A 126,615-nucleotide genomic window follows, 5' to 3' on the forward strand; every position below is an offset into this window, starting at 1 on the left:
CCTTGGTGTCCATACATTTTCTCTCTACATCTGTGTCTCTATTTCTGCCCTGCAAACCAGTTCATCTGTACCATTTTTCTAGGTTCCACATATATGCGTTAATATACGATATTTGTTTTTCTCTTTCTGACTTACTTCACTCTGTATGACAGTCTCTAGATCTAATGGAATATTACTCAGCTGTAAAAAAGGAATGAAATTGGGTCATCTGAAAGGACACTTTATAGGCCAGGTGTCCAGCATGTTCAAGTCTTTACCTCAGGGCTTGGCAGTCCTGCCTAGTTGAGAGAACTTCTGCCTAGTTGAGAGAAACTGAAGAATAAAAGGCCTCATGAAGAGAATAAGGCAGAAATGAGAGGACAGGAAGGAAAGGGACTGGGAGGAACAACTTTTTCAAGAAACTTCACCCTCCTTTTTTTATTCAACTCTTCTCAAGAGCTGCACAAGCTGATCCAAGGCCTCTAAGAAACAGGATGAAGCCTACATGCTGAGCATTTCTCAAATAAAAGATCCCAGGGTGGGGGCTTCCCTAGTGGTGCAGTGGTTGAGAATCTGCCTGCTAATGCAGGGGACACGGGTTCGAGCCCTGGTCTGGGAGGATCCCACATGCCACGGAGCAACTAGGCCCGTGAGCCATAAGTACGGAGCCTGAGCATCTGGAGCCTGTGCTCCGCAACAAGAGAGGCCGCGATAGTGAGAGGCCCGCGCACCGCGATGAAGAGTGGCCCCCGCTCGCCGCAACTAGAGAAAGCCCTCGCACAGAAACGAAGACCCAACACAGCAAAAATAAAAAATAAATAAATGAGGCAGAAGGAAATAACTGCCCTTTAAAACAGATTTTGAAAGGATTCTTCTACTTATAAAAAAAAAAAAAAAAGATCCCAGGGCTGGTGTCAACAGTTCCTAGGGTGTTTGTTAGTCTAATGAAGTTTATCTTGAGAAGACAGGCTCGGTGGAGGTAAGTGTAGGGAAAAAGTAAGTAATAGCTACTTCTACATAGTAAGTACAAAAGGGAGGGGAAAAAAGAAGTTTATCCAATAGGAGAGGGTGTAACAAAGTTTAGGAAAGGATGCAAATGCGAAAGTAGAAATAGTAGAGACTTTTTTCTGGTCATTAATTCCTTTGGACTGTAATGTTGGAACAGGATTGTGGAGGCCATTTCATTGCTGGGTCTTAGGGAACTGGGTGGAAGAGGAGTTTGGGAGAACATATAGGAAAGCTGGGGCAGCACTTGGGGGTCTCCTCTGGGCACTGGCCATTTGCCAACTGGTTCAGAGGAATTTCAATATTTTAACATCTGGAATGCCCATCCTGTTGCTTCCTGGCCTGAACATCAGCCCTGCCAGTGTCCCCGCCCAGGAGCCCCCTCAGGTTCTTACTATAGTTTCCTGGGATCAGTGGGGCCAGTAGCTCAGCCATTGGGCCAAATGCCCCTCTTCAGTTTTCTTCTCTTGTTTTGAGCTGCCTGAAAAGAAGTACTGAAACGCTGTATTACTTTTCCTTCCAAAGAACAACAACAACGACACACACGGGTTTTAAAGGAAATCCACTGTATGATAAATCCTGATCCACAGTTTCATAGTTTGCTCATCCCATAAAAAAGTTTCACAAGGAAAAAATAAAACATAAAGTGATGGAAAAAATAAAACATAAAGTGGTAAAAAAAAAAATTTCACAAGGACCATCCCAAAGTTAGAAACTCCAGAAGCAAAGACATACCATGCATAAGAGAGGAAAACAACCAGTGCTCCTTTAGGAGCACAGACTCAACATAGACAAGAGCATGGACGTCACCCAACTCCATGGAATAGAATCCCTCCACCACCTCCCAAAGTATCCTCCACAGTCCTCCATTTGAAACCCTCTATCACTATGTATAATTTGTGTATCCCTGACTCCAGTATTGTCACTGGGCTTGGTGCCATCCTGCTGTTACCTTCAGTGCCCGCAGGAGAGTTGCTTCCACTGGGTACTTGTCATATGCAGTGAGCCCTGCTACTTCTGCTTTCACTAGACCTCCCAAAAGGAACCACCGATATCTTGGATCCCTACAGCACTTAAGTGGCACTGTGTTCTCTGCAGCCCTCAGTGTCCTAATGCTGCACTGTGTGTTGTGCAAGAGAGTATGAAATATCCCTATCTGTCTTGTCCAAAGTGATCAGACATGGTCTCAGTTCCCAGCTCTAGGAACATTCTGCATGACCAATCTCTCCATAGTGTCCAAAAACCACTCTCCCTTGGCTGACTCTGGGCTCTGGAAGACGGTTGGAGTACCTAAAAGAAGGCTAGCCTTGGGAAGTTCCTGGCTGTCCAGTGGTTAGGACTCACTGCCAGGGCCCAGGGTTCAGTCCCTGGTGGGGAACCAAGATCCTGCAAGCCAAATAAAAAAAAAGCTAGCCTTTTGCGTAGTTAAAACTAGCCTCCTGCCAACATAGCTCCAATGTGCTGAAAGGATGTCTGTCTCCTTCTTGGCCTTGAGTTGCATTACCAAGGCTCCTGTCTGTTTTCACGACCTTAGTACATACCAGGAGTCATAAAAGAAATATGAGAAAAAAATTTGCCCATCCATGGGAATTCCCTGGTGGCACAGTGGTTAAGAATCTGCCTGCCAATGCAGGGGACACAGTTTGATCCCTGGTCTGGGAAGATCCCACATGCCGCGGAGCAACTAAGCCCGTATGCCACAACTACTGAGCCCTCCATGCCACAACTACTGAAGCCCATGCACTGCAACTACTGAAGCCTGCACGCCTAGAGCCCGTGCTCCACAACAAAAAGAAGCCACTGCAATGAGAAGCCCATGCACCGCCATGAAGAGTAGCTCTTGCTCACCACAGTTAGAGAAAGCCTGCGTGCAGCAATGAAGACCCAGTGCAGCCAAAATTAAAATTAAAATTAAAATTAAAAAATTAAAAATAAAGTATTTAAAAGAAAGAGTATATTAAAAAAAAAATTAGCCCACCCATGCCCTGCACCACTATGTCTCCTAGAATTTTAAAGAAACTGTACTTTCTGTTTATATTTACAGAATTTCACTCCTTCTCTTTCCCTCTCTTCACCACCAGTTTTCCCCAGCAACCCTTGGTCATGAGCCCATGCGGAGAGTGGAGACTTGGCTCAATGAAGAATGTGAGTAGAAGCATCATGTGTTACTTAAAATCTTTCCTTCCTAGCGATGACTAAGGCTTTAGTTAAGCTTGTCTGCTTCTCTCTTTAAATTATGACTTTTTTTTCTTTTTGGCTGCACCACATGGCATGTGGGGTCTTAGTTCCCCGACTAGGGATCGAACCCACTCCCCCTGCATTGGAAATGCGAATTCTTAACCACTGGACCACCAGGGAAGTCCCAAATTATGACATATTTTAAGCATACAGAAAATACCAAAATTATATAAAAGATCCACAGTCCTATTCCCACCACCCAGATATAATGAATGTTTATATTTTGTGGTGTTTAAATTACAGGTAAAGTTAAAGACATTTCATTCCCCTACTTCTTTCTGAAGAGGTAGCTCCTCTGCTGAAGTTTTGTGTGACCCCAGTGCATGCGTTTATAACTTTATTAGACATTTATGAACACATAGCTATGTATAATATTTGTTATATAATATTAGGTATACAATTCATGTGTCTATAGATATTAAAATATTAGCTATATTGGTTTGGGTCTTCAAGTTGTACATTAATGGTATAACACTATGTTACTTCTTTTCTTTGCTCAACAAAGATATTTTTAAGTTTTATTCATTTTCTTACATATAGAGCTTAAGTAATTTTAATTGCTGTATTTTAGAAATAAATATATCACAATTTATCCATTAGTTCATGTCAGTGGACATTTAGATTGTTTCAGTTTTTTACTATTACTAATCATGTGTCACTGAGAGTTTTTGCTCTATGGATCTTACAACTGAGTAAAAGTTTTCCTGGGTTAAATTCCAAAAGTGAAATTGCTGGATAATGGTATATGCATCTTCAACTTGACTCAATATTTCCAAATTGACTGATTTCCAAGCTGGTGGTGCCAACATACACTCCCTCATTCTCTCCTAACATTTAGTATTATCAGTCTTCTCTGATAATCTGATAAATGTCAACTTATTTTAAAATCTGCACTACCCTAATTACTCAAGAGATTGAACATCTTTTACCTAATAATTGATCATATGGGTGTCCTTGTCTGTGAATTGGCTTTTCACATCTTTTGCCAATTTTTCAATCTTTTCTTTCTTTATGAATTTGTAGAAATTCTTTATATATTCTGGATACTACATGGGTTGTCTTTTGTGAAACAGAAATTTTAAAATATCTGTGTAATCAAATATCTGTGTGATCTATGTAATCAGATCTTCCCCTCCAGAGTTTGTGCTCTTGGGGTCATGTTTCAGAAATCTCTATCTCAACATCACTAAAATAGGCTGCTGTATTTTTTTCTAAACAATTTAAAGTTTGCATTTTATATTTGGTTTTTAATTTACCTGGACTTTTTGTACAGAATGATACTGAAATCCAGTCTTATCTTTCTCCATGTGGTTAGGCAACTTCTGTCACCTGCCCATCTATACGCGGCTCTGGTGTGGGCTATCTATTCTCTTTCTGGTATTCTTGTCTCACACTAAACCATGCTGTTTTGATTACTCTAGCTTCATGAGTTTTGCTTTCCTGCCCCTTTCTTATTTGCCTTGAAAACTATGTTGCCTATTCTTTACTTTTTCATATGAATTTTTGGATCAGCCTATCAAAGTCCATGAAAAACCCCGTAGGGATTTCAACTGTAATTGCATTAAATGTAAAGATTAGTTTGAGGGAGAAATTGATATTGTTGAGATGGCAATTCTTACCATTCTTGATCAAGCTGTAGTCCCAGTTTACTTAGGTCTTATGTGTTCTTCACTGAAATTGGTTTACTTTTTTCCCATAAAGATCTTTGCATCTTTCGTGAAATTTATTTCTTGGCATTTTTGTAATTATTTGTTGCTAGTTTATAAGAATATAATCGGTTTTGGTATCCAGATTTTGTATTTAGCAACATTACACGATCTTAAATGTGCTAACTGTAACAAGATTTTCATGTCCACAATGTTTAGGGCACCATGAGTACCCCAAAGTCAAGACTAATTATAAAGTCACAGTTGAGACTGAAAGTTACAAAGTGACATCTAGAATTGTGTTTGTCCTTTTCAGTCCTTTTGTCTCTTTTTTAAGTATCTTAGTCTCTTCCCTCTCTCCCCTCCTCTCCTCTCACACTGACTTGGACTTCCAGTGACTTGTCTGAATGTAGTTTTAAGTCTAGTTCAGACTCAGTCAAGTCGTACAACAAGGTTGTACGACTTGACTGAGTCTGAACTAGACTTAAACAAGGTTCAGAAGAGAAAACGGTTGTCCTTTCCCACCAGTTTTGGTAAAATCAAAATTAATGGTTTAATCATTATAACCAGATAAATATTATTCACAGCAGAGCCACACATAACTTTTTCTCTTCTTGTATCACATGTACTTGTCTTAGAGTTTATAATGCATCTGTTAAGTCCCAAATGATTTCTCTGTTGTTGGTTTGGCCTTGTGATCATTGGCTATCGGTTCATATTTAAGAGGCGGTACTGAAAGGCTGGCTTCAGCCTCTGAGTGCATAAGCAGGGTTTGTTGACCCATGGGTATTACTTTAAGATTATTTATTTAGTTACAATTGTCAGTATTTTCTCTCAATTATTCTACTGAGCTGGGGTGGTGCTATGAAACAGATGTTTGTGTCCACCCCTACCCCCCAATTCACATGCTGGAGCCCTAAAGTGATGGCATTTGGAGATGGGGCCTTTGGGAGGTAATTCATTCATGAGGATGGAGACATAACGGGATGAGTGTCCTTATAAGAAGAGGAAGAGAGTCCTGTCTTTTGGCTCTCTACCATATGTAGATACAACAAGATGTTTATCTGTAAACCAGGAAATGGGTTCTCACCAGATCTGCCGAGCACCTTGATCTTGATCTTAGCCTCCAGTACTGTGGAAAATAAATGATTGTTATTTAAGCCACCCAGTCTATGGTTATTCTTGTTATAGCACCCCAAGCTGAATAATGTGGGGAGGGGATATGTAAAGGAGTTATAAACAACGCATCAGGAAAAGGGGTTGCAGGTCTCCCCATTAATATACAGATTTCAACTTAACTCTTCTGTTTTTAACCCAGCCCCTTGCCAAGTCTAGGATCCTGGAGTCCAGTGCCACTCATGACAACCTCTCAGAGTAAATCTCAAGTCATCTTTCAGAGAGTTGGGGGAGGAGAAAAGGAACAGTCACCTGCCCATAAGAGCCTTGCAGGGAATTTGGTGAGGGGTGTCTATAGCTTCCTAGTCAGATGTTTAATATACCCTCTTGTTTTTAGTGTCATACCCCTTCCCCCTGTTCACAGTCACCCCAATTCCTGAATCTCTGTAGAATTCTATTTTCTTCTCAATATTTTTACTGTGAGATTAAAAAGCATTTTTTTTTGTTAATACAAAAAGTTGACAAATAACATCATACACGTCTGTTCAAACATTACCCCTACCCCCAGTTTCTTCTTTGTCTTTTGATCTTATTTATTGGGTGTTTGTCATGCAAAGTTTTTTTGTTTTTTAAAATGAAGTAAAAAATGATGGCTCTGTGTTTTGTGTTACAAAAGTCTTTCCCACTTCATGAATGAAAAAAATATTGTCCTGTCTTTTATTCCAGAACTTTGTAGTCTCTCACCATCTTTACATTTTGGAGGAGGATTAGCCATTAATGTAAGATTTCAGATAGTGGCAAGTATCCAAAATGATTCTTTCTTCCCAGCTGGCTATTTAGTTGTTTCAGCGTAATCCTTTGAATTACTTATCCTGTTGATGACGATTAGAAATAGAACTTTTACTTTAAATTCTTATTTGACTTAATGTCATTTCTAAGCTTCTGTTCTTTTCATAGATTTTGTGTGTGTGTGTGTGTGTGTGTGTGTGTGTGTAAATGCATGCTCCATTATCACACCATTTCAGTTATTACTGTAGTTTAATAATAGGTTTAACTATCTGAGGTTGCTAATTTGGGGTTTAATAATAGGTTTTGCAATCCTCCTACAGCAATCTTGAGAATGTCTCAGTAAATGCTCAGGTCAAAAGCCCTGCAGTAATCCTTTCTCTTTTTCTTCCACACTATATTCAGTCCATCAGCAAATCTGATTTATTCTACCTTCAAAATATATCCTGAATCTGACCAATTCACTACCATTCTGTCCTACATGAAGCCGCCATCATTTCTCTCATCTGGGTTCTTGCAGTAGCCTCCCAAATGGTTTCCATGTTTCTGTGCTTGGTGTCCCTGCAGTTAGTCTCCATACAGAAGTCTGTGTTATATGTAAATCAGATGTCAGCCTCCTGCTCAAAAACCTGCCGTACCATCTGATCTTACTCAGAGTAAAGACAAATACTCACAAAGCTCTGACCTCATCACCTCCCACTCCCTCTCAGCTCCAGTCCCAGGGGCCTCCTTGCTATTCTCCAAACACATAAACAAAAAACACTTAGCATAATTTACTCCAGGTCTTTACAATTGCTGTTCCACCACCCATAACTTACTTCCCTCAGATGTCCATTTATGTTGGCAGCAGAGAGGGAAGAAAGGGAGAAAGAAGTGCAAATATGCTCGTGTCATAATTCTTGAATAGGTAGTAGTTAGACACTATCTAAAGAAATAGAGGAGAAAGTCTATTTCATAATAAATGTAACAACTAAAATAAAAATATGAACTTCCCAAAATTGTCAGATGAAAAACACATACCAACACAAAACAAGCGTAGAGCATGTAGTGACGATTTATTTTTTTTAAAAAAACTAAAAATAAGAAAGAAATCATTTAAAAATGATAGAACTAAGACTCATCTAACTATTCTATCCATAGATGGAAATATGTTAAGACCTATCGATTATCTATTATTGACATGTATACACTGATGTGTATAAAACTGATGACTAATAAGAACCTGCAGTATAAAAACAAACAAACAAACAAACAAAAAAAACCCAACTAATACCAAACTTTCTTTGGGTTATTTGTATGGAAATATGTTAATATAAATGTTTCAGACATTACGTGAAATTTCTAAAAATCTTATATGTTCTGGTATAATGTTATAAGTCACAATTCTAGTTATTACTTTAAAATGTATATCTCAGAAATAACAAAATTTCCTTGTCAATTGCATTATTATGAACTTTCATCAAATCTTTAATAACCATGGTTATTTTTAAGTCTTTTGTCATTTACAGACAGTTCTGGGTGTACTCTGATGCTTTTGCAAAAATGTTCCTATAAAAGGGTTTCATCTTCAAGGAATTCATGGAAAAGACTCTGACAAGTACAGGTTTCTGGTAACTGACTATACTGCTGAACTGAATGAATAAGCATTTTCAGAACTCTAATGGAAAACTGATGAATTCATAAAAGTGCTAACAAAAGATCAAGATGAAAAAAAGAATTAATTACATGGGACTGAGTAAACTGATGAGGATGATTATAATTTTTGTGACTTTCTGTTTGAATAAAAGAAAAAATCACACAAGGACTCGGAGACAAAAAATATACAAACCAATATTCACTGCAAAGTAAAGGAGGTGTTACAGTAGAGGCTTACTGGACTGAATGTCAATATTATGACATAGTGTGAGGGTGTTTCATGTTTGGTAATTGCAGTCACTGTTGCTTTTGTTGTGGTCATCCATTTACAATGTTTGGTGTCAGTTTATTTATCTCTTGTAAAAATAAAATACAGAAAAAAAAGATTCCGGTTGAATTATAAAAGAAAGAACATTCTGTACTTCTCTGTGTATATTCTGCACATAGAGAAAGTACTAAATTAAAATTACTCAGAAACTTTGTAAAGAAAATGATGAACAGAGATATTCTAGGAAAATACAAATAAAAGAAAGTAGGGGTTCTCATATTAATATCAGATGAGATTAAATTCTAGAAAACAATTACAAAGATGACACTTTATAGGGTGTGCAATATACAATTACGTTCTTACAGATAGTTATGCCCAACTTATATGTACAATTTGACCAAAATTGTTGGAAATTGCAGGTGAGGGTGGGGGGCGGTACCAGTGGCAGAGAATCCAGAGGCCCCTGTATTGCTCTCTATGGCCTTGAATCATCGTTTAAGTACCACCTTCACTTTTTAGGACATATCCAAATACTGCCTGTAGTTATTTACCTTATGTTTTTCTTTAAAGTGACACATTCCTTAACTGAAATAAGATTATAATGGTAAACTTTTTTTATATTTTAAAAACATTTTTACAATATAAAAAATGGTAAATGTGAATGTCTTATAAAACAGGAAGCTATTCCTCAGCTCTGAGAATGTATTTCTATTTTACCAAATTATTTAAATGAAGCCAAAAAATCTACCTTATTATATAAAATCGGATTTTTCAATGTTAGCTTAAAGGGACAAACGAAACATGCCTGTGACTCTTTTGGCTGTGGGTCTACCAGTTCTTTGTGTTAATAGGTGCTGGGGACACACAAAAGGAATCCTCCTCCCGGACTCCTCCCTCCAATATCAGCCAATGGCTCCTACAACTCAGTGCCCTCTCCCTCTTCTCCCTTTATCCTCAGCCACTGATAACACCACTTATGACTTATCTGGACTGTAAACTCCTTAAGAGCAAAGATTATGTCCTAGCATCCCTCGCTCCTTCCCCTCACCTACCAGTTTCTGGTACTTACCAGGGGTCCATGCATTTATTTGTTTGTTCACTCATTCAACAAATGTTAGGTAGCAGGGAAACAGAAAAGACTTCATAGCATAAGTGAAAAGGCTTATAAGTGTAGTAAGGACTCGGACAGAAAATATGCAGAGTTCTGTGGGCTGCAAAGAAGGGGCAACTAATCCTAACTGAGGGAGTAGGGACGGCTCCCAGAGGATGCAATATCTGTCTGAATTGATTCTTTGATTCTTGGAGAAGTTGTATTTATTTAAAAAAAAAAAAAAGTGTGGGGAGGCATTCCAAGAAGAGAAACCAGCTTGGTATGGGATCTAAGTTAGATTGGAATAGCTGATTTCTAGAGCATGAGTTGGGAATGTTGAATGATGGTGCCGGAGGGAGGTCAGGCTTGGTCACGAAGAACTACATTGAATCCTTAACTTCCTACACTGGCACACTACACCTCTTCACTTTTTTTTCAGTGGGTTTCCCCCAACGGCAGTCTATAATTTCTTACTTCTTCTTCTTCCCTTTTCTTTTTTAAAAACAAACTCTTAAGCATTTTAGTATGACTCAGTTTATCTTTTTTTAAAAAAATTTTTATTGAAGTATAGTTGATTTACAATGTTGTGTTTAATTTACTTCTTATTTCCTGACTGGCAACATCTCATTTATCCTTCATGTACCAGTTCAAATGCCAGTTTTTCTGGAAAGATGATCTCAACCTCTCTGTAACCCTTAAGAATGGAATTTGAATTGACTGAACTACTGTACTCTGCATATACTTTTATTTTAGTTGTAATTATTTTGTTTTATAGGTATTGTTATTAGTTTTCCAACTAGGCTGGAATCGTTTTAAAGTCAAGGGCCATTTTTAAGTACATGTTTGTATTCAAAGCATCTGTTAAGATATTTCATATTTGTTCCCTGAATGACTAAATATCTGCATATTAGTGTTTTGGGAGTGCAAAAGGAAAAGGAGGTTGTCCTTGACTTCTCAGAGGAAATAGTATTTGTTGGACGTTGAGTATAAGTAAAGTTATACACAAAAAAGAGTGAGGGAGGGCATATCATGCAAGTGGAATAGCAGTAGCGAAGATGTGGTTTCTTATTAAATCATTTGGGTTAAAATGATTGCCCAAGTGATTAGTGGGGATAAAGAAAATTTGATGGCATTTGCATAGGAGGAAGGTTGTAATAAAATTCCATTTCACACTGAACTTTTCTTCTATTGCTTTACCTGCGACCAGACATTTTTGAGGTGGCGAGGCTATTTGTTTATTTGTGCTAGTGCTGTTGAACAGATGACTATGACAGGTCTTTTATCCCTTAGTGTATTTTTTTTTTTTCGGTACACGGGCCTCTCACTGCTGTGGCCTCTCCTGTTGCGGGGCACAGGCTCCGGACACGCAGGCTCAGCGGCCATGGCTCACGGGCCCAGCCGCTCTGCTGCATGTGGGATTTTCCCGGACCGGGGCACGAACCCGTGTCCCCTGCATCGGCAGGCGGACGCTCAACAACTGCGCCACCAGGGAAGCCCTTGGTGTGTGTATTTTAAGACTCAGTTCACGTTTGGCTTTCTCACACAGTCTTTTCCAACTACTGAAACCCAAAGGGTTCCTTCATCCTTTCTGAATTCCTCTGGACTTTTTGCCGCTACATCTTCCACAAAGGCATGATTATTTCTTTTGCAATTGCACACCTTATATTTTGATTTTTATCTGTAAAGTGACTTTTTGACTTGCACCTGATACATATAAAACATAAAATATTTACCACATATAGAAATACAGACAGAGAGAGCTGACTCTTCATTTTACCCTCCCAGAGAATGATGAGTATATTGAATCCTTCCTACCAAGAAGGAAAAAAAATCTCATTACTCTTTGGAGCATTAGAAGATTAAGGCTAGAGAAATGTGCTTCACTTGAGAATTGTATTATTTTAAATGTTTCCTATCATTTGAGATGTGTTTGAAGGCAATAGATTAGAAAATTTTTTTGATATTACACATGGACTTTCATGAAGCCCTTCCTCTGCAAGTGTGCATTTTTCTGTGCCTACTGATAAAGAACAGTCTCAGATCCACTTGCTTTGATCTGCTTATTATTTGGAGTTTGATTCTGCCCTTAGGGTTTACATTCTCCTCTTTTTTCTTAGGACACTAATAAGAACTTAGCTGGATGAAACGGCTTCTTTGATATCCAGTGGTACACTCCCATTAGTCAACCGTACTGCAGTTTTTCTAATCTTGATTAAATGTTAATGAGAAACTTTTGCAAAAGAGACTTTGCTCCACTATACCTAGTACCTTGCCATAGAAATGTGTGGCCAGGACGCCCCCAGGTGGTCATAGTAACAAGTACATGGGAATCTTCAGAACTTTGCATTTCTCCCTAGGCTTTTTCATCCTTTGGAGCGGATATTAATAGAAGAGGCTAAAGGACAAAAGGGGAAGGAGAAAAATGTAGGAATGTTTGGGTTACTTCTCTCAGCTTAAATTTCCAGTCTCATTATCTTTGTGTGGTGTGTTTATTGCTTCTGTTTTTTTTTTTTCTAGTTTCTTGTTCTGGATGTTGATCAAAGTGTGTAACAATCCAAGCAGCCTTACACTCAAAACTAACTATGCAACTTCCCTGGTGGCACAGTGGTTAAGAATGCCACAACTACCGAGCCTGTGCTCTAGAGCCCGCAAGCCACAACTACTGAAGCCCGTGCTCCACAACTACTGAAGCCCGAGTGCCCTAGAGCCTGTGCACCGCAACTACTGAAGCCTGCGTGCTCTAGGGCCTGTGCTCCACAACAAGAGAAGCCACCGCAATGAGAAGTCTGTGCACTGCAACGAAGACTAGCCCCCGCTTTGAGGCTAGTAGCCTCAACTAGAGAAAGCCCGTGTGCAGTAACGAAGACCCAACACAGCCAAAATAAATAATATAAAAATAAAAAACAAGACAAAACAAAAAAACGAACTATGGTTGGTTGACTATAGTTCTAACCAAACAATAGTTTTTGATCAAGAAAAGGTTTCTTTGAATTGAAATGGTCATGGTAGATGCAATAGTAATGATTCCTACAGCATTCTGATACAGTTAAACAGCTGGACAATAATGGATAATAATGAGTAATTGAGGATACCTACCAGCTGTTGGGCATGGTGTAAACCGCTTCACATGCATTTCATCTTCACAAAGGCCCTGTGAGATAGTCAGTCCTATTATCCCTGTTTCATAGAGGCTCAAATAGGTTAAGTGGTCTGATCAAGTTCACACAGTAGAAAAGGCAGAGGGCTTATGAAAGGAGCGAGGCCCTGTGGGGCAAGACTCCAGCCTCCATGACTTTCCCTGAGTTCCAAAGGGTGGATTCGAAGAGTTGCTAATCAAAGGAGGAGCAGACAAGAGACCAGATAAGGCAAGCTTAAAGGGACCAGAGAAACTCATCAAGATTAGGAGAATGGCCACCCAAGAAGAGATTTAAGGAGTGAAGACCCTGCTCACACCCTAATCTTGTCAGAGACCCCACCCTTGAATGACTGTTAAAAACCCACATCAAACACTCTGGGGTTTTCAGCACAGGAGTACAGAGAAGCTGAGCTTTTGGTAACACTTAGCTCTTTGCTTTGTTAGGGACTTTCCAGCATGCTCATTGATGGGCAGTGAATACTGAGAGTGATTTTGGCATAAATGCCCACTTCACCTTCCTCTTCAAAATTACTTTGTAGTGTAGCTTAATTTAATACATCACTACTTCTACTGAGATCATGAAACATTTCTGTACAGATCAGGTGTTTCTTCATTAGGCAGTGACAATACATAACACCATTGATTTGACTTCCTGGCTTTGCTGGTGAAGTGATTAAGGTTGAATACAAGATCTTTTAAATTTTGGCTCAAGCAATACGGCCGGCCTCTTTTACTAGGGTTTAATCCTGACTTTGTCCTTTCACCTGATGAGTCAGGGATGACAACTGGATTTCATATTGCACATTAAAAGCCAGAAAAAAAAATACTATTAATGAGATCGTGCCACAGGAAGGTACACTGCAGATATAACAAGCAGTAGAACCAGTCAGGGCCATCTCAGAGAAGATCACAAGGTGGATCACTCCCAGCCTTGAACCTTGCTGGCCCTTCTGCCCCTTCAAACATTTACTCATCCTTCAGCTCTTGTCCTGACCTCTGGTTCTGGATTTTTGCCACCTGTGCTCTTACACTTATCTCTCTCATATCTCTAGTCATGTTAATAATGGCCTGATTACTTGTCTGTAACACCAACCTTCCCCCATACTAAGAGTTGGGGGGTCGATAAACTCCATAAGGGCAGGAATTGTTTCAGTTTCTTACTAACAGCCTGGCAAACCGTAGGTGCTTAGTAATTATTTGTAGAAATCGCTGTAGAAAGATGTTGCAATTTTAAAACTGCTTTTTTTCCCCCTCATGCAGAAAAATAGGAGAGCTTTTTAGAAAATTGTCTTGGGGATGTTAACAAAGTAAGTTTGCCAATGTTGAGCCATCTCTCTGTGTTATTTATGTAGAAGATAATTCTGAATACCTTCCTATACTACTTTCAGCAGCGGACATAATTTTAGGGTAAGGAAGTCATGTGTGAGATGATACCGCAATAGATTTTTTTTTTTTTTTTTGGCTGCGTTGGGTCTTCATTGCTGTTTGCGCAGGCTTTCTCTGGTTGAGGTGAGTGGGGGGGCTATTCTTCATTGCAGTGCGCGGGCTTCGTTCTCACTGTGGTGGCTTCTCTTGTGGAGCACGGGCTCTAGGTGTGCAGGCTTCAGTAGTTGCAGCACGCGGGCTCAGTAGTTGTGGTTTGCAGGCTCTAGAGTGCAGGCTCAGTAGTTGTGGCGCACGGACTTAGTTGCTCCATGGCATGTGGGATCTTCCCCAACCAGGGCTCGAACCCGTATCCCCTGCATTGGCAGGCAGATTCTTAACCACTGGGCCACCAGGGAAGTCCCACAATAAATGCTTAAATCCATTACCTCTAACCCTCTCAGGTAGGTATAAGCCCCTTTTACATGTTTAAAAAAAATAATAAAAGGGGCTGTATTAGTCAGGGATTTCCAGAGTGATAGATCTATATCTATATATGTATATAGATGTACAGGGTGAGTCAGCAAGTTGGAGATGATCTAGGAGATCCGATGGTATAGTTCCAGTCCAAAGGCCGGCAGGCTTGAGACCCAGGAAAAGCAGATGCTTCACTTTAAAGGCAGCTAGGCAGAGAGAATTCTCTCTTCCTCTTGAAAGGGTCAGCCTTTTTATTCAATTCAGGCCTTCACCTGATTGGATGAGGCCTACTCACATTAGGAAAAACAATCTGTCTTACTTAGTTTATCAATATAAATGTTACTTTCATCCAAAAACACCCAGAATCATGTTTGACCAAAATCTGGGCACTCTGTGGACCTGGCAAGTTGACTCATAAAATTAACCACCACAGATATCCACAGAAAATTACTTCTTCAAGTGGCAAAGCAGGGATTTAAACCTAAGTCTGATTTACAAGCCCCTGATTGTTGCCCCAGTCCACACATTGCCACCAGAGAGGTAATAAATGCAGTTAGAAGCACTTTTGGTTGATAAACCTTTGGTCTTTTTCATAACAGCTTTCTCTTTTCCCAGTGCAATGTCCACGGATTTTAAATATCCCAAGTGCCACATTTCCCCCCAGTTATGAAGCATCACGTGCATACCGGCTTCAAACAAACTGATCTGGATAGCAGTATTTGCTCGTTGGTTTTTATACTAGAAGTTTAGGCACAGAAGTTGATTAAATAATAGCCAATCTGGTCAGGATAAGTAATTCAGTAAATTTTCCTAATAGGCATGATCAGAAGTCTGTAATACTGGATATAGAGGAGCAAATTAAAAAAAAGATAATCAGGATTTGGAAGCAGAACAAGACAGAAATATTGACTTTTTGACAATTACTTTTTTATCCTTTTAAAATTACATAAAAAACTTATTAATTAAAACAAGTATTTATTGAGCACCTGCTATGTACTTGTAACTGTTTGGGGTACTGGGCATATTGTAATGATCAAAATTTGAAACATTTTCTTTCTCAGAGCTAAAAAAAAAAAGCAAGTCATGTAGCATTATCAATGTCTTGGCAAATCAGATGCTCAAAACACGAGAGAGTCACAGAACTAAAAACGAAACTTGCCAGTGACCAGACTTCTGGGGTATAAATAAAGGTTCCTTAGGGTCAGGGACTTTAGTGCATACACTGGATGGCACTGTTAAATTAAGAAATGTAATTTATGATTTAATATTCTCATTACCAGAGAGTCTACGCTAGGTGGCGTTCAGGGTCAGGATAGAAGCAGTAACCAGCAATGGAAAGTCAATATTGTTTCAGTGTCTGTGCTAGAAGCAGCTTCCTGGTGGGTCCTGAGAAACAGTATTAACTGAGAAAGGGATGAGGTTGCTTTAAGTGATGATCATAATGCTCTTCCCTAGAAGGGCCGCAGAGGTGAAGAGATAAAGAAAAGGTTCATGTGATGGCTACAGAGCAGACTGCAAGTTGGAAAGATAAAGGCTGACCAATTCTAAAAGTGTAAAATCGTGATATTAAGGGGAACACAGCCTTACTGTCTAGATCAAGGAGTCGTAGTCCATATCAAGAAAGTTTAGGATAAAGGATTGCTGTGCAGTGATGGAGTACATAAATGGAACCCTACCTTTCATAGTTGGGAGATTTTGAAATAAATTTAACAGATTTAGCTAAGTTTAATTGTTGATACAGCCATAAGAAACATCATCTCTCATGTCTATCTTGTATATGGTGTGAGATGAGCCACTGCCTAACCCAATAATGAAAATGTTGATAGGCAGTATTACCAGCAGAAAAACAACTTATCCTATAGTAAAGAGCATGTGGGCAATGTTCAAAATTATTTTAAATGTAAAATAAAGCTGGAAATCTATAAAACTCTGATACTTACAAATGAAAACAACTTTTGAAATAGCACTTGAAGCAGGTCTTGACAGAAATTGACTTCTGCTCATCTGTAAGTGACAGGTTGGAAGAACTAGAAAGAAATAGACTATCCTCAGAGACACAGGTACTACTGCAAGTGAAGAACATCCAGTTTACACAATGCCTAGCTGACAACATTCTCAGCTTGGCACTCTTCAGTGCCATGTTTGAGGTCGCACTTTTTTTTTTCTTACGGTACGGGGGCCTCTCACTGTTGTGGCCTCTCCCGTTGCGGAGCACAGGCTCTGGACGCGCAGGCTCAGCGGCTATGACTCACGGGCCTAGCCGCTCCGCGGCATGTGGGATCTTCCCGGACCGGGGCACGAACCCTTGTCCCCTGCATTGGCAGGCGGACTCTCAACCACTGCGCCACCAGGGAAGCCCCACACTGCCTTTTTTGTTGTTCAGAGACCTTAGGGCTAACACCATATCAATACCCTTAATTTATAATCTGAATGATATTCACCCATTTACTGATTAAAATTTTATTTCTAGTCTTTCCCCTTGGGCATGATTCCTGGTAACTTCAGCTCATATATGCAATTTTTTTGTTTATGAAATACTTCTTAGGTCCATAAAAAATACTTTTCTCAGAAAACGCAGATGTGCAGTTAACAATCATCTTGTGCAAATCTCAGTGTCGTGTATTTTATTTAATCCTTTAAAATCATGAGTTATGAAGGGATTGGGATGGATTGGCACTATTCTTAGTTTGGATCATGACGGTAAATTGAATGAAAGTAAAACCACTCTTTTACATTAATAACTTTGCATGAAGCCTCAATGCATTGTGTTAACAGTCATATATGAAAAATTTCAAATATACAAACTAAATATCAAAATCAATAAAACTGTACTGTTTTAACACCTTTATAAAATAATTACTAAGTCCCAGAACTTTAGATTAAAACCTTGGCTTTAGATAAAAACGTGGTTCCAGATTTTTAGATTTCATGGAGCAGTTAAAAAAAAAAAAGTGGGGGCCAATATAGGGCTGCCAACTTTTTATTTTGCCAAGAATATTGAAAGCAACTAATACTACTATCAACGCCATTTCATAAAAGGATACCTCAATACCACAAAAGTTGGTATAATCATGTAATAAAAATTAAATTCAAGTTGATGACCTTCTGTCAACTTTTTTTTTTTTTCCTTTAGGGATGCTGAAATTTTAGTCTTGGCTTAGAATTGGGGAACAATGCCTAAAATGCCATTTTGTCCAACCATTTCAATTAAAAGGCTAAGAGGTGAGTGTGTTTCCCTGACATCAGTTAGTGTTAAAATCAGGGAGGAAAAGTAGAGCTTCTGACAACTAGTAGAATAAAACACTGTCACAGATACCCAAGTATGGAACATGTGGCTAATTAGGAACCTTAACCAATGTTTATCTTAAAACAAAAAATCATTCATAACTAATACAAAATCAAATAAACCCACCTACTCTGTAGAAAGACTCGGTATACATGATTGCACCTGTTACAATTTGTCAAGGAAAACAACCCCAAGTCATAAACTATCATAATATAACCCATGTCATAAATGATATAATCCAAACTGTGAGCTTTGAATTCTCCAAAATGTTGTGTTCTCAATTACATCATCTATAATAAATGTTTAATAAATGTCTGCATGAACAGGAGTATATCACTCTAAACTTGTCACTGCAAAACAAGTTTCTTCATGACATTAGAAACTTCTCAACCTGGCACAAAATCTTACTGAAGAAATCACTGAAACATAAATGATACAGAGAAAAAAAAGATGGTGATGGTGTTGGGGAGCCCCACTTGCCTGATCTCTCTATCAAATGAAAAAGCAATTAGAAGATTTAGGGTATTTAAGGGAGAACAGTAATTGTACACAATGATTTTTGTGTAAAAACAGCTCACATTAACTTAACCACACCTACTTTACTTTTTAGGTTAACTAATAACATGAAAAGGTTTTCATATCCTAAAGGAATTCTAGTTTAAAAGCATGTAATAGAATTTTAACATGACCAAGGGACTACATTTATCTAATTATTCTGGACTATCAAAATGCTACACTAGATCTGCATTTCACAATAAGGTGACCATTTCCAATTTTACCATAATCATAGTCACTCACTTACACCATTGAAAGTACTTTTGAGAATTGGCACTAGTTTGTTTTTATTTTTTCTCCCACTAGCTATAAAAATGCATGACTCATAATAATTTCAAATTCAAAATTAAGAATACAGCTTAGTGTGTTCAAAGGATGTCCCCCCTCCCTTTTTTTTTTGGCTGCACCACGTGGCTCATGGGATCCTAGTTCCCCCACCAGGGAGGGAAGCCGGGACCCTGGCATTGAGTGTGGAGTCCCAACCACTGGATAACCGGGCAATTCCCTCAAAGGATGTCCTTATATCTGTAACTTTGGGAGTTCATAGATGTATTTTTCTTTAAAACAATTAACCTTTAAAAGCATGATGCTCTCTATTGCTGACGCAATCATACTTATTTGAAAAAGGAGGAAGAGGCATGAAAAAATTCATCCTGAGAATCTTATAGGTAGAATCAGCGTTTGTAGTACTTGAGATTTTGTGCTTAGGATGTGCCTTAAAGACAAGTTCAACTAAGTCATGTGGGCTACTTAAAAACTGGTACACACAATTTTGGGATCAACTTTATCTACTATAATACACAAAACCACACATTAAAAAAAATCAATGATCATACTTAATATAGGAACGCTGATGTTTTAGTTGCACTGATTCCTGTTACTTCCAAAGTAATTCTGGATCCTACCAAGTAGAAACATGATGGACTACTACTGAGAATTCAAGTGTCTGCAAAGAAATGATGAGAATGTTTACCTGTTACCTTTGTCAATATCAAATTATGTCTGCTACATTACGTATATATTTTTCCTTCTAACCCATGAAATCCAAAAACCTAATTTCTCTTAAAAAATATATTAACTACTCCTTGGCTTCCCTGGTGGTGCAGTGGTTGAGGGTCCGCCTGCCGATGCGGGGGACACGGGTTCATGCCCCGGTCCGGGGGGATCCCACATGCCGCGGAGCGGCTGGGACCGTGGGCCATGGCCACTGGGCCTGCGTGTCCAGAGCCTGTGCTCTGCGGCAGGAGAGGCCACAGCAGTGAGGGGCCCGCGTACCGCAAAAAAAAAAAAAAAAAAAAAAAATATATATATATATTAACTAATCCTGTCTTAACTCTTTTATTGCTCTTAATTATTTTCAGTTTTCATATTTTTTTCTGAATCAGCAATGAAATGCAATGTTTCTGGTCTGAAGAAAGTTTCTTTGAAGAATATGACATAAACACTTGTCTTCAAATTTTTGCTTTTAAGATTATACAGTTTAAAAGAGGATGTAATTCTTATTTTTCTCCCCCAAACAGTTTCTTTACTAGAATTAATCATGTGCCTGATTATCAAGAATGAGGAAGTAAAAATCTTCCCATGCCTCTGATCTACCCTCATGACTATTTCTGTCAAGGATGTGTGGCTCTGCATACAGGAGACTTGATATTATGTGTTCCAATTCCTTCAGTGTCCCCAATTCAAGTGTTTGCCACTCCTGGGCTAGAATTCTGGAACATGATTACATTTTAAGACATCCTTCATGACAACTTTAAATCTCATATCATTTTGATCTAAATTTCCACTACTGGTTTCTTTAATGGATCAATTAAATATCCATGAAGATGAATACAAAGAAGTTACTGTCCCTTTATTATTGACCTGGCCCACTTATAATTAAGCAGAATTAACATTCAAAGTTCATTTTGATTGAAAACACAGAAGCTGTATTTTCTCAGTGTCATTACCACGTTCAAGAAGAAAACCAAGGTCATAAAAGATTTTTCCTAGATTGTTATTAAGAGATTAACGTAGTTTAATCACACCCAATTTACTTTCTAGGTTAACTAAGTAATATTAAATGGTGATAATTTTTCTTTGAAATTTACAAGTACAATCTGCACAGACATGATTTTGAGAATAATTTAATACGTTAACTTCGCCATACAACTATATTGTAATGTCATATTTAAATGTAAAGAAACGGATCCTTACAAGACCAAAGTAACCCACAGTCCATGAGACTGGATTTTCCTTTTTCCTTTTTTTTTGTTTCAACAAATGTGCACCACGATGGTTCAACAAGTAAGGCAAATGCCGTGAATATGAAAGCTGTAGTTTGCAATATACCACATCTAGAACCCGGGGGAGGTGAATTAGACACAAGTGGTACTCATTCTAATTAAATGATCAGGAAACATCATGACAAGTTGGTCTGCAGCATCAAAAGTGTCCATTTAAGTGTCTTTTTTCTTAATGATCAGAGGTCCCACGTTGTCTCCAGTTTCTTCATTGTGTTTTGTGTGAGAGCCATCACAGAGTGGGAACTAGGAAGAGAAAGAATGTGAAATGTCTAATTGCAAAATCAGTATTACGTTTGGCAGAGTGGGGGTGATGCTTAATTCACATACGACATGATAACTCAATAGATTCTTCTTGGCTACCTTTTACAGGTTTTCTTAATGAGCATATGTAAAGTGTACACACTAAGGAGGAGGAAGAAATTGACTTGTGGATAATACACAGATCATTAATTGAATTTCCATTTGTGACATTTGATTGTGGATGTGGAAAACCTTTTCCATGTTTATGTACTAGTTATATTTCCTTTCTAGTGAACTACATCCATGGCCTATCTATTGGTAAGAGCCTAAGTTCATTTGTTTAAAATCAATCTGTTCATTATCCTTTTGCTGATCATCTTTGCAGCAATTTTTTACCCAACCCTTTTTATTTTGCTTATTTGTTCATATCCTTAATTTCTCTTCTTTCATACAAATAAGTATTTCCCTTTTTATCATCCTTCATGGAGACTTCTTTCTCCTGGAGATGCGATAAATTTCCATTCCTTTCCAAGATTCCACATTTTAGAAAACACAGACATTTTGGTGTCCAGTTGAAGGAAGAGGGACAAAAACTAAATATTTAACACAGTGTTTCCCAGAGTGAGCTCTGCAAATTAAGAAGTCCTGCAAAATATTGATTTAACTTCATTCTGTGTTTAAAAAACATATACAGTTAAGTCACAACATATTATTATTTTAAAGAGGTTCTGCTATAAAAAACACTATTTTAACCCCAAATTTCCCAAGCTGATTGGACTACGGACACTTTCACTTTGATACCCATTATCACGGTGTTCTACAGAGCGCAATTTGCAAAATTCTGTTCTAAGATCCTGTTGCTTCAATATTATTAGAGGTGATTGCTTCCCAAATTGTTATACCTTTATTCATAAATTTATCAAAATTAATTCTACATATAAAAATGCTTATTTATAGGTTCTACATTATCATATTCATCATTCATATTATCATATTCATAATGGGATAATGACTGTGTTTAAAATTGGCTTCAATATTTGGTAGGGCTGGTTTTCCTTCACATTACTCTTCTTTGTTAAAACTTTCCTATTTATTCTTTACCTAACTTTATTAAACTTTACCTATTTATTCCTCCAGATAAACTTGAGAATTTTTTGGCCACGTCCTATTTTATTCCTGTTGTGTTTTTCATCCTCAGGTCTCATGCATTTTCTAATAAGATCATTTCTGCCTTATATGTTTTATGGTTATTATAATTAGGTATATGTTTTCATACCTGACTACTCTTGATATATATTATATATATAAATATATGTGTGTGTCTGTGTGTGTGTATATATCACTGTTTTTTGCAAGTATGTCCTTCCTACTGTTAAATGATAAAAATAAGAATGCAACAATGTTTTAGGTGTCTCCTCAGGATTTTACAATTATCAGTATATTATTTTGTTTTTCCTTCTATATTATCTTTCATTTTTTATTTCATGTCAAATGATGATAGCGAGCATCTTTGTTTTATTTTTGATATCTGGAATGTACCTGCACTTTAGAATCTAGCTTCACTGTTTAGTATAAGGTACACTGTTGCACTAACTGAGCCTATTTAGAAGAGCAAAGTAACAGGAGTCCTGGCCTGAAGAGTAAAATCACCCATTACTCCATTAAGGAAGTATAATTTTCAATACCTGAAACTAGACAATGATGGTATATAATATTAAACTTTGATGAGACTTGTCTATTCTAAGATTAAAATAATATTGGGTTGATGTTAAAGAAATTCAATTTTAATTTTACGATCTGCATATAATTCTGGGAGGTGGTAAATTAGTTAAAAACTACAGAAAAATTCAAGGTATCATCACATCTTATATTTCCAAGTATAAACTCTATCTTGGGGTGCCAATATAAATTCAATGTATATAAAAGTTACATTATTTCTGTCAATAAAATATGGTACAGTATATTCATATTAAAAACAAGTCCGTGCAACAAAAACATAACCCCAAGCTTTCAGTGTTTTCTTGGCATGGATGAGGAAACAGCCCATAAAATATCAAACTGAAACGTATCCCACAGCAAAGAACAGCATTTCAAAGTGACATGTTTAGTAAACAAACACAGATGATTTTACAGTGAGAATAAAAGTTTACATTGTAAAAAAACTCCATTTTTATAAATAGCGCACACAAAACACGTCACTGTATGGTTTTATGCCCACAGGTTATAAAATACATTTCTGAAAATTGAAATATTCATAAAGTAAAAAGTCTCAAATAATTTACTAAAATAGCATATTTAACTTTTATTTTTTCAAGATTTTTTTTATGTGCACCATTTTTAAAGTCTTCATTGAATTTTTTACTATATTGCTTCTGTTTTGCGTTTTTTTTTTGGTTTTTTGGCCGCAAGGCATGTGGGATCTTAGCTTGCTGGCCAGGGATCGAACCCGCACCCCCTGCATTGGAAGGCTTAACCACTGGACCACCAGGGAAGTCCCTTTTATTTTTATTTTAGTCTCACACTGAAAATACTAGAAAACTAATATATTTTCTCAAATTATTTTTCTCCATATATAAAGAACAGGAGAGAAATCTATAGAGAAATATACAAAAGATAAGAAAGCCATATATCTAAAATGAGGATATAATTTTGTAATAATCTGGTTCTGCCTAAAAATGGAAATTCACATGTTTCATCATGGTCTTAAAAGTAAACAAGTAAAAAATAAATACTTCTTTAGGGCTTCCCTGGGGGCGCAGTGGTTAAGAATCCGCCTGCCATTGCAGGGGACACGGGTTTAAGCTCTGGTCTGGGAAGATCCCACATGCCGCGGTGCAACTAGGCCTGTGCACCACAACTACTGAGCCTGTGCTCTAGAGCCTGCGAGCCACAGCTACTGAGCCCACGTACCACAACTACTGAAGCCTGTGCGCCTAGAACCCGTGCTCCGCAACTAGAGAAGCCACCACAAAGAGAAGCCAGTGCACCACAATGAAGAGTGGCTCCTGCTCGCCGCAACCAGAGAGAGCCCACGCGCAGCAACTAAGATCCAATGCAGCCAAAAACAAATAAATAAAATATATAAATTTTAAAAAAGGATTAAAAGAAAAAAACAATCAAAAAAATATTTCTTTAAAAAGTAGTGAGTGGGGGGAGGGATACATTGGGATATTGGGATTGACATATATACACTACTGTATATAAAATAGATAACTGGTAAGGACCTACTAGTACAGCACAGGGAACTCTACTCAGTACTCTGTAATGACCTATATGGGAAAAGAATCTAAAAAAGAGTGGGTATATGTATATGTATAACTGATTCACTTGCTATACACCTGAAACTAACACAACATTGTAAATCAACTATACTCCAATAAAAGTTAAAAAAAAAAAAAGTAGTGAATAAGGAGATCCTGGCTATTTGTTAATAAACTTTCATGCTTCTTTAAAGTACATAAAGCTTTGTATGCCTTTAAAATGTAAACTCCGTATTCAAAATCATTCTGCTCAGAGGCACAGATATCTTTTAATAGTACTTCCTATATCACTTAACAATAGTCAGAATAATCTCCCAAACTTCATGTGAAGATTAGGCATTTTCATATTTATCCATTAGATATGTCTCATTTTAAGTTAATGAAAAGACTAAACATTTTTTTCAACCAAGAGCCAAAATGAGTCATTTCAAGATAGGATTAGCAATTTCTTAAGAATATATTGTATGTGTTAGTAGAATGTATTTATTAAAATTAATTCATGATTCTGAAATACAGTATAAATGAATGAATGCTAATTACTTGGCATTAAAATTCAAATGGTAAATTACATAACAATATTTGTGTTTTTCCAGAAAGTGCCTTGTTTCATTTTTGACCTTTCTATACAGGAGAAAAAAAACATGTGGTGGATATATACTTTCAAACGTAATCTAGGAAGTATAGCAGTTTTTGTATTAAATAACAATATAATGAAAATGTGAATTTTATTAACTCATCAAAAATTTTAAATGTGTTAAAAATGTCAAGTAAAGGGCTGAAATTACAAAAAACACAAAGGGTATATTTAATTCAGCTCATGTATCAATACTTAAAAATAAAAGAATCAGAAAATCGATGAGAAAAATGTTTAGCTCACAGATGATTCTAACATTTGTTCTAAGATGTTAACCTTTGTTTATTAACAAATCCTGGAGAAAAGTTTGTGAATTAAATTGGTTGAATTTCCTGTAAGTCCAGAAAATATACTATCATATTTGTTAATCCAATTAGAAAACTACGAATCCCAAATACCTTTAAAACTAGAGAAGAGAGGGTGTGGAGAAGAGGTGGAAATAAATGTTTAGGGGTAAAAAACACTAGAGATCCTTGCTCTCTACTTGGAAAGCTAGCAACCTTGTCAGGGTCTTCATAAAAAACACAAAACTTGTTTCTTTTTAATGGTCCCACATCTCAAGTTACGATGTTTCTGTTTTTAGGGTGATTCAAGATGGAAATAAATAACTGTTCATCCTTGACTTACCTCTTCTACTTGCAAAAATTAAAAAAAAATTTTTTGAAGCTTCCTTTGCCAAACTTTGTATTTTTAATTAGAGTTTGGATTATATTTTCCAAGGAAGTTGCCTGGGGCCATTTGGCTCATTAATATAAACTGCTCTGAGAAACAAGCTTGCTTTGATTGAGAAAGAAAATAAAAGCAATGAGATCTTTGAGACTAAACAAGAGAATATGACATTTTACACCATTCTTATATACTTTAGTAAGACCTATGATAGTAGATATAGTAGGAAAATATGTAAGAAAAATTAAGATTTTACAAGACTGTCTTTTTTTTTTTAATTTAAATTTTATTTTTTTGGCTGCGTTGGGTCTTCACTGTTGCGCGTGGGCTTTCTCTAGTCACGGCGAGCCCATGCTGCTCTTCATTGTGGTGCGCGGACTTCTCATTGTAGTGGCTTCTCTTGTTGTGGAGCACGGGCTCTAGGCACACGGGCTTCAGTAGTTGTGGCACATGGGCTCAGTAGTTGTGGCTCATGGGCTCTGGAGTGCAGACTCAGTAGTTGTGGCGCACGGGCTCAGTGGCTCCGCGGCATGTGGGATCTTCCCGGCCCAGGGCTCGAACCCGTGTCCCCTGCATTGGCAGGCAGATTCTTAGCCACTACGCCACCAAGGAAGCCCTACAAGACTGTCTTTATGTGGATTGGGCAAGCAATGTAACCAACGATCAGAATATTGTTTCTATGAAGAAATGGAGTCAGTGCCACTCTTTTTTTTTTGGCCCCGCTGCGCCGCTTATGGGATCTTAGTTCCCCAACCAGGGATCGAACCCACGCCCCCTGCATTGGAAGCGTGAAGTCTTAACCACTGGACAGCCAGGGAAGTCCCATTTCTAACCATTAATAGGGTGGAGACTTTCCATAACTCATACACACACACCCACACTCCCACACACACCCACCAAAAACAAACCCACCACTAATAAAAAAACCCAACTCAAATCCGGAAGTTGTAAAGGAAAGAAAATTATTCTACACAGTTACATTTCATTTCAATTTCAGTTGAGCTCCTGGCATGAACTGGCTCACCTTTCCTCTCTTTCTTGATTATCTCTTAGTCTGCCTTCTCCTGCTGTCCTTGTTCAAATCTCTCCTGCCTCCCCAATGGCCACCATACAACTCAGCAAACGCCATAATCTACCCGAGGTGAGTGGGGGGTGGGAATCTAGTAAGACCATGTTGCACACTCTTCCCTCTGACATCAATGTTCCCTCACCTTGTTTCGAAAGTAAGACTATCTCTTTCTTTCTAAGGCTGAGTCCGAAATCTGTGCTTGTACTCTCCTTTCCTTCCACCCCTCTCAACATACCACTGTCTCAAATAGTATCTTTCCCTGTAGTTGCTTTAATCATTTCCTTTGTATTGGTTCCTTTCCTTCTCACTTCACTTAGGGATAACCCTTTTGTGAAATACTATGAAACAGTCCAGTTTCTGAAACAGCAGAGGGCACACCAATCGGGGGGAAGAGAGAAGGAACGAAGTGTGTTAAAAACATGTAATTTCTGCACTTGACTAAGAGATCTGATTCATTAGGTCTGAGAAAACTGCTCAAAATGTTAGAAACACATAACAGGTTACTCGTGACTGTACCTTAAGAATGAATTAGAGGGGGGAGGGACAAAATGAAGAGTATGGGATCATCAGATACAAACGACTACACATAAAATAGATAAACAACAGGATTTACTGTATAGCACAGAGTATTATATCCAATAGCTCTTAATAACCTATATTGGAATATAATCGGCAAAAAAACCCCTCCAAAACTGAATCACTATGCTGTACACCTGAAACTTACACAGTATTGTAAATCAACAATACTTCAATTAAAAAAAATAATGAATTAAAACTGAGTTAGTTTATATAATATATAACTCTTTTTTTTTAGATAGGAGTTTAAATTTTGTTGTATTAGAAACACAACTGGTGTATGAGGAAAAAACTACTGAACATAAACTCCATATAGCCATCTAATCAAAGGTATCAAGTCTTCTGTGGACAGGCATGTAAGTGTGTGACTTGGCACCTGTGTGACAACCTTAGGAACCTCAGGAATGTGGGGAGATTCCAATGATGCCTGGAGAATAAGAACATCCACTAATTTGAATGCCATTCAAAGTGAACTTTGAATCGCCTCATGTGGGAATAAAAAGTGCCCAAGATTCAGGGAAAATTCAGAACTGACAAATCAAAGATGCAAAGAGGATTAATAATGGTATGAAAGATAAGCTTAAAAAGAAAGAAGACATTGAGAAAATTGAAAATAAAATGACTGGTCTCGCATTCCTTTCCTTAAAGTCTACCTAAGGGAAACTCTAAATAGTATGATGAAAGAATAATCCTGGAACGTTCTGTTGACTTATAAAGTCTAATAAACTTTTAAACCACTAGCTTGGCCTGTGTCCACTTGTGATTCTTCCTGAAATACTTGAGATCTCAGTCCATAAAAGTCAACATTCACTTTATTGACCCTTTACCCTCTGGAAACACCCAACCAAAGCAAACGCCCTTTACTTGGCTTCAAAGCTAAGCTTCAGCGTTCACTCAAGCAGTCATCATATTTTTTTCTTTCCATTCACTGTCATATTTACCAAAATTTTGCCATATATTTAGACTTCTGGTATTTCTTTAGTAATAATTCATACTGTAATCCATTTGGACACAGCTTCTATTCTAATTATTCTGTGAAAATGACACCAAAAGGTCAGTTGCCTAATTGTTTAACCCCACAGTCTTAGTATAATAGTCTATTCACCTCCTGGTCTTTTGCACAAGCCGATGTTCACAATCAAACCTTCTTTGAAACGTTTCCCTTTTCTACCGTGAAGCCACGATATTCTTAGTTTTCTTCTAACTCTGGGGCCCATTTCATCTCCTTTTTTGGCTCTTCTCTTTACAAAATGCAGAAAATTCTCCAAGATTTCATACTTAGCCCCTGATTTTTATCTGTACCAAGGATCTGCTGCATTCCTACCCTTGACTCATCAGTTTTGCTGATCGCTATCTCCAACCCTGATGTCTCAGCTTTAGTCCCACATTTCAGACTGTCTGCTGTACATTTCCATTCAAATGTCACCTCAATGTCACTCTTTGAAATTGAACTCCTCATTGGTGTCCTGGAAAATGAGCCATTCACCCCGAATTCCTTATTTCCGTTGATGGCACCACCTCTTCTAACCCTACAATCCTATCTTAAGCAAGATACTTCCATGAGCTTTAGTCTTCCTCCCACAATCTTTCACACAAATCAGTCATTGCATTTGGCTGATCCTTGCCTCAAAATGGTTCATGTATCTGTTCATGCTTCTCCACTCCCACGGCCAGCACTCTGGTGTAAGTATAACTTTATGTCTGAAATCCCTGACAAGAAGCTCCCCCATGTTGGGAGGCACAAATTCCTCACGCTGGTACTCAAGACTCTCCTCAATTTGGACTTATTCCTGCGGGGAGGGAGGTGCAAGGACCAGACTAGATTCCTCATCGATCCTACTTTCACTCATGAGTCCTTTCCCACAGATTCTGAGAAAGAGTCCCCAATACTTGCTAGTGTATTCCAATGCCACCAATCTTTCCAGGGGCAATTTAACTCCCATGTATATATCACTATGCCTTCCCAGAAAATTCTAGCCCACAGTGCAACAAGCTCTTCCTTTTATTTAAAGCATTCATACTGCATCTACTACACACATCTATGATACCTGCTGTTTTACTATTTAACTGTTCTCAAGCATGTATATAAGTAATAGAAATTAAATGAACTACTTAAGATCACTGACTAAAGAACTATTACAACTCTGGACTTAGAAATGCCTTAATTTCTAAAGGTATTACTTTTTTTTTTTTTTTGTCGGTACGCGGGCCTCTCACTGTTGTGGCCTCTCCCGCTGCGGAGCACAGGCTCCGGACGCGCAGGCTCAGCGGCCATGGCTCACGGGCCCAGCCGCTCCACAGCATGTGGGATCCTCCCGGACCGGGGCATGAACCTCTGTCCCCTGCGTCGGCAGGCGGACTCTCAACCACTGCGCCACCAGGGAAGCCCCTAAAGGTATTACTTTTTATATTCTGGTGAGCAACAAGAGAATGAAACCTATTATAGGTGTTAATTTTTAAAAAACAAACCAGATCTAGTCTACAGAATATTATTGAGGATTATTTTCTAGCAACTCCACTAGTACTTATAAACAATCCCACACTCCAAATGAACAGTGCTCTTCTTAAGGAACAATTTCTGTAATGGGACTATTAATTTTTGGTTCATATTCCATATGTTCATCAAGCAGTTTTCAGACACAATGACATAAGCTAAGCACTCTATCACCACTGGATTATACAGTATCAATTGTATCCGGAGAAGGGGGTTAGAGTAATATGCTTTCCGTTACCTGATATGTGACTTCTTCCTTATCTGGGATATGTGATTTGTGATAATGGCTTTCCACTGTGGGAAGAGGTCCCTGACATAACATGCTTTCAGAAATAGATACATCATTTTTATTGTCTATTTTCTTAGGCCTTATAGTGTCATCTTTAGTAAAATCCATTTTATTTAAATGTTAATAGTGGCAGTATACACAGTATTTCACCATATTTCTCTAAATATACCAGAAATTCTGAAGTTATTCAATGTATGAAGCTTTTCAAGATGACCTTAGGAGAGCATTTTACCATCTTCAGATCACCAGCTGTCATCGCTATCTAAAAGCTGCAGGTATCACAGAGATAATTCCAGACGGAACTTGATAAAATGCAATTCTCACAAAAGAAAATAAAGATACAAAAAAATCCTGTATTGGATATTTAAATATAGGAGCTGCAGCTTAAAAAAAGCTTAGGATACAGGGTCAATACATATGTACCAGGTAAGAAATTTTCAGGGGTAATTTTCCAAAAGTTTCTCTTGATATTTCTAAAACTTGTGCTAGAATCTAGGAGCTTGAAATCTCAAGGGAAAAAAAATGACCTCTTCTGTTTCTCTTTGTATTTAGGCTGCATACTCCTTTTCCTGGGATACTGAATGCTAACACCCACTTGGGGAGGAAATTCTAAGCGTAAATAAAGGGATTTTTCTCTCTTCTTTGGCCAAGAATGTGGTTATATTTGCCTAACTCGACGAGGGTACGATGCAATTTCACTGCATGGTGGTTATACATTTTAGTAAATATATTCCTGAAGAGTACACAGAAAACAGAGAAAAACAGAATCCATAAAAAAAAGGAAGCAAAGGAGAAGGGATATCTTGATATTTGATGGTACCAGTGTGACAGAATAGTTTAAATGAAATGTTGCATTAAAGATGGCACTGGCATAAAGGACTTGCTTCTCTTACCTTCTTGGACCTCCAACAACGGCAGTACACAGCTTTATCTCCCAAATCCTCCATGTCAAAAGCATGTACTACCTTGGGGTTGTCTTTCTGGATGTGAGGGTTTACCATAGATTTGTTGCGATGATCTCTGACATAAAATCTTTTGTAAGCTAGATAACCAACTGCAGCTGTCCCAGCAGCAATGGTAACCACTGCAATCCATTCAACTAGAGCAGGGAAGGAAAACAGGAATGATTATCAAAACCAAAATCTATACTAATAATCTAACACGAACGTTCAGGAAATCCAGTTTTTGAGTTCTAAGCATCCCGACAGTCAAAGGTGTTTAACATTAAAAAAATGATCAGAACACACTGGTGAAGTAGTCCCTTGTTAAAACCTTCCCCAGCCCTTACTGAGGCAATTGTGTATTTTCTATTCAGTATTGTTAGCTAAGTTAAGATAGAAGAGGGAAACTTAAAAATTATTTTATAGTTGGAGAAGAAACAAAGTTTAGTAATCTTTTTAAAGTGTTCATAAATAGATTTAAAATAACCTGTGAGCCTGCAGATACCTATTGCTTTAAAAATAGATACATATAAAAATTCAGATTACTAATAAGACCATAAAAATTCAGATTACAAACAAGACCCTCCTCATCCCTCTAAAAATCAGGAGGTGATTATGTTAACAAAATGACTCATCAGAGTTCTTTTTTTTTTTCTTTTTGGCCACACCTGAAGCATGCAGGATCTCAGTTCCCTGATGAGGGATTGAACCTGTGGCCCCTGCAGTGGAAGAGTGGGGTCTTAACCACTGGACCGCCAGGGAAGTCCCAGAGTTCATTTAAATAGTAGGTCCTTTAGTCATTTAAAAATGCATAACCACAAACAGAACTGGTATCCAAAGAAAAAGAAAGGACAAATAAAACAAAACCAACCCTTAATATTAAACATTCAGAGGAATATATCCACCAGCATTCTGGGCTTCAAGTCATTCAAAAGCTTTGTTTTTGTTTTTGTTTTTTAATTTCAAAGTGTCTCATTAAAATAAAACTCAGAAGGTACTACTTTTATAGAAAACATAATATAATTAGTTAGATTCTCCTTTAATAAATTCTAAATTTCCATTATCCACCAGTGGATGATCTGAATTCCCTACAAACTTCATTTTAAGTTTAATGACATTTTTCTGCACAATTATTTGCTTGACTAATAGGCCATCTATTTATTCTGTTCACGTAGCTTTTCAAGGATCCCTTAGAAATCCAAGCACTTAACAACTACCCCAGTTCCAGAGAATTCTGGAGAGGAGAGAGTTCTGCATAGTCTGGTTAGCCTCGGCCTCAGAGGAGAGTTGTCTATTCCCAGCATGGAGTGGGCTGCAGGAAGAAGTTGAACAGGGGTCAGGATAAACACACTGGACTGCGTCCCAGCATTTCCTAAGTCAGATCTTCACAGTGTTTGAAATAAGTTCCCAGACTATCAAATAAAGCCCTAGAGAGACAAGTACAAAAAACACATTCCAAGACCAAATAAAAACATATAATGAATAATTAACTGTACAGCTTACTTGCACTACTGAGTCAAATTTCTTATTGTACTAATGTGATTAATCATTGAACCTAATAGTTCCTTACATAAAATTGGAGTTCATTCTTACAAAACTCTAATGGAAAGGAACAACCACTCTCACACTTAGTTCCTTTTATCTCGGTCTTCTCTTCTAGCTTATTTAATAATTTAGTTTTCATCAAGTGTTCCTAATTAGCATGTTCCTTGGATTCTATTTTCAACCACAGTTATTTTTCTCTAAGAAAAAATTTAGTTTGTTTTCCTGCCTACACAACAGTTCTATTCCTCCCTGCTATATAAAATAAACATTAACTTTATGCCCTTCCCAGATACTGTATGACTGAGAAAAGTTAATAAGTCATTTGATAGCTTCAAACCTTTGGCTTCATTGAAAGATACTTTAAACTACACACCTTGTGTAGATTTGCCCTGAATTTTTAACTTTTTATTTATTATTTTTTAAAATTTGTTTTATTATGAATGTCATCATGTTTTCTCATTGGTAAAGGATACTTTCTTTTCTTTCTTTTTTTTTTTTTGGCTGTGCTGCACAGCTTGTAGGATCTTATTTCCCCAACTAGGGATTGAACAGGAGCCCACGGCAGTGAAAGCTCCAGTCCTGGAGCTGGAGTCCTAACCACTGGACCACCAGGGAATTCCCTGCCTTGAATTTTAGTGCTGCTTCATGGTATCATTCTGTGGCAACTCCAAGCAGGGCTGAAACTTTACTGATTTCTAGCTTGATTCATGATCTTCCTTTCTGATGCATTTTTTACCATGGAAGTCCCTTGAGAAAATGTCAGGAGTTATAGCAATCTACTTCTTAGCTAATGGAAAGCCACTTTGAATAGTTATGTACCTATCACAAAATGGGCTGAAATACTGCTTTGCATATATATATTCAATTATGTTTGCTGAATGTTAAATCCTTAGTATAAACTTAAAAGAGGGAAATATCCCAAAAGACTGAAATAATACAATTCCCTAAATGCTGTTGATCTTAGTTACACCTTACTTTTTTTTTTTTTTTTTTTTTTTTTTGCAGTGCGCGGCCTCTCACTGTTGTGGCCTCTCCCGTTGCGGAGCACAGGCTCCGGACGCGCAGGCTCAGCGGCCATGGCTCACGGGCCCAGCTGCTCCGTGGCATGTGGGATCTTCCCGGACTGGGGCACGAACCCGTATCCCCTGCATCGTCAGGCGGACTCTCAACCACCGCACCACCAGGGAAGCCCTACACCTTACTTTTGAGGTGAAGTTTGAAGTAATCTCTATCAGATTTGTTTTAATGATGCCTACATATTACATAAAGGCCTGAGATCCAAAGAAGAACTACAATTGGTTAGGATTAATTGGTCTCATGATATAAAAAAAGAATCCTATAGGAATTTCTGCCTGAAACTTATGATAGGCCAGAAGAATCTTTCTCAGCCATCAAAACATCCTTCTATTCTCCTTTCTTATTACTACCAACTGAATCCATATGGTGACTTTTTAAAAACCTTTACTTCCCTTGGATTTTTTTGATGGTGGAAGAAATGACAGAATAACTGACACAGAGGGAACTAACTCTAGATATTACCCAAGAGTGGCTGCCCTGTGGAGAATCAAAGCATGCACTCTGTGACCCTACCCGCTAAGGAGGGTCACTGATGAACCTTTATAAATGTCATAGCACCATATGTGTGCTAGGAAATGGCTTTGCGTTTGCTCCAATGAGTTTTTTAGACTCACAGAGCCAGATAAGGTCTTAAGAAAACAATTTCCATCCCTCCCCCATTCCCAAATTCTAATTCTCTAACCTCATTAGAGACAAATGTAAAAGTTCCCAGAGTAAGAAAAATGTTGCTGTTTTATCATTTCATTACTGTAGCCTGAATCAGTCTTTTCTGGCAAAAAGCTATGGATGCCACTGGCAACTCTAGGGAAAAGAAAGAAAAGGAAACTATATGGAGATAGACAAGAATGATGATGGATTCAAAAGTCAACAATTACAATAGAGAAAGAATTGAAAACCCAAGACAGTAAACAAACAATAAAACCCAAGTAACATTTAGTTCTTGATAGTGTACATGCCTATTAAGAACAGACACCATCTCAGGTTGAACAAGGGACTATATCAAGACCCAATTTCTAAAGATATTTCAGTTGGCACCTTTCAGACATTCTTTCAAAACTGGTGTCCAGAAATATCCTAAGCCTTATTTTTGCCTCTTCTACTTTATCCTTACTTCCCTTTTCTGTACACCTCTCTCAAGGTATAGTGTTCCTATAGTTAGATCAAACCCCTACCTTGCTTAACAATGCTCTCTATCTATACAAATACCATGAATACATCAATATAAAGAAAATACAAAAAATACATTTCTAAATAATCCCTCCCTTTCTTACTCTTCCCCTGGCAATCTTTGTATAATCTTTGGTTTTCTCTCTTAGGATTATTCAGAGATAGAGAAAACATCAACTTGTTCCCAAATCCCACACCCATATTTATAACTCATTTCTTTACTGTGGGAAATCATTTTGCTTTAACCTAAGACATAAATCTCACCCTGCTTCTTTTCCTTTAGCCCCTTTGGTAGCCCCAAACTGTCCTCTCCTACCCAGTGTCAACTGCCATAGAATCAGAATGTTCCTTCCACCTCAGGAGGGGGGCAGGGGAGCTGTGTTTAAATCTTTGCCTCCCTTAGGTCCCCCTCAGATTGGTAGGCTGTGCCTGGTAATGTTTTTCTCTCAAGGCCTGGTGCACAGGCAGTGTTCAATGTTAGTTAAGTAAAAAGAAATAATAGATTCCTAATCTGAATTTGCAACTCCCTCTGTCCATCCTACTATCACATTGCTCTTACACCAAATGACTTCTCTTTGGCCTCATCTTAACCTACTGTATCAAACTGTGGAATTTCAATACTTCCTGAGATTAAAAATAAAACTTCATTATGGAACCCTTCAGACATACACGGAAAATACTATAATGACTTCCCATTTACCCTCACCCAGCTCCAACAAGTATCAACTCACTGCCAATCTTGTTTCATCTACAGCCCCTATTATTTTTTGTTCATAACCCATAGGAGCTAACTCCTTTATTCACAGTATGATCTGCACATTCCTTCTCAGATAAAACAAACCCTTGAATAGTTACTTTAAATGACTCAATAAATTTATTGAACCCAAACAGTATTTTTATATGTTGAAGTTAAATGGATTGGAAAATTATGAGTTAGTTTCAACAAAAGAGACAACGATATAACAGTCAGAGAATAAGAACTTATGAAATTTAGTTTTGGTTACAAGCATTGTAGTGCTCAGGGTTTGGGAAGTACAATAAAGCACAGGCAGATAGACTAATGCCTATTTTGTAACTGGAGGGTAAAGCAAAATATGAAGAAAAAAGTGACTTGAGGGGACAGCAGGAAGAAGGAAGGCCTTTAAAAATATTTGGTTTAGTTGGCTTTTTTTTTTTAAATGAGGGTGAATTATGAGTGACTTTGGGCTGAAGAGAAGAAAATCCCTGTGAGTGAGAGGACAGAAGAATTAAGAGCAATTGGTATCATTACTGAGGCAAGAGCTTAAGGAAGCAGGAGAAAATGGCATCTGGATGATATAGAGAGAACAGCCTCAGATAATCTCTTCCTTGCAAATAGAAGGGAAGGGATTAAGGATGAGAGCAGAGTCAATGAGTCTTGGAGTATTAAGGAGCAAGAAGTTTAGTAAACTTCCTAGAGGTCATCTATTGGGTATGAGGAGGGGTCATTAGAGAATGGGGACTCTGTAGCAGTGAAAGGCACTTAATGTTTCTTAATGTTTATTACAGTTTCTAAAACTGTAATAAATATCTGGTATCACATAAAAAATAAGTTTGGTATAAGTATGTCAATTATACCTCAATAGGGAAAAAAGAAGTTTGGTAATATCGACCAAATGGGCATCAAAAGCCATCTCGCTGACTGGGATCTTCGGATTACCATTCCAATCACTCATCCTCAATGCCTTTCCCAGATTCATGTCCTGACCTGATCTCCATTCATTTTATTTCTAACCCACCCATTATTTTTTTCCTGAACATAAACAAGAATTCTGCATGCACATACACACCCTTTTATTTTTTATTTAACATATACTTATATAGTGCTTACCATTGCCAAATACCATTATATAATATACACACAAATTATAAAAAAAATATATAATTCACTTACTTAACTGAGAAAAGTCATGGTCATCTTCCCCCAAATCAAAAGATCTAAATTGATTTTCAATCTATAGGAATGAACAGGTTTGGTTTAAACACTGAGAGTAGAACAATTTGAGATCTAAACATTACAAAACAGATATTCCGTCCCTACCTTGCCACACCACTATATCTGAGGAAGAAAGCACTGGTAGAAGTGATTTACAAAGGCTTTGGGGTCCCTGCCCATTGTCCTCACAACAGTCCTTATGCTTTTAGGTGAAATAAAAAGTAGTTACTTCCTCGGCTTCCCTCGTGGCTCAGTGGTTAAGAATCCGCCTGACAATGAAGGGGACACGGGTTCGAGCCCTGGTCTGGGAAGATCCCACATGCTGTGGAGCAACTAAGACCATGTGCCACAACTACCGAGCCTGTGATCTAGAGCCCGTGAGCCACAACTACTGAGCCCGCGTGCTACAACTACTGAAGCCCGCGCACCTAGAGCCCGTGCTCTGCAACAAGAGAAGTCACTGCAATGAGAAGCCCACGCACAGCAGTGAAGAATGGCCCCTGGTCACTGCGACTAGAAGAAAGCCCGCATGCAGCAACAAAGACCCAACACAGCCGGAAAAAAGTAGTTCTCATAACAAAGTTGAGTACCTAAAGTTTAAGCTAATAACCCAATTGACGAAGCAATTTCCTATCCCTTAGAAAATGGCAAAATAATGGGAAAGTCACCTTTGGATTCCCATATAATTAGGTCAAAAAAATAACAAACTTTTCTTGATTACAAGAAAGATTAGCTTATAGTCTTAAGAGTCTTAGGGTTCACCTATTTCACATTTCAATAGTATGCTACCTAAATAGAGTTTAGTGCCCAATTATACAAAATGACTCCACATTAAAAAAAAAACACTTTGGAATCTTTTGTCCCATATCACACAAGTGCAAACTGTCTTCCTATAAGATTATCAGTGGCTCAAGTCACATGAATATCTTATTTTACACAATTGTCTTATTCCTCAGAAAATTTTTTTTTACAATAAAAATCACTCCCTATTTTAAATGTACGAAGGTGCCTCTATTTAAAGGAGTCTAAAGATGAGTATCCTTTGAAATACGTTTTGCAAATAATCACCTCCCATATACCGCATTAGTAACTTAAAAATGTCATGGGTTATCACCCTCACTCTGACAGATAACTTTTCACAACAAGTGGAATTCTCCAATTTATAGAATCTATTACAAAATTAGGGCCAAGTTAGTAGGGACCTTTTACAGAACCTGGCACTCCAGATGCTCAATATTTACTAAATGAATCAAGTAGACTATTTTAAATTAATTTCTGGACAATCTACCTTTACCTAACTACTGTTACAGGTAACCAAACCTTGAGGGTGGTATTTTATACCTGGGCAAAGATCACAGGTATCCCGTAGCGGTACAAACTATTATATTAACAATTATACTACCACCAAGAATTGTTATAAAGTGAAGCTCTAGAAAGTCTCTTAATTTTAATCGGACCTTCTGTGAAGTAACATTTCCAAACGTTAGGTACTAGCACAAGGGAAGCAAGGCTGAGAAAGGTGAAGGCTCAATGAGCTCAGTTTTCAATCCTCTCTCCTGGACTACTGCCACCGAGGTCCAGATGCCAGAGGCATTAAAAACAAAAAACAACAACAAAAAACCCTGGGAAAACTGAAGACCTCGGATTGGGTGCCTTCCCTTTAAAAAATGTGCAAAACTAAGCTGTGATTAGTCATGCATCGCTTGAGGGCTGCAGGAAATCTACGTTCTCACTCCACGGTAATTTAAATGTGGAGAAGGGGGAAGAGGGTTTTTGTTTTTTGTTTTCACCTTTCCTTTTTTTTCCAGGCCCTGTGACACAACAGAAAGGAGTCTCAGGGAAGAACAAGAAAAGCTAGCAGCGCAGCGGTATAGTTAGGGGACTACCCAGACCTGGGTAGATGCCTGCATGGCCCCCACGCCACTTTTGCCCCGGCATCATACCCTGACCTGGCCCCCTTGCCCCGTGTGTCCGCAGGTCCGCGGAGCGCTTGCCCTTCTCCATCTCAAGGTTACGAGACTGGCGGGAACGCAGGGCAGCCGTAATAGCCCGAAGAGGTGCCGAGGGAGCTGCAACCGGTGCGCAGGCCGCCAACCTCACCCGCTCCCATGCCCCACTTCACCTCGTACGCTGGAAGTCATACTCATGGCGCCGTCGCTTGCAAGAATGTACACAAGACACTGAGCACAAACCGGCTCGAGCGGACAGCGGGAGTCAAGGTACAACAGACGTCTGTCCTAAGGGCGAACTGCAGGTGCGACTGCGCAGGCGCCGCGATAGGCCGTAAGCACGTGTGTATTAAGCAGCCGGGCTGATGCTGAGCATGCGCGAAGCTGCGTTCCGGGCCTTTAGGAAGTCCTGAGTCCGGATTTTGACAGCCGTAAGAAGTGGGAGGAGGAAAAGACCAAGAGAGGTAGCAACTGAGTTTGCGCAATCCTGAGGGCCTCGGTCCTGGAGCCCAGCGGACGGGCCTTTGGAATAAGGAATCCGGACCAGGTTTTACGTCTCTCCCAGGTGTGCGGATTTATGGGGGCAGGGTGTGTGTGCTGATATAACACTTGCCATAATCAGATACCTAAGGTTTTACCCAAAATTTTCTTGTTTAGTCTGGTACCTGCAAGGCCAGGTTCAGTTTTCACTTGAAATGCCGGACACAGGAACCAACTGTGGTGTCCCATCCCAGAATCTCCCCCTCGCTCCCAGCGTGCATCCCTTTTCTCTGCCTTCCACCCAATTCTCCTTGATCACCTTGGAACTTGCGCTAAGGGTCGAGTGGGAGAGAGATAAAAACGGCTCATTTCTTTAAAAAAAATGTGCTCACTTAAAAAAAAAAAAGATTATTCCCTATCTTCTACAGTCTGAAATCAGTGTCGGTTTCAAATTTTTTAAATTAGCTGTTTAGTGGCAGCAATTTGGGGAGGGAGGATAGGATTACTTGAGGGATGTTTTGGAGGTGCGTCTTCTAAGAAGCTGCCTGTTTTTACTCCTGTTGTATCTGTGCAGGGTGGGAGTTGGAGGAGGGAGGTGATTGCAGTTAAAGGGTGGTCTTCCAAGCCTCCCTGGGCACCGCTACTGCCTCCCAACTCTCCTAACGCGTGACTGACTGCCCCTCACAACTGGGAGCCCCTGATGTCTTTGAGCTTAACTCCGGGAAGCGCTGAAGCACGCACTGAATGAAGGCACACCAGCCCTGGCAGAACCGTAAGGCCAACCAGGTGGGAATGAGAAGAGTCGCGAGCTTGGTCGCCTCATCCAGGTCGCCTTCCGCTCGCCCCGGCAGCGCCGAGCGCGCGCCCTGCCGCGGGGGTCCCGTCTGGCGGCCTCTGGGCATGCTCAGTAGCGGCGGCGGCCGCGGGTCGCGCAGTAGGAAGCTCGCGGCTGAGGCGGCGGTGCCGGCGGCGCTGACGCGCGCGCGGCAGCTAAGGGGACTGGAGGACGGCGGGAGGGGGCGGGGGCACGGGAGGTGGGGCCGCCGTCGCCGTCAAGGCCCCAGGGAGCGCGGGGCGCCACAGCCGACGCCGCTCATCCGCTGGGGTCAGTCTCCTGGGCAGCGCCCGGGTCGGCGGCTGCGGCGGCTGAGCAACGGGAGCCGAGAGGCGCGCTCCGCCGAGAGTTGGGCAGGGCGAGCCCGCGCCTTCGCGGTGTCATGGGCCCCCTCCTTGGGCCACAGAGGGCACCAGCCGCAGGAACCCCCGGGCCTCCTCGCGGCCGAGCCTGAGCGACCCCCGGGTTCTCCGGCGTCCCCTCCCTCCGCCTTATTTTCTTCGCTGCTCTCGCTGCTGCTGCCGCTTCAGCTCTCCGTTATGGCAACGGAGCCGCCATCCCCTCTCCGGCTTGAGGCGCCCGGCCCGCCAGAAATGCGGACCCCACCGGCGGGCGAGACCTCCCGCGAGGGCACCCTGAAGCCGGCGGGCGGCAGGCTCCGCTTCCTCAACGGCTGCGTGCCCCTCTCGCATCAGGTGGCCGGGCACATGTACGGGAAGGACAAAGTGGGTAAGTGGGGGTGGCGCGGAGCTCGCCGCACCCCTTCCGCCTTCGCGAGCCCCGGGCCGGCCGAGGTAGCCTGGGGCTCGCTGGCCGTGCCGGACGCCCCTCCGGGTGTGTACGCCGCACCCCCGGTCTCTTCCGCTTTCCCCCAGAGCCTCGCGACCCGTGCAGCAGGGGCTCGAAAAGTGGGACGATTTCTGGGGTGTGGGGCGTCAGACGGGCAGCAGGAGGTGGCGGGGAGAGGAGTGTCTGCTCTCCCCAGGGAGGGTGGGTATTGATTGAAGACGGCTTTCGTTGTTAGTGAAAATAAGGAACTTCGTTTTTACTGGACGGGGAAGTAAATTCTCCCCTGAGCACAAGGTCTGTTTATTATAGGCGGGCAGCTAGTATTGCAAAAGAAAAGGAATGAAATGCATATGATGCTAATCTAGTGCTTCTCTTTTGGGTGCAGCTGCATAGCTGGAGGGGACGAAACAAGTGTTTTTTGTTTTTTGTTTTAGAATGTTTGTTTGCTTGGGTTTTGGTTTTGGTTTTGGAAGCTTGTCCTGGTTTATCCGGGATGTTTATCCGGGATCTCTCTCCGCGCCCCCTTGAGAGGTTTTTCTGATATCTCCTGGATTTCTCCGGGAGGCGTGGTTTCAGGAATGCTGAAACTCGGATTCACGGTAGGAAATACACCCTACTATTGTATTAGGGTGGTACACAGATAAGACAATCAGTTATTCTTGATCATCTTTATAAGATTGTGTCATGGCCTGTGTAGTACATTTTTTGAGTCACGGCGTTTAAAGCACAATCCAGGGCCTTTTTATTCTCTTGGTGATGTAAAAGTTCGGTTTAGAAACTGGGATTCACCTAGCTTACACTGGTTCTTAGGCCATGATTACTTGGAGAATCAGATGGAGGCGTATGTGAGTCATGCAGATCTTAGACCTGACAATTTGGTTTGTGCTGGTAAGATGATTCCAGTTTAGGCTGGTAAGATAATACTGACATTTTTAGGCGAGGTAACTGAAGCCAAGGCTGGTTTAAGTGACAAGCCTAAAGTCACAAAGCTACTGTGTGTAGAATCTGGAAACCAAGGGTCCTGCTTCAGAGCACTTTTTTTCCCACCGTGTATTGTGCTTGTAGAAAACCACTCAAACAAGGATTTCTGAAAATGGATGAGATTGAATGTATGTTATTTCCCAAAGAACATTTCCCACTACTTTGATCTTTACCTACTCCTTTTCTCTTTTTCAAAATTAGGGGTTAATGATGTGTCAGTTGCGTGCCTTTTTCCCCATTAAATTGTTAGTTAACTTGTTCCTTGAAGTTAGGTCTCTCTATATATTGATACATAATTTGTCTTTTTCTGAACTATTTGAAAGTAGGTTGTATATATCATGCCCCTTTACACGAGTAATATCTCAGCGAGTATCTCCTAAGAATGTACTTTAGTGTGTATTTCTGTAACCACAGCACATTTATCAAATATGGAAAGTTTAACCATGATACAATGCTTTAATCTGTAGTCCATATTCTGCTTTTGTCAACTCTTCCAACAATGTCTTTTATCGTATTTGTTTTTTTCGGCATAGGAACTAGTCCAGGACCATTTGTTGCATTTAGTTGTCATGTCTCTTGGAATTCTTTAATTTGTAAGTTTCTCAGCCTTTCTTTTTTTTTTATGATATTATCAATTTTGAAGACTACAGGCTATTTTATAAAATATTGTTTAATTTGGATTTCTGATGGGTTCTTATGATGAGATTCAGGTGATACATTTCTGGCTGGAACATTATAAAAGTCTGTCCTTCTTAGGGTGTCACGTCTAAAGTCCACAATGTCTATCTGCCCATTATTAGTGATATTAACTTGATCATCTGGTCCAAGTGTGGTGAGAGATGCTTTAAGATCATGCAGATATTGGGGTCCTCATATTTTACCCCTAGATTAGACATCTATTGATGATTCTTGCCTGAAGCAGCCTTTACTCTGATAGTTGAAAAATTGTGATTTTTCCAATTCTACCACTCCCTCTATTTTAACAGTCAGCATTCTGTTGTAAGAAATAGCCCTCAGATAGGAAGAAAAAAAAAAGCCTTCCACTCACAGATACAGAGAACAAACTAATGGTTACTAGAGGGGAGGGGCAGTGGGAGGAGCAAAATAGGTGAAGGGGATTAAGAGGTACAAACTATGAGGTATAAAATAAGTTACAAGGATGTAATGTACAACACAGGGAATATAGTCAATATTTTATTTATTGAAGTATAGTTGACTTTGTAAGAAAAGGAAAAAAAAAAGAGATAGCCCTCCATTACTACTATGCATACGTGTTCTTTTTTTTTTTTTTTTTTTGCGGTACGCAGGCTTCTCACTGTTGTGGCCTCTCTCTTTGCGGAGCACAGGCTCCGGACGCGCAGGCTCAGCGACCATGGCTCACGGGCCCAGCCGCTTCGCGGCATGTGGGATCTTCCCGGACTGGGGCACGAAACCGTGTCCCCTGCATCGGCAGGCGGACTCTCAACCACTGCTCCACCAGGGAAGCCCATGTGTTCTTTTTTATGATCACTTTGGAGTCGTGGATTCTTATTTTATAAAGTGTCATAACCCATTATAGAACTTGTTTATTTTGTTGTCCAAATTGTCCTAGATTTGGCCAATTGGGAGCACCTACTTCTTTTCTGTCACAAGTTATTTTTGCCTTATCTCGTGCCTTCCCTTCCCAGCTCTGGAACCAGCCATTTTCTCTAAGGAGCCCTCGTTCATTTTTAGTGGGAAATGGTATTTAGAAACCAAGATCTGGGTGCAGGTTTGCTCATTGCCACTAGGGCGTCATTGCTTCCAGGTCTTTTCAATACACGTAACTAAAAAGTATGTATAAATATTTTAGAAATCATAAGTACATACTGATACTTACAGTTTCATTCCAACTCCACAGAGTTTTTTTCCTTTTCCTGATTCTAAATTTGTTTCCTGTTTGCCTCAGTGAGAACCTGGCTCCCAGCAATATTAACTTTTTCTTAATCCTATAATCTTCAGGATTTCTATACCCATACTACTCTAGAAAACAAACCTAGAATAAAGAGTGCAAGATGAGATTCCCTTTTACTGAAGGTATGTGGTTGGAAACTCTTCAAAGGTTATTTGGATTAGAATTTTTTGTGTGTGTGTGGTTATTTTTAACCCCCTCTTCTCAATGGTAATATTATTCATTCGAAATACAGTTGGATTCATTTGTTTCTGTTTAAATTCAGTTCCCTTCCTTCAGTGATATATCAATATTTTTGAATGGTTATAAAATTACTATGCTTCCAAAAGTCAGAACTTTACAAAAAGGTATATCAGAAGTGTCACTCTATTCCTTATCACTCCATCCCATTTCTCAGCATCCCTTGTAGTTAACCAATTTCATTGTTTTCTGATTTATTGTTTCTGAGTTTCTTGTTGCAGAAATAAGCAGATCTCTGTAAGTTTTCTCATTTTCCCTTCTTTCTGACACAAAAAGTGATATGCTGTATATACTGTTTTGGACGTTGCTTTTTAAACTTAACAATATCTCCTAGAAATCAGTATTATCAGTTCATAGAGTGCTTCCTCATTGTTTTTTTACAGCTCATTTGTAATGTATTGTGCATATTCCCCAGTTATTTCAATTTCTTGAATTTCCTTTTGGACTTTTGTTTCACTGATTTGTTTATCCTAGCAATAATACCTCATTGTCTTAATTTAAGCTGCTGTATAATAAGTCTTGATGTATGGTAGAATAAACATCCCACTTTCTTTTTCAAGATTATCTTGATTTCTGGCCCTTTGCATTTCTGTATAGATTTTAAATCAACTAGTCATTTTCCCCAAGAAACCTGATAAGATTTTGTGTCTGCTTTGAATCTATAGATTGCTTTGATGAGATTTGATTTCTTTATAATCCTGAGTCTTCCAGTATTTGAATATGGTCTATCTCTCCATTTATTTAGGCCTTCTTTAATTCTCTTAGACATAGTTTTCAGTGTAAAGGTCTTACACTAGATTTTCCCTAGGTATTTGATGCTACTGTAAATCATCCTTTCTTTTTAAAGAATTTGTATGTGTGGGAACATTTCAAACTTAGAAAAGTTGCAAGTATAGTACAATGAACTGAATGAATGAATGAATATATTACCATTCATCTAGATTTACCTATTATTAATGTTTTGCCACATTTGCTTTATTACTCTCTGCATATGGTAATGATTTTGCAGAACCATTTTAAAAAAATTGCAGGCATCATGACCCCTTTCCTCTAAATAATTGTGTATCTTCTAAAAATAAGAATATTTTCTTACCTAACCATGGTAAAATTATCAATTCCAGAATATTTCCATTTGGCTTTTGCCATTATTCCTATAGTATTCTTTATAGCAATTTTCCCCTAATATTCTTTATAACAGTTTTTCCCCTTCTAAGGCTATATACATTACATTTAGTTGTTATGAGCCTTTAGTTGCCTGTCATATGGAGCAGTTTTTAAATTTTTCTTTATGTTTCATAACTATGAAATATTTGAAGAGTATAGGCATATGGCTTTTTAGAATATTCTTTAAGTTTGTCTAATTATTTCCTCATGCTTAGAATCAGATGAATGTATTTTTGGTAAGAATACTTATGAATTATGTTGTTTTCTTGAAGCATCATATCATAAAGCACAGGATGTCAGTTGCATTGCTGGTGATATATTGGGATGACCAAAAAGTTCCTTTGGTTTTTAAGGAAAAATAAAAGACACATTATTCATTTTCACCAAGAACTTTATTGAGCATTGTATTCACCATATTCTTCTAATAACCTTCCGCCATTTTTCAGGCTTCATAATTCCATCTTCCCAAGACTTTTTATCTTTTTGAGCAAAGAACTGTTCCAGGTGACTTTTACAGCCTTCCAGGGAATTGAAATTTTTCCTATTAAGAGAATTTTGTAAAGAACGAAATAAATGGAAATCCAAAGATGCAATGTCTGGTGAATACGGCGGATGAATCAGAACTTCCCAGCCAAGCTGTAACAGTTTTGGCCTGGTCATCAAAGAAACATGCGGTTTTGCATTATCCTGATGGAAGATTATGTGTTTTCTGTTGACTAATTCCAGATGCTTTTCATCGAGTGCTGCTTTCAGTTGGTCTAATTGGGAGCAGTACTTCTTGTGATTAATCGTTTGGTTTTCCGGAAGGAGCTCATAATAGAGGACTCCCTTCCAATCCCACCATATACACAACATCACCTTCTTTGGATAAAGACCAGCCTTTGGTGTGGTTGGTGGTGCTTCATTTTGCTTGCCCCACAGTCTCTTCAGTTACACATTATTGTACAGTATCCATGTTTCATCACCCATAACAATTTGTTTTAAAAGCAGAACGTTTTCGTTATGTTTAAGTAGAGAATCGCATGTGGAAAGAAGGTTTTTTTCTGCTTAATTTATGTGGAATCCAAACATCAAAGCGATTAACATAACCAAGCTGGCGCAAATGATTTTCAACCCTTGATTTGTATATTTTGAGTATGTCGGCTATCCACCACGTGGTATAACGTCGATTGTTCTCAATTAATGTCTCGATTTGATTAATCACCATCAATTTCAACTGGTCTACCCGACCGTGGAGCATCGTCCAGTGAGAAATCGCCATCATGAAACTTTGTAAACCACTTTTGGCACGTTTGATCAGTGACAGAACCTTCTCCATACACTGCACAAATCTTTATTTGCATTTCAGTTGCATTTTTACCTTTCTTGGAATAATAAAGCATAATATGCCAAAAATGTTGCTTTTTTCTTCCATCTTCAATATTAAAATGGCTACACAAAAATTCACCAATTTTGATGTGTTTTTTTAATCCATGCTGATATGACAGCTGTCACAATATAATCTAACAAAATTGTTTCGAATGAAGTTAAAGACAGCTAAGTGCTACTAGAGTCAGCTTACGGAAAAAACCAAACGAATCTTTTGGCCAACCCAATAACTGATCACCTGATTAAATGATATTGCCAGATTTTTCCACCGTGAAGTTTTATTTTTCCTATTGTAGGTAAATAATTTGAGAGGAATATTTTGAGACTGTTAAAATATCACGTTTCTTGTCAAAGTTTTCATCAAATGTTGTAAGCACCCATTGATGATATTTGACCAACTCACTAATTACTGTTAGTTGGAAAATGGTAATGTTCTAACTCTCTTATTCCTGCTACATGTTAGTTGTCATTCTTCTTTTTTGGCTGCACAGCATGGCAGGCAGGATCTTAGTTCCAGGACAGGGATCAAACCTGTGCCCCCTGCAGTGGAAGCGCAGAGTCTTAACCACTGGGCTGCTAGGGAAGCCACTATTTTGGTTTTTGGGTTTTTTGGCATTCTTCTATAAGGAATATAGATTTCCCTCCTCTGTCTCTATCTCTCTCTCTTTCTTTAATTAGTAGGTTGGAGTAATGGATTTTTCAAACTTCAGTGAATGGGTCTTAATCCATTATTGTTGCTACTTATTTTGATGCTCAGTTGTCCCAGATTTCGGCAGTGGGAGCTTCTTCAAGCTGGCTCCTGTGCCTTTTTTTTTTTTTTAAATATTTATTTATTTTGGCTGTCTTATCCACTGAATCACCAGGAAAGTCCCTCCTGTGCCTTTTTAACATTTCCATATTTTCTTTTAAAGCATTTTCTCACATTGTGGCATAAAAAGATGTCCCATGTTCATCTTGTACTTTCCCTGTCCCAGTCCTAGAATGAACCACTATTTTCTTCAAGAACCTGGTTCCTTTGGGGGTAAATGGTATTTAAAAACCAGGATCTGGGCAACAGGTGTATTCTTTGCTCCTTTAGTGTGGTTGCTGTTTGTCCTTTCAGCAGACTAGATTAAGAAATAAATAATTTCATATTCTTAAAAATTAGAGTTCAGGGCTTCCCTGGTGGCACAGTGGTTGAGAGTCCGCCTGCTGATGCAGGGGACACGGGTTCGTGACCCGGTCCGGGAAGATCCCACATGCCGCGCGGAGCGGCTGGGCCTGAGAACCATGGCCGCTGAGCCTGCGCGTCTGGAGCCTGTGCTCCACGACGGGAGAGGCCACAACAGTGAGAGGCCCGCGTACTGCAAAAAGAGTTCATATTCATACCTGTAATTAAAAGTTAATATCTCAGTGTTCTTTACCTCCCCCTGTTCTATATCTCCCTTTTTTCTCACAGAGAACTCTGTCTCCCCAGACATCAGTGTATTTACTCATTTTGGAATATTTATTTATTTATTATTATTTTTTAAAGGTTATTATTCTTTATCTTTATTTTTGGCTGTGGCGGGTGGGCTTCTTTCTAGTTGTGGCGTGTGGGTTTTCTCTCTCTGGTTGTGGCACACGGGCTCCAGAGCACGGGGGCTCTGTAGTTGTGGCTCGAGGGCTTAGTTGCCCCACGGCATGTGGGATCTTAGTTCCCCGAACAGGGATTGAACCCACAGCCCCTGCATTGGAAGGCAGATTCTTTACCACTGGACCACCGAAGTCCCCTGAAGTGTACTATTTTTTGTTTTGTTTTGTTTTGCTCCACATAGAGTATAAGCCCTTCCCTCTGTTTAGGGTGAGGGGCTGATAAATCATATTCCCCCTTGAATTTAATTGAGCGGGTGTGGACTGCAGTCTTAGATTCAGTTCACCTGGTATTGGTTCAGCCTTCCAAGATGCTTCCTTTCTTATCATGACTGTCTTTTGGCTGTGAGGTATTTGGCTGCAGTATAAGGTACTATTGGTTTACTTTTAGATCCTGGAATTCATTCACTGGGAGAATGCCTGGTATTACTATCTTCTACTCCATGTCTGCTTTCTCTGAAAACTTGGAGTGGGTGTTTTGCAGAGTGAGTAGTGTGGGAGAATTGCTGGACCAAGCAATCTATTTTTGTGTTAGGACTATTGTCTCTAATCCATCCTGCTACCCCCCACTGTTGTCTACAGTCTGGCTGATTTCTGCTTGCCTGCTAAAATATTTGTCTAATGGCAGGTTTACCTGTCTCCAGATGAGGTGTCTGCCCCAAGATAGGGAAGCTTCATGGTTCTCTTCTCACTTATGAATGCTCCATTCCGCCCCCCCACAACCACAGTTCAGTTCATCAAGGAGTTTTTACATCTACCATTCTTCATTAGCCTATTGAAAATGTCTGTTTCCATGGGAGTGAAGAACTTTCTTGTTCTACATCCCAGCCTTTGGGAATAGAATTTCTCTTTAGTAACTTTTAGCTCTATTAGACTGCTCCTTGAAGTCCCAAAAACCTCTACCAACCAATCTTATCCATATGAATTAATGTTTACCTTCCTTCTAGTCTATAACTAGGACTTAAAACAAATAAACTTGATTACTGTTTCTCTTAAGTTGGTACTTTCTGCCTCTGTTGATTAAACTCTGCATTTTTGTCATGATTAAAAATTACTGGCATTGCCAAAAGAAATAGAAACTTAAGTGGTGTATTTTACCAAAATTGTAAATAGATTTATTTGAGCTATGTTGTGTTCTAACTAGTGTGATTTTATGAAATCTCAATATATGAAAATTTAAGATTTTAACATATAAACTTGGGAATGAATCTTCATGGCATAGTGACAGGGGCAGTGCTAGTATATATATGTGATGACTTTAGAAAAAGTTTTTCCCTTTGAGTGGACATATTATAAAAAGTTACCTCTTCCTGCTCCAGGCTTGGCCCCTGATTTCAGCCCCCACTTTTCCCATTGCCTAGGTGCCCTCATGCTATCTGTATAGCTGTACACAGTGCATCTGAATCAGGAGAAAATTTTAGTTGCTTTCTTATAACAGATGAGAGAAACAAAAAAATTACAAAGTAGGAAATTCATATAGAACCATTGTTAACATTTTTTTTGTTTGCTTAATAAAAGTGGGATCAATTTATGCTACTGCTTTTAACTTGCTTCTTATTTAACTATAAATTAACATCTCCTGGAAAGTCTATCACTGAAGAATTTCTGTAAAAATTTACATGTGTTCATTTATTAGAAAGTCTGAGGGGGCTACAAGGGAAACAGTGGTTGGAGACAATAAAACCAAGCTGTTTAGAATTTGTGTTCTGGTGCTTTGCATATAACAAGCACTGAAATGTTAAAATTTCTGAAATAAGTGTAAGGAATCCCTTAAATTTATGAAAGTGGTTTATCTGTAACTTTAGGAACAAATCTACGATGCAAGATACGCTATTATTTAAACCATTTTAAAATATGTGACTTTTGTTCTGTAGGTATACTGCAACATCCAGATGGCACAGTTTTGAAACAGTTGCAGCCACCTCCGAGGGGTCCAAGAGAGCTGGAATTCTATAATATGGTAAGTGAGGTAAGATTTGTTTCGTTGTATTCAAAGTGTTTTTCATAGCCTTCTGGTGATGACTCAGTAAAAAATACATTTGACAACATGTCTTAGTATACTGTGTATGTGACTGAAACAAAAGCTTCAAGAAATACAATGCTTATCTTTACCGATGCATTCTTGTATTTTCTATTCTACTTCATTTTTTAAAGATTTGATCTACTAAATTGATTTCAATTGATGGGTTGTGACCTACATTTTGAAAAACGCTTAGCTGAGAGACTGTATTTCTCAGAAGTGCTGAGTTTAAATAGGTGTTTTTTTTACTACAGGATTTCTTAGAGCCTTGAATGTGCTAAAGTGTTCTGTGCAACTCCAAAGGAGGGTAAGGGTGAAAGGGAGCACTTAACATCTAATTAACCATATTACTAGGAGTACTTTTTTAAAAACTTATTTATTTATTTACCATCTTTATTGGAGTATAATTGCTTTACAGTGGTGTGCTAGGAGTATTTTTCAGAACATTCACAGTGTCTTGCAACTGCCACTTCTGTCTAGTTACAGAACATTTTTATCACATGAAAGAAAACCCTGTACCCATTAAGCCATGATGCCCTATTCCTCCCTCCCCATAATCCCTGCCAACCACCAATCTGCTTTCTATGGACTTAACTATTCAGGGTATTTCGTATAATTAGAGTTTCACAATATGTGACTTTTTGTGTCTAGCCTCTTTTGTTGAGCATGTTTTTAAGGTTTGTGGTATGCATTAGTACTCTGTTCCTTTTTATGGCTGAGTAATACTCCATTATACTTAGATACCACATTTTGTTTATCCATTCACCCATTGAAGAACATTTGGATTGTTTCCATCTTTTGGCTTTTGTAGATAGTGCCTTTATGAACATTTATGTATAAGTATTTGTTCGAGTACCTGTTTCCAGTTATTTTAGATATATACCCAGGAGTGGAATTGCTGGGTCATATAGTAATTCTACACTTAACTACTTGAGGAACTGTCGGAAGTGTTTCCCAAAGTGGCTGCACTATTTTACATTTTTACCACTAATGTATGAGGGTTCCAGTTACTCCATATCCTCACCAACACATGTTATTATTATTATTTTTTTAATGGGCATTCAAGTGAGTGTGAAGTGTTAATCTTACTGTGGTTTGTTTTGATTTTCATTTCCCTAATGGCTAATGATGTTGAACATCTTTTCATGTACTTATTGACCATGTGTGTATCTTCTCTGGAGTAACGTCTAGTTAGATCTTTTGCTCATTTTTTCATTGGGTTGTCTTTACCTTTTTTCCATGTTTTAGATACAAATCCTGTATCAGATATGTGATTTGTAAATATTTTCTCCTGTTCTTTGGGTTGTCTTTTCACTTTCTCGTTAGTGTCCTTCGAAGCATAGACTTTGTGTCATATTTAAGGTCATGACGGTTTATGCTTATATTTTCTTCTAAGAATTTTATAACTATAACTCTTAAATTTAGTGCAAGTAAAAACACGATGCAAACCAAAACAAAAAACAAGTACTGCTATAATGCTTTACCACCATTAGCTCATTTAACAACAACCTGTGAGTTAGGTACTATTTTTATCCTCATTTTTTACTAAGGCATAATTAGTTTAAATAATTTGACCAAGATCATTCAAACAGTTAATGATGGCCCCTGGATTTGAACATAGGCAGTCTTATCTCTAGAATATGCTTTTAACTGCTAACACTGCTTCTTTTTGAGGAAAGTATTTTATATTTACTCTGCAAAAGTCTTGCACATAATTTGTTGGATTTATTCTAGGTACCTTATTTTTTGTTTCTATTGTAAATAGTATTTTTTTGAATTAAGTTTTCCAATGATTGCTAATACACAAGAATGAAATAGATATTCGTATAGTGTTCTTATATATAGTAATCTTGCTGAAATCTTTTTGTTTTTTGCCTGCACCGTGAGGCATGTGGGATCTTAGTTCCCCGACCAGGGATCAAACCCGCATGCATCCCTTGCAGTCAGGGACTTTAGTTCAGTGCTTAATTGAAGCAATGGTGGGGGCATCTTCCTCTCATTTAGTAGAAGTGCTTCTAACATTTCCCCTTTAAAGTATGACTTTCGATCCAAGTTTTTGAGAGGTACTTCTCCCCAGGTTAAGGAAATTGCTTTCTTTGTGAGTCAAGATTCTGTCAAGGAACAAATGGTGCACTCTGTCAGTTTAATAAAAGAACTGTAGTCAGAGTTTAAGGCCACCTGCAAGAGATAATGCCATACCATCCCTGGGCCTAATCGGCAAGGAGAGGGAGTGGTTGCTGGAACTCTGGGAGGGTAACTTTATGAGAAGACTTGAACTGATAAGGAGGGAACTAGAGAAGTAAATAAGCTGACCTCAAGTCTTCTCCTACCCTCCAGTCTCTTGTACCAGGAAGAGACAATGGCAAGAGGGCAAGGAACCCCCCTTGATGCAGTCGATTCATATGAGCTTCTTGGGGAAGGAGAAGAAGATACGTAACATCCTTCCTATTTTTATTTCAAGAAACAATTCAAAATACGAATGGGTATTGAATATTTTTCAGCTGCCTTTCTGTATCTGTTGAAAAGGTCATATGAGTTTCCTCTTTTAATCTGTTAATGTGGTAAATGCCATAATAGATTTCTAACATTACACTACCTTTCATTTTTGAAATAAAACCTACTTGGACATGTCTTTTTAAATTTGTTTTTTAATAATATGCATTACTGGATTTTGTTTGCTAGTGTTTTATTTAAGATTTTTTCCAGCTATACTCATAAGTGAGATTGGACTATTATTTCTTCACATATTGTCCTTGTCTGGTTTTGATATCAAGTTTCTTTTAGCATCATAAAATGAGTTGAGAAGCATTTCTTTCTCTATTTTGTGGAAGAATTTGTATCAGATAAGGATTTTGTTCCTTAAAGGCTTGATAAAACTTAACCTATGAATTCATCTGAGTGGCCTGTTGTCTTTTTCTTCCTTTCCTCCTTTCCATCCATCTTTTTTTCTCTCATTCTTTGCTTGGAAGGGATTTGTGTGTGTATATATTTAAAGATCTTTATTGGAGTATAATTGCTTTACAATATTGTGTTAGTTTCTGCTGTATAACAAAGTGAATCAGCTATATGTATACATATATCCCCATATCCCCTCCCTCTTGCATCTCCCTCCCACCCTCCCTATCCCACCCCTCTAGGTGGTCACAAAGCACTGAGCTGATCTCCCTGTGCGATGCTGCTGCTTCCATCTACTTTACATTTGGTAGTGCATATATGTCAGTGCTACTCTCTCACTTAGTCCTAGCTTACCCTTCCCCAAGGGATGTTTTTTTTTTTTTTTTTTGTGGTACGCAGGCCTCTCACTGTTGTGGCCTCTCCCGTTGCGGAGCACAGGCTCCGGACGCGCAGGCTCAGCGGCCATGGCTCACGGGCCCAGCCGCTCTGCGGCATGTGGGATCTTCCCGGACCGGGGCACGAACCCGCGTCCCCTGCATCGGCAGGCGGACTCCCAACCGCTGCGCCACCAGGGAAGCCCAAGGGATGTATTTTTAAACTAATGATTCAGTTTCTTAAATGTCTTGATTTTTTCTTTGTTAATGTGATAGTAAAATACAGATTATAGTTTGTTTTATATAATTACCCACCCGGCAGAGTTCTTCATAGTATTTTTTAAAATGCTATGCTAGTTTAGTTATGACTCCCTTTTAATTCCTGATATTGTTTATTTGCTGTTTTTCTCTATCAGCTTGACCAAAACGTTCTTTATTTACTCTCCTTTTTTCAGTATAGTAGCTCTATCCTCATCTATGACAAGTCCTTAAGTTCAGATATCCTTTGGTTCAAGCCTTCAGAGTGGACCTCTATGAGCCCAACATCACTGCTCAGCTTAGCACTTTGGGTTTCCTCTTTATTTTAGATCCATATGAATTTCCTTTTTAACCTTGGGAGCTCAGTTATGCGTTTAAGAAAATATTTGTTATATTTTATCCTACATTTCTAGGTAGAAAGCTTTTCAGGTTATCTTGCTTGGCATATTGCAGTAAATACCAGTCTTACTACTTTAAAAAAATATTTAAAGTAAGAAGAGAAAGTTTACCTTTCTACTCTTCCAGTTTTTATCTTTTCACTTATAAATATATCATAGACTTCTTTAGGTAAGTACATAGAGATATACTTGGTTCCTCCATCTTGTTGTTAGGTCATCATGAACACTCTGTGCCCTCACTCTCATTGTGCCAGGAACAGAGGGATGATAAGGTACACCCTGCTCTTAATTACCTTGGCCCATAAGTGACTAATATCACTTATGCTCATATTTCAATAGGGGAACCTGGGAAATACAATGTATCATGTGGATATTTGGTGAGTTTCTGCCATACTTGAGTTTATTCTGTAGAATTATGTTGTATGTAACTACTTGACATAAATGTGGTGTGAAACATAGAATTCTGATACTGAGATTTCATGAGCATTTTACGTGAGTAAACTTAAGTGGTTTTGGATAATTAGGTAGACCTTATTTGACAAGAGTTAATGGGATAAGATGTCTTACAAGTTGTTTTTAAAACAAAAATATTTTCTCTCCTTTTCTAGGAAAAAAGTTAAGAATCTAGTTCCAGGATATCTGGATGTTTCTAGTCTTTTCTAGAATTATTACTGGTTATAAATCAAAGAATTAAATGAGCAATAGTAGTTAGACTTGGGTTTCCCTGGTGGCGCAGTGGTTGAGAGTCTGCCTGCCAATGCAGGGGAACACGGGTTCGTGCCCCGGTCTGGGAAGATCCCACATGCCATGGAGTGGTTGGGCCCGTGAGCCATGGCCGCTGTGCCTACGCATCCGGAGCCTTTGCTCCGCAGCGGGAGAGGCCACAACAGTGAGAGGCCCGCGTACCGCAAAAAAACACAAAAAACCCCACAAAATAATAGTTAGACTTGCATTGAGTTAAACGATATATTTTTTTGAGATAAAATCACAATTTCCTTACAGATATAAAACAAATACATGGTAAAGATTTTGCTAAACTCATCATTTAATGAGGGAACTAGGCAGATTTAAAACTGGTTCAAAAGAGAAGTCAAAGAAGCACAAATTTATATGGCTTAAAGGGAAGGTGGAATGAGTGTACATAAGAACACTGTAAACTCTCCTCTTTCAGAGGGTTTGGAGAGAAGTCATTTGACCCTCCTCTAGGCCAGAATTTATTTTCATGTCTGTGGGCAAGAATTCTTTTGCATTTGCTAAGAATTATCTATAACTTACTTTGTTGTAAAATAGTTCAAGGACAGTGAAAGGCTAGAATTACATAACCAAGAAGAATGTGCTCTGAACAGTACATGGTTTTTCATTGAAGACACATAGTAATCTTTTTTTTCCCCCAGATTTACTTCCAGTTAAAACTCATACCAGATAAATTATGATTCAACAGTAGTGTGTTATTTGAGAAATGTGTGGGGCAATTATAAATAAAGCATTATAAGAAACTAACATGCAAATATTATATTTCTGTTTGTTTCAGGTTTATGCTGCTGATTGTACTGATGGTGTTCTTTTAGAGCTACGAAAATATTTGCCAAAATATTATGGTATCTGGTCACCTCCCACTGCACCAAATGGTAATCTTTTCTTTAAAATCCATCTTTCAGTCTTAATTCATGAGAGTTGCTTTTTAAAAGGCTTAAATAAGATTCAGCCTAATATATAAAAACAATATATCCATTTTTCTTACCACTTTTTCTCTTCTTCATGAAAGAAAACTTATTAATATTTTTGCTGCTCATAACCAGTTTCTTAGCATATACAAATTAATGACCAATCTCTTATAATTGAATGAAAATATATATACTAGTATTTAATACTGTATTAATTTACAGATGTTCTTTTTTCCGAACTTTTAATTTTTTTTAGTAATTTATTTATTTATTTATTTTATTTATTTTTGGCTGCATTGGGTCTTTGTTGCTGCACGCGGGCTTTCTCTAGTTGCGGCGAGCGGGGGCTACTCTTCGTTGCAGTGCACGGGTTTCTCATTGCAGTGGCTTCTCTTGTTGCGGAGCACTGGCTCTAGGCGTACGGGCTTCACTAGTTGTGGCACGCAGGCTCAGTAGTTGTGGCTCGCGAGCTCTAGAGCGCAGGGTCAGTAGTTGTGGTGCACGGGCTTAGTTGCTCCGTGGCATGTGGGATCTTCCCCGACCAGGGCTTGAACCCGTGTCCCCTGCATTGGCAGGTGGATTCTTAATGGTTGCGCCACCAGGGAAGCCCCTTCTGAACATATTGAGCAATTTCTTTTCGCATTTTGAAGAAAAGAAAATCAAGAAAAATATTTTCTTTGTGTACCTTCCTCCCTATCTTCTGTATCACTCCTTCATCCCCCACCTGCATGCTTTAAATAGCAGTCTTTTAAAAAATACTGGTAAGTTTCATAGTTAGAGGACAAAATGATCTATGTAAGGGCATAGCATTTCTTTCTTAATATTAGTTAATACTTGAAGCAGTATTTGCCACATCAAGGCCTTTGACAGCAGACAGAATTCAGTTAAACTGGTAGCATGACTGCTAATGATTGAAGAAGATTCATGAATGAGGGAAGAGTTTCAAACTTGACTGAGTTTAAGAATAACCCATAGGCTTGTTAAAATGCAAATTAATAGGCTCAATTCCCAGACATTTTGATTATGCAGATCTGTGCTGGAGTTTAGTGATATGCTTGTTCAAGTTTTTTTGATATAGATAGCGCTTGAACCACATTTTGAGAACAGGAAGAGAAGGGGGCTCCTTCTCTCCTTCTCTGAACAGTTTCAGCTTGTTCTTTTCCTCGGTTCTTTGTCTCCCTTCTACTCATTCACTACTTTTGCGAAGTTTCATTAATAGGGAATCATGGTATCTCCCTGTGAGTATCCTCAGATGATAGTAAATCAGTGGTTCCCCAGGGTATTTAGGATTCTTCTGTGTGTCAGTTGTATGGGGGGGGGGGTGAGCTTTGCTTTGCTCTTCTTCCCTCTTCTCCTCTCCCCTCCTCTCCCTGCCCCTCTCCCCTTCTTTCCCTTTCCTTTCCTTTTCTTTTTTCTTTTCTCCCTCCCTGCCTCTTTCTTTCCCCTTCCCTTCCTTTCCCTTATCTAATCTAGCCTCGGGATAGTTAAATGCTCAGTTTAAAAAATTAGAAGGGGTAGAGGGAATTCCCTGGCGGTCCAGTGGTTAGGATTCTCCGCTTCCACTGCAGGAGGCATGGGTTCAATCTCTGGTTGGGGAGCTAAGATACCACATGCTGTGCAGTGCAGCCAAACCAAAAAATAAAAAAAATAAAAAATAAAAAATAAGGGATAGAATAACTGAGCAAACAGCATCATTATTTTGAAAAGTAGAGTATACTGAAAGAATTTGGGTAAGAGAAGAAATATTTTAATTAAAAGTAACATTTTATAGTTTAGGATTACTGGCACATGATTTAAAAATCAAAGACTTAACTAGCAATCAACAGCCTTTTTGGTCTTCAATACCAAATAATCTTGAGGGACATCTCTGCTAATGTATTGTAGAGCAGTAACTTTGAAGTCAGAAGACTTGGCTTCTACATTGATTATTTACAAATTTTGTGAACTTTGCTAACTCATTAACCTTTTGAGCTCCACATTTCTTCTATAAATGGAAAATAATATCACATAGAGTTGTGAAGATCACGTTATGTGAGAATGCTTTGTAAACTCTAATACTCTTATTTTAATATAAATGGAGATATTGGTGCTACTGAGATGAAAAGATGAGGTGAGGAAAATGAGAAAAGAGGAGAAAATGTCAATAGAAGTATACATATTTAGAGTGGTCCTGTAATACCACCAGTTGTCTCAGGGAATTTCCTATTCCTTTCCAATTAAAAAAAATTTTAATTAATTAATTAATTTATTTTTTGCGGTACGCGGGCCTCTCACTGCTGTGGCCTCTCCCGTTGTGGAGCACAGGCTCCAGACGCGCAGGCTCAGCGGCCATGGCTCACGGGCGCAGCCGCTCCGCGGCATGTGGGATTCTCCCGGACCGGGGCACGAACCTGTATCCTCTGCATTGGCAGGCGGACTCTCAACCACTGCGCCACCAGGGAAGCCCATTTTAATTTATTTTTAAAAATAAAAACAAACAATTTTTTTTGGCTGCGCCTCGTGTCTTGGGGGAGTTCCCGACCAGAGATTGAACTGGGCCATAGCAGTGAAAGCGCCGAGTTCTAACCACTGGATCACCAGGGAACTCCCTTTCCAATTTTTTTTTTTTTAAATTTAGTTACTTTTAGCTGCATTGGGTCTTCGTTGCTGTGAGCAGTCTTTCTCTAGTTGCGGTGAGCGGGAGCTACTCTTTGTTGTGGCGCGCGGGCTTCTCATTGTGGTGGCTTCTCTTGTTGCAGAGCACGGACTCTAGGCGTGCAGGCTTCAGTAATTGTGGCTTGAGGGCTCTAGAGCGCAGGCTCAGTAGTTGTGGCGTACAGGCTTAGTTGCTCCGTGGCCTGTGGGATCTTCCCAGCTCAGGGCTCGAACCCATGTAGGGTTCCCTACATAGGCAGGCGAATTCTTAACCACTGCACCACCAGGGAAGTTCCGTTTCCAGTTTTTTAGCTATGGAAGGAGTTAGATAAAACTGTTGCACCATACAGATTGTTCAGCTTTGATTCTGCTAGAGAGTTCATGGAATCATCTTTCTGTTTTTATCATTTTGATTGTAAATGAAATAAATATAAGATAGGAAACTCTGACATCTTTAGCCCACGGGATCATGAAAACAAATATTTTCTTAAATTTTAGTAGAAAACTAGTTTGTATTACTGAACTTTACATAGTATTAAATTAATGACATAATTTATTTCTTGACTTTTTTTTCCCTCTTTTTATTTGAGCATCTTTTCTTATGTGCTCAAGGTAGAGATTTATACAGCTTTGTATAATTCTTATAATCCAAAGTTGTAAGATGTAGAAAGTACTGCCAGTTTGCTCAGCAAATTATTGTCACTTAAGAGAAGCATAAGGATGTGCTGACCAATAGGGTTTTTTTCTTTTAAATTTTTAATGGCAGTTTTATTGAGATATAATTTATGTACCACAAAACTCACCCATTTAAAGTATACAATTCAGTAGTTTTTTGTTATAGAGTTATATAGTCATCACCATTAGCAAACCTTAGAACATGACCAGTGGGTTTTGTTTTTGTTTTTTAAGGTAAAACATTTGTTAGTAATTACATTTGAAGATTTGGAGCTATTTATACATATTAAATCTCATTTTACTTGTGTGTAAGTACATAGATGCCTAGTACATGTACTATCAAAAGCCTTTTATTGATAGTTATTTGGAGGAATGGAAAAGTGTATCTTCAAGTAGGTTTGAGCAAATTGAGAGTTCTGTAATGTAATCTCCAGTCTCATTGATTGGTAGGTTTCTGGATCTAGCTACTAGTCAAGTTTCAGGAAGCGTGGACTGAAATTAGCTGTTCCCTTTATCCCACATTTGGAGGCTCAAGGTCTCTTCTATTTATAATTCCTTTTACTTTCAGCTTCTGTTACTCTTAGAAATAGCTGAAGATTGATGTGAAAAACAGAAATTTGGCTTCATAGATGGGCAGGGATTCACCACCAGGCCTTTTCTCCTTTTTGGGGGGTTCAGAAATGAAGATGGTAGCCAGTACCTAGATATGGTGGGGAAGAATGTGATGAAACCCATATTCTAATGATTTATACAATCAATAATATTCATTAAGGGGATCTGAATAAGTCTTCCTTGAACTCTCTAAATGTGTTCACCCTTGTCTTTCCTTTAAAAGAACTGGTTATCTCATCTTGACTGTTTAGTTTTTTGTAGGTCTTTCAATTTTTCCACAGTATTTCAGAGATTTTTATTTTTTTCTCCTTTGATACTGGGGAATTTTCTGCCTTTTTTTTTTCTTAGAGTGTCGGACTATATTCCATCAGTAGAATTTTTTTTATGCTTAATGTATTAGAAAACAATGTAAGTATTTAATTTATATTAATATTTAAGATAATTATATTTAATCGTATATATTTAAATAGAAAATATATTTAAAAATAGAAAAGCTTTTTCATTCATAGTAACCTTGTGTAATCTTATACATACAATCATCAACAGCATGAAATATATAAATATTTTGAGCATGTTAACTATGCCATTGGTATAGCCACTGAGAAGTCTTACTTAATAGTCTGCTTATAACAGCATGAAGTGGTGTATTTTAGAATACCTGGTAGTTATTTTCATGATTTTTACCTCAAAAAATTAAGGAACTATGGAAATTCTATATATATTTTCCATAAATTAATATGTAAATAACAGATATATCCCTTATGGCCACAGCCCGTTAAACTAAACTATACTTCTAGTCAGTGTGACCTCTTGTAATGAGATCCATGTATTTATGAAAAATAGATGTCCTATTATTTATTATACAAATACCAAGAATAAGCTTAATAGAATATCTTTTAGCTCCGAGGTTCACAAATGCCAGTCCTTAGACCTCTGACAGACTGGCTTCATCAGAATCTGTTGTCCTAAATAGAACTTTTAAGAGTTTAAAAAAGTAAATGTAGTTATTTTGCTATCTTTATGATTTATACACATATGCATGTATATGTGTATATATGAAAAAATCAGCTCTCTTCATTTTTTAATATTCAAAAATCTGTCACTACTTACAAGTTACATCATATCAAATAGTCATAATTATTTTCCAAACATCATATTAATATAGTTTAATTTATTTATTTGACCTTGGTTACAATGAACCTAAACTATTCCAGGTAGAACATTATCTTATTCTTAGTCCATCAGATTTTGGCGACGGAGTTTTAGAACATATTTTCTGCATACCTAAAGATTGAAAAATATTGTTCCACTATATCCAGAGGGGCTTAGCTGAAAAAGTGTCCTTTGTTATCCAGTCTGTAGCATTGCCTTATAAATGAGCCTCCCCTGTTGTAAAATGCCTTTGGTCAGTTAAGCTATTAAGTCTTGAGATTGACCTACTTTGAGTTGAACTATCTTCTACTGAAATAATTTGCTAATAGCATTTTTTCAGAGGGAGTTAGTATTCAGATTAATTTCTAGTGATAATAACCTGTAAAAAAATATCAGCTTAGATCTCAGTGCTCAGATCATGCCTCATTTTCCTATTTACCTATTTTATTCAAAAGCAGTTGTGGCAAGCTGTTAGATATATAACATCATATTCTGTTTTTAAAACTCTGCATCTCTAAAGTAGGTTTTGATTTTTTTTTAATAACTTGGAAAGAGAAACGAGAATCTCAAAATATTTTCACTTAAAAAAAATCAAGGCCAGAGAACTAAAAGAATACACTAAACTAACTCTCAGTAGGCCTTAATTTTAATGATTATTAACTTAACGCTAATAATCAATAATTTAGCAGTTATTTGGTAATTCCAATCATATAAAACATATCAAGAACCTGAAAGTAAGATAGTGACAAACATTTGCCTAGTCAAAATAAATGTCAAATAAAATCGATGATACTTAAGCCTGTTTACTGAAGGAATGTCTCAACTTATTACAGGATCAGGAAGGCCAAACCCAGAGTTCCCCTGGGCAGTAAGAATGAGAAGGGCAAACATTGATTCTTTCAGCAAACATTTATTGTATTCCCACTATAAAGAAAGTTTGCATTTGTATTTTTCTCCTTCGCAAGAGAAGGAAAAAATAAGGATTTTATATGCACTTTGCAAAGTCTCTACTCTAGCTTCTGACGTTTCTTATTACAACAAACAGGTTATTTTTTGTTTTTAATCACTACCAAATTGGCAAGTAGAAAATAATAACCCTACACTGAACTATAGATGCTGTGATAGCTAGGTTTACACACTATCTTTATACTCCCATACATAGTCTCACCTCAGTAAGGCTTTTAGGGTTTCATGAGTTATGGAAATTAATGATGATAAATTTGTGAATGCTAATGATTTACTATATTAGGATCTAATTAGTCTTTTCTGATACTTGAAATATAAGCCTAGTTACTGAAATTTTTATATAACTTTAGGGAGAGGATGGATTGGTTTCCTTCTCTTTTGCTCAAGGTAGCTGAAATTGGGAAGAGAGAATCTGAAGGGGCCTGTCCTGCGCTACCTCCTTTCTCTTCTTCTCATCCCCTCCTGTGGTTATCTTTTAAAGCACAGAAATGGGTGGGTTCCAGTTTCTTGATCAGGATATTCCTACTTGTCTCATTACCTTCACTGTCGGCAGGTTCATGTGTGTGTCCAGACCTTTTACTTTCTCTTATCCTGTTGAAGATGTTCATTTGTTAGAAACTTTCTTAAAATGTGACATGCTCCTTCTTGTTTCTGCCCGTGCTGGTCTCTTAGGCTGCAGTTCCTTTTTTGTCACTTGACTTCACCTAGTTCTACAAGGTTATAATCCTCCCACTCGCCATTTTCCTTTCACCAAGAGATAAAATTTTTAAAAATAAATTTATTTACTTAGATTTTATTTACTTTAAAGAAGTAAAACCTTGTTACTTTGATAAAAAGAAAATATAATCTCTTCTGTCTTTGAGGAAAAGTTTTTACGAGAAGTGCTTCGTATTACATTTGTAACTGAAAATTACGATCTCATTCAGAACTTTATTTGGGAAGACTCATTCACCCAGGAAGTGGGGGAAGAATTTCTTTCCTTACTTCTGTCCCTCAGTGCACCTGGACTCTTATTCAAGCTAAAACTATAAGGTCAGCTACCGTGTGTGATAACTGGGATGTTTATTTTTTTACTCGAATCTCCATTTATAATAGTTTTTTGAGGGAAGATGTATACAGGATGCCAAAGTTATTTACAAATGAACTTTTGAGGATTTCTTGTGTTCTAAAAAGCAGGATATTTGTTTTTCCTTTGGGACTAGTAAGACTAGAACGTATATTTGGCAGTGACTATCATTTGGATTGATTTACCTTTCTTAACCTATACCTGTGTGTCCTCTGTGGAAAGAATTTATTCCTATTAATAATTTTAAATGAAGACTTAAAATTATTAAAATACTGATATCTGCTGAGGCATATATGATATAAACTATATTCAAAAGGAGAATGTATTCTGGGACAGCTTTAAAATAATCTCATTGCTTTTTTAATGTCCTTGGAAGCCTTATATCTAATTCATACCTTTTGTTTATGGTTGAATATTATTTCTTCCATCTCCTGCAAGAGTTTCTCTGTGACATTTATACCTGTTATAAATTTGTTGGTCAGTCTGTTTTTTTTTTTCTCTCTCTTCAGGTGGAGTAATAATAATTGTTGACTCTGGACTTGTTTTAACTTTTTTCTCAGTTTTAAGATATCCTCATTTTTGTTTTCCCTTGAGTAGTAATATATTTTCCTATTACTAATTAGAGTTTTTCTTTAATAACAGATTTATACCTAAAACTGGAAGATGTGACCCATAAATTTAATAAGCCCTGTATAATGGATGTAAAGATAGGGCGGAAAAGCTATGATCCTTTTGCTTCATCTGAGAAGATTCAGCAACAGGTCAGCAAGTACCCATTAATGGAAGAGATTGGGTTCTTGGTGCTTGGCATGAGGGTAAGAGTGATTTTTAGTGTAATACACACGTTTCTTGTTACATGTTCTTCCCTTGAAAATTACAGATGTCACATATATTTTGGTATTAGGTTATCCATAACTCCCCAGTGTGGGCAGAGATTTTTACCTCTTCTGTTCACTGGTATGTGGGCAGTGTCAGGAATTATTCTGATATACAGAATATGATTAATAAGTAAATGAATAGCTTAACCTCAAGGCTCTGACTCTGATAATTTTGTATTAAAGAAGTCTTAAGTTTAGGTGCAAAATAAGTAACATGATAAGTGAATGTGATATTATTTATGATTTTCCCACGAGAAAAGTGCTAAGTTTATATATTCAGTAATTTTTCTGTATATTTAAAACAGAAAAGTGAAATTAAACATTAGCTTATTGTTTCAGACTGTGATTTAAAGCTGTTACTTTCTTTGCTCATGTTTCTCTGGATTGGCAATTTGAGTTGGGCTCAGGTGGTCAGTTCTTCTGATCTCATCCAGGTTCCCTCTTGTGGCTGCACTCATCTGATGGCTCAGCTGGGGCTTGGTGGTCTTAATAACCTCACTCTTATGTCTACAAGTTGATACTAACTGTTGGCTGAGCCTTTTCCCATGAGGTTCCTCATCTTCCAGAAGGCTAAGTGGAGCTTCTTTGTGTGCTACATTCCAGGAAGGCAAGAGTGAGAGCTACAAGAGCTGTTAAAATCTAGGTTAGGGGCTTCCCTGGTGGCGCAGTGGTTGAGAGTCCGCCTGCCGATGCAGGGGACACGGGTTCGTGCCCCGGTCCGGGAAGATCCCACATGCCGCGGAGCGGCTGGGCCCGTGAGCCATGGCCGCTGAGCCTGCGCGTCCAGAGCCTGTGCTCTGCAACGGGAGAGGCCACAACAGTGAGAGGCCCGCGTAAAAAAAAAAAAAAAAAAAAAAAAAAAAAAATCTAGGTTAGGAAGTCACTTTCTGTCATTTCTATGGAGTTTTATAGGTCAAAGTATATCATAGGTCCAGTCTATATTGATAGGGAGAAGAAGACCCCACTTCTGATGGTGGGAATAGGGAAGTCAAAATACAAATGGCAGTGTGCACAAGGATGTTGAGGCCATCTTCACAAACAATATGCCACAGTTAAGTATGTGGAATAAAATCCTGTAAATAAATGGTATGCCTAGATGTCTGGAGGTAAAATTTGTATATATGATAAATTATTGCTTCTATAAAAACATAATGGGTCATTTTGAAATTCATCATGTAAGATGATATACAGTCTTCCTTTTGAGTTTTAAACAGGAGAGTTAATAGGAAGCATTATAAATGAATTGTTACTGTGATAGTTAAAACAGCACAGTTGAATTTGGTAGTCTGTAAATAAAACCAAAGAAATTATTGACACAGTTATTTCATTTTAGAAAACTCTAATTAAATGTGGGTATATAGTAAAGGGGAAAAGGGTAGTGGAATAATGGTAAAACAAACATGGAATAAACATCTCAAAGGAATCTGACTGGGTAGTTATTTAAACCTTTACTGTTTTCAAATCTCTCACCCTCCTGCTTTCCTTCTCTTTTAGCAGATAACTTTGCCTTCTGCTTCAGAAAAAATAAGCCATCACACAGGATTTCCTTTAATTTCCTGCTAACAGATGTACATACCTAACCTTCAAGTGCTTTCATTTCCTCCTTATTCCTTCCTGTTACGTTGAAGAATTTTCCATCTTCCTAAGGACAGCCCTTCCCTATGTCCTCTGGATCTCATTGTCTCCCACCTCTTCAGGAGCCTAATAATGTTGATTCTCTCTTGTCCTTTTCATATCTTCAGCTTCTGTCTTCCTTTATTCTTTTTTCCTTTTGTTTTAAATATGTTCAAATCACTCTCAAAAAAAAAAAATCAAAACCCGTCTTTATCCTGTTCTGCTCTCCAGCAATGGATTTAAATTGTTTCACCTTTGCACCCAAACTAGTTACATTTGTTTCTCTTGCCTTACTTCCCACTCAGTATTCTTCAACCCATTCCAGTCTGGCTTCGGCTTCATCATGCCACTAGATTGGCGTCTCATGAAGTTCCCTAATGACGTCTCCATGTCACTAAATCCAAATGGCATTTTTCATTACTTACCTTACTTCACTTTGAAAAGCAGCCTTCAACACTGACTAGGTTCTCCTTGAAACATTCCTTTTTGTGTCCATAACACTACACCCTCTCTTGTTTTTTTCCTAAGACCACTTTGCAGTCTTCTTTGCCAGCTCATTTCTTTCTGTTTGTTCTTTAAATATTGAGGGATTCCGCTTAGTTCCATCTTACTGCCTCCCTCTCTTTTTTATTTCTTCCTAGGTAGTGTCCTTTGTTCTCATTGGTTCAGTTTCACTTACACTGATAACTCCCAAACATATATTTTCAGTTTCTGGTTTTTCTTTGATCTCCTAATCTATATAGCTAACAGCCTATTAGACATTTTACTTGGATAACTTAAAGACATCTAGGACTAATATGTAAAAAACTGACATAGATCTGTCTTGCAAAATAACAGCCATAACAGTAGCAGCAAACCTGTTATTCTCTGTCTCAGTAAATGGCATCACCATACGTCCAGTTTTACGAGTGAGAAACCTCACAGTACCATCACCTCTCAGAGCCATCCATCGATCCTGTTGATCTTAATTCCCAAGCACCTGAGTCCCATTGTCAGAATTATTCCTCTCTAGACTAGTATCTTTACTGAACTCTCAATTTCAGTTTTGCTCTTTTCCGGTCTGTTCTCCAAACATTGCAAAATATATATCTAATTATGACATTCCCCAGCTTAAAAACTCTTCAGTGGATTTCCATTGACTTTAAGATATGATTTTGCTCTACTGTGTTGTGTCATTTCCCCAGACAAATGAGGTTCCTCTGTTTATATTTTTTAATAACATTTTTATTGAGATATAATTTATATACCATTCAATTCACTCATTTAAGGTATACAATTGATTGGTTTTAGTATATTCATAGAGTTGGGCAGCCATCATCCTATTCAATTGTAGAACGTTTTCATCACCCCAAAAGAAATGCCGTACCTATTAGAAGTCACTCCTCATTTCCTTCCAACTTCCAACCCCCTAGCCATAGACAATTCTAATCTACTTTCTGACTCTATAGCTTTGCCTCTTCTGGATGTTTCATATAAATGGAATCATGTAATACAATAGGTGGTCTTTTGTGACTGGCTTCTTTCAATAACGTTTTCAGAGTTTGTCTATGTTAGCATAAATCAGTATTTTATTCCTTTTTATGGTTGTATGGATATACCACATTTTGTTTATCCATTTGTTCGTTGGTCAACTTTGGGTTGTTTCCACTTTTGGGCTATTATTAATAATGCTATCATGAACATTCATATACAAGTCGTTATGTTTTTATTTGGGGGGGTAGTTCCTGAATTTGAAATTGGTGGGTGCTATGATTAAGTTTAACTTTTTCAGAAACTGCCAAAGTGTTTTTCCAAAGTTCCTGCACCATTTTACATTTCTACCAGTGATATATAGGAGTTCCAGTTTCTCCACATCCTCACCCAAAACCCAAACCTTGTTACTGTCTCTTTCTCTCTTTTTCTTTTTTTAACTATAAGCCATCCTAGTGGATGTGAAGTGGTATCTCATTGTGGTTTTTATTTGCATTTCCCTAATGGCTCATGGTATTGAGCCTCGTTTCATGTGCTGTTAACCATGTGTATATCTTCTTTGGAGAAATGTCTATTCCAATCCTTTGCCCATTTTTAATTTGGGGTTTTTCTGTGGATTGTTTTTCCACTTTCTTTATAATGGCTTTGGAGTACAAAAGTTTAAAATTTTGAAGTCTAATTTTTTTTTTTGTCTTTTGTTACTTGTGCTTTTGGTGTCATAGTTAAGAAACCATTGCCTAAACTAAAGTCATGAAGATTTACTCCTATTTTTCTTCTATAGTTTTAACTCTTACATTGAGATGTGTGTACATTTTAAGTTAGTTTTTTGGGTGTGGTTTGAGGAAGGAGTCAAACTTCTTTTGCATATGGATATTCAGTTGTCCTAGCACCATTTATTGAAAAGACCATTCTTTCCTCCACTGGATGCTCCTGACACCCTTGTTGAAAATAAACTGACCATAAATGTAAGAGTTTATTTCTGGACTCTCAGTTCTCTTTTGTTGATCCATATTGTCTATCTTTATTCCAGAACCACACTGTCTTTTTTTCCCCAGCTTTACTGAGGTATAATTGACATAAAGATATTTAAAGTAAACATTGTGGTGATTTGATATGTTCTATAAGTTTGGTTTGTTTTTTTGGATTCCATGTATAAGTGATGCTGTGCAGTATTTGTCTTTCTCTATCTGGCTTATTTCACTTAGCGTAATGCCCTTAAGGTCCATCTATGTTGTTGCAAATGGCAGGATTGCCTTCTTTTTCATGACTGAATAATATTACATTGTTTATTTACTGGCGTACCTTGGAGGTATTGTGGGTTCAGCTCCACACCACTGCAATAAAGCAGATGTCACAATAAAACAAGTCACAAGAATTTTTTGGTTTCCCAATGCATATAAAAGTTATGTTTACACTATACTGTAATCTGTTAAGTATGCAATAGCATTATGTCTAAACAAACAATGGGCATACCTTAATTTAAAAATACTTTATTGCTAAAAAAGTGCCAAAACAATTATAATGGTAACATCAAAATTCACTGATCACATAACATAACAATATAATAATAATGAAAAAGTTTGAAATATTGCGAGAATTACCAGATGTGACACAGAGACATGAACTGAGCAAATGCTGTTGGAAAAATGGTGCTGATAGACTTGTTCAATGGAGGCTTGCCATAAACCTTCAATTTGTGAAAAACACAGTATCTGTGAAGTGCAGTAAAACGAGGTATGTGTGTACACACCACGTCTTTATCCATTCATTCATTGATGTGCACTTAGGTTGTTTCCATATCTTGGCTATTGTGAATAATGCTGCAATGAACAGGGAGTGCATATAGCACCACGATATCCTATTTTCTTTTTCTTGGGTGTATACCCAGAAGTAGAATTGCTGGATCATAATGGTAGTTCTATTTTTAAGTTTTTGAGGAGCTTTCATACTGTTTTCCATAGTGGCTGCACCAGTTTACATTCCTACCAATAGTACTCAAGTGTTGCCTTTTCTCTATATTCTCACCAACACTTGTTATTTGTTGTCTTTTTGATGATAACCATTCTAACAGGTGTGAAGTGTATCTTGTGATTTTGATTTGCATTTCCTGATGATTAGTGATGTTGAGCACTTTCTGATGTTCCTGTTGGCTATTTGAATGTTGTCTTTGGCAAAATATCTATTCAGTTCCTCTGTCCATTTTTGAATCAAAAAATTGTCCCATCAAATCAAAAAAGAAGTCCCATCTGACTTCTTTATATATTTGGAATATTAACGCCTTATCAGATGTATGATTTGCAGATATTTTCTCAGAACCACACTGTCTTTTTTTTTTTTAATTGGCTGTGCCGTGCAGCTTGCGGGATCTTAGTTCCCTGACCAGGTGTTGAACCCAGGCCCACGGCAGTGAAAGCACTTAGTCCTAACCACTGGACCGCCGAGGAACTCCCAAGAACTGCACTGTCTTGATTAGTGTAGCTTTGGAGTGAGTTTTGAAACCAGGAATTGTTAGACTTCCAACTTTGTTCTTCTTTTCCAAGATTGTTTTGGCTGTTCTGGGTCCCTTCAACTTCCATGCGAATTTTAGAATCAACTCGTCATTTCTGCAAAGAAGTGTTGGCTGGGATTTTGGTGTAAGGAATAGTTTTGGATCTGTAGGTCAATTTGGGTTCCCCTATTTTTGTTTTCATGACTTCCTTTATATAGTAGTTAGCAGTTTATAATTACATATTGTTTACTTATCTGAGAAAGGATATGATTGAAGTGTGAAATAATAAATGAGAATGTGAATATAAATTTAATTATGTTATTCTAGAATGTTAAAATTGGGAGACATACCTTGAATTTAGTAGGAGTTATGTTAGGATTTTTTTCAAATAGTTATTTCTTTAGTAGGTGGTAAATTCATTAAACTTTTTAATCACAGTGGGTTTGTAGACTAATAATAAAGATAGACTTGAATAATTTTAGAATGAATGTTCCAAATTTTAAAAATTCTCCTTCAAGACAGTCCTGCCTTTAAATTAAAAAAAAAAAAAACCAAACCAAAAACAACCCTTAATATAACTGAATAGACTGAAATTTATCAAATATATCAGTTTTAACATACTTTTCTGTTATGTTTAACCAGTAGTAGGAAGAGGTTTGGTGGGTAGAAGAACATGCCAATTTAGGAATTCCTTATTTTTAAATGACTGTCAGCAATTATACTGTTATTTCCTTGATCCCAAGATGGTGTAGATGATAAGACTCACTTTGATTTAATAACAAGATTTATTAAGGATGTGTAACAAAAGAGATAGAAACTGAATAGGAACTATAAGAACAAGGGAGTCACAAAAAGAGGAGTATAGAGTGCCTTTGGAAAAGGTGGTATTTTGAACTGGCAACGGGGAAAATAATAGGTAGAAAACCAAGAAGCAGAGCATATTGTGAAATAGGAGTTTATGTAAGGTGACTAGAGCATACTGTATGTAGGAAGGTGGGGTGTATTTTAGCTTAGAGTATCAAACTTGAGAGAAGTTAATATATCAGCAGCTTGCTTTGGGACTTCCTGGCTTTTTGACATAGCATCCTTTTGGGTTAACTATTTGAATGGTTGTTTAATTTTCCAGTGTTGTATTGACTCGGAAAATACATGCTATATAACGGTAGGGGTTTATTATATTTATTAACCACAGGTAATTGAAATACAGTTTGTAGAAAATTACCTGAAATTTCTTTAAAACTTGTGATTCAAGATTTTAGATGATTTAATTTTGGATGTTCCAGTATATTTTTGGCAATAACTTAAATTTTTGACAAAGAAATATTTGCACTTAAGAGAGAAGTCACGTTTCTTAATCACTGATTCCTAATTACTGGGGGAAAAGATTCTTCTCTTTTGATCTTTAGTTATCACATTGTCTAAAAATGGGACTCTTTTTTTGTATACCTTTTTTTCCTCTATAATAGTGGATAACAGTAACCTTTCAAATTTCTTTTTTCCATTAGTAGGATTTGAGTTAATAGGAAATGTGTTTTGCTAAAGATATTTGAATTGGTTTGCTTCTGACATGAGTTCCTGTAAAATAAGCAACTCATATGATCCAGGAAGTGCTGGAGCTTTTTTTTGCTTGTTATTCTGTCCTACTCTTGTCTTCCAGCTTACCGTTCTGTTAAAAATATTTTCAAGGTGGTACTGTAACTTTTTCTTTTTTTTTTGTGGTACGCGGGCCTCTCACCATTGTGGCCTCTCCCGTTGCGGAGCACAGGCTCCGGATGCACAGGCTCAGCGGCCGTGGCTCACGGGACCAGCCGCTCCGCGGCATGTGGGATCTTCCCAGACCGGGGCACGAACCCACGTCCCCTGCATCGGCAGGCAGACTCTAAACCACTACACCACCAGGGAAGCCCTGTAACTTTTGATTTACAGATATCTTTGTGATTGACCAAGACTGGACTGGTAGAGACTGAAGAAATTCTCAGACCTCTTTATATTCTAGCTTTAACTAGTAAAGTAGAAGTAAATAGAGATGCCTGAAATTAATACAGCATTGTAAATCAACTATATACTTCAATAAAAAAATAAAAATAAATAGAGGAAGAGAGAATATCAATAAAGGAGTCCCACTGAAACTAATTAGCTTTAGTCTATTTGTGAAATTTAGATTTTTCATATGTGAAATCTAACTTAGCTCAGAAAATACATCCCTGAATAGTAGAATGGTGACAATTTTGAGAATCCTCTTTTTTGGTACATTTCCTAGGTTTTAGTTTACATGACCGGGTATTTGAAAATTCTTCTCACTTGTTTTTTGTGTCTATTTAATATATTTCCTCAGATTATTAATTTCTCAATTTCATCCTTTTTTATTGCAACATAAATGATATATAACATTGTCTTTATTTGAGTTGTACAACATATTGATTTGTTACATTTGTATATAGCCATATGATTGCCACATAGCATTAGTTAATACCTGTCACTTTGAAAATCCTCTTTTACACATATTTCTGTGCATAGAGAACATGAGTATATTTTTTTAAACACATTTTGGTTATGATTAACTGTTCTTATAAAAATAGTTTTTCTTGTAGTCAAATGTAATTTTGGTATTTATGAAATGCTGTTTTCTATTCATAGTAACACTTTGTTCAAGATAAATTATCTTTCTTTAATAGGCTGTAAGTGGGTGTAAGAACACGGTTCTAATTTAACTTGTTTTTAATCCAAAATGTGTTTATTGGGATGGTTTCCCATTCATCTTGATTCCAGGGGCTTTTCGTGCTGCTTCCATCTGAAAGAGCACCCTTCTGTAAGCCTTGCTTTTCCTCCTGTAGGCTGGCAGAGGGTGGTAGAGCAGCCAACACACAAAACTACTGTTTGTGCATGGATAAAGACGGTGGTGATTTTATAGCATCCTGGGCATTTCACATCCATGAAATAGGAATTGGGGCTCTGCATCAGGCGCTTCTTCTTGTGTTTCCTCTTCTCTTCTGGAGAGGGATGAAGGAGATCCTTTGCGAGAGGCATGTTCTCGTGGGGAGGTCGTCACTGTCGGAAAGCTAATTTAACTTTTTGAATAAAGTGAAGCATTTGAGATAGATGGTAATTAGCCATATCAGACTGAAAGTTATAAAATATCAGTTTCTAAAGCAGTGTATTCTTTTTCTTCTTTTTTAAAATATTTATTTATTTATTTGGCTTTGCCGGGTCTTAGTTGTGGCACACATGGGATCTTTAGTTGTGGCATGTGGGATCTAATTCCCTGACCAGGGATCAGATTTGGGTCCCCTGCATGGGAGTATGTGGACCAGCAGGGAAGTCCCTAAAGCAATGTATTCTTAATGCTTCTTAAAAATATTTAATTAAAATTTGATGAGCTACATTGTTATATGGCTCAAACTCCAAAAAGTATAGAAATATATACAGTGAGAAGTCACTTTGCACACAGGATACTATATTATAGTGATTTTTTTCTCCAGTGTATCCTTCCAGAAGTATTTTAAACATATACAAGTAAATGCTGCATATATGTATTCCTTTATTGCAAAACCTACCTACTTTGAACACTGTTCTGTATCTTGCCTTTTTTTTTTGTTTAACATATCATGAAGATTTTTCCATAGTGGCACAGTATTATAGTTTAACCATTTTACTTTGATGGATCCTTTGACTTGTTTCCAGTCTTTTGCTCTTACAAGTAATGTTACAAATGACTAACCAGAGATCTACCTCATTCCACCAGTGTGCTAGGGTATTTATGGGATAAGCTCTTAGAGGGGAACTGCTGAGCTTGTATGCGTTTATAATTGTGGTAGATATTGGCAGTCTGCCTGATATCTAGAGCAGTGGTTTTGAACCAGGGGCAGTTTTATTCCCCAGGGAGTCATTTGGCAGTGTCTGGAGGCATTTTTGGTTGCCACAATTTTGGGGTAGGCTGTGTTTCTGGTATGTTTGAGAGCTGTTTGATTTCAGTGAACTCTTTAGATATGTTGTTCATTTTCCCATAAGAGTAAACATGCCCTTTGTTCATCATATAAATTTCAAATACCTTTTCTCTGTTTGTCTTTCAATTTCTGAATGGCAAAAACACTATGAACATTTAAAAAAACATATTGTATGTGGTAGAAATTTTTGAGTTTTAGTTGGAAATGCCTTCCCTAGTTATCAGTTATTCAAGGATTCTTCTTTCTTGGGGTGGGGAGGCATTTTATTTTGCTCATTTTGATCTTTGATGTATTTGGAATTTATCCTGGTATAAGTTATAAATACAACCTGTTTTTTCCAGATCACTAGTTAATCATACTAACACCATTTAATAGTAATCCATCTTTTTCTACTGGTTTAAAATACCATTATCACATACAAGCTTCTCATGTTTTTGATTTTAAAGTACGTTTTAATGGAATTACTATCCCAAAGAGATATCTGCACTCCTATGTTCATTGCAGCAATATTCACGATAGCCAAGATATGGGAACAACCTAAGTGTTTGTCTACAGATAAATGGATAAAGAAGATGTGCCTCTTTAAACAATGGAATATCATTCAGCCATGAGAAAGAAGGAAATATGAATGAAACCAGAGGGCATTGTGCTAAAGGCAATAAGCCAGCCAAAGAAAGACAGATACTGTGTGGTAGCACTTATACGTGGAGTCAAAAAAAGAAACCCAAAAGACAAAGCTGATCTCATAGAAACAGAATAGAATGGGGGTTTCCAGGGATTTAGGGAAGGGGGAAATGGGGAGATGTAGGTCAGAGGGTACAAACTTTCAGTTATAAGATGAATAAGTTCTGAGGAACTAATGTATAGCATGGTAACTATAGTTAATAATACGATATTGTATACTTGAAATTGGCTGAGAGTAGGTTTTAAGCATTCTCACTGCATACATACACTAAAAATGAGTTAACTGTATGAGGTGATGCATGTGTTTATTTTCTTGATCTTAGTAATCATTCCACAATGTATATGTATACCAAATAATCACATTGTATACTTTAAGTATATACAATTATACTTGTAATTTATTCCTCAATAAAGTTGGAAAAAGTATAAATAAAATATGTTTTAATATATAGTAGGATGGCAAGGTTAGTCCCTCCTTACTGATCTTATTTGGATTTTCCTTAGCAATTCTTGATTTTCTATGTGAACTTTAAAATTAGCTTATATGATTAAAATAATTGTTGGTGTTTTATTATAATCTGATTTTACTTCTAGATTAATTATATCTTTTATGATGTTGAATCTTCCTTTCTGAGAACATGGGTATGTGTTTATGTGTATATCTTAGGGGTGTTTTAAAGACGTCTTTATATAGATCTTAGGCTTTTTTAGTTTATTCCTATGTTTTATTTCTTTTTTATTTGATTTGTAAGTAGGGTCTTCCATTATATTTTCTAGCCAGTTGTTTGTATATATGAAAGCTTATTTTCTGTTTACTAATTTGTACTGTCACCATTTCAAGTTTTTATTGTTTTTGTTAGTTTTTAAATTGATTTTCCAATATACAACCATTATCTACAAAGAGTAATATTTTTGTTGCTGCCTTTTCAAATTATTATGCCTCTTATTTCTTTCTCTTGTCTATTTGCATTTGCTAGACACTCCAGAACAATATTAGGTAATAATGATGATAAAACACATTGTGGTAAAGTACTTTTTGTGGAAGTTTCTTGTATTTTAGGACAGATGCTTCCTTATTTCTACTTTAAACTTGAGGCTAACTTTTGGTGGATTGAGATGGATAATTCTTTTCATATTGGAAGTACTCATCTGTCTTTTTAAAGAGTTTTCATTGATAGTGTATGTAAATTTGCTAAATGCCTTTTCAGCATGATAAGACAATATGATTTTTTTTTTTTCATCTTAACTCCATTAGAATGAATTATATGAGTAGATCTTCCCATCTTTAACCATCCTTGCATTGCTGGGATTCCGTCCACTGCTCCTCACTCCCAGCCCTGGGTCAAGGAGTATTAGTATTTAATATTCAGTGCTTTTTTCTGACAGGTTTATCATGTTCATTCTGATAGCTATGAGACACAAAACCAGCACTATGGAAGAAGCTTAACAAAAGAAACTCTAAAGGATGGTAAGGATTGAAAAACCATACTTTACTGCTTTTATTACTACACAGTTATCAAAATAATTCTAAAGTGATTTCAGTTTTAATTCTCCTTTGGTATAATGATTCAGTTCACAATAAAGTCTTAACACATATGCTTCTAAAATATTTATGGCCAAGATATTATAAAAGCAGTGATAGCACAGATTTCCAGAAATAATATTCTTTTAAAGTTTATTATTAGCTCTATCCAAGATGGGGCAGAACTTAAGAGTGATGTAAATAGTTTGAAGAATTTTTATTTTATGTATACAAAATAATCATCTATAGTGTGCCCATAACAATTAGTATTTGCCTTGGTATACTTAACCAATAGCAAGCTAATATTCAGATTGGCTTTTGTTTTTGGCCATGCTGTACAGATTGTGGGATCTTATTTCCCTGACCAGGAATCAAACCCATGTCCCCTGCAGTGGAAGCATGGAGCCCTAACCACTGGATTGCCAGGGAAATCCCCAGACTGGCTCTTTATTAAAATATTTCTCAGGCTAATATGACTATTTTTTAGCAGTTTCTGTCCCGAAGTAGGGGAACAGCAAAATTTAATTACATGTATCCATAAATTCCCCAATATGATAAAATATGCATAAATAATTTTATAAGGGGCCTAATCTGATAGGTTAAAACATGTAAACGTTTCAATTTTGAATAACATACTCAACTTGGAGTAGTACTAGTCCCCAAAGTGAGCTCAACTTTTGTGAAAAGACTGATTTAATAAATATTTTCGAGAACATAAATTAAGTACAGTTATGGTTTGGTATTTTGGTAACGGGCTGTTGACATCATTAAAAATGGTTATGATTTGACTCAAGGGTCTAGATTAGTTCTTGAATGTGATTCTAACAAATATGTAATCTTACTGTAAAATTCCTCATAGCAAATGAAGCAAATCTTGGAATCCTGTTCCTTAAGAGAATGTATAGAGAGAGCACTAAACTAGCAGTCTACCTGTAGTAAATTTTTTGTCTAAATAAGGTATTTCATGTTACATATGTGTCATTTATATGTTTTCTAGCAAGAACATCTTCACCAGAAATTAAATTGAGCTCCAAGACTTTGTGTTTGACTAGAATTCTTATCTGTTCACTTAATTGCAGGGGCTGATGGGAGAAAATTAAAGAATTGTATCTAAGATGAGATTACTTCCCAAGTGATAGTTATTTCATAATTTCAATATAATGCTAGTATTTTCCTTTTTATAGGAGTCTCCCGTTTTTTTCATAATGGATTCTGCTTAAGAAAAGATGCTATTGCTGCCAGTATTCAGAAGATTGAGAATATTCTGCAGTGGTTTAAAAGCCAGAAGCAGCTTAACTTTTATGCAAGTTCATTACTGTTTGTTTATGAAGGTTCATCTCAGCCAACTACTGCAAAATTGAATGACAGAACTTTAGCAGAAAAGTTTTTGTCCAAAGGACAGCTCTCAGACACAGATGTACTAGAGTACAATAATAACTTTCATGTGTTAAGTTCCACAGCGAATGGAAAAATAGAGGCTTCAGTGGGCAAAAGCTTGTCCAAAATGTATGCTCGCCACAGAAAAATGTATTCAAAAAAGCATCACAGTCAGACTTCGTTGAAAGTTGAAAATATAGAGCAAGACAATGGGTGGAAAAGCATGTCACAGGAACATTTAAACGGAAACGTACTTTCCCAACTGGAAAAAGTCTTCTACCATCTTCCCACTGGTTGTCAAGAGATTGCGGAAGTAGAAGTGCGAATGATAGACTTTGCTCATGTGTTCCCTAGCAACACTGTAGATGAGGGATATGTTTATGGGCTAAAGCATTTAATTACTGTACTGCAGAGTATTTTAGACAATTGAATCCTTTGCTGCAATCTTTTAAAGGGGTGGGGCAATCATAATGAAGAGCAGCAGTTAATAACTCTGCACTTGTAATGCTGTGTAAAAAATTTGTATTGTGAGTCTACATTTTATTTGTCTTTATACTTTTGGTAGAAGGGTTAACTTTTTTATAATCTTACTCAGGAAAACTAATTATTTGTTCTTTAGAAAACTATAAAGAATAAAGAAACTTAGGAATGTTAAGCAGGGAATGTGGTGGTACGTGGCTTAAACATCTATTTGGCTTAAGCAAAATGCAAACCATTATTCAGTCATTACGAGTTTAGTTAGCTTTCTGTAGCCAATTTATTGTGAAATCTCTGTCCACCCATCCTTGACAATGAGCCATATCTAAACTCATTACATTATTAGAACACTTTCAAAAATCTAGAAAGCACAGGTTGATATCCTTAGTATTGCTATGTATGAAGTTATTAAAACTGGAGAAAATTCTACAGAAATAAGTACTGTTTCGGTTTTATATTAAAAGTTCAGACCAGCATATCAAAAGGTGCTTCTTAGAAGTAAAATGGTTTAGAATCATTGTATTCCAAAAGCAGATTTTCACTTTAATTTCCATTTATATACATATTTCAAAATACTTCTTGAAAAAGATCATTGAAATGGACAATAACAACAACAAAAGTCTTGACATTAAGGGCACTAAGAATTAGTCTTGCCAAGGTTAGGGAAGAGAGAAGTTATTTGCAAGGAACAAAGTGTTTTTCTTTTAAAATCTTTATGGGAAAATTGGAATTTTACTACATTGTGACAAGTATTATAAACCATATAATACCTTTTACTGCAGCTTCAAAAAGGTGGATGATTGAAGCTCTTCTTCTTATTTCTCCTTTAAATAACTTTTGAGAGTTTTTTTCTTTTACAATTCATATATTTATATGTCCCCATTTAGTTAAGCAGTGGTATGAATATATGTTGCTAAAAAGTGTTTCTCAGAATTCTAATAAGCAGTGAAGGACAACATCCAGTATTGTGAGTGTTATCAAAAATACTGTGTGTATATTAGTACATCATACAGAGTTTGGTACATGTCTAAATTCATGCTTCTGTTTCATTCTTACTTAAAACAGTTGTATATCGTATTCAAGAGAGAAATTATAATTTAACTTCATGGAAGGGGGGGCAGTACTATTTTTCTTGGAAAAATTAGATTTGTAAGTATTATCTCTGTTTCACATCCACCCCTTTTAAAAAGTAACTAGTTATTTGTTATTGGAAACATTCAGAACTTTGAAATTAAATTTGCAAATATGTTAAATGTTTATGTTTTCATTACTTGCACTTTGATTCACTAAAAAAACATCTAAGTAGTTAACAGTTTTGCCATATTCCTGGAAATTGTTTTAGACTTGTGAACTGTTAGACTGTTTTCCCCCCAAAATTGCAAATTAAACTTTTAAATTCAAGGGCCTTTTTTTAGTGTGAAGGAAAGTATCACAATTTTATGTTTATCTCACCTTCCCAACCCTCTCTGAGTGTACTTTTGCAAGTATCTGAGCACAAAAAAAAGTAACAAATGCCCTATGGATTCTGTGCTTAGTAAATTTATTAGGCCTGAATACCTTTAAAATTCATATGCATTTGTTATAGCAAAATTTGATTATTTAAAATTTTTTATTTAGAGTCAGTGTAGGTATTTTCCATAAGGACTTCATATTTTTCTCTGCTGCCTAAATGGGGATGAAGTTCAAGTTCATAGTTAATAGAAATTTTTTAGTTTTACTTTTTTTGTCCCACAGTGTAGACTTTTGTTGTTGTTGTTATTTGGATAGTGGTTCAATAAATCTTAAGCTCATATAATTTAAACACTATTTTGAATCTTAACAAAACAAGAGACTTTTTTTTTTTTGTATGGGGTGGTATCAACCTATATGTACAATGAATTTAATAAATTTAATTATTATCAGATTTTTTGTGCATTTTAGTTCAATAAAGTGTGAATCAGTTCCATATTTTCTTTATCCATATTTGGAAATTTAGTTTTGTATAATCAGTGTCTTACCTTTTTGATACAATAGATAATGTTTTGTTTTAATAAAACAAGAAACACTTTTATCTTTTGTTCTTCAGGGAAGGGATTCACATTTAATTCTGTTTGTTTACATTTTTTTCCACTGTTATACAATGCCCATTTTATGTTACTTTATAAGTAAGCTTACATGTAACAACAAGCATCTATTTGTGTTATCTACATGTGACTATTTTACTGTCTAGTCCAGTCATTTAACATTATGCTAAAATTTACCACTGTGGGGATGAATGATCACTATTCACCAAGCATATTTAAACATATAAATGTTCAAGAAATAATAATAAGGATATAGTTTGGGTTAATAGGATTCTGTAGTTTTTTCCCCCTAGGAAATATAAATGATTTTAGTGTATTTCTTATGGAATGCACTCATGAAAAGGACTTTAAGAAATTGTGGATAGTGAATAATACATTTCTCTAATAAAAATTTAAATTGTACAATAGTTTTATAATAAAGTATTTACATTAATTGATATTTTAATATGGATGAAGTTACATAGATTCAAATAAATTAAAATTGATAATAAATGCTAAATATTTTATCTGAATAGTTTTTCAAGAAACAGTTGTGAAAATGTGTGTATTAAATGACTGTAACATGGAGCATGTGGTATTTTCAACTCAGTATTCGTTATTTGTTTTATGTGTCTGGAAATTGTACTTACTATGCCTCTTTACACTACAATTTGCTGTTGTGGGACTTTAGATTGTGTTCAACTGAATAAGATCTTTTTTATGATTTTAATTGAGTATAATTTACTATTTTATGATTTCCAAGATGATGTTCTTCATATCTCTATACCGTATACACATCAAATTAATAATGTAACTTGAGAAGATAGAATTAATTTTCAGAGATATCACAGTTGCCATTTTCTTGTTTCATGCAACTGGAAACATATTTGTTTCTAGGACTTGGAATATTAAAGATGATGTAGGTTCAAAGAAAATGGTAGAACAATGAAAGAATTTTATTTGTGAAATTACAGAAATTTTTGTCCACTATTTTAAAGCATTGTCATCAGTTTAGTACCATTTGCTCTTAGTAGTTTGGCATTTGATACTTTAAAACTTGATTTGCTTTAAAAATTGTTTACAATGCTTTGTAATAATCTTCCTTATCCAGTGCCTTTAACCTTGATTTGATATATTTGTAGCCTTGGTTATCCTTCCATTACATCCTGTAATGTCTTCATAGCCTAGACTTCAATTAAAAAAAGTCAATTTGGTCATGTAAAGAGGTTGCAATTGTCTATTAGTGCTTTAGGAAAACAAGTCATGTTGTGTATGGAGGCCAGGCATCTTAGTTCATTCAGAAATATAAATGTGACATTTTTAACCCCTGAATATATAATTGTGATGCAATCAGACAAAGCCCTTACATTTCCAGCATTCTCTCTAGATGGGGGTGGGTTGGGGGCTAAATTAAAATAGAGATGTGGAGAAATGCTTATTTAAAGATAATAAAGTTAACTAGCATTCAACTTTGTGTAAAGATAAGGTAATAATTGAGTTGAGGTGAAGCAACTAACAATATGTTAAAGAGGTTAAAAATAATACTTTGCAGCATTGTAACCTCTGTTTGACATTTGAGTTCAGGTAATAATTATAGATAGCATTAGAAGGCCTTAATTTTTCACTTTTGCTGGTAAAGGTACATTTACTTAGACTGTTCATGTAGAATAGTGTTTTAACATAACATTACTGTGAAAAACATTCCATTACATATTCACAAGCAAATTACTGCACATTTAAAAAATTGTACTTTACAATTTACTGCAAATATTTTAGGGCTCAATCTTCAAATCATTTGTATTTTAAATTTGGCAATGAATATGAAATTACTTTTTTGACTTATAGAATGATTGTATTGTTACTTAAAATGCTCGTTAATATTTTAAGAAGGTTGGAGTCTCCATGTTTCTGGAGTTAATATTTAAATTCTTATTACTTATTTTGATAGTGTTTAGTAAGAGGAAATAGTACTCATGCGATTAAACAAATTAGAATATACTGTAAAGAATATTTTTAATTGTTAAATTTGTCATCACTGAGGTTAAATTTTGGCCTGGTATTCACTTACAATATATATTAACACGTTTAATTATGAAGTGAAATAGTCTTAAGTATGATGTATGATGCACCTGCATATAAATGGGTATGGTGTGCACAAAGACACTTTACTGTGGGAATTGAACTGGAAGATATATGAAAGCATGTGAAATTGCACCTAAAATTGTGTGTTATTAGTGACTATGCTAAATTTATTGTACTTGATGAATGAATGTATTTAGTCAAAGTTACTTTGGTTTAAATGTCTAAACAATGTCTTTTTTAAAAATGTGTTTGTAATTTGTACTATTGATGGGGGGGTTCTTGGACTGCAGGGGTTGTTGTCAATGTGTGATTTGTGTTTTTATTTTATAGAATCATCTAATGTGATATACCGATTTTTATATAAGTGATATTTAGATAATTCTAATTACTGTATATTTGACAGCCTATTAAAATGTTTTGCATTGGAGCTTTTTTCATTAATTGTAGTATGCTAACAAAGTCACAGTAGTTTGAAAATAACTTGTTCATTCAACAAATATTTGAGTACATGTTATATACCAAAAACTATAGGGATCATTAGAGATTCAAAGATGATTAAGGCGGGATGTTAATGGAAAGAAGCATATGCATTGGAAATGAAAAAAGTATGTAAACTATTTTGTTTGAATATTTATTTTTTCTATCATAGTCTAAAATCTTTGGAATCAATCTAGTAGGAGAAGTAGACTATAGGAGAAACAAGTTGACTTGGCTGTGAAAATATATACTGTAATTTAAAAACACCAGGAATAGGTAAGATATTTTTGTTTGTATTTTACATGAATCAGTTACTTAATTAGTGACCAAGTTTTTTTTTTTTTTCCCCCATTCATTAATTAAAAAGAAAGAGCACAGTCCAATACCTACCTATGCCTTATCAGGCAGTGTATTTGGCCTTTGGAGATTTTAAAAAGATGAATAAGGGATCTAGTACTTGTCCTCGAGATATGTGCTGTCTGGTAGAAGAAAACCATGTAAATGTGGGGAAAATGTTATTGGGGCTATGTTGTATACTTACAAATATCCAGCAGGGATGGAGAGGGGAATCAGTTTTGAGTAGCATGTAAGGGGGTGAACAATTCACAGACTCACAGCAGTTGTGAGTCAGAGCTCTCAGAGGTGGTATGGCGTTACTCTTTTATGCTGCTGCTGTGAACTGTGGGGAGGAGCAGTTCTGTGTGAAGTACACTCCCTCAGTATCCACAGGGGATTAGTTCCAGGGGCCCCCACCTATACCAAAATCCATGGGTGCTCAAGTCCCTCATATAAAATAGCTAGTACAGTCAGCAGTCCATATCCATGGGTTTCAAATCTGCAGATACAGAGGGCCTACTGTATATTTATCTAAAAACTGTATATAAGTGGACTCACCCAGTTGAAACCCTTGTTGTTCAAGGGTCAACTGTAGTTTCTTCCTTTTTAAGACAGGCTGCCTAAGGAATAAAAAAAAAAAAAAAAAAAAAAAAAGACTGGCTGCCTAACTGCTGAAAATAACAGGGAATCCCGTTGCCATAGTCTCCAAGTTAGGGCTAAGTATAGGAACTAAATAAAACCTGAAATGAAATAATAAGTGAAAATAATAGTATAATTAAGAGTGAAAGTAATCACTTGGGGGTCTTGTTAAAAATGCAGATTCTGATTCTGCAGGCTTGTGAGGGGTCTATGATGCTCGTGGTTCATGGACCACACTTTGTAGCAAGGTTTCTAAAAATTTTTTTTGGGGTGGAGTGTGTAGTGGAACTTGGATTACTTTGATCCAAGGAACAGAGCTGTTTGAAAGCCAGGAGAGTGCTGAGAAAGAAGTGGGTTTACAATGTGCGAAAATACAGCCAGCAATGGTTCAAGGTAATACGGCCATTCTCAATTGGAAGAAAAGTTCATTAGCTATGCGAGACAGACCATTAAACCTTCCTTTGGTAACAGGTGTTAAGAATTCTGTAATAATAGACTTGTCATTTTCTATTACTTGTATGTGAATGTTGACTACTTTGCCAACTGAAGGAAACATTTCTGCATATGCTTGTTAATTATGTTGTACTCGCCATCTAACAACATTCTAGAGATGCTTTAGGCATAAATGACATGATACGATTGGTTTAGATACTCTGAAATATTTTTAAGTCAGATCTGTGTGTTTCTAAGAGAAGTTAGTTTAAATTGTTATTAAGTTAATATAATTTGACAAACTACTTTGGGATGGGCACAAAAAAGGTGATGAATGTGGAAGCACCATGTGGACACATGTTAGTCTATGGAAGAATAAAGAGTATCACATACATTTTGAAGAATATAAACTTAAGTTAAATGTACAGACTTAACTTACAGCTTATAATTCAAATATCCTTGTTTTTTTAAACTTGTAAAGAAACCATAATATCATAACTTGTAGTTTTCATCAGTCTTAACTTCCATTTTTCACTCCCTAGTATGGTTGACCCTAATCCATCTAGGTTATGCTTGAGGCAGAGAGGACAGTCTAAGTTATGGTAGCCTGACCACTCTGTCAGCAATTATTTCTGCATAACACCTCAAAATGTAAGTGGCTTAAACAATCAACCATTCTTTATTATTTGTATGGATTTGCGAGTCAGTTGAGTTTTTCTGGGGATCTTGGCTGGACTTAGGTTTCTATCGATAAAATGAGCTGGCAGGTCACCTGAGTGGAGGCTAGTGAGGATGGGTTGTGAGCTAGTCTAGTCAGGCTAGCTTAGGTATTTTCTCTTAATGGTAGTAGGGGTCCAAGAGAAGATGCTGGAACATGCTAACAGGTTTCAAGCTTGTTTGAGTCAAGGTTGCTACTACTGCCAAATCCTGAGTCAGTGTGGGAGGATACTACAGAAGGACGTGATGCTGGGAGGCCACAATGCAATCAATAGCATACTCCAATCTCAGGCCTGCTCACACAGGGCACCAGGAAACTGAGTCTTAACATATCATGGTCCATGGTTTCATCAGGAAGCAATATTGAATCAAGTTAGACAATGGATATTTAATTCTGGTGATGAAATCAGGCAGAAGGGCAAGGAGCATATGCAAATTTTAAAATCTCTTTTCTTGTTCCTTTTTTTTTGATTTCATTGAAGCTTCCACCCATGACCTCCCCTAGGTAGAACCCACTGGGCAGTTTCACAGTGTTGCCATCCTCAATTTATACATATATATTTTTTAAATTTTATTTTTATACATCAGGTTCTTATTAGTTATCTATTTTATACATATTAGTGTATATATGTCAATCCCAATCTCCCAATTCACCACCCCCCCCCCACCGCTTTCTCCCCTTGGTATCCACACGTTTGTTCTCTACATCTGTGTCTTCACTTCTGCCATGCAAACTAGTTCATCTGTACCATTTTTCTAGATTTCACATATATGCGTTAATATACGATATTTGTTTTTCTCTTTCTGACTTCACTCTCTAGGTATGACAGTCTCTAGGTCCATCCACGTCTCTACAAATGACCCAATTTCGTTCCTTTTTATGGCTGAGTAATTTCCATTGTATATGTGTACCACATCTTCTTTATCCATTCGTCTGTCGATGGGCATTTAGGTTGCTTCCATGACCTGGCTATTGTAAATAGTGCTGCAGTGAACATGGGGGTGGATGTGTCTTTTTGAATTATGGTTTTCTCAGGGTATATGCCCAGTAGTGGGATTGCTGGGTCATAGGGTAATTCTATTTTTAGTTTTTTAAGGAACTTCCATACTATTCTCCATAGTGGCTGTATCAATTTACATTTCCACCAACAGTGCAAGAGGGTCCCCTTTTCTCCACACCCTCTCCAGCATTTGTTGTTTGTAGATTTTCTGATGACATCCTCAATTTATATTACCATGTTGTTATAATTTGGGGAGTGGTTTGGTATCCTCAGCAATCTTGTCTTATTCATGAGTTTCCTTGTTAATAGCTTGAATGTCAGTTGATTTTCTTCCAATTGTGTGCAAACTCTTCTGTTTCTATGCAAAAATAATGCAAAAAAGTACTTTCTATTACATATTATAGACACCAGTTCACCAGTTGATATTAAAACTATTTTTTAAAATTGAGCTAGTAGTTTTGGTTCAGTTTTTAGGTACAGAGGCTGTTTAATTCTAAAATAGTATTTGAACTTGAATGTGCTGTTTTATTGTCTGTTTAGCTGGACTTTACTTTCCCTAAGTCAGAATTTCACATCAATTCATTAATTGTCATTTTCTCCCTACTGTTTTTTTTTCCTGTTATTATGTAATATAACAGCAAGGGTGAAAATTCTTAGAATGAATGTCTGTTTACTTCCCTATTTCCCTTTCCTGTGCATTTCCTATTCATTTTCCCTGGAGGAGATACCATTATGGTTCTTACCCTTTAAGTTTGTTCTGAATATATTTCTTGGAGAAAATAAAATTAATGCCTTTTTAAAAGAATGACACATTAGTGTCATTCTTAACATATCTAAAGCAGTCAGTGGGTTTATCCCTAATTTCTAGTTTCTAGGTCTATGATAATTCTGTATAACCTTAAGTGGGATGATTAATCAGACTTGTGCTCAGTAACTACGCAAATATATGCTATGTAGCTTTTCCTAGCTGTTTAATTTTTATTTTTTATAGCTTTTGTAGAGACCTTGCTTTTACAAAGGGTTCAAGTATCTCACTCTTTGAAATATGATTTTTATATTACACCATAAATAGCAGATAACATATCAGAAGCTTCCACACAACAAATCTACAAATAACTTCAAGTATCACAATGTTCTTAAACTATTTATAGTAATTCTTCCAAAAGGCTTTGTAGAGTTTCTTTCATTTACAGAAGAAGATATTGAAGGTACATGGCAACTGTTTTTGTTCCCCCACATCTAAATAAGTTTAGGCCAGGAGGTACTACGTGTTCTGTAGTCATTTCCAGAATCATTGTTATTTCTGCCTCTTTCCTTGAACAAAACAGAAAAAATATCTATAATCAAATCAAATGCTGAAAATATCATCCAAATTCAAAATGTGGGTTTATGGGCTCTTACTCTTTTTTTTAAATTGAAATATGATTGACATACAACATTATATTAGTTTTAGGTGTATAGCATAATGATTTGTATACGCATATATTTTGAAGTGATCATCACAATAAGTTTAGTTAGTATCCCTCACCACACATAATTACACAATTATTTTCTGTGTATGATGAGAACTTTTTATGATCTACTCTCAGGCAATACTTATTTCAAATATCCAATGCATATAGTATTATCAACTATAGTTGCCATGCTGTACATTACATCCCCATGAATGACTTATTTTATGACTGGAAGTTTGTACTTTTTGACCCCCTTCAGCCATTTTGCGCCCCTGACCCACCACCTCTGACAATCACCAACCTGTTCTCTGTGTCTATGAGGTCTCTTTTTTTTTTTTTTTTAATTCCACATATAAGTAAGATTAGGTGGTATTTGTTTTCTCTGTCTGACTTATTTCACTCAGCATAATGCCTTCAAGGTCCATTATGGGCAACATGCAGATACTCTGCATGTTGAAGATGTTGAAAGCCAGAACTAAATATTGGATCATTTCTATTTGAGACTACTACATAACACAGGAAAAGAGTTTAAATATATACTTAATTACATTGGTTCAGATTATAGAAATGAATTAAAAATTTTTAACTTGCAGCTAAGCAGAGAGCTTTCTTATGAATATACAAAGTATATGAATGCTCTCAAGATATGCCATGTATAGAAATGTTTATTTTCGCTTTTTTTTCCTTTTTACCATTTTATTGAGGTACAATTCAAGCCGTTTTAGTAAATTTGTGATTTAAATTTGTGAGCCATCGCCATAATCCAGTTTTAGAACTTTTTAATCGCCCCTCAGATTTCCCTCAAGCTCATTGGACTCTTCACTGTTCTTAATGAGACAGAGGAAACACACACACACACACACACACACACACACACACACACACACACACACACCCACACCCACACACCCCATCTTAAAGGGAAAAGAAAAATCACCAAGTACCACCTAGTGGTGTGTAAGTAGATAGCAAGTTGTTATTCGAGTTCTTGAAATCCTCAGATTCACGTTTCCTTGTTTTCTTCTATGGGATCACTAAATCAGCTAAAAATATTTATGGTTTATAATTTAAAGTCATCTTAAAAATTTCTACGATTATCTAAAACCCTTACTAGATAAATTTTTTAAAGTTTAATTTAAAAAATTAATGACATTCTTTCTTCAAATGAGAGTTTAATTGGAGCCTCAATATGTTTAGCTGATAAATGCTTAACAAGTTTGATTGAAGCAGGGATGGGGGGCCACTTGTTCCCCCACTTGCTGAAATTAACTTTATAAAGAAAAGACTGGAGAAATACACAAAAAATAGAAAGAATGGTTACCTTTGGGTATTGGAAAATGAGTGAATTTTTCCTTTTGGTTTTATTTTTCTCTTGAGTATGTATTTATAATTGAAAAACTTTATTTTTAAAGGTGAACATCGAATTTCAAAATATTGCAAAAATGTTCAGCAAAATCCGTGAAAGATAGTAATTTTCCATGACTATCCCCCATCTGGATTCTTCCCTCTTGGTGGCAGTAAGTACATCACTCATAGCATAAGATTGAAGGCAGTGGCTAACTGAAGGGGCTCCTGCCCCAGCCTCACAGTCTGACTCTGTCGCTGGGGATTCCACCTGTTACCTGACTTCATTGGTGCTCAATGTCCCAAGGTTAATTAAATGCTGATCTACAGTGTAACATTCATATGGTGAAATGCACGTAATTCTGATAGCATTCCTAGAAAACAGTGCTTTATAAAGTACAGAAAAATTATTCAGAGAAACAATAATTTCAATTATCTAATTAGACATCAAATTTAATAATAATAATGAATACCTAATATAGATTCCATTTCTGACTCTGATTCTTACTATCTGTGTGGCCTTGGGCAAGCCACTTGACCTCCTTTTGTTGAATTTATTTCTCATCTATAAGCTGGAGATAATAACCTACCCTTATAGGGTTCTTAAGGTATTAGTTAGGTGAAATAATACATGTATACCATATATTGAGAACACAATAAATGTTAGATATTGTTACTATTATTTTACTATTAGTATTATTTTCTTAGAGTGGTGTGTGAGAGATCTGGCTTAACCTGTGACTGTAGAGGAAATCTGATCACAGCAGTTCCATAGGTGTAGATAGAAAACTAAAAGTATGGAAAGGTAGGATTCAGGTGCTGTCCTTGGTTCTGAAACCACCATCACTCAGCACGGCACGATTGTTGTGAAACCTTAGGATACCGGTGATTCCTAAGTGAACGGAAAGTACACATACACACACATGGAGAGAGAGAGGGAGAGGATGAGGGAGAGCAAAGCATAGCTCCTGAGAATTTACCAGGATGTTTGGTGGGAAAAAGTGCTTGATGTTTTCAAATTACATTGCTTGCTATCATCAAGAAAGAAACAAACAAACAAATCCCTTACTTTTGGCAGAGAGCTTTGGGTGTGTATCTGGGGGAAGTTTATATATTTCTTCCCTCATTGCTGTATTTCCTTATCACAGTAGCTAATCACCTTGAGATTAGTATCTAATCACTAAGCTGCAAGTTCAACGAGGGCAGGGACTGGGTCTTGTGTACCCTTGTGAGGACAAAGAATAATGCCTGTTTCTTAGTCAGCTCGAGCTGCCATAACAAAATACGGTAAACCAACTGGCTTAAACAAAAAGAATTTATTTCTCACAGCTCTGGAGGCTAGAACTGTGAGATCGTGGTGTCAGCATGGTTGGCCTTCCTGCTGTGTCCTGATATGGTAGGAAAAGAAAGAGAGAGGGACAGAGAGAGATTTCTTATAATGGCACAAATCCCATCCCACCTACCCTTATGACCTCATCTAACCCTAATTACCTCCCAAAGGCCCCATCTCCAAACACCATCATATTGAAGATTAGAACTTTAAAATATGAATTTTGGGGACAAAAACATTCAGTCCATAACAGCCCGGAAAGTGGGAAGCACACAGCGCCTGTCGTACTGAAGGCCCTCAAGAAATTGTAGTTATATATAAAAGGGAAGCTGCAACCTGGGCCTCAGTGTTTTGGTTTCACTGTATAATTCTTTTCCATGTTACAGATCACATAAGATGAACTGGGTAGTAGCACATACAACTTTGTCATTGTCTTTGTTTCCTTAGCCACATGCACCTGCTTAGCATAGAAGGTGTTCAGATTGACTGTGCTGGAAGCGGGTGGGGGCAGTGCTGGAGATGTGAAACACATCAGGATGGAGCCTTAGTGCCGGAAAAGGCCCTAGCTACACTCAGTGGAACATTGTTGGTTGGAGCCTATATGGACTGCATTCTAAAGGTAGTTTAATGTAGCCTGCAGTCATAGCTAAGACTTACATAGCAGTTATTATGTGCCAGCTCTTCTAAGCACTTACATATGTTGACTCATTTTAATTATTACAAAACCCTAAGGTATTAAAAGTATTATTATTGCAATTTGACAGATGAGGAAACTGAGGCAAAAATATGTAAAGGACCTTGACTAAGGTCACACAGTGAGTGCCACAGGGGAGGTTTGAATTCAGGCAGTCTAGCACTAGTGCCTGTGCTCATAACCACCATGATATAGTATCTTCCCTGAAATTTAAGCAACATACTAAAATTACACCTTTTCCTCTTGGGTTTAGTCCATCGGCATATACTCATCTTCTTACTGTTAATATTCAAAGACTGTGAGGAGTGGTGGAAGGAAAGACTGGGGACGGGCATTGAGAAGTGACTTCCTTTGGCAAAGGGATTCACTCATGTAAAGGAATTACAGTGTCTTTAAGAAGGTGGGGGCCAGCCTCATCAGGCAGGGGCAGAGAGGCTGGTTCAGTTGTCTGAGAAGGTTCATTTGGGGGTGGGATGTTGGAGGCTTAGAGTAGTCTAAATCTTCTAAAACCTGCCATATATGCTTAGTCAGATTCTTGGTATCCCACTCCTTTATGACCAATGCTGTAACTGCCACGTAAGAAATCATGAAACTGTCAACTCAGCAACCTGAAGGAGTTTGGTTCCCAGCTATCTTCTCAGCCTTGGATCTAAGTAATAACAGTCTCTAGTTGATCCTGGTCCAAAGAATTTAAGAATTTGAACTTCTCTTTGTTTAAACTTTCTGGTTTTGTTAAAAGCATCCACCCCACAATTTTGGATTCCTCATGGTCTTCATACTATTCTATGGCCAGAGAGCAGTTCAGTTCAGTTCCTCTAAACCTCCCTCAAAAGTCAGTTCATTCCAGGTGATACCAAGAATTAGTTTAATTAGGTGATTCACCACAGCATGCTATGAGTTGCTAAAGTTTCATTTCTAAGCATTAACCTGGTTTTCACTGCCTTCAGGCCAAATAACCAATGCCAGATTTTCCCATTTCCCTGAGGGTCTATTGCCTGCAACTAGCTCCTGATGATGTAATATATTAGGAAACTAACCCATCTGGATTAGTTTCCTAAGGCTGCTGTAACAAATTAGGAACTGGGTGGCTTAAAAAAACAGATATTTACTCTCACAGTTCTGGAGGCTAGAAGTCGGAAATCAAGGTGTTTGGCAGGGCCATGCTCCTACTAAAGGCTCATGGAATCCTTCCTTTCCCTTTTCCAGGTTCTGGTAGTTGCTGGGCCACGGCATTCTTTGGCTTGTAGCTGTGTGACTCTAATCTCTGCCCCTTTCTTCACATGGCTTTTCCTGCCTATGTATGTCTGTGTCTCTGTGTCTCCAAATTTCCCTCTCCTTATAAGGACAGGAGTCATTGGATTTAGGGCCCACCATAATCCATATGACCTCATTTTAACTTGATTACTTCTGCAAAGAACCCATTTCCAAGTAAGGTCACATATACAGGTACTAGGAGTTAGGACTTGAAACTCTGTCTCTGTCTCTCTCTGTCTCTCTGGGTCTCTCAGCTGTTTAATGGTTTAACGTTTACTTTTAAATCAAATTATACATTCACAGTGTATGGAAAAACCTACAGTTTTTTCCACCTGTGTAGGGAAAAACTCAGTTCTTCCCTACTGTGTCTCTCTTTTTTCCTGTTTCTTTCCTCTGTGTCTGCTTTACCTTCACAGAGAGCACTTCACGTCTAGTCACCAAAGGTGTGGAAGAAACACACATTGCTTGTTGGTGTGGGGAAATGTGTTTTCCTCATGCCAACAAGCAATTATTGGATACCAACAGAATGCCCAAGAATTCAGCTCAATTCTGACACTATCTACCTAGAGATAGTATTAGATTTCATAGGTTAAGGGCTCAGTCCCACAAGGATGAGTGTTCCTCCCCACCTGCCTTCAGATGCTTCTGACCAACCAGCTATAGACTGGAGGCCCCAATGACTCCCTCCTTGAGTTCAGTTAATTTGCTAGAGCAGCTCACAGAACTCAGGGAAATGCTTATTACATACATTTACCAGTTTACGAAATGATATGATAAAGGATATAGATGAACATCCAGATGGAAGAGATGCATAGGGCAAGGTATGTGGGAAGTGGCATGGAGCTTCCATGCTCTCTCAGAGCACCTACACATGCTCCCAGCCTGGAAGTTCCCTGAACCCCTGCTATTGGGACGTTATGGCAGTTTCCTCACATTGGCATGATCAATTATTAATTCCACTCCCAGCTGCTCTCCTCTCTGGAGCTTGTGGGGCGGGGCCGAAAATCCCAAGCTTCTAATCATGGTTTAGTCTTTCTGGTGACCAGCCCCGACTGAGGACCCCACCCAGAGTCACATCCTTAGGACAAGAGATGCTCCTAGTGTTCTTATCACTTAGGAAATTAAAGAGTTTTACTAGCTCTGTGCCAGGAACTGGGGGCTAGACCAATATATATATTTTTTCTATAATCTCACACACATAAAGTGCTAAATCATTCTGGAAATCTCACTTTTTAAAAAAGCCCTTGAATACCCTCCATCCCATTTCTTTTTCTCACAGAAAACCCTTTGGTCACAGAAAGCTGCTTTAAAAATTTTTTTAGTTTTAATTTCCTGAACACTGCTTGTGTTTCAGCTCCCTCGGAAGTCTTGCCCTCTTTGTGAAGCCTGATGAGCATTCCTTTTTGTGGGACATAATTCAGCTCACAACACCGTCTTTGCCCAACATTGGTGTTTATAGCTCCTCTTAATCATTTTCCATTTTTGCATATCTTGCACCTGCACGTTCCTGCCAAACCTCTCCCAAGACTTGACTTCTGAAGTAGGCGTGAGGACCAGTGATGGGAAATGCCTCTGCGCAAACACATTTCAGAACTCAGGACACAGGAAAATGTATGTGTCACATAAAAGAAGCTGATTTCAACTGGCTACAATTAGATCCATGCCTAGGGTATCACGAATTCCTTACCTGGTGGTACTGGGCACTGACTGGTAGGCAGCTAGTGGTACCCCCAGTAAAGAGACAGTGGTGCCACTTCCTACATTCTTCTCTCTTTTATGTACTTTTTTGGAACAAATGTAAATGTTAGATGGATTTTAGTTGTGTATCTACATTTCTTTGAGTGATATGGGAGACAGCAGAGAAGAGATAAAAAGTGGTATTTCATCTGTGTTCAGTCAATGGAGTGAGATCTTTGGTTCTGCTGAACTTTGATGTAATTACAGTGTTCTTGAACTCTAGTACTGGCACCTTGCTTTGTATCACAACCCTCCATCTCTTGGTTTTTACTTTTCTCCCCATTCATTCTCATTTTCCTGCTTGCTTCTGTCATGAGCCATAGGTGCCAATAGGTCTCTTGAGTCTTTCTGTGTGTGACAGAATCTTAAGCTTTTGCCTTGAAGCTTGGAACCTAAAATGTTTCTATGTAAAGAAATTAGGCTTTTATAAATTGATAAGCCTTGGCTATCATTTTTCTTGGGAAATAACTGGAAGGGGTTGGCGAGAAGAAATTATGGCTTTTCAAATTAATTGGGAGGAGTCAGTTATTCCAAAGAACATATTCTGCTCTGTATTCAATTAAACAACTAACTGATTTGTCAAATGCCCATTCATTTAACAGAGATACAAAAGAGATATTAAAAGTTCTTGTCATATTCAGACTATACTACAAAGCTACAGTAATCAAGACAGTATGGTACTGGCACAAAAACAGAAATATAGATCAATGGAACAGGATAGAAAGCCCAGAGATAAACCCATGCATATATGGTCACCTTATCTTTGATAAAGGAGTCAAGAATATACAATGGAGAAAAGACAGCCTCTTCAGTAAGTGGTGCTGGGAAAACTGGACAGCTACATGTAAAAGAATGAAATTAGAACACTCTCTAACATCATACAAAAAAATAAACTCAAAATGGATTAAAGACCTAAGTGTAAGGCCAGACACTATAAAACTCTTAGAGGAAAACATAGGCAGAACACTCTATGACATACATCCCATCAAGATCCTTTTTGACCCACCTCCTAGAGAAATGCAAATAAAAACAAAAATAAACAAATGGGACCTAATGAAACTTCAAAGCTTTTGCACAGCAAAGGAAACCATAAACAAGACGAAAAGACGGCCCTCAGAATGGGAGAAAATATTTGCAAATGAAGCAACTGACAAAGAATTAATCTCCAAAATTTATAAGCAGCTCATGCAGCTCAATATCAAAAAAACAAACAACCCAATCCAAAAATGGGCAGAAGACCTAAATAGACATTTCCCCAAAGAAGATATACAGGTTGCCAACAAACACATGAAAGGATGCTCAACATCACTAATCATTAGAGAAATGCAAATCAAAACTACAATGAGGTATCACCTCACACCAGTAAGAATGGCCATCATCAAAAAGTCTACAAACAATAAATGCTGGAGAGGGTGTGGAGAAAAGGGAACCCTCTTGCACTGTTGGTGGGAATGTAAATTGATACAGCCACTATAGAGAACAGTATGGAGGTTCCTTAAAAACTACAAATAGAACTACTATACAACCCAGCAATCCGACTACTGGGCATATACCCTGAGAAAACCATAATTCAAAAAGAGTCAGGTACCACACTGTTCATTGCAGCTCTATTTACAATAGCCAGGACATGGAAGGAACCTAAATGTCCATCAACAGATGAATGGCTAAAGAAGACGTGGCACATATATACAATGGAATATTGCTCAGCCATAAAAAGCAACGAAATTGAGTTATTTGTAGTGAGGTGGATGGACCTAGAGTCTGTCATACACAGTGAAGTAAGTCAGAAAGAGAAAAACAAATAGTGTATGCTAACACATACTTATGGAATCTAAAAAAAAAAAAAGGTTCTGAAGAACCTAGGGGCAGGACAGGAATAAAGACACAGATGTAGAGAATGGACTTGAGGACACAGGGAGGGGGAAAGGTAAGCTGGGACGAAGTGAGGGAGTGGCATGGACATATATACACTACCAAATGTAAAATAGATAGCCTGTGGGAAGCAGCCACATAGCATAGGGGGATCAGTTCAGTGCTTTGTGACCACCTAGAGGGGTGGGATAGGGAGGGTGGGAGGGAGATGCAAGAGGGAGGAGATATGGGGATATATGTATATGTATAGCTGATTCACTTTGTTATACAGCAGAAACTAACACAACATTGTAAAGCAATTATACTCCAATAAAGATGTTAAAAAGATTAGCATGCAAGGAGTTTTATACTTTTTTTTTCAGGGTGAAAAGACTTGAAAAGATAAAAACATTAGTGAATTATGGAATATCATAAACAGAAATGCAAAATAGCCTGATTTTAACTATATGTAGTTGACTGCATCAATCCCCAGGGTTTGAACTATCTGTCAGTTCCACTTTATAAGACCACAGATAGCATTAATTCAAACATTCCATGAAAGGCACATGCTTAAAAACTCCAAGTGATTAAATACTGAACTAAAAAAAGTTAAGAGTTTCCTAGAGGAAACTCTATACTTCTTTTTCTTTCTAAAGCCACTTTTGGCATGTTTTTGAAATCCAAATCTGAGCAGCAAAGACTTCTTTACAACTAAATGAATTATCTGACACCATCACAAGGGAGCTGGATCCCTCATAGAAGTCCGAGAGTTAAAAAAAATTTCACTTAAGCGTGTTACCTGTGACAGAGCATGCCAGCTCTCTACTCAGTATCCATTCTCTGATCCTTCAACAGTAATAGAAACCCCAGTTAACATGTTGGTACATGGAAGTCTTATAATAAAGTATACGTATCCCAGACCTTCAGAAAGCTCTGAGGTGTCATGTGTAGTCATGTGACAAAGTTCTGGTCTGTGGGTTGTGAGTTGTGGTCATGTGTGCATCTTTCAGGCCATGTGCTTTTATTTATTTTTAAAATTTTGGCATTATTCTGGTTTAATTAAATAAGATAATTTGGCAATCATTAATGAAGTTATCAACTTTCTACATCATCACCATACTTGGAGGAGTAGCATAATTCTAGAAACTATCACATAGTTTTATTAAATTTCACAAGTGTTTTCTGTATTTATACTTTGAAAATGTTGTTTAAAAATGTGGTCTTCTTACTCTACTATGTGCATACAAAGATCTGCTGTCCTATTTGATTTTTATTTCTCATAAAAATGAAACTGAATTGTGTAAGCTACTATGTTTTCTTTCTTTTTTTCCCCCTTGTTGGTTATTTATTTTAAATATAGCATTGTGTACATGTCAGTCCCAAACTCCCTAACTATCCCTCTCCCACCACCCTTGCCCCCGGTAACCATAAATTCGTTCTCTTAAGTCTGTGAGTCTCTTTCTGTTTTGTAAATAAGTTCATTTGTATCTTTTTTTTTTTAATTCCACATATAAGCGATATAATGCGATACTTCTCTTTCTTTGTCTGACTTACTTCACTCAGTATGACAATCTTTAGGGAAGGGATTTCCCGTGGACTATGCAGATGTGTGTAACAAACCAGCCTTGTATCTCATTGTTTTCATTTGCTTATCTCTGAATATTAATGAGGCTGAGAGTCTTTTTTCATACACTTATTAGTCATTCAAGCATAGCATTTAACTCAATGAATTGGAAAAGGGTAACTAAGCACATCTGTAGAGGTAAGAAGAAAAGAAGTAATAATGATTTCTATTTTTAGCCTTCTTAATTTCTGAGTGCATATAGAACAATCAGTTTCCTTCTAAGTACTGCCTTTGCTATGTCAAACAATTTTTTACATGAGCGGTGTTTCGTTTGTATTCAGTTCTAAGTAGATCTTCATTTCCTTTGGGTGTTTTTTTTTTTTTTTTTTACCCCATGCGGTGCTTGGTCTTTTTATGTTATTTAGTTCCCAAACATTTGAAATGTCTTAATCGCTATATTTTTGGCATTAATTTCTAACTTTATTGCGCTGTGGTTGAAGTAGTCTGAATTGTATATTGACCATCTGGGATTTATTAAGATTATTTCAAAGGCCTAAAACGGTTTACTTTTATAAAGGTTGTGTGTGTGTCGAAAAAGTGTATATTGTTCATTGACTGTATGTATGTGTGTTTGCATGTGTGGGTGTGTGTGTGTATTCCAATATTTATTTTACACATTTAATATATTTCATAAATCCAGTACAGTATTAATTGTTCATATCTTTGATATTGTCACTTATTCTTTTTTTTTTTTTTTTCTTTTTTCGGTACGCAGGCCTCTCACTGTTGTGGCCTCTCCCGTCGCAGAGCACAGGCTCCAGACGCGCAGGCTCAGCGTCCATGGCTCACGGGCCCAGCCGGTCCACGGCATGTGGGGTCTTCCCGGACCGGGGCACAAACCCGTGTCCCCTGCATCAGCAGGTGGACTCTCAACCACTGCACCACCAGGGAAGCCCTGTCACTTATTCTTGTCTGCGTGTTATATCAGTTTCTGAGAGGATCCTGTTATAAATCTATAACATAATTTTAGAATTATATCAATAGTTGTTCTTAGAATAATGATTTTGCAATTATTTTCATGAGCATCTTATGCTTATACTGGTCTTTGTCCAACAATTACAGAAGTTGATTGTATTTATATCTTGGCTTGATTGGATTTTTTCAATTGTTTTGGCATTTGGAGTGCATTCTTATTTTGAGAGGGGAATTTTATTTTATTTATTATTTCTCTCTCTCCTGCTGTGCTCATCCACTCTTCTTTAATGGTTTTGCAACTGTAAAAAGAAGGGTGGAATTTCAACAAGAAGGAATGTTTTCAGGGAGTTTTACCCAGATAGCCTAACATCATGAAAAGATTCAGCGGAAAATGTGGGGACCATGCAGAATGAATGAATAGTCATATTTAGCACTGGCAGTGTTGTGCACCTCTGGGAGGGGAGTCTGGAAATGGATGCTGGATCCATGACAGTGAGAATCTTTGAAACAAGGCTCTTCACTTTATTTGGCAGAATTTGTTCAGTTCTTAAGTACTCTGTTGTCTTGGCTTTGATTCTGATTTCTTAATAGTAGAACAAGGAAAAGATTTACTTAATATTATTCTCAACGTTGTCATGTGACTACTTGTGACATTATTTGAAGATCTGAAACGATAAACTCCCAATGGCTGAAAAATTATCTCATTATTATTCTCAAAACAATGTCTTCAGTGAATGTCTAAAGCTATATTTGATGTGCCTGAAGTCTCTGGCTGCCACAATTTGACTTTTATTATTATTTAGTATTCTTTTGGATCAATGATTTCCCAATTTGGCAGTGTTATCAGGAAACCAATTTGATTTATAGCTGCTTAGCTTTCCAGAAATACAAAGCCAAATACATCATACCCTTATTTTGTCTTATTAACACTTACTAGCTTGTATTGCACTATAAGTAATTATTTAAATCTGTGTGTTAAAAACTTATAGTTTTCCCCCAGTATTCATCGTTCTCATCCCCAATTTTTAAACCCCAATTTTTGGTTCTGTGCATGGTTACTCACAGATTTCCCAGCCTCCTTTGTAGCTAGATGTGGCCAAATGACTCTGTTCCACTCAATGGGATGTATCTATAAGTAATGTTTAAAGGCAGAGTGCATCTGCCTTCTTTATACTTCCTTATATTTATTGGCCAGAAAAAGATGTAATAGCTGGAGCTGCAGTGTTTATCTTGGACAATGAGGTGACCTTTAGAATGGAAATCCTGCAGGAAGCAAAAACAAGATAATGATCATGATCTTTTACACCTTTGAGTGCTTTAACGGTTCTGATCTACCATTGGGCTTCTTGAATATGAGAGAGAAATAAACTTCTATTTTTGTTTAAACAAAAATTTTGTTTAAGTCTGCTAAGTCTGGAAAGAAAGAGGCTCAGGGGTAGAAGTGGCAGAGGGTATATTAGAAATCAAATGAACTTTTAATAAGTTTTGTTAAAACTCATTAAAATATATAAAATAGGCATTATTAAATCCAGTTTACCTAAGAGAAGTTGTATAAATGGCCTGAGGATTCAGTCCATGTAGCCAGGGCCAGGACCCAATCCCAGATTTGTCTCACTCCCAAAACTGTGACTCTTCTTTTCCACCAGTTTGCCTTCTTAAGGCTGACTTTATTTGGTGAGATCGGGCACGTTCACAGTGGTATGGCCGTAGACAAGGCTTACTTTATTTGGAATAAAAACTCCTATAAAGCAAAGAGACTTACTTCCTCTTGAGTTTTGTCATATAAGTGTCATGCCATAGGGTAGAGATAAACACCTCTAGTGGCACAATGGGTAAGTGTAAAGTGAGGGTTATTGAGGAAGATTTAAAGAAGGTCAGCCCATCATGTGTAGGGTGCTTAGTTTAGGCCCACCTGGATGCACTGTCGAAAGTGGTCCACGAGAATAATCCTGCCATGGTACCTCTTTGGATATAAATGGAGAATGCTGTGGTCAATGTTCGTGTCCCTCCAAAGTTCACAAGTTGAAAACCTAATGTCCGAGGTGATGGTATTAGGAGGTGAGACTTTTGGGAGGCAGTTAGGTCCTAAGGGTTGAGTCCTTGTGACTGGGATTAGAGCCCTTACAAAAGAGGCTCCAGAGGGCTAGCTTTTCCCTTTCATCACGTGAAGACACAGTGAGAAGTCAGCAGTCTGCGACCTGGAAGAGGGCCCTCACCAGAACCCGACCGTGCTGGCACCTTGATCTCAGACAAACAGCCTTGAGAGCTGTGAGAAATATGTTTCTGTTGTTTATAAGCTACCCAAGCTGTGGTATTTTGTTATAGAAGCCTGAAAGGACTAAGAAAACAAGGGAGGGGAGCAGGAAACACTTGTCTGATCACATACAGTGAGAGTTTTCTGATGGTAAGAAGTGGCATTGTTGAAAAAAAGGGAGTGTCTGGAACCCAGGTGTCAATAGTGTAGGGGGTTCACATGCAGGTGCCGGTAGGAGCTACTTACCTTGTAGGGCTTCAGCTGAGCCAGCTCCTTCCTGCTGAGTGAACTCTTTGGCAGACCACTCAAAGGGCGGGCAGTGATAAGGGGGACAGGAAGGGACCAGGTGTAGGTGGAGCCACCAGGGCCATCCAGCAGGTTTATGGTTTGTCTTTTTTCAGCAAGTGTGTAATTTTCTGACATGACTATTTTATTTGAATGGATATGTTTGTTTGTTTTGGTCTCGTTCATTTTCATCTTATCTCCTCTTATTACTTTACTCCTTATTGCATATTTCTAGAGTGTGCCTCCAAATGGTAAGGGATGCAATTCTCTTTTGAAAATGAGCTGCTGGAGAGTATATCTTGGGCATATACTACCCAGGATTCTCAGTTTGCTGTCTATTTGAAAGAAAGTCTCCCAGGAGCTTCAGCAGAGAAGACGAGTATTTCACAGTTATCTTGAGCATCTATGGTGATAATCACTAGCCAGAACATCCCAGGGTAACAGAAAGGTCCAAGGCTCTCTGCTAGTATCGTATTTTCTCTATCTGCTCTTTTGAACCTAACCCAGAGACTGGAATAGAGGCAATGAGTCAGCTGTCTTGATGGACATACATGTTGTTTGTCTAAAGATAGAGGTTGCTGTTATTTTTAAAAAGGTCATCTAAGCCTTTGGGCAGCAGGCTTTTACCTGCTTCTTCTCTAACCACTCAACGACATCAGTTTCCAGTGGTGACTGTGGAGTGGAGCACTGTTACATTCTGTAACTCTGTGTGTTGCCTGTTCAAGAAGTGGCTGGAAATTTTCTGCGACTGCAGCATGTAAAAGACAGCTCTGCTGTGGCGCCTTTTATAAAGAAAAGGATGGGGACTTCCCTGGTGGTGAAGTGGTTAAGAATCCACCTGCCAATACAGGGGACATGGGTTCGATCCCTGGTCTGGGAAGATCCCACATACCGTAGAGCAACTAAGCCTGTGTGCCACAACTACTGAGCCTGAGCTCTAGAGCCCATGTGCTGCAACTACTGAGCCCATGCGCCGCAACTACTGAAGCCCGTGCGCCTAGAGCCCATGCTCCGCAACAAGAGAAACCACCACAGTGACAAGCCCACGCACTGCAACGAAGAGCGGCCCCGCTCACCTCAACTAGAGAAAGCCCACGTGCAGCAAGAAGACCTAATACAGCCAAAAACAAAGAAAAAAGAAAAGGATGGGCCAAGCTGCTTCTGCCTTTTAATGGGGACCACAGAAAACAATACCAGGAGCAAAATGAGGGGAGGGTTCTAGAAGCAGATAGCTGGGAGATAAAAGGAAGTCAAGTGTGATCTGCTAATAGGCACAACTGCTCTTGATTCCATCATTTCTGGGCTGTGTGATTCTGCACAAATGACTGAACCTCCCTCTGCCTCATATCCCTCTGAAAATGGGAATAATAATGATACCTTGTTGGTTTGCAACCTTGGGAGTTCCCTGGGTGAACTTTAAAACTGGTCCCCATACACGGAGGATAGGGGGAGACTGAAGAAAGAGGCTAACCCTTACAGATTGGTAGGTGGCAGGTTTAATAAGCAAGAAAACTTACATATGAGGCTTGTCTTGGGCAACCGCAAGATGAGTAGAGCTCTGCACCTGCCCAACAGAATCTTAAAAATTTTCTATAGAGGCCTTAAGGAGTTCAGTGATATAGACCATCCAGATGGTCTCTTAAGGCTGTGTCCTTGAATCTGCTGTTGGTGTAGGAGTAGCAGGCAGAAGTACATTCCAGGGACAGGGAGGGGGTGAGGAGCCTCCCACTGCCGGGGTCCAGCTGAAGGACCCACCTGCAGCCGCTTCGTCTCAGTGACCTCCTCCAGCACATCTACCCCATAAAACTGTTGGGGAAATTAAATGATTGAAACATATTTCTCGAGTGTCTGCTGTGTACAGGTATCAAAGTAAGCAATAAGAGTGTTCATTTTTGTTATATGATGATGATGACAATAATTATAATTATTAAGGACATCATGGGAGAGAATGGGCATTTTGGTGGCATCTGGCAGGGTATATCAGTCTGCATCCAATCCGGTGACAGAAACCACAAAATAATTTAAACAGGGCTGTATAATGTAAAGAATTATTAAATGTGGAGAAAAGAGTAACAGTAGGATAAAAGAAGATTTTATAGGGTACCTTAGGACTGAGGGGGAGTACACAGGAAAGACACACCTGGAAGAGGGTCTCACCCTTAAGGCGGGGGTCCACATTTTGTTGGAGAAGTTGTAGTTAGAGCCCATCGGATGGCAAAAAATTTTGCTGGTTTGCATGGGCTAGAGCTGGTCTGCATATTTTGGGCAAGCAGGAAACACCCCTGCAGGAACACGTTGGGACACAGGAGGAGCTGCAGGGCTGGCACGCGGCTGTGCAGAAGCAGTGCGAGCGCCAGTGCTGGTTGCCGTCGGTGTTGAGAGGGCTCTGGGAAGATGATTGCTAGGCTAGGCCGGGGCTGCAAGGTTGTCAAGGGACTGTGCATTCTGGGAACATTTTGCTCTCACACCAACACCACGACTGACCCTGCTGCAGTCACAGGAAACAGACTTCCTTCCTTTTGGAATTTTCCTGCAGCGCCCTCTACTGAAAACGTTTAAAATTGCACTCACTGTTGAGGAGGAATGAGTAAGAAAATCCACCCCTTGTTGCGCAGAATGTGTTCGGGGGCGTTTGCAGCTGAGAGGCACTAAGTTGATAAATGGCACACAGGTTTTCCTTGTAGCTCATAGTAAGTTCTCAATAAATGTTGGCTTGATGCTTTGCCCCAAGCCAGCTGGATGAGCTAGTAGATATTTGACTTAGAAAGAGCACTGGCTTGAAAACCCGAAGACAGACCTGGAGTTTTAGTCCCCGCTGTAGCATTACTTTGGTAACCTTGAACAAGTCACTTATCTTCCCTAGGCCTTAGCTTCCTCATCTAGAAAACAAAAGGGGTGGACTAGATGCAGAGCCTCCAATCTCCACCTTTAAGATATAAAAAATTTTAAATACAATACAAGCCCCTCGGCCTCCAGAACAAGGCAATCAAGGGGTGACTGGGTGGCAGCTGCAAAAACCAGGGCATGAGATATGTGTAGAAGCTCCTCTCTGGGAGATGCTGGTGCTCAGGATCTCAGCAGAGGGAGAGCAGGAAAGTGCCATCCACCAACCTCGGTCCCCTGAGTCCCCCAGCAGGCCCCTGCCCCTCAGTCCAGTGCTTTTAAAATAGCAAGTGAGCCTCTTTCACAGGAAATCTGGGCACTTTTCAAAGAGCTGCTTCTGTGCTGAGCCCTAAGGTGAGTAAGTTGTATGGGAGCCCGTGAAGAGCTGCTTCTCAGTTCTCCACAGCCCCGTGGTTCTTGTGGATGTGAGCCCCATTGGTTTTCAAAGCTTCATGTTTTGGGAGATTGTCTCTCAGGTGCAGGTCTTAAATGTGGGGTATGAACCTTTCCTTCCTCAGGGAGAAGCTCCAGGTTTCCAGTTCCCTTCTGATTGTGGTTCACCTCACTATGGATGTGGTTTATAACGAGATTGTGTCCCAGCCTCTCCTACACCTTCAGTGTGTTTTTTTTTCCCTTGTTTGACAGCTATTTTTAAAGTTTTTTCCCCGGTGTTTCCCAATTACAAGTGTTATTGGGAAGAGGTGAGTTCAGAATCTTCCTGTGTCACCATCTTGACTAGAACTCCTGAAATACAATGTAATTTAAATAGCACAGTTCCTTTAATGTTGCTGTGATATGATGGTATATCAATTGTCTTATCAAATGTCATCTTGCAATGGATGAGGATGCTGATTTATAGATGTCCTTCAGTATCTGTGGGGCATTGGTTCCATGACCTCTGTGGATACCAAAAATCTGTGGATGCTTAAGTCCCTTATATAAAATTGTGTAGTATTTGCATATAACCTACACATATTCTCCCCTAGACTTTAAATCATCTCCAGATTACTTATAATACCTAATACAACCTAAATGCTCTGTAAATGGTTGTAAATACAATGTAAAAGCTATGTAAATAGTTGCTGGTGCGTGGCAAATTCAACTCTACCTTTTGGAACTTTCAAAAAAACTTTTTTTTTTCCAAATAGTTTTGATCCACAGGTTGGTTGAATCCATGGATGTGGAAACTGCAAACATGGAGGGCCAACTGTATTACCTTTAATATTTAACATTCCAAGGAGTTCCTTTCACATATAACACTGCTAGGATAGTTGTAATCTTATTTCTTGTGCTTATGGAATAAGAATTTTATTCTTTCCTTTTATCCTTTTTCACGTGAGTCATGCAGAAAAAGCATAAGGATACAATATATTTTTTCTTGTCACCATCACTCAACTATTGGCTTTTTCTCTAGGAAGATGTAAGAAACAGCAAAAGTTATTTAGAAGGATTCCTTTTTTGACACTTTCATAAGAAAATAGCAAGTTAGTTAAACTTCTCTCCCTCTAGATGTGACTAAATGTTCCTTATGGTTTTCAGTCCATTTTTTGATTAAAAAGATATCAAAGAGGTAATCAATTTCCTGCTATCTTATAAAGGCATCTAGCAATATATTTTTGTGCTAAAGTGGGAAAATCACACAGAGGAATAATTTTTTATTGCAAGAGGAATAAATTTTGAACTTGTTGGAAGGATTTAACTTTCAAATGTTTGAAATTATAGTGCAATATAGACCCAAAGGGTCCAAATGATATTTCTGCTGGTAAGATAAATCAATGATCTTTCATTCATATGACAAAATCAATATTCCTATAGATGAAAATACATTTTCTTTGCCAGTTAATGTGTTTCCTTTCCCTCACTCTTATGTGAACTTGAATGATTTCCAAATATCTGATTAAATAATATCTTGCTTAGGATGTCATCTTGCTGGATAACTTAAGATTATCAATGCCTTTGATGTGAGGCATATTAAAAAATGACAGAATCGAATCTTTAGTGACCCTTGGTAAATATTCTATATGTACATATAATGTACTGAGGTCACTTATTTCTGAATGCTAGCTGCAAGGTGGACGATATATGATCGTTCTTAGTTAAAGAAAAGCACAGAAGAGCCCTGTTATAATTTTTCTCATTATTGGAAAGCATTTTATAGAGCACACATCAGGTGAATTCTTCAGAACTCAATACTACAGCTCTTTGTCACTAATTTGGATGAACTGGGTAGAAATTTCTATGTAAATTGAATACATTTGAAAAAACTTTGTAAATGAATTCAGTTGACTTTTTCCAAGTGCTTGCTGGCACTCAAAGCCTCCTAGAAGGCTTACTTTAATGAATAGATAAGTTCACAAAACCACCAGCTTAAGTATATTATGGTTACATTACACAGACACAGAAAGACACACACACACACACACACACACACACACACTAAAGTGATAAACAGTGAGGTTTGTTAGAACCATGTTTCAGTTCTGACTAGGACTACATATCAACCAAATCAAGGGCACAGGACCATCTCCATGTTGTTCACTTAATTTTACTGTTTCCTTGTAGATGAGCCCTGCTGGTGAGTAGGAGGTTCATGGAAGAAAATGAGGATGAATGACAGCATATTCACTATGGTGGGAGAAACTCTGGATGACATATCAGTACTTTCCTTATCTTCTCCTACTAAAGAACAGCATATAGATGTTTATATGTAATGAGGCAAAAGTGTTTGCTTCTTAAGTGAATATTAATTTTTGCAAAAGAATTCTATAAAGTGTTTAAACACTTTTAATTTTTCAAGTTAAGAATCACTTTCCCATATGTACTATCAACATCATGGATTTTTTTCATAAACCCTTTCTTGCCATAGATAAGAAAAATTTAAAAAACCAATCACTGTGTGAATTATAATCAATTTCAAGTTGGTAAAGTTAAGTTCGATGCCTGCCGATTGTATGTCTGATGGAAGATAATTTGTCACAAAGCAGGAGCAGATTGGAGAAGATGCTCCTGCTTTGGCCTGCTTGGGAGACAGCAACAACCAGAGCCCAGAGGACAGGCTGTGCAAGCACAGTGATCTTCCCTCAACTTCCCCAATCCAGGCAGGTCATTCCTCTTCTCAGGTGGGAGCAAGTGAGGGGAAGAGGAACCAAGTGCTGACAGAAACTTTCCCCTTAACATTTAGAGGAAAATTCATGGTGGAAGTTCCCATTAAATGAGCCAATGTAGGAACAAAGAGAAATAAAGAGAAGGGTTCCTCCTGCTGCCTGGAGCAGAGGGTCTCAAACTTGGCTGACCATCAGAGTCACTGGGAATTTTAAAAAGTTGTACAATAAATTTGGGGGCCTCAGCAGATTCAGATTCAGATGCTCCAAGATGGAGCCGGGGAGCCTGTATTTTTGAAAATCTGAGCAGGAAGTTCTGATCATTAGTCAGGTCTTGAACTACTGACTTAAACCCTAGGAGCTCTCTTTTCCTAAAGCTTTTTCACAAGTCAGAAATACAGTTTGTCTACTGGGAGGAAATATTCCAACACATATGAGTAAAAAAACCCAGTACAAGAAATTAAAACCATAGAAAATACTCACTGATTTAGATTGTCTTTAAAATTTTTGTTTTAAATTACCTGGCAAACTGTACATGTTTGCAAATGTTTTAAATGTTTGTAAATAATGTGGATGCATAATTACCAGTATTGTCCAACCTGGTAGAAAGGAACTTCAATTATTAAGCAATGGTCATGTTGTGTAACCAGGAAAAGGACTGAGGTGGTGAGGCAATGATGTACACCATTGTTAGAGCCATGACAGCAAAGAATTAGACATTTCAATAATGGTTTTCTTTCCTTCCTTCCTTCCTTCCTTTCTTCTTTCTCTCTCTCCTCTTTTTTTTTTTTGGAAAAGTGAAGTTGTTCAGTTTCTGATTTAAGTTTCAATGGCATCACATTGAGATATTTCTCTTTTGTTTTTATTGGGCTGAGAATAAACTGTTGAGGAAGAACGTATAATATCGTGCTACAGTGGACAGTGTAGTGCAGCATTTAAGAGCCCAGATTCTAGAGCCAGTTGCCCATTGCCTGGGTCCTTTAAAAACCGACATGCTTAAAAACTTTTTTCCCCTAGTTCCTAGAGCCCACTGGCTTGTGATACCAAGGGTAAATGGAATGCAGGGATTCCCTGGATGTAGGGAGGACCCCTAGTTCTTCCAGTCTTATTGGCACAGGGTATCAGCAGTTGACTCTATCTCAATGGGGTGGTAATGTAGGTGAAGCACAGTGCCTGGTACATCATAAGGGCTTGATTGATGCCCATTAATTTCAGTGGTGCCTGGGTAAATTCCCCTGATAACTGTTAGTCCTTTATTTGTTCCCAGAGGGTCATATATATTTTATCTTTAACCTGGAAGAGGGCAAAGAGGATTGACTGCATTGTAGAGGTGGAACCATGAGGAAGAAAGGGCTGGTTATCCCCATAGGTTCCTCTCTCTGAATCCATTGCCTGGTGATCCATCGCTACTCACATTAGCCATAGGACAGCTCTTACTCTGGCTGGGGAAAGGGCATTAAACCACATAAGGTACACCTGCATCTTTGCTTCAACAAGAGCTTTTACCCCTGCATGTAATAGCTATTCCTCAACACTTCCCTGTAAGTTCAGGTTTATTTTATTTAGTGTCTTTATCACCATCACCTGGGGAGATAGGGCTGTTTAGTCTGGCCCCAGGCATTTCCTAGGGACAGAACATTTTGATGTGAATTATATGTTGTGAAATGTAAATTTCAGCACCAAAATACTACAGTCCTCACTGTTAACTCGCTGTTACGCTCTTGTTGAAATTTAAATTACTGTAATTGGACAGACTACCTCCAGCCAATGAGGAGCAAAACTTCTCAAGGTTAAAGATGTGCATGTAGAAACCACCTCTTTGACTACAGAATCTGCTCTGCAAACATGTGTTGTTCCAACTGCCAGTTTTGTGGACCCAATTTAATGAGAATGAGGGTCAGGCAGATGGATCACTAATGTTTTGATTGATTTTCATAGTCTTCAGTGAGTGAGTGAGTAACGAGTGCAAGTTTTTGTGTTTTGATAGGTTTTACCCAGAAATAATACCTCCCACTATTACCCCCAAGCATTCCAGAATTGACCTTAGCTAAAGAAAGCAAAACTGAAGAAGGCCTGAGATAAAGCAGCTGCTTTTCTCTGAAGACTGACAAATGTTATGCTGACTTTGAACGCTAGGTGGCAGACGTGCTCTTGTTAAGATTTGACGATTGTGTTTGGAGAGCGACTTTGTCCTGACAGGGACGATGCTCTTGATTAAATAGTCACCTCCTCACACACAAAGGCCACACAGGATGTTCCTATCGAAATAGACTTCTCTTTTGCAATCCACGGGGACCATGTTTTTACATTATTGATGGCTTGGCTGGGGATGCTTTTTGAGACCTTTCGATTCATTTTAGTAATGGAATGGAGTCACGCAGACCTCAAACTCTCCTTCATCAGTGGTGAGTAGGAGGAGAAAAATGAAATCTGCTTTAAAACCTGGGTGTCATGCTTAGTACTAAAAATCTTGGGGCTCTAGAAGAGGCTAACAGGACAGACAGTGGGACGTAATTTTCTCTCATGATTGTGGAGAAAGAAAAGTTTCATTGCATATCACAGAACTTCAGAGGCAGGATGGCCCTCAGTGATCATCTGATGACTAGAATCTCTTTGAGAGGGAGTCAACCCTGACTGTGACTGAAACTCACCTGGGTACTTTCAAAAAGTACAGGTGCCTGGATGCTAGAGATGGCATCCCTGGAGGTGGGATACAGTCCTGAGCATCTTCCATTTGAGAAGGTGCATGGGTGATTCTGGAGTGAAATCTCCACCCTGGAGTAACATTTGTAATTTCTTTTTTTAAAAAAATTAATTAATTTGTTTATTTTTGTCTGCGTTGGGTCTTCATTGCTGCATGCGGGGTTTCTCTAGTTGTGGTGAGCAGGGGCTACTCTTCCTTGTGGTGCACGGGCTTCTCTTTGTGGCGGCTTCTCTTGTTGCAGAGAACAGACTCTAGGCGCACGGGCTTCAGTAGTTGTGGCACGTGGGCTCAGTAATTGTGGCTCTCAGGCTCAAGAGCGCAGATTCAGTAGTTGTGGCGCACGGGCTTAGTTGCTCCGCGGCATGTGGTATCGTCCTGGACCAAGGATCGAACCTGTGTCCCCTGCAAGCGGATTCTTAACCACTGCACCACCAGGAACGTCCCAACATTTGTAATTTCTTAAGCATAAAGTAAACACATTCTCAGGATCAACTTACCAAGGTGACAGACCACAACAGTGGTTTCAGGAACACAGAAAAACCCAGGGGCCCCAAATCCATTCTCCCCTTTAACCTATAGGAGGTTTGAGTCTTCTCACTGGCTCCTCCTTTGTGTCTCTTAGGCTGAAGTGCAACAGTAATATGGGGTGTCATTCATCATCAGCCTTTAGCTTTATAGTTCTGAGTTGTTTATTTTATTATCAAAAGCAGTCAGTAAAGCACTGGGCATTAAGCAGTAAGTTGATCAGAACTGAGAAAGGTTTAGGATTTTGCTGTCTTCTTGCGAAGGGCAGGCTTAGCTCTGGGGAGGCACAGAAATTCACTGGTCACCAGAGCATAGCTAGGCAGGAGAAGGATTCAGAGAAGTGGATTTGGAGGTTCCCCAAAGCAGACTTTGTATGTTTTCCAATTTTTGCAGTGCACTGTCCAGGCACACTGCTTCGTACGGAGGAGTCAAGGGTATGGTGTAATTCTTCCTTGGGCAGGAATGAAGCAGCTAAGTCCAGTGGTGTCGAAGGCATGTTTTAATCTCTGAGCTGTGATGGAGATGAGGTCAGATCTCCGTGGTCATGAGCACAGGGCTTCTCTCTGTGGACATCTTAGGGTTCAATAGAATTACTGCTGAATCTATGTCTCTAAGACACCACAACGGTAGATTAAAAAGTATGACTGTTGTCCTTCAGCCAGAAGTATGAGAACATACTCGTTTATTGTTGTTCCTCTGGATCTGTTACTATAGTGTTATATAAGCACATCTTAAATAGTCAATTTGAGTCAGTTTTGTCAGAAACTAGTCAGTTCAGTGAAAAAAAAAATCAGTTGAACATTTCATTTGGCATAAACATAGCATAAACCTAAAGTACAAAGGAATTTTGATTGATTGTAGCTTTCACTTTTAGCATTGGAATGGCATGGTAGTCAGTCTAGCCTTTAAAATACCTAGAAAGATGATCATGTATTATTCACTTTAAAATGGTTAATTTTAAGTTATATGAATTTCACTTAAATAAAACAGACACATACACACACACACACACACACGATAACTAGAAAGAGCAACATTTCCCACTTGGGGAAAAAGTTTCTACTTATCAATTCTAAATTAGCCATCTACCACATTAGTTTTTATTATAATCACTAGAGTTTTTCTCTGTATTGGTCTTTATTACACTCAGGGAAAGCAAATGTAAAATTCACGTTATAGAATGAACTGTGTGCTAGAGACATTTGATAGTCTCTGGCTGTCCATGTGGTTAATCAATCTCAGAAATATGTGCTTTGGAAACTGATTTGCTTAGCCTTCCAATATTTATAGTGATCTTGTCCCAGTTCCTAATTAATGGGCAGGTTGTAGCACAGTAAAAAGAATCAGGATCTACCAGAGAGGCCTTCAGCCGGGGCAGCCTACACAAGCACTCAGAACAGCCCAAGCCTCTTAGCTTTTGCATATGGCACCCAGGCAACACTCAGGGTTGGAGAGATGCACCCTAGTGCCTCTTGTACCATGGATTCTAAAGTTCGGTGAACCCAGAAAGAAACATACATTTCCCAAACAGGTTATATATTTTTTTACAACAGACATTTTTTGAGATTGTAATTCTTTCTCAGGGGAAAAACGTCTCATAAATATTCCTTTGGAATTTAGTGAAGTATTTATAACTTTAGCTCCGAGATGGAATTGTTGCAACTGTAAATATTTCTGACATTATGCCTTAAATGCTTCTCCTCTTCAAAGTCACAGGAAGCATGGTCCAGGGCTCACCATTCTCTTTGGAAAGAGTAGTACACAGAGCTCACAGGAGTACAATGGGATGATATGAAAAATTGACTTCTCACTCTACCAGGCTGAACTCTATTTAAAATCAGGGCGTCAATAGTCATATACAAGATGAACCAGATGCCTGAAGGATCCTCCTCTTTAAAAAATAACATAAAAGTGATTTACTTTATTCATGGAGAAAACAAATTTCTCTCCCCTTTTTGATTTTCAGTGACTAATCAGTTATAAATAAATTAGATAATGTGAGTACTATCTATTTTGTCATGATTGATTGGATAAAAAGAGCTTTGCTTGGCTTTAGGCCTTCACAGTCAGACACTTTTGTTTAATGAAAGGTGCTTTCAATGATGAACTGACTGAAATACCGCCAGTGACAGAAAAGGTAGAGGTATTTGCATAGTGCCTCTGTGGCTTTGCCTGATAAATGTGAACCGCTTTATCTAGGTTTCCAATAAATAATTTGCCTGCATTGTAATGAAAATGATAATGGAGTATCCTGAATGCTATGCAAATGCCCTGTTCATCATGAATTGTCCAGGTAATTGCTGCAGTTTTTAGCATTGTGTGAACTGTAGCTATCAGACCAACAGGTGCTTTGCAAAACAGAAATTTGCTAATGTAATTTGCCTGGGAAGTTGGAAAGCTTATGATAAATAGTGAAAAGATCTCTCTCACTTAAATACCCCATAAATCATAAAGCACATTTAAGCCTGAGATTAATTTGAGCTTAGTTTTGAAGTGAGTCAGAAAGTTTCATATGTTTTGCATTATTTTATTAATTTCGTATTGTTGCAAGTTGATGTTATATATACCAAAATCATCCTACAGATGTGTTCTGTTTAGCCTGCATGTTGTGGCCCCCCCAAAGTTTCCATTTATTATCATCTTGTTTTTCTTATAGTAGAATAAAAAGGAAAATGCAATTATGTCTTAAGGATATTTTTCCATTAAAAGTAGAAAAGTAAAATCCAGACCGAGAAGGTCACGGCTTTCCTAGAAGGATCAAAGAATGACTGTGTCCGTGTTATGTGTGTAACTGGAGAGTAGTCTATATGCAAAGGGGGTCTTTGTCAAAAGAGTAAACTTAAACCACCATTACATAACAAACCTTGCCTCTGTTTTATTTATTTATTTATTTATTATTGACTGTGTTGGGTCTTCTTTGCTGTGCGCGGGCTTTCTCTAGTTGTGGTGAGTGGGGGCTATTCTTTGTTGCGGTGTGCGGGCTTCTCTTATTGCGGAGCATGGGCTTTAGGCATGCAGGCTTCAGTAGTTGTGGCACGTGGACTCTAGAGCACAGGCTCAGTAGTTGTGGTGCACGGGCTTAGTTGCTCCGCTGCATGTGGGATCTTCCCAGACCAGGGCTCGAACCCATGTCCCCTGCATTGGCAGGCTGGTTCTTAACCACTGCGCCACCAGGGAAGTCCCTGTTTCTTTTCTTAATATTTTCTACCTGGACCCTATAAGTCATTTTGGTTTGAGAACACTATTTTAAACAAGAATGGGGTTTTCTATTGATATTTTGTGCTTTTTTTTCAAACTACATGGATTCTTTTGTTGTTTTATTTTGATTTGAGATATTGTTACCATTGCACAAAGAGGAAAGCCTGAAGGTATTAATCACAGTGGATTTTATGAACAGAGCATTTTTTTAACTTTTTATTTTATATTGGAGTATAACCAATTAACAATGCTGTTATAGTTTCAGGTTCACAGCAAAGTGACTCAGTCATACATATCCATGTATACATTCTCCCCCAGACTCCCCTCTCATCCAGGTAGCCCCATAACTTTGAGCAGAGTTCCCTGTGCTATACAGTAGGTCCTTGTTGGTTATCCTTTTTAAATATAGCAGTGTGCACATGTCAATCCTAAAGTCCCTAACTATCCCTTCCCTCCACCCTCCACCACCGCCCCACCCCCGTAGCCATAAGTTCATTCTCTAAGTCTGTTTCTGTTTTGTAAATATGTTCATTTGTATCATTTTTTAGAGTCTGCGTATAAGTGATATCATATGATATTTCTCTTTGTCTGACTTACTTCACTCAGTATGACAACCCCTAGGTCCATCCATGTTGTTGCAAATGGCATTATTTCATTCTTTTTTATGGCTAATATTCCATTGTATATATGTATCACGTCTTCTTTATCCATTCTTCTGTTGATGGACATTTAGGTTGCTTCCATATCTTTGCTATTGTAAACAGTGCTGCAATGAGCATTAGGGTGCATGTATCCTTTCAGACCATGTTTTTCTCTGGATGTGTGCTCAGGAGTGGGATTGCAGGGTCATATGGTAGTTCTATTTTTAGTTTTTTAAGGAACCTCCATACTGTTCTCCATAGTGACTGTATCAATTTACATTCCCACCAACAGTGCAAGAGGGTTCCCTTTTCTCCACACCCTCTCCAGCATTTGCTGTTTGTGAATTTTTTGACGATAGCCATTTTGACTGGTGTGAGGTGATATCTCATTGTAGTTTTTTTAATAAAGCTATTTTAAATTATTTATTTATTTATTTAGTATCATTATTTTTAGCTGTGTTGGGTCTTTGTAGCTGTGCGCAGGTTTTCTCTAGTTGTGGCAAGTGGGGGCTACTCTGTTGTGATGTGCAGGCTTCTCATTGTGGTGGCTTCTCTTTTACGGAGCAGGGGCTCTAGGTGTGTGGACTTCAGTAGTTGTGCTTTGTGGGCTCAGTACGTGTGGCTCGCAGGCTTCAGTAGTTGTGGTGCATGAGCTTATTTGCTCTGCGGCATGTGGGATCTTTCTGGACCAGGGACTGAACCCATGTCCCCTGCATTGGCAGGCAGATTCTTTTTTTTTTTTTTTGCGGTACGCGGGCCTCTCACTGTTGTGGCCTCCCCTGTTGCGGAGCACAGGCTGCGGACACTCAGGCTCAGCGGCCATGGCCCACGGGCCCAGCTGCTCCGTGGCATGTGGGATCCTCCCAGACCGGGGCACGAACCCGTGTCCCCTGCATCGGCAGGCGGACTATCAACCACTGCACCACCAGGGAAGCCCAGCAGGCATATTCTTAACCACTGCATCACCAGGGAAGCCTCTCATTGTAGTTTTTTTTAACATCTTTATTGGAGTATAATTGATTTACAATGGTGTGTTAGTTTCTGCTGTATAACAAAGTGAATCAGCTATACATATACATATATCCCCATATCTCCTCCCTCTTGTGTCTCCCTCCTACCCTCCCTATCCCACCCCGCTAGGTGGTCACAAAGCACTGAGCTGATCTCCCTGTGCTATGCAGCTGCTTCCCACTAGCTATCTATTTTACATTTGGTAGTGTATATATGTCCATGCCACTCTCTCACTTCGTCCCAACTTACCCTTCCCTCTCCCCGTGTCCTCAAGTCCATTCTCCATGTCTGTGTCTTTATACCTGTCCTGCCCCTAAGTTCTTCAGAACCTTTTTTTTTTTTTAGAGTCCATATATATGTGTTAGCATACGGTATTTTTTCCTCTCTTTCTGACTTCACTCTGTATGACAGTCTCTAGGTCCATCCACCTTACTAAAAATAACTCAAATTTCGTTTCTTTTTATGGCTGAGTAATATTCCATTGTATATATGTGCCACATCTTTATCCATTCATCTTTGAGGGACACTTAGGTTGCTTCCATGTCCTGCCTATTGTAAATAGAGCTGCAATGAACATTGTGGTACATGACTCTTTTTGAATTATGGTTTTCTCAGGGTATATGCCCAGTAGTGGGATTGCTGGGTTGTATAGTAGTTTTAGTTTTAGCTTTTTAAGGAACCTCCATACTGTTCTCCAAAGTGGCTGTATCAATTTACATTCCCACCAACAGTGCAAGAGGGTTCCCTTTTCTCCACACCCTCTCCAGCATTTATTGTTTGTAGATTTTTTGATGATGTCCATTCTTACTGGTGTGAGGTGATACCTCATTGTAGTTTTGATTTGCATTTCTCTAATGATTAGTGATGTTGAGCATCCTTTCATGTGTTTGTTGGCAATCTGTATGTCTTCTTTGGAGAAATGTCTATTTAGGTCTTCTGCCCATTTTTGGATTGGGTTGTTTGTTTTTTGGATATTGGGTTGCATGAGGTGCTTATAAATTTTGGAGATTAATCCTTTGTCAATTGCTTCATTTGCAAATATTTTCTCCCATTCTGCGGGTTGTCTTTTCATCTTGTTTATGGTTTCCTTTGCTGTGCAAAAGCTTTGAATTTTCATTAGGTCCCATTTGTTTATTTTTGTTTTTATTTCCATTTCTCTAGGAGGTGGGTCAAAAAGGATCTTGCTGTGATTTATGTCATAAAGTGTTCTGCCTATGTTTTCTTCTAAAAAAATGTGTCTGGCTTTACATTTAGGTCTTTAATCCATTTTGAGTTTATTTTTGTGTATGGTTTTAGGGAGTGTTCTAATTTCATTCTTTTACATGTAGCTGTCCAGTTTTCCCAGCACCACTTATTGAAGAAGCTGTCTTTTCTCCATTGTATATTCTTGCCTCCTCTACCAAAAATCGTTATTGTAGTTTTGATTTGCATTTCTCTAATCATTAGCAATGTTGAACACCTTTTCATGTGCCTCTTGGCCATCCATATGTCCTCCTTGGAAAAATGTCTATTTAGGTCTTCTGCCTATTTTTTGACCGGATTTTTTTTTTTTTTTGTGGTACACGGGCCTCTCATTGTCGTGGCCTCTCTCGTTGCGGAGCACAGCTCCGGATGCGCATTCCCAGCAGCCATGGCTCACGGGCCCAGCCGCTCCGCGGCATGTGGGATCTTCCCGGACCAGGGCATGAACCTGTGTCCCCTGCATCGGCAGGCGGACTCTCAATCACTGTGCCACCAGGGAAGCCCTGGGTTGTTTGTTTTGATGATATTAAGCCCCATGAGCTGTTTGTAAATTTTGGAGACTATTCTCTTGTCAGTCACATCATTTGCATTTTCTTCCAGTCTGTGGGTGTGCTTTTTTTCCCTCTTCCTGTTTGCTCCTACTTTTCTGCCTCTTTAGTAAAAAGTGATCATCTCTTTAGTAAAAAGTGAACAATGTCTCAATTTATTATTATTTTGTCTTACTACTGCCTATTCTGTATCTAGCTGTCCAAGGTTCTGAAACACTGCTTGAGCATTGGTTCTTCTTTTTTGTTTTTGTTTGGTTTGTTTTTGGCTGCATTGGGTCTTCATTGCTGTGTGTGGGCTTTCTCTAGTTGTGGTGAGTGGCGGCTGCTCTTCGTTGTGGAGCACAGGCTCTAGGTGTGTGGGCTTCAGTAGTTGTGGCACGCAGGCTCAGTAGTTGTGGCTCATGGGCTCTAGAGCGCAGGCTCAGTAGTTGTGGTGCATGGGCTTTGTTGCTCTGTGGCATGTGGGACCTTCCTGGCCCAGGGATTGAACTCGTGTCCCCTGCATTGGCAGGCAGATTCTTAACCACTGCTCTACCAGGGAAGTCCCGGGCATTGGTTCTTAATTTTGGCTGAATATTGGAGTCCCCTGGGGAGCTTGAAGGAAAAAAAAAACAAAAAACACCCTACCAATCTCATGCATGGGTCTCATCTCTATGGATTCTGGTTTAACTCATCTTTAAAATGCTCACTATGAGGTTGTAATGTGTTAACGTGTGAACTGAGGTGAGAGCCACGTTTTTATGGCCATGTTGTTTCAGTCTGGTACTGCTGTTTAACTTCTCTGTGCATACTTTGATATTATTAGTTAAAATTTTTCTTCCTTGGTGAAGATAATTTGTGATTTTTGTCATAGTTCTAGGAAAACAGAACTTTATTTTTGTTTCATGATGCATAAATAGAAGTCTTGGTTGACTTATTACATTTCTGTCAGATATAAGCATTTCCTCCTCTTGGAAATGTTTTTATGATACTTAAAAAAATCATTCCTGATATTTCATGGAACAATATCATGATTATATAGAACCTAATTTCCAGCTCAAGTGTTGCTGAAGAGGGAAAAGGGAAAGGGAAAGAACACAGTTGTAATTGGAGAGAAATGTGGCCTCTGCAATTTGTGAGAAATATCATGGGGTTAGAGGGTTGTATATGACCCCAAACCTTGGAATAAATACTATTCCGGTTTAATCATTCAAAGTCCCCAAAGGAATATATATTAATAAGATAAAATGGTGGAACCCAGGAGCATTCTTTTTTTTTTTTTTGCAGTACACGGGCTTCTCACTGCTGTGGCCTCTCCCATTGAGGAGCAGAGGCTCCAGATGCGCAGGCTCAGCATCCATGGCTCACGGGCCCAGCCGCTCCACGGCATGTGGGATCTTCCCGGACTGGGAAGATCCCTGCGTCGGCAGGCAGACTCTCAACCACCGCGCCACCAGGGAAGCCCCAGGAGCATTCTTTATTATACTCTGGCTCTGCCCCTTAACCCTGTTGTAGAACTTTAATGCTCTATATTGGGTCATACAGAAAACATTTTTTTCCATGCCAAGGGTGGTTCTGAGATTTGGAACCAAAACAGGTTATGTGGTCTATTTCACTAGTTGTCCATTGGAGTGATCTGAGATTTAAAAAAAAAAAAAAAACACTGTTTTTTTGGTTCTCCTCTTTTCTGCCACCAGAGATACTGGCTGATTTGGTATAATATGTGGTTTGGCCAATAGAATTTAAAAAACCTAACAAGGTGAATTCTAATGTGTAGTCAAGGATAATAATCACTAATCTATTCTGCTTCCTTTTCATTAAGTGCACCCTGAGTCTCAGATCTTTCTGCTCCAACGGCAAAGGCCAGAGCATCCAGCAATGAATAAAAGAATAAGAAGCTCTAGAAGCCCTTAGGAAGGAGTCATCTCCAGACTCATCTTTTCTCACCAGTTGGGATGATGTAGGTCTAAAAAGGGAGAAGGGACAAAATGAAGCAGAGATGGACAGATTTTCCCCCAGGACAGAGCAGGTCCTGTTCTTATCTTCCTTCTCCAGCTTCAAGGAATCAAGGAAATACAAGGAAAGAACATACATGTATGCACATGATCTTTAACTCCCTTGAAAGTGCACATTCAAGGACAGAGGTCAATCCAGAGATAAACTTTTCATCCCAGAGTAGAATGAGATGTGAAGGTCAGGAAAATATCAGGGTCCCGATCCCACTAAGATCACTGGCTCAGTCTCTGCCTCTGCACTTGTGGCCATGAGATGGGCAGCTTGGTCTTTCAAGGCTTTTATGAAGGCCTCTGACATTGCCCAAGGACCCTTTTTGAGGTTAGCTCCAGTACCACTCTGTACAATACCTGAGAAGTCACACTCTTTTTATTTTTGACTTTAATTTTGTTGAAATATGTTTTATTTGATCCTTGTCACGATGATAGTCCCTGGAGTCTTATCACTGGGGTTTCTGCTCCTAGAGTCACTAATTACTACCTGTGTTGACCTTAGTAAAATGCTTAGTCTTTCTGAACCTCAGTTTCATTGTCTTTAAAGTAATGGTACCTACTCCATAAGGTTGGGCTCAGTAATAAATAATAAATACAAATACATAATAATTGAATAATAACTAAAATTAAAAAAAAAATCTATAATCTTGGCACTCAGTACAGTGTCTAGCACACAGTTAAGTGCTCATTCAATGCTAGATGTTTCTCCTCCTCCCCTACTTCTCCAACCCAGTGACCAGACAGTGTTTTACTATTTGCCCCAGAGTAAAGTCCAGAGAAAAAAAATGATTATTATAAGAGCATCTAACATTTATTGAGCAATTATTATGGGCTAGGCACTTTTCAGGCATTGTTTAACTCAATTCTCACATTAACTTTCTGAGGTGGTTAGTATTATTATCTATCTCATTTTACAGTTGAGAAACCTGAGGATCAGAGACATCAAGTAATTTGCTGACACAACATGCTAATAAATGATGGATATAGGATTTAGCTATATAGGATATAGCTTTATAATACTATAACATAATTAACCTAAGTTGAACAGTATGAATTTCTCTAGTAGGTCAATCCCTTGTTTCACCTGAGAAACTAGTATAATAAAATGGATCTCCTTTCTTCTTGTTGCCATAAAAAGATTAAATTCCCTAAATATGTATAACAACCATTTTTTCTTGGTGGACTCACTTGCTGTAGGTGGTGGCCTATTTGGAATCTGGGTTTCTCCATAGCAGCTGCCTTTCTCTGGAACTGAGGTTGCTTCTTCAACACCACCAAACATCTCAAAATTTGAGGTAATTTAATTCCAGCTTCCAAATGTGTCTTACAGTTCTGCAGTTCCAACAATACAGATAACACCTAAAATTGCAGCAACAAATATTCATGCTTCAGCCACTCTCAATCACAGCGGTAGTTTCCTTATATAGTAACATGTCCTCCAACAAAGTATGAGTTGGAAATGAACATATATTGTATTCTAGATGTACATTGTTGATATGAACCATAGACTAAAAGAGTCATATGGGAGAAGGTGATGGATAGAGTCAACAGGAGAGCAAAATACAGAGATTTCTTGTTTCCAGCATTGCAAGGTGGTGATCAATCTGTGCCAGTTTTCTAGAGTGGAGGCCACGTGAACTTACAATTCCATTGGGAGGAACCTCCCATCAGAATGTTAATTGTGACACAACAGCTCTTACACTCTGGGGGGAAATCCACCCCTGTTACAAATTGTCTTTTCTCCACAGGGGGCTCCTGTCTTTTTGCAAAATTTAGCAACCTGCTAGAGTGGCATTGCCATCCTCAGGTTTTTTCTGAAGTCTCCTTCTTCCTTTTGGTGTCCATTTTCTTGTTTAAAACTCCTAAATTTTCTTTCCATCTTCTTCTTGATTTCCTACTTCCTTGGGTTCCATTGTTGAATTTTAGTGAGTGTATTAGTCAGCTCAGGCTGCCATAAGAAGATACCACAGACTGGGTGTCCTAAACAACAGAAATTTATTTTCTCATAGTACTGGAGGCTTGAAGTCCTAGATCAAGAGGCTGGCAGATTCAGTTTCTGGTGAGAGCTCTCTTTTTGGCTTGCAGAGAGAGAGCTGCCTTCTTGCTATGTCCTTACATGGCCTCTCCTCTGTGTGCACGTGGAGAGAGAGAGAGAGAGAGAGCTCTCTGTATCTCTTCTTCTAAGGACACCAGTCTTATCCGATTAGGGCCCCACCCTTATGACCTCACTTCACCTTAATTACTTAAATGCTCTATCTCCAAATGTAGCTGCATTGGGGTTTAGGGCTTCAAGATATGAATTTTGGGGGGACAATTCAGTCTATGCAGTGTGGGTTTCTTTAGGGATTTAGCACTCATTCCCTCTTGCAGCAAGATACCCTACATTTATAACAGGCACACTCCTGAGAATAGTTCCGTGATCTCTGTATTTTTTTGTCTAGCATGATTCTAAGTCTTTCTGGGCCTTGTACTGTTATTATGCCATAGTACCTTTTCATCTGGAATTCCTTAGGTCTGTGAGGATTTTATCATGAAGGAGGAGATCCCTTAAGATATTTCTGTTACTTTACTTTCTTCTCCTGTTTTCTCTAGTTTAAGCACTACCCTTGTTGGTTTTGTGTGTGTGTCTGTGTGTGTGTCTGTGTGTGTGTGGTGGTGGTGTTGGTGGGAGGGCTCCTTTTATGTACAACCCTGTTCATTTTTCCAAACCAGTTGCTTGAGATCCCCTTGCTTTCTCTCAGTCCAAAATAAAGTGGAACAGACCTTCTTTGAACCAATTCCACCTCTGCTCTGTTGAGCCCCTAGGAATAAAGTATATTTAAAGAGAAACCATGATCATGTATGCTTGAACTTCAATCCCTTTGGAAGCGCTACCTCTTAGAACTGTAGTCCAGGAACTTGACCAATCTATAACAATATTCCTTAGTCTTTGGGATGAAGTAAGAGGTACTTGAAGGGAATAGAAAGGAACCATGAACTCTCCCCAATTAAACCTCAGAGCACAACATAGATCCTGAGCCCATCCAACACTAAAAATTTAGGGATTCATGGGGAAGCTCAGTCAGGCACCTGCACTGCCACTTGGCAGTCTCTCTCTCTTCATAGTGCTTTACTTTGTAAGCATTTCTATCCCTGTATTTATATAAAAATCCCTTAACTCTAAATATAAAATGAGGCATGCCATTGCTGACGTGTTTGCCTTTGATTGTGGAGAAGTATCTCATGCAGGCAAGTTTTGTAGTGGTCAAGGACACAGACACTAGTTTCAAATTCTGCAACTGCAACTTATTAGTTGTGTGAACTTTGGTCCAGTTAATTAAATCCTCTAAGCCCCATTTCTCATCTGTAGAATGAGGATAATGCTAATACTGTGACTACCTGGTAGCATTATTGTAAGAATTAAATCAGATAATGTGTGTTAAACACCTAGCACGGGATATAGCACATCGTGAACACAAAATGAATTGCAAATCACTCCCCTCCCTCTCCCCCATCATTGTCATAATCATGAACATCATCTCTGGAGGATGCAAGATGGTGGGAGGCAAAGAGGGTTTAAAGGAGCACAGTATGCGGACAAAGAGTGAGCCTACAAAAGATAGCAAATTATGTTGCTGCTGATAATAAATAATAGTAGTTACCATTTATTGAGTACTTTTAGTTACATATAATAGAGATTATATATATATATATATATATATATATACATTATTCCCATTTAATTCTCATAACATGTTATTTCTTCATAGTGGAAATACAGCTCAGAGAAGTTAAACACGTTGCCAAGGACACACAGCAAGAAATGATTTAATGTGTATGTGCTTTCCACTTTTCAACCTTTATTTCCTTTCACCTGACTTCCATGTTTATGCTCTTTTTATTTGTCTATATCAATTTTTTTTGTGGGGGGGAAAAGTAAGCAGAGGAGCAAATGAAGAAGAGAAGAGAGAGATGACACAGGATGAGAGGAGAAGAAAGGATGTAAAAAGGAAGCGAGCAGGTGAAATTAAAGGATGACAAAATGAACGGCTAGAAGAAGGCTGGTAGAAAGAAGGTTCATTTATGGGATTTCTTCAGTTTTCGTGTTTCTTGGCTGTGAATTCCTGGTTAGTGTGTTCTGGGTCACTGGCTAAATTTTACTGACACAATGAAGCCTGTGGAGTGCTAGAGCTAAACTGGCATCATGGTCCCTTCCTCTTCTTTGCCCTGTGGACTCTGTGGCTGCTGAGTTGGGCCCTGCAGAATGATTAGAAGTGTCGTAATGAAATCAGGCTGACCGCTCACAAGCTTCTGTTGACAGTGGAGCGGGATTGCCAAAGGAAGGAATTCAATGCTAGTGTGTATCATAGGGGATGAGGCGAGGGGATGCAGATCAACGCAAGACGGTTAACATCTAGTGAAAATGAATGACCCTGTAAATGGATTTTCAGGGAGAAGGGACAAGGCCAAGATATTACTTTTGAAGGATTTTATTTAAACAAACCAGAAGAGTCGACTATGTTCCTAGTACTGTGCTGAGTGTTTCCCATATCAATTGTTTCACATTTTCAAAGACCTCCCTACACCCCCGCCCTCAAAGCAGGAAGTCTTATGCTGAAGGCAACAGAAATAAGTGGAGATGCCCAGGATGAAAGTTTCCCCTACCTTTCCTTCGTATCCCTCTGAGTTATCTCCTTGGATCCTTGAGGATATTGAGGATTCCCTTAGCATGGTGGGAAGCTCCTGCCCTTAGATAAATCCCAGAAGCTAGGGATGATAAACTCTATTTTAGTTCATACATGTGGACCTAAAGTAAGTGCTTTACTAGAACGTGGTGCCACAGTTGGGGGACCTTGAACACTTTTACATTTTATTGCCTGTATTTATTAATCAGTTATTGATCAGCCTTAGTATTTCCATGCAGGAATCCTTCCTTGTAGCTCTTGGGACTTGTATGTTCTTTAAAATTCCAGATCCTGAAGGAATTAAAGCTGAGCAATCAATATAGTTATTACTGGTTTGAAGGAATTCACTGAAGTCAAGTTAAAAGCAAGAACAGGAAACCTGACATGTGAAGTCGAAAGTTAAGTTTGACATTTCTGGGAGCTGGTACAGGAGCACATAGGAGGGAAGTGGTCATGATATAATCATTCAGTCTTAGAGCTGATGACATAACTGGGTGTTTGTGGCCTTGTCTGCTTTTCATAGTGAGTCATTTTTATAAATAAAAGAGATATTAATAAGTTTACATGCATTATATACTATGTGCAAATTATATGAGTGGTGTTCCAAGAAATAAGTTTTGTAGGTAAAATAGTTCTTAAATTGGCAGTTTTGACACATGATTTCTGGTAGTGCTGCAATTTTTCTAGAAGATCTGAATTTCAGGCTATTAGAATATACCCAAAAATGTTTGCTGGTATTTTCTGGTATCTAAAATTATAAACACCTTAACAGAAAAGATGTGTATATTTATGTGGAATACTCTGACATACAATCACAAATGATCTAAGATCTGTATTAGCAAAAGCAATATCAATTTCAATGTCAAACCCAAAATCAAAGCATGAATGAAAATGAGCTTATCAGAAGCAACGTGTATGCTAACACTCAATAGAAAGCTGTTTTGGGATGCACTCTTCCACAATATCGATGTGCAATGAACAAAAACTTTTCTTTGAAATATTTGTTACAAAACAAAGATCAAGACGGTTGATAGGGCAATTAATGCCTTTTCTGCTTTGAAGTTTCCCTTTAAGAATAATATGTCTAAGATATCAAATATTTGTGTATAGGGTTCAGAGAGCTTCCAGGTTGAACATATCCACGTACCAGGAGGGTGAGACACCCCAGCTCTGTGGAGGCGGAAGCTCCCGCGGTTGGGACCTTTTCACACCTCGCCCTGTGTACCTGATCTTCATCTGGCTGTTCATCTGTATTCTTCCTCATATCCTTTATTGTACAATAAACCGGTAAATGTAAGTAAGTGTTTCCTTGAGTTCTGTAGCCAGTTCTGGCAAATAATTGAATCCAAGGTAGAGGAGGTCATGGGAACCTTGGATTTGTAGCCAAGTGGAACAGAAACTGTGGGTAACCTGGGGGCTCACTACTTGTGATTGGCATCTGAAGTGGGTGGTAGTCCTGACTGAGCCTGTAACTGTGGGATCTTACGTTGTCTCCAGGTAGGTAGCGTCAGAATTGAGTTAAACCATAGGATACTCAGTTGGTGTCACAGAGAATTGCTTGGTGTGGGAAAACCCCCACACCCCTGGTGTCAGAAGTGTTGTGTGGTAGTGATGGGAAGAGTAAAGGAGAAACACAGGAGAACTGAGTTTTTCCATTACACAGCTCCTCCCCAGGATCAGCCCTCTTTAATCCCACAACCCACGCTCCAGAGATGAAGAACATATAATCTCATTGAGGTCTTGTTCAGAGGCGCAGATATTTTGAGCTTCCTCCAATGTTCCCTGTGTCTTTTCATGACCCCTGGCTTCTCAAGGCTCTCCACTTTTGCACCCATTCCAGAGGTTGGTACTCTGCTTATTCCCTGCCTATCTGTCCCCTCCTGGTAAAATGGGTTCTCTTCTCTTTGGCCTCTTATTTAAAGGGACAAACTAATTTATACTAAAGCATTAGCACAGTGGTTCCTAGCCCTGGCTGCAACATGAGAAACACCTGGGTAGCTTTTCAAATGTATCCATGCTGAGCTCTGTCCCAACCAATTAAATCATAATCTGTGACACCAAAAAAAAAAAAAAAATTCTATAAGCCTTTCAGGTGATTCTCATACGCAGTCAGGTAATGGCTCAGGTGGACCTGTATAGCACGTTTGAATATGAACTGGGGCTCTCAATGTCTAACTCCAAAGGAGGACGTTGGGCGGGACTTTCAGTCTTCAGGATAAGAATTTATAGGCTGAGGGAATGGGCTGGGCGGAGAATGGAGGCTTCCTTAACACACACCAATCAGGGCTTGATCAGGGAGGAGTGTGGTGGGGAAGCTGGAGCTCGACGTCAACTGCTTTTTTCTCTGTAATGAGATGAAGAGAACAGGAGAGCGCAACTGGCCAAGTAAGGAATAAAAATTGCTGTGTTAGGGACACATTTTCTAGAGCCATTTCTGTCTTGTAGCACAATGCAGAGTTAGGTTGCATATATTGCACTTCCTTGTGTTCTCTGAATGTGTCTACATATATGTGTTTTTGTAAAAATAGATTGGATCTCACCCTTTGTCATAGCTAGGGAGGCTTCCAGAACAGCTCAGCTTCCTGAGTGCTTGACACACACGATTATTGTCTCATTTTAATTTGCAACCATAACCAGCATCATTAATGAAATGAGTCTGTGGGGGTCTGGCTGACTCTTGTGAAAAACTGCCCCCCAGTAAGTGAAGACACATGCATAATAATTAGTGACCGGAGAGTCACCGCTTATGTCTCCTCTGGCATGTTCTTGTTTCTGCTAAAACTGCTATAATTATTTGTTTTATGTGCTTCTGTCCAACTTACTATTTTAAAAAAGTATCTACTTATTTATCATCTCTTCTACCAGGATGCAAGCTTCATGAAGATGGGAACATGTTTTTTTCCCCATTGTATCCCTAGCATCTAGCCTACTGCCAGAGCATGGTAGACACTCACATTTTCCATGAATGAATGGTTAAAGCATTGGCTCTGGAGCTGGTTTTCTTGTTCCTTCTACAAATCAAGAAAATCAGTTGCAGAAGTAAAATTGCTCAGCCATCCATTTTCGCTTATTCCTATTTAGTTAAGATAATTACATTTGCGTCATCTTTGTTTACTCCTCTGTAAAACTGCTTCCTTTGTCTCTCAGAAGGATTTTCTATCATGTCTTATTTTAACTGTACCTCTAAGAAGCCAAACTTTAACAACCTTCCCTTGTTTTATTTAGAGTTTTGTGAACCTTCCATGTTTAATTCATGCTGATGTTTTGTAGGCTGCTATCAGCCAAGAGCTGAAATCTAAAGTCCTGGAATAAGACATCCCTTAAAGAATATTATGACAGTCTAGCAGTGACCATGATGTTCACATACTGTGAAAGTAATTTCATACCTTATTCCCCATGCAGGTTTTCCAGTGTTATCTACATATTTGGATGAGACATAAAAATAGGATTACTTCTTCCCCTTTCCTCACTTCTTCAATTCTATGAAATTTTTCCGTCAGAAATGAATCTCATTATAATGGAGACCCATGCCTCAGAGTACTTAGTGGCCTCTCCATCACTGACTGGATCTCTCACATTTTCTAAGATGGTGAGTTGTGATGCCTTAAACCAAATCTCGTGTGGCATATCCCATGCAATGTTCAGGATGTCTGCTTTCTTATCCCTTGGATTTTCCTGGATGAATACTTAGTTAAAAATACATATATTACATTTTATTTCAATATCTTGCCAGTAGAATAGAGGAGCAAATTGTATCACTGAGGTTCTCTTCAATTTACCAATTGTTTTAATCAGGTTACACTTTTGCTAATTGCTTTAATCCCAATACATTTTCAAAGAAGCTTGCCAACAGCTTGCTAGTTATTCTCCTAAGAATTGTTTGTACCTCTTCTAATTAATTGGAGGGAAAGTGGCTCAGTGAGGTTGTGACTGTTGATGGGGTGCAAACATTTCAAAGAGTAAACCAGAGCTTATAAATTGAGATGCCGTTCATTAGTGAGTTAGACTTTAGAAACAGTTTTATAATTCTATGAACCCTGGGTTGAAATCAGCAATTTCATTTACTATGTGATGCTGTTTGATGGGGTGTTGAATATAAAAGATCAATACCTAGTAGGTGGGACCCTGACAGTTTATTTGGAAGAGGATTTAATACAGTTACATATCCTTCCTATAAATGACATTTATTGAATGCAAGTTAAAGCTACCTAACTGTGATCTAGGTCAGAGCTTTAAAAATTGGCATGAAATTGGAAACTGCTGATGAAATATTTGTAAATATCTCTTCTGAACTCTGCATTTAACCTATTCTTCAGGATAGAAGTTGTCATGAAGAGCTAAAGTCACTCTCTTG

At 38.1% G+C, this 126,615-nt stretch overlaps 3 protein-coding genes across 8 annotated transcripts; 1 reads left to right on the plus strand and 2 right to left on the minus strand.

Moving 5' to 3' along the window:
* Window positions 1-20,405: 20,405 nt before the first annotated feature.
* CISD1 (CDGSH iron sulfur domain 1) lies at window positions 20,406-39,108 on the minus strand. 2 transcript variants are annotated; one of them, XM_032607256.1, is made up of 4 exons: window positions 38,899-39,051; window positions 32,251-32,345; window positions 30,986-31,191; window positions 20,407-21,107 (listed from the first exon to the last, which is right to left on the minus strand). In XM_032607256.1, the coding sequence occupies exons 2-4, from the start codon at window positions 32,288-32,290 to the stop codon at window positions 21,018-21,020; spliced, it is 336 nt and encodes a 111-aa protein (XP_032463147.1). In that variant the 5' UTR covers window positions 32,291-32,345; window positions 38,899-39,051; the 3' UTR covers window positions 20,407-21,017. The 2 variants fall into 2 exon arrangements, with proteins under 2 accessions (XP_032463148.1, XP_032463147.1); XM_032607257.1 differs by lacking the exon at window positions 32,251-32,345 and having other exon boundaries at window positions 20,406-21,107; window positions 38,899-39,108.
* Window positions 39,109-40,265: 1,157 nt separating this feature from the next.
* On the plus strand, window positions 40,266-81,842 carry IPMK (inositol polyphosphate multikinase). Of its 5 annotated transcripts, XM_032607251.1 has the most exons (7): window positions 40,266-40,769; window positions 42,344-42,403; window positions 49,998-50,092; window positions 55,600-55,696; window positions 63,480-63,652; window positions 75,302-75,383; window positions 76,622-81,842. In XM_032607251.1, exons 1-7 carry the CDS (start codon window positions 40,580-40,582, stop codon window positions 77,242-77,244), a joined length of 1,320 nt encoding a protein of 439 aa, XP_032463142.1. In that variant the 5' UTR covers window positions 40,266-40,579; the 3' UTR covers window positions 77,245-81,842. The 5 variants fall into 5 exon arrangements, with proteins under 5 accessions (XP_032463142.1, XP_032463143.1, XP_032463145.1 ...); XM_032607252.1 differs by lacking the exon at window positions 42,344-42,403; XM_032607254.1 differs by lacking the exon at window positions 42,344-42,403 and having other exon boundaries at window positions 63,480-63,598.
* LOC116741161 (40S ribosomal protein S27-like) lies at window positions 72,027-72,339 on the minus strand. Its single transcript, XM_032607258.1, has one exon. It carries the CDS (start codon window positions 72,312-72,314, stop codon window positions 72,042-72,044), a length of 273 nt encoding a protein of 90 aa, XP_032463149.1. The 5' UTR covers window positions 72,315-72,339; the 3' UTR covers window positions 72,027-72,041.
* Window positions 81,843-126,615: the final 44,773 nt, after the last annotated feature.

This window comes from Phocoena sinus, chromosome 16 (assembly GCF_008692025.1).
Source record: "Phocoena sinus isolate mPhoSin1 chromosome 16, mPhoSin1.pri, whole genome shotgun sequence".
Taxonomy (NCBI): domain Eukaryota; kingdom Metazoa; phylum Chordata; class Mammalia; order Artiodactyla; family Phocoenidae; genus Phocoena; species Phocoena sinus.

Bases quoted from the DNA above. Each gene is read 5' to 3' on its own strand.
- IPMK (XM_032607251.1), top strand. From the start codon at position 40,580: ATGGCAACGGAGCCGCCATCCCCTCTCCGGCTTGAGGCGCCCGGCCCG. The intron at 40,770-42,343 runs GTAAGTGGGGGT...TTTTCGGCATAG, and splicing joins GTACGGGAAGGACAAAGTGG to GAACTAGTCCAGGACCATTT. The intron at 55,697-63,479 runs GTAATCTTTTCT...CTTTAATAACAG, and splicing joins ACCTCCCACTGCACCAAATG to ATTTATACCTAAAACTGGAA.
- CISD1 (XM_032607256.1), bottom strand. From the start codon at position 32,290: ATGCAGAACTCTCTCCTCTCCAGAATTCTCTGGAACTGGG. The intron at 31,192-32,250 runs GTAGTTGTTAAG...TCCCTGCTCTAG, and splicing joins CAGAATTCTCTGGAACTGGG to TTGAATGGATTGCAGTGGTT. The intron at 21,108-30,985 runs GTAAGAGAAGCA...TTCTCTTCCTAG, and splicing joins GTTGTTGGAGGTCCAAGAAG to TTCCCACTCTGTGATGGCTC.
- LOC116741161 (XM_032607258.1), bottom strand. From the start codon at position 72,314: ATGCCTCTCGCAAAGGATCTCCTTCATCCCTCTCCAGAAGAGAAGAGG.